This window comes from Varroa jacobsoni, unplaced genomic scaffold (assembly GCF_002532875.2).
Source record: "Varroa jacobsoni isolate VJ856 unplaced genomic scaffold, vjacob_1.0 scaffold_114, whole genome shotgun sequence".
NCBI lineage: Eukaryota > Metazoa > Arthropoda > Arachnida > Mesostigmata > Varroidae > Varroa > Varroa jacobsoni.
Window position 1 is genome coordinate 1 of NW_019213016.1, and position 106,066 is coordinate 106,066.

At 39.2% G+C, this 106,066-nt stretch overlaps 10 protein-coding genes across 15 annotated transcripts in view; 5 read left to right on the forward strand and 5 right to left on the reverse strand.

Moving 5' to 3' along the window:
• Positions 1-1,959: 1,959 nt before the first annotated feature.
• On the reverse strand, positions 1,960-8,027 carry PIG-C (phosphatidylinositol glycan anchor biosynthesis class C). The gene is made up of 2 exons (XM_022843798.2): positions 7,785-8,027; positions 1,960-3,447 (listed from the first exon to the last, which is right to left on the reverse strand). Exon 2 carries the CDS (start codon positions 3,024-3,026, stop codon positions 2,058-2,060), a length of 969 nt encoding a protein of 322 aa, XP_022699533.1. The 5' UTR covers positions 3,027-3,447; positions 7,785-8,027; the 3' UTR covers positions 1,960-2,057.
• Positions 8,028-8,154: 127 nt separating this feature from the next.
• On the forward strand, positions 8,155-26,907 carry LOC111266349 (uncharacterized). The gene is made up of 14 exons (XM_022843783.2): positions 8,155-9,835; positions 15,936-16,039; positions 18,307-18,459; positions 18,958-19,178; positions 19,506-19,798; positions 21,430-21,641; positions 22,723-22,791; positions 22,983-23,204; positions 23,763-24,024; positions 24,773-24,922; positions 25,078-25,304; positions 25,567-25,767; positions 26,245-26,425; positions 26,726-26,907. Exons 1-14 carry the CDS (start codon positions 9,826-9,828, stop codon positions 26,905-26,907), a joined length of 2,487 nt encoding a protein of 828 aa, XP_022699518.2. The 5' UTR covers positions 8,155-9,825.
• Positions 26,908-27,071: 164 nt separating this feature from the next.
• LOC147753903 (testis-expressed protein 2-like) lies at positions 27,072-30,964 on the forward strand. 2 transcript variants are annotated; one of them, XR_015313407.1, is made up of 5 exons: positions 27,072-27,246; positions 27,502-27,727; positions 28,145-28,259; positions 28,512-28,707; positions 28,991-30,964. XR_015313407.1 is itself a non-coding variant. In XM_086970882.1 (4 exons), exons 1-4 carry the CDS (start codon positions 27,096-27,098, stop codon positions 28,584-28,586), a joined length of 567 nt encoding a protein of 188 aa, XP_086827008.1. In that variant the 5' UTR covers positions 27,072-27,095; the 3' UTR covers positions 28,587-30,964. The 2 variants fall into 2 exon arrangements, 1 of the variants encoding a protein (XP_086827008.1); XM_086970882.1 differs by having other exon boundaries at positions 28,512-30,964.
• A 3,355-nt stretch (positions 30,965-34,319) lies between these two features.
• LOC111266394 (tRNA (guanine(10)-N(2))-methyltransferase TRMT11) lies at positions 34,320-41,159 on the reverse strand (the record flags this gene model as incomplete). Its single annotated transcript, XM_022843860.2, has 7 exons — positions 34,320-35,215; positions 35,470-35,803; positions 36,293-36,566; positions 36,926-37,127; positions 37,809-38,024; positions 38,700-38,883; positions 40,741-41,159. Coding segments are annotated over 7 exons (1,782 nt in total), but the record flags the coding sequence as incomplete, so codon positions are not given.
• A 328-nt stretch (positions 41,160-41,487) lies between these two features.
• On the forward strand, positions 41,488-43,214 carry und (methionyl aminopeptidase und). Its single transcript, XM_022843807.2, has one exon. It carries the CDS (start codon positions 41,680-41,682, stop codon positions 43,102-43,104), a length of 1,425 nt encoding a protein of 474 aa, XP_022699542.1. The 5' UTR covers positions 41,488-41,679; the 3' UTR covers positions 43,105-43,214.
• Positions 43,215-53,431: 10,217 nt separating this feature from the next.
• On the reverse strand, positions 53,432-60,172 carry Ack-like (activated Cdc42 kinase-like). Its single transcript, XM_022843872.2, has 2 exons — positions 57,540-60,172; positions 53,432-56,967 (listed from the first exon to the last, which is right to left on the reverse strand). Exons 1-2 carry the CDS (start codon positions 59,268-59,270, stop codon positions 55,630-55,632), a joined length of 3,069 nt encoding a protein of 1,022 aa, XP_022699607.1. The 5' UTR covers positions 59,271-60,172; the 3' UTR covers positions 53,432-55,629.
• Positions 60,173-61,353: 1,181 nt separating this feature from the next.
• LOC111266433 (heparan-sulfate 6-O-sulfotransferase 2) lies at positions 61,354-67,718 on the reverse strand. The gene is made up of 5 exons (XM_022843912.2): positions 67,158-67,718; positions 66,521-66,721; positions 66,035-66,214; positions 63,958-64,234; positions 61,354-63,652 (listed from the first exon to the last, which is right to left on the reverse strand). Exons 1-5 carry the CDS (start codon positions 67,418-67,420, stop codon positions 63,278-63,280), a joined length of 1,296 nt encoding a protein of 431 aa, XP_022699647.1. The 5' UTR covers positions 67,421-67,718; the 3' UTR covers positions 61,354-63,277.
• Positions 67,719-67,968: 250 nt separating this feature from the next.
• On the forward strand, positions 67,969-76,447 carry LOC111266407 (sialin). 5 transcript variants are annotated; one of them, XR_002684089.2, is made up of 5 exons: positions 69,342-69,696; positions 71,523-71,679; positions 72,372-72,613; positions 72,741-74,595; positions 75,021-76,447. XR_002684089.2 is itself a non-coding variant. In XM_022843894.2 (4 exons), exons 2-4 carry the CDS (start codon positions 71,591-71,593, stop codon positions 73,955-73,957), a joined length of 1,548 nt encoding a protein of 515 aa, XP_022699629.1. In that variant the 5' UTR covers positions 67,969-68,112; positions 71,523-71,590; the 3' UTR covers positions 73,958-76,447. The 5 variants fall into 5 exon arrangements, 4 of the variants coding, with proteins under 4 accessions (XP_022699629.1, XP_022699616.1, XP_086827012.1 ...); XM_022843894.2 differs by lacking the exon at positions 69,342-69,696 and adding an exon at positions 67,969-68,112 and having other exon boundaries at positions 72,741-76,447; XM_022843881.2 differs by having other exon boundaries at positions 72,741-76,447.
• A 4,822-nt stretch (positions 76,448-81,269) lies between these two features.
• Mi-2 (chromodomain-helicase-DNA-binding protein Mi-2 homolog) lies at positions 81,270-99,863 on the reverse strand. Its single transcript, XM_022843916.2, has 8 exons — positions 97,712-99,863; positions 92,551-92,821; positions 92,137-92,281; positions 88,655-89,986; positions 87,577-88,524; positions 85,935-87,374; positions 85,099-85,627; positions 81,270-84,822 (listed from the first exon to the last, which is right to left on the reverse strand). The coding sequence occupies exons 1-8, from the start codon at positions 97,740-97,742 to the stop codon at positions 83,477-83,479; spliced, it is 6,042 nt and encodes a 2,013-aa protein (XP_022699651.1). The 5' UTR covers positions 97,743-99,863; the 3' UTR covers positions 81,270-83,476.
• Positions 99,864-100,758: 895 nt separating this feature from the next.
• Positions 100,759-106,066, forward strand: part of mei-W68 (meiotic W68) — a 6,926-nt gene continuing 1,618 nt past the window's right edge. The window contains exons 1-8 of the mRNA XM_086970889.1: positions 100,759-101,156; positions 102,077-102,214; positions 102,882-103,010; positions 103,666-103,773; positions 104,247-104,373; positions 105,065-105,131; positions 105,265-105,405; positions 105,918-106,029. Coding sequence (XP_086827015.1) covers positions 101,121-101,156; positions 102,077-102,214; positions 102,882-103,010; positions 103,666-103,773; positions 104,247-104,373; positions 105,065-105,131; positions 105,265-105,405; positions 105,918-106,029 — 858 coding nt within the window. The 5' untranslated portion in view covers positions 100,759-101,120. The remainder of the gene's footprint in view (positions 101,157-102,076; positions 102,215-102,881; positions 103,011-103,665; positions 103,774-104,246; positions 104,374-105,064; positions 105,132-105,264; positions 105,406-105,917; positions 106,030-106,066) is intronic.

Here is a 106,066-nt window from a genome sequence, read left to right on the forward strand (position 1 = left end):
CGACTATTTTTTTTGCTACTTTGCGCCCTTGACTTCAGTCACTGGGTGCTTTCTTTCTCAGAGCACACCCAGAACTAGACATAAGAGCACTGATTGAGCTTAATAATTGACCCAGATCTTAAGAGAATTTTAGGATATAGCATTATTGATTGTCATAACTCACTCTTTACTAGTTCATCACTCCTGTTAGGTCATTTTGATTGTCACTGCACAAAAAATTTGCCTCGACCTCATCTTCGTTTATATGCGCGCGCAATCTCTCTAAGAATTAGGTAGCGTCTGCACATATGATAGGATACTTGCGAACAAATGAAAACGACATACGTACATTTAATTAAAGGGAAAAGTATTGTTCCAACGAGCAATCTGTAAAAAGTCTTATTTAGATTTAGTATTTGACTTGCTCAGGAAACAAAGGACACTCATTACTTCTGAAAGGTGTCAACGAGGAATTGTCGAGATAATTACCTCTAGGCCGCTATTCTTCTATAGTAATATAATTATTGTATGAAAATTTCGTAACGTTTTCTGCGTGTAAAATCGGGGATTTCTTTATGGAATACAGGTAACGCAAAAGCTGTTGTTCTCAGGAGGTATAGTTGAATGCATTTACGCATTATCTGCACACTCTAATAAATAATAGTTTTATGCCTGGTACAGCCGTTAAGTATCGTGCAGCCGCTTTACAATATGATCGACATATTAGAAGCCAAGAGTAGAGCTCAAAAAGAAGCTACCTAAGTTACTTTGCACAAGTGATTTTACATAGGTAAGCTCTGGATCTTAAAACCAGAGGCTACTCTACTCCGTACCTAACGCCCTTCTGTAAAAACAGTGAACAAATAACGCTGTCTTCTTTGTAAGTGCTAAAGGCTTTAGCATTGATGTGCCTGCGTAGTGGAATACTAGCTATGGTGCGACAAGGACAAATTATGGATGCACAAAGAAATTAGCTGCACTTAGACTTCAATAAATTTGATAAAATATCTAAAATCCTGTTAGAAAGAGTTCAGATTTTGTATCTCGTGCTCTTAAGCTCGATGCTTTGCGCAGTCCGACACTACTGTTATTTAAACAAGCTACGCGCATCCAAAAAAACTATTTTGGTACCTACAGCTAGATCAAAACTACCTCTGAAACTCCCTTCACAGAATACACCTAACTTATGTAGCTTTTAAGCAAATTTTCGGCTCCCAATATCCATTAACTTTAGATCAAATTTTTTTAGGCACTGAAACCCGAACAAATAAGAAATGAAAAATGAAAGCCCACTAAATGCCTTGTTCATGGCTATGACGCTGCATGTAGATAGAGCTACGGCATCTCTGTTGGGAAACAACCAAACATAAAGACACTCTGCTTCGATAACCAATGCCTATTAATATTATTCCGTTTATTAGTTTTTCGTCTTATTTAGCACTATTAATTATTCTATGTCAACAAGCCCTCGGAGTCATCTATTTTCAGGTGTAGCATCAAGGACTTTCCCTCAGTAGGAGCCTAATCAGAATGGGTCTTGCTGCAGTTATCAGAGCTTTTTCTACCAGACCTATGAAACAACATGACATAGGTAAAAGTGGCTATTAACCTTAATAATAATTCTTAATTTTTTATTGTCCTTTCGGCCCTCACTTTTCCATTATTTGTTTCTTGACTGTGCATATCTGGCAATGATTTTTGCCATCGCTGAGAGTTAAATCGGCGTTACAGCTTCTCTTAGTTATGCTTATAATGGTAATACACTCAAAGGATGCACAGTAGCTATCTAAACCATGCCACTTGACAGCGGATTTCTATAGACGTTGTGCAATATGTATATTATTTTATATTAAATCAAAGGATATTATATGTAGTTCCCCATTTTGGAAAATCGTTAATGCAGACATGCATTACTGAGATCCATAAGTAGGTATGCATGATTCATGCATAACTATGTTTTGGTACGGAAAACGCTTATAATTAACCGGATAGCTGAAGACTGTACAATTTTATTTCCACGCAATATCGGCTGCAACTATAAGTAAATACCAGCTAGCATAGATCTCATTTTCCGCGATTTACGACAGTGTGCCCAAAAGCGGTCCCCCACCTATTGTGGGCACGGCTTCGTCCCAAGGCCCACTTGCTACTTGTTTAAGCTTTTGTAGATGTACGAATAACTGAGGCAGAACGATGCCCACTGCGATTACCGCCCCTGCCCATACAGCGAAGAGAGCCGTCGGCGGTGCTAAAGCGCCCAGTGCACAAGTCGCTCCCAAAATATGTAAGAGTGTTACGAAGTGCTGAAAGGTGAGGCTTTTTGAAATGTTAGCAGCGACGACAAACAGGAGAGCTGCGGCGCACATCAAGCAAAATACTGCGCCATTCGATTGGAGCCTCGAGGCCAAACAAACAGAAGATAAGATTTGCGAGTTCAACGATACAGAAATGCCCCCGGAGAGTGGTGAATACTTAGGTATTCCACTGCCGTCTCCATTTGTGACACCATTATTATAACCGTTGGTGATTTCACTGCGTTTTGACGGTAGAGAATAATCCGCCACGAGCAGATGCAATATAGACAGCAAAGACGATAATGCGTAGACGGTGTCGGTCGAAACGGTTTCCGCCAGACTGCGAATTACTGGACTCAATGCGAGTAATAGCATTGTATAAAGCAGCACTTCTTTAGCCTGTGTGTACGAACCACACAACGAGGTAGAGGATGTTGAAACGAGAGCGATCGCCAGTAAGATCGTCAGTAAAGATAATACCATCATCAACGTGGGGATTGAATGAGGGCTACCGTTAATTAATGTCGATAGCTGCTGCCTCGCAGATTCTAATTCAGTCCTAATATGAGATGTGAAAATCGCTTCTGTTTCATGCTTCTCCGATGGTGACAGCGTCGGGAACGGTTCTCCCCGTAATACACAGTAGTAGCTAATAAAAACTACTAAACGACATAAAGCTTGCACAAGACGACAGCCTACCTCTAGAGCTTCGGCACGCTTTACGACAAAGCGATTTTCGCTCTCGGTAGCCATCTCATCAATATCTGTCGTTTACTGGATCGTCAAAAAGTTGTACCCTAAATCGTTTTCTTTGTACGACATTTTTAGAATCACACTGCCTGCATAAGAAGTTCTGAAGCACGTCTTATCTACTAATCTATCTGAGAAAATGGTGGATCAATAAAACTTTTCCAGTCCATTACTAAAAGTCGCTCATGAAGAGGCTAATTGGATAGTGGATCTTTCTATTTTTGTAGACTGTTGCTTGGAGTGTCCTCAGGCGCTGCCATCGGTGCAATTTGTTTGAAATAATCCAGTTTCAAATATAAGATAGTCAAAGTTCCAGTCATGAGGAAACCAGACCAAAGCATCTTGAAGGCACCAATCTTCCGTCGTCGATGACCGAAGTTATAATGCGTCCTCGCTGAGCCTTTGCATAGCACTGGAACTAAGGCTAAATAGAAGAAACACTTTAAGAATAGGGTTAACTAAACCTAATTAAAGAGGCGAAAGGGGATGATAGCAGTTACAACAATCTGATATTAACTATAAAAAGTTAACAACAGACTCAAACATTGTTAGAATATGATTTTATAACTGATATATACAACTAATCATTTTGCTGATAATACTAACATGGCTAGCACCCAATATTTTACAGCACCCAGCAATTTATAATATGAAATATAAAGTGAAAGGTTGCTTTTTTACCTTTGTTTTTGACATCGAAAAGAAGCAAAAACTAAAATATTGATGTTATTGTTGCTCAAAACGACGTAATTTGCGATCTTCATCTTTATGTCAGTTTTTACTTCCTTTCGTACATTTTGGCCAGCCTCTTTTGCTGTGCTGTCTGATTTAACAAAATACTAGTAACGAATTTTCAATGTAACTAGTGATACTACTATAGGTTAAATTCTTATAATGTTATCAGGCGTATTTTGCAATATAGACAAAGAAAGAATTCGCTTCCGGGGTCATCAGTTCGGGTCTGACGTAATATGTTTGTTCTCTTGTAATAATTAAATGTTCTTGAGTAAACGTCAGCAGCAGTCCATGTTTATGAGGTCTTACGGTAAAGCACAGGTACGGAACATTAAAACGCAACTTTGTTAAATTTGGAACTTAATTTGTACGCATATTTAGTGACGGAAAAGCTCGAAAAAAGATTGTGTTTGCTTAAACTAAACGAAAGGCTGAAACACAAACCCTGTCTTAATCAGGCTCTACAATATTAGTTCTATAAAAATGCTATCTAGGTGTGATATCTATACTGTGTAGCAGCTGATCAAAAAACTTCGATGTTTAGCACAGTCGAACATTTTTTTTCTGTGTAATTACAAGCGAACTCGCCTGACTCCGAACTAGTGAATACTATCTAGTTGGTATAACTTAAAATCTAACAGTAGTTATGAGTGGTAAGAGTCAAAAAGGGACTCCTCAAGTGTGGAATTGAAAATTACGAAAAAGGCGCGGCACACCCCCTAAGTACCCAAACCGTGATCAGGCAATTGGAAACGTGCATTTAAAGCATTCAGTGTATCCTGTGCGTGCACCTCAAAATGCACGAAATACATACAATTTAGTAAAAAATGCCGCTTTCCACTGCCGGATGACCCTTTCGAGGAAATTAATGAAGAAACCGAAGTTGCTATTTTTGTGAAGACACTGGTTTGACAAATAGTGAAATTGTAATCGACGGTGGACAGTCTGATCATAAAACAGGAGCAGTTATTCGTACGCAACAAACACCGTTAAAAAAAATTGATAAGCTGTGGCGAGAAAACGGTCGTATAACAGCCAAATATCACAAAGTACTCGACATTATGAACGACGAGGCTTAATAACGAGGATGCAGCCCCATGCCCGCCAGTACTAGAATACGTAGCCAATCGTGACGATGAACACTAAGATTTCAGTATGATAGCAAGCAAAATAAACTAGGTGGATTTAAAATAGATCATCGTAGAAAAAGTAGAAGCCTTGGCAGGAAAAAATTTTGTGTATCATAGATCTCCTATACTGCACACCGCATCGCTCTATGTATGCACTGAAAGGATGTTCGCATCAGAGCAAAATGCATCGGCACCTCACTTTATCTCGTATGTACCATGTTGTACAAAAAAATAGCTTAAAATCTATTAAGCAGACCGTAGTTGTTTCCAATTCGAAATACCTGATAGTCACATAGACCGAATGTTCGACAACGAAACTCAGAATGCTAGTATGACAGTAGAAGAATTCTCAGGTGATTTCAGGAACGACAAGATACTTGAATGTCGATCGAAGGTTTAACTAAATAAAAACCAGTCAGATGTAACGGAGAATAACTTCACTGTGAAGAAAAAAATCGACACACAGCAACAAAAAATCAAATTGTGCGTTTACTGCAAAACCTGATGCTATCATCAGTTGCTTCACTGCGACCACAACTGCTTAGAAAATTGCACTGGTATTCATTACCGAGACCCGGTAGCGGCAAATTTGAATTTTTTTTATTTAAAGACCCTAGAAGTCAAATTGGTGGAAGAGTTCCAATGCTGATAAATAAAAAGAACGGCTAAGTTTTTGGGTTAACGCATGCTCAGAGACAATAGCGTTCGACCTAGAGCTTCATGCAAAACCACTTAAAAATAACCGGTCCCTACTTTAGCCCAGCTAGCGTAACTTCCCGTCCACATAACCGAAATCAAGTTACCATTACATGAAGAAAAGCTAACCGGATAATAAAACATTTTTCTTAAAGACTCTAAACTGTACATATAAGTTATGAACAGTACATTCTCCCTGGTCTAATTCAAATATGCTTCAGCAATGTCAAACATAGTCTTAACAAAGGATGAAGCCATAATCCTAAAAATGTGAAAAAAATTGCATAATAGCAGTACGCGTAACGTAAAATATGATGCTATAATTAATTTGTTAAAGCAAAATGCTGGGAACATATATGCTTGGATGACAATAGAGCACATCGCTTTTTTGATAATGTTCAAACGAATACCCGCAGCAGTGAAAACACTCAAGTCAAAGCTACTCATAAAAGGCACACAGTAATCACCAATGTTTACTTAGCGAATAGATTGTAACGGTCATCACTACTCTACTGTGGTGTTCTTTGCATTCCTTTATTGAATGGAAAGCAGACGTGCTTTACAGTAACTTAGATTTACAAATGAAGTGAATTGCGTAGTGCGTGGCGACCCTGCGGTACTCAGTATGTTTATACTTCAAAAAGTTCTTGCAAGTCCAAGAAGCCTCCCTTCAGAAGGGTTTTGTAAAAAGATCTTTTCTCACATGTCAAGAAAAGATTCTTACGAAGTATTTGAAACATCAAGGCTATATGCATTACAAATGTATGTTTGAAATCTCCCTTAGGAACAACTTACCTGGCAGGTGCGGGTTCGAAAATTTGTATAAATTCTGATTATTATTAGTATCCACTGTTTCACATAATCTGTCACACCACCAGTTTCTTCGGCGACAAGAGGAACTGAAATTACGGTCTACAGCTAATGCACTTACCAATGAGTTTACAAAAAATAAGGAAAACTATTTTTACGAAATTGATTTCAATATGCAGCACTTCAAGATCAGTTATTGTTGTAGCTACAACAAGTTGCTTGACCCCTTAACGTATCAGAACTGCATGCACCCCCTACCCATGAATGCTTTTTGATCATTGATCAGAATTTTCCAGTACTGTTTCCAGCACTAACGTTAATGACACTGGCGATGAATGTATAATGCAACATGTTTTTGCTCTTTAAGTTAATTTGTCATTTAGGGTCGCTGTAAGCTAAAAATATCTTTATAGAGTAGAGTGTGGTCAGAGGTTACGACAGCCGCTCTACAATTAGGCTTGCCTTAGACAACAAATGCAATCCAGCATAATGCTAATATAACATACGCAGGATATTGTGGTACTACAATCAATCTGGTAACAGTAATGTTCTTAATAATAGAACTCATTGCACTCGTGTAATGCAGAAATTATAATTAGAAGTTAGTGGCGATAATTGTGACAAAATTGCTATATTACATGACAGACACCTGTATATTTAAAATTTCGTCAAAATCAGTCAACAAAGCATTAACTAAAACGGAGAAAAAACTTTTGCTATTAGTTATGATACTTGACTTCACTAGCCCGTAATAAGTTCTACTAGATGTGTTTGATGTTAACAACAAAGCCTAACGGACTACTTTCTTGCAATGGTCTAATATCGATTAGGATTAGTATCTGAAAAACCCGCAGATGCCTTTATGACGACTTATCAAGTCCGAACGTTCAAAACGTTGTTCGAAATCGGGAACTGATAGAGGCCTAATTGACCATATCCTGATAAACGCAGTGTGCATTTAACGTTTGTGTAACTAACTACTGATGGCTTCTACTCCTATGCGAAGTTTTGCCCACCTTTTAGGCTGCTTTGGATAGCATGTCTCTAGCTACTAGCTGAAGGACACTGCGCAACGTGGCGTAGTAGCGTAAATGGCATGCAAAAACGTCCGTTCTGATTTCGGGAGAGCTCACTGTGCACAATCGCCTACAGATACCTTTGTGACATCAGCGGCTTACTTATCAATTCTTATAACGTTATGCTGGAATTCATTATTCTTCATTCTTTAGCACACACAGTGTACCAAATTTTAAATTGCGCTACATTTCATTTCGTCTTGAATGTGGGTTGAGGTCATTCAAGTCGCAGTTACACATTTACGTATTATATGAACAACTAGTAACAATAATAATTATGTAACAATATTAGTGCTTTATATCAGTAAATTTACCTATGACAGTCTTGGACGAGTGGCTAGCCGAAGTAGCGACTGCCAGCATCTCCCTTTTTGGAAGGCTCACTCTTTCCAGTGTAACGCGATTCTTCTCCGTTCCTTAGTTTACTTGGCTCTACTAATCTCGACCTCGAAACGCTAATCATTTGCTATTGTTCAGATACTGAACTAAAACATGACGAATACCTGAAAAACAACGTTTGATCTATGTGTACTTTCGATCTTATGAGGGGGAGAGTTTGTTGTTGTTTCGCAACAACAATATAAGCTGAACGTAGCACAATTTCTGATTCAGTGGATTCTTAGCATGATAGCTTTCGAAGTACCGCTTTTAGTCATTGAATCCTGTTGGTGCACCGGCAGAGCGCACGCGAATCTAGTTCGGTAATGGCTACATCCTCGAAGCAGCTGTTGATTCAATTTCGTCGATATTTTACTGGCTTCAGGTTAATGTCTCCTAGAACAAACTCCTTCGTGCTGTTTCGTGCCGCATACTCACTAGTGGTGCCACGTGGGTGACTAAACAGGTGTTCTCCAGGCCCCGCCTCCGGCGCGAAGTGGGCCTTTTCGCGGTCGGGCCTAGAAGTGTCTGCTGCCGCAGCTAATGTAAACTGGTGAACCTTTCTCCCTAGTGGCCATAGGCTGTAGTAACAGAGGTAATTATAGTGGTGATATTGCTAGTGCTATGGTGTGACCAAATGAGCTAGCATTAGATTCTACCGTCGTGCTCAATCAGGGACCAGTAAAGTGACCAAATGTGAACATGGATTAAAACACTGCCTGCATTTTGATCACGCTAGTGGTGACAGCAATATTTTGCATAGCTTCTATTACGGTAACGGAACATCACGATTCTTTGCATTGACCGCCATCAAACAGCTCAACAACGACGCCGACAATAGCCATTATCTAATCAGCCCACCAGCTGAAGGCGGAAGAGGAGTGCAAGGCGCGTAGGAACCAAGTTACACACCTACCCACCACACAGACCAACCGGACATTCAGACGGACATCTCTATTTCGGCAGCAGCCGGAGACAGAGAAGACAAACATTTTCCCACTTACCCATTTACTCACTCGCTTGTCGCTCGCATTTCACTCACTTGCATCGCGTTTATAGTGTGTGCATTTCATTTGCTACTAATAGCAAGCAGACATCAGTGCTTTGTGCCATCGGGATTGTTCGCTGTTGATCGTGCAGCATTTTTTTGATGTAAGCGTTCCTGCGCCCTCAGCTGGTATAGCTGTTTGTGGCTATTGATAATAATAAGAAGAAGAAAGCCAACGTTTCTGCTACTGTTGCTGCTGGTCACAACGGTAGGCTGCATAAAGCATAATAGTGTGAATAGCGTAAATTTCGCGTGAATGGTACCGTAGTTTTTTGAACAAACGTTCGTAGTGGTGTAGTGCGACGGTGCTGCGATTGGTAGAAGCCCTAACTGTCTATAGCGGGGGTAGCAGTGGCGGCCCCCCGGCTGTCGAAGTGAGTGGCGTCATTTCGTTGGTCTTGCTGTCGCAACAGCACAGATTATACGTCGTTCTACAGTGCAAAAGTGTGAAGTAACATTGCTTTTAGATCATAGCATAGCGAATCATTGACAGCTGTGTGACTTGTGTCGCAGTCAAAAAAACGCAATAGTGCATAAACCACTTTCCGTGTGCGCTCCTTGTCAAGAAGAACGCAGCTAAAGCGAAAAAAAAAAGTAAAAAACGACAACGCTTATTCAACAGAAGTGATACTGATAAATAGTGCGGACGGCGAAGACACGGTGAAAATTTGGATTTGCTGAACACACAAACTTCGCTGATCAACTGACTAATTAACTCGTCTTGCCTTCTCAGCAGCAGTAGGAGCTTTTCGATAGAGAGGGAAAAAGATTTCCATAAACACCTCATATTAATTCAAAATGAGCTAGATGGGTAAGGGGTAAGCGTTACTGCACCACCAGGCTAGGGACAATAGCAACAACAACAAAAACAGCAGCAAGCTACATCTGCTGCGGCTGTAATTACCGCTGCTTTAATAGCTTCCGTCACAATGTTTAAAGGTAAGTTCACTGGATTGACTGGTTGAGACAAAACAACTGAATCTTGCATAGTTGGCTGAAACCTTCTTGTTACCGGTATGCAGATTTTACGATTCATGCCTTATCTATCAAATGCGCACCATTTTATGTGATGGTTCTGGAGTGTGATGTGGAAGATTGTACCTTTTTGACTAGATTCTATAAATCGATTTTCAGTTATATTGTATGGTTATACCATTAGTGATTGGAGAAGAGTGATTTGTTTGATTAACATGTGGAACCTATTACACGCATGAACAGTTGGCGATAATTATATCTGTACCGTTTGATTAGTCGATTTTCTAGTTTTGTTGTCCTCAACGAAACTCATAGAATAACTAGCCAGTGTGTGATGTTTGTGAGCGTAAGTTTTCCTTCTTCCTTGCGCATATGACGGACCTAGAAGTGTCGAAACGGTAACTAACAATGCTGCCTGATCTAGCTTTTTTTAGTTACATTACTGTTGCTCGTAATTTTAAATTAGACTTTTTTCCTGCGTTTTCGGGGAAAAGGCACCATTTCATGTTTCCTATGCGCACCGCTGATTGATATCAAGACCAGAATCTGACGCTTATCTATAAACTGCAGCAACCTAATGCATATGTGTATCGATCAGACATTTTTAATTAGTTAGCGCTGAATATTCGCTGCTGTTCTCAATGTATATATATAAGGGAAAGAAGACACGTATTTTGTTTTTTATTTTAGAACGACGTATTTTTTTCCATCAGTTTGGTCTAAAAGTTTTATCGCGGTATGGTAAAAGCCCGGGTGAACGAATAGTCACTAATGAAGCTATTCCTGCGATACCCAGCCCTGTACACAATTCATACAAATAATTATCACTAATTGGTAGAGTAGACTGTGTATTTATTAGGTACCACTCCTTTTTGCTAGCCCTGACAGTTGGTACTGATTCCTGGCGACTTAATTTCATTCCGAAAAGCGGAGTGTTCTGATCTACAAATTCTCCGAATGTCACTGGCCTGGTCAACCGCGAGCCCCCACCCCTAACTGACGATAGACCGGCAACTTCACTTAGCCTTATTTGCTGCCATCTTATTCGTTGATCTCGTCAAAGACTTCAGTCGGTGATGTTGGAATTTCGTCTGGCATTCATTGCCGTCTGTTAAATGCCAGCCAGGGCAGTGCCCAGGTATAATACTTACCCGCGTATAGAAGTAACAGCGAACCTACAGCAGGCGGACGAAGGTGAGATGACCGACCGACTGGCTAGCCAAACGGTCCTTCAGCCAACTGGACACTAACGTTTGAATGCTGGGTTCATTCTTTCGTCCACTGCTACGTAAGTGTCGCCTTTCCGTCGCCGTCATGACACTTGCCAAAGTAGCGCCTCCGCCAGTTACTAGTGTTACGGTCAAATCCATTTCTGTTACCGCTGTTGCTCGCACTGCCAACATTCGTTGATACCATAATCACCGCTGTCACGGTAACGACGATGACTTCTTTTGCTATGAAACGCGGCCAGGAATTGCTATTATCATTATTATGGAGCGGACCACGTCGACAAGCTACTCTTCACATGCGATTAGTGCATGGCTACTTGATTCTAATAAACTCTGCATACCTTCACTTTAATTAGTCTATCCAGATTGCTAAATAAAAAGAAAAACTCGTTTTTTTATTGTGACTTTTTCGATCAAAGAAAGCTTTATTACGACGATTAATAATATAACAGTAATAAAAGCTTGGTTTCTGTGTCGATGCTGAGCGGCCTCGTTTTGTATTATTAAAATTGATAACTAACAATTGTGTGTGGTTTCACACTGTTTCAATCGACACATTTTTAAGGCCTCACGCAGAAGTTTCTTAGACGCTCTTTCTGTTAGAGACATGCGTCTTCTAAAATGCGCTACCGGATTCACCTCTGCAGGCACAGAGAAGCCACACCAGGCTTAAATATGTGTCCACTCAGTAGTCGAGTAGTCTTGTCAAAATAAGGCTTTTTGTTGTTGCTTCTTTTATAATACGGAGCAACATAAAACAGAAAATCAAAGATACTATGGTAAAACATGACGAAAGAAATGGTACCCCAGGAAAGTGTTATAAACAACGTACCCTGTTATAAACTAATTTACCTTCACAGTCCTTCGTTATTGAGGCTTGGTTGGGCCATAGAAAAACTGAAAAAATAATTCATTAAAAATACGTAGTTTCGTTACTCCTTGTGCAGTGCTTATCAAAGCTTAGGGTTATGACAAATTGTTTTGCTCCGTTTTGCCGTTCTCTTTGCTACTGATCTACATGAAATTTCATGATGAGGCAACTAGAACTCTTTACTTATTTATTTTATTGACATTTTAGTGTAAAAACAGGCTGCTAAATAGAAGCTGACGTAGAAGGTTTCTGGAGTGCTTTAGACTTAGATTCTGACATTTTTTTTTATGAAAAAACAACATTTACTGTTACCTTGTTGGATGCTGAATGGTAAACTATTTTCCCCTTAAGCTTTGTTAAGCGAACAGAGACTGAGAGACAACAAAGTATCTAACGCTATCTTCGCTGTGCCCTGGGCAAGCCTATGATTTCGCATGTTCTCTTCTATGCATCGTCATGCTGAATCTAAGCGGTACCATTTCAAGGGGTTGACACACAACCAAACGAGCGGTCTAGCCTTACATACGTATACTGACACTGTCTTTTTAATTTCTCGATCGGCTACATAGGAGGGTGAGGCCATATTCAACTATTCATTTTTGTGCTATCAATATAAAACAGTTCTAATTTTCTATTCTTCGTAGAAAGCGTGAAGTACTTACTGCACCGTGATTTCAAATTAATTATCTAAAACTAACGTCAAAACAATTTGAATGTCGCACTAGGAATCTATCCAGTGGTAAGCGAGATAAATCTGAAGCATCGAAACTTAGCAAGGTGCATAATATAACTCAACGCACACTCAACAATTCTCCTGTGTCGTGTTAAGCATAGTAGAAAGTCCCGTCGGGGTTTCGCATTCTAAGATATTTTCAATATAACTATCAATCTAACGAATTTATTATGGATTTATTAAGATAAATCGACCTCGACACGAAGTAAAAACTGCTGAGTTATATCACTAGCATAATTTAGGTATAAACAGCAAGAAAGATTGAAGCTATGTCATCTGTTTTCTTTTCTGCTTGGAAAAAGGCATGTTTGATCAACATTCTATTGAGCTCGGTGCTCATGGTAGATCTACGTAGTAAATGAGTGGTAACGACCTCGTGGTTTAGCTATTACAGTCGTAAATGTTGCTTACAATACTGGGCTTAATATATTTACAACCTGTCATTGTTGTTTTATTCTGGCAAGTGCGCTTAGATACGCCAATGTATTTATAACCCGATGACTTGTTTCGATAACGACACCTTAATGCGGACATCCTGCTTAAAATTGTACATTTGCTTGCCATTTGTTGCTGTTCGGATACAAAGTAATCATCAAAAAGAGGTCGCTATCTGGAACTGTTTTGTGGATGGATATGCTTCAAACATTATACTTTCGACAGAATCACCGGTGGTGTCAGATGTGGCAGGTGGCTAGGTCACAGTAGCTCTCCTGGTATTGAGACAGCGCTATATTTTTATGTAATGTAGAGGTTCGAGCAATAATTTGAATCGTAAACGACAACAATCGCCACAATGACTAACTGTGGGATTAGCACTATTATTTTGTACGGATACGAGTTTGCAGTCCATAGTATTTCAAGCGAGCCGACTGTATCGGCCAATGTGCAATATGGCCAGTCAGTTCATCTGACAGCAATTGCGCATAAAACGAGGTGCCTCTGGAAGTGGCGCATGCGCAGTGTGTTATCTACGTTGGCATCGGCCAACGCGAATGCCGGGCGATGTTCAATTTCTTCTAGTTTTCACATGTCTTATTGAGGAATTAGGCACTGATCAACAAGTTTTCTTCTTATTTAGATAAAATTGCATCACTAGCACGCTCGAAGACACGAGTTGCGCGCCGTCATTGTTAGTGTTCGTTTTATTAGCGTCGTATTACTATTTACCATTGAAAAGCCGTAAACGGTTGTCGGTAAACAAAAAGTGGCTTATGATTTTGAAATCATGATTTGAGAGAAATCTCTATTGAACGGACACAAATACGTTCATGAAATAATTGACGATTTCAGTTGTTTTTCTTAGATTATGTTACTGCCCCTATGTTACGTTCCTGGTGCTTAATAAACAAAACCCCATTAAAAGTACTCCCAGTGCTGGAGTATTGAAACTGAATAAAAAATGATCCGAATAGATGTTTCGAATTTTACATCCGGAATTGTGCTAGCATTGTGTCAAGCGATGGACCTACAGACCGAAATAAACATGTCTATTACAAGGTCAACCCTAAGGCACAAAGGTAATGAACGAGGTTCCTCTAAAAAGAGATGGCACCGTTTGCACCGAATGTAGTTACTCAGTAATTGACAAAGCGGCTAGTCACACGGCTGTTTCAAAAAATATGTAGAAGAATATAAGATCGTGTATACCATAAGAGACCACACATGTATACAGATACAGATATTTTTCAATAGATACTGTTATTTTAATTTGCCTTTCGAAAAAGAGATGCGCTAAATTCTCATGGGCATTATTATTATTAACTAAACTACATCGTTATTATTATATGCTCTTGGTCCTGCCAGTTTAGAAACTAGCGCCGAGATTCATTTAGATATAGTAGCCTCGAGAAGTTTAGTTTTCCCTTAGCAGGTACTGTTCAGCTATATAATGCCATATAATTCAGTAATACAGTATCACCGCCGGCAATTAGATAGAGGTTTCTCGTCATCAAACTGGAAAAATTGCGAAATCTGAGAGCTTATGTCAAGGTGCTATATCGAAGCTATGTCGAAGTGCTGCGCTAACTATGAACATGAAAATCAATCGATAACGTAAATATTATTTAAAGATACGATTACGAAGTAGTAGAATAGGGTGTTTCACCGCGACAGCGTAGCGATATCATAGATGAAGTATACTAAAACGAAGGAAAGAGCGTTCATATCCTACACAATCTTCCACTTCGACAGCCTTCAGTAGTTGTTCTCGCCACATTTAATGATATCAAGAAAGTCTTGTGCAAGAATATATGGTAGCGTGAAATAAATTAAGGATTAGATTATGCAGGATGGTGCTTCTAGAACAGTAGTTGTCACGTTTAGGAAACTGGCAAGTCCATTGGAGATAACATCTACAACGAGGATGCCCTTATATTATTCAGCGTCATATTGAACAGCCAATTTGTTTCCAGTTTTAAAAGCTGTTGTTTACGTTGCTTTTGATACACTGAATATTAAGAACAGGATCTTATAGAAATCCTACATAAACTCATATAGACTTTAAAATAATTTGTTTGCTTTTCTAGAGCGGGTGTAGGCCTACGAGGCTACCATACGAGGCCCATTTGCTATGTTAGAGTGCCTGTTACGTTTGTCATTTGTTCAAATGAGGTACTTGATTTACCCTGTTCATAAGACCGATTAGTATGATAGAGGGAGAGCACTGCCCTAACGTTTCACTCATCGGAACGTATCAACTAGTAATACTCTAATTAGCAAGATGCCTATTGTTATTATTATCATTTGTAGTTGTCTAAGTCATTTATGAAGGTGGTATAAAAACCTTTAAATATCAATTGATCCTCAGTATCCACTGCCTCTATGGTTCGCTCATCATAACAGTCGTCTGTGAAAAACCGTACTATATTGTTGCCCTTGCCCTAACCCCCTGAGCTGAACATAAGTTATAGCCGCTACGAAAAGCTTCTAAAATAATAGACAACGGAAGGTACGACTGGGTCGTTTATTCTCGTGGTGTTTATACCGCACTAACGACGCATATATATCATTAAATAATTAATATTAAATGAGGCCTTAAATATTATTGAAAGCAGTAGAAATCGACTTTATTGAATAGATATTCAATTAGTCAAACATAAATAGTCAATTAATATAAGCTTAACACCAGTAGTTTTAGTCAACTTCGGACTAAAAAGAAGAGGTACTACATTTGTAGTGGATGATCTTTGTCTAAATATGGCGTGATTTTCTTTTCCTCTTCTTGTTTTTTAGGCAGAAGCAGCAGCGGAGGCGGGGCAAGTGGTGAAAGCAGTGGCTCCAAAAGTCTTCTTTTAGAAACCTCATTCCGGTTCCATCCAGGACAAGATGACATTAAGGTTTGTATTAACATCCACAATTAAGCCAACCTCAATCATTCCTGTTAGTCAATTACCTAAATTCAATCTGAACACTTTATATTGTGCTACACAGATAGGCACGGTAGTCGACTTACAATAAGACTTTCGCTTACAAGACCGTATACGTACAAAAACAGGTTTTTCAATAAAATATTTGGCATACAAGCGTCGTTTCTAACGATCATGTCTAATTTTTTTATTCACATTAATCACGTCTTCAAGAGTGCTTATTTAATCATTTCTGTTGCAATTATGTGAACGTTCTCTTAATAATGGCGCAAGTGAGCGCGTTGGCGCTATCATGTCAGGACCTATTGGGTTCTTACTCAGTCACGTCCTATATGGAGTACTACAGGGGGTTGGGATCTGGGCTGTACGGTGATCACATGCACTCATCCCAGAACATTCTCAAACAGTCAGTCCTGCACCACCCATCTTGCTAGACGTGTGGCCCCCATTTAGACACTTCAGCTGTTTACGACTGCACAAGAGTTTACATATCGAACATGCAGGTAAACTTCTTTGGTGGTGCGCCTCTTTGGAGTAAGTACGCCTGTTCTGGACAGTGGAGTTAGAACCTGATCATTGGTCGAAAATTTGCTTATACTCAAACACTCGTTAGAAACTGCTTCTTAAAGTTCAAATGTTTTCTTAAGAAAAAAGTTTTTACAAAATTATATTAAAAAATCATCGTAAGGTAGAAAGACGGGCGGCTAAGAGAATCAAGTCGGCCGCAAGCTTTTAGTGGGTTAAGTTTAATTTTTTTCACATAAACGATTACTGCATATACCTGCATAAAATTTCCTCACTAACGACTTTAACAAAATGAAGGAATACAGAGAGGTGCACTTGCCGATGCACTTTCGCAGTATCTCTTTTTTTTTTTGTTTGCAGAGATTTTGTTTTAAAGCTGGAACGCGCCTTTGCTTCTTCCGCAGCCGTACAGCCATTTGGTATACTGTACATAATGCCAAAACTGAGAAAGTTTATCACCTTTTCAGCGTTTCTTTTCTCGTGAAAAAAGTGAACAATAGTTGATCTTCCTTAAAATTGCAAACACGGACACTGTTCTCCGTCATGACTGTTTACATCCTCCTTGGAATGAGCTTTAGTCTAATCATATTAATTTCGGATGAACACGTTTGTTAACCCACAAATAACCAACCGAAAACAATTCTGCTTTAAGCAGACTATTTTAAATATGCATCGATAATGCAATCTCGATTTTGATGCGCCTGTTTGCAAAGGGGTGCGCCGATCCGCGTCAATGGTGCTAACAGTGAACCTCACAATATGGGTTGAGATCAAATCACGAAATAGTGAGATCTGGGGTTACTTCCAAGCGCGTTTTATTTATTTTTTACAAAGACTGCGTTGGTGCCGCATCTTAGCATGAAGTCAGCAGCGATTCCTAATATCTGGTTATTTATGCCATACATTAGAAGCCTAAAATGTGGGTCTCCCTATAGAGCTTAATAATCTTGTTGTTCGTGTATTTTGCTTTTGTCGTGCATACGATGTCGTTGAAAACAAGAAAAAAACTACAAATAAAGGGTCCTTCAATCCTTGCATCGATTCTCCTGCAGTGGTCCTTTAACATGGCCCATATTACCTAAATTCGTAGGACTTATTCCATAACAAGGCCATGGTGCGCAGTAAAATAGCTGTGTCGCGGGTCATACGGATCACAACCAGATGTAGCATTTACAGCACCGTTTTAGTCAGAAAGCAGTTCTTGCAAGTTTTGAGTCTTAGGTGGATGAAACCCATTAGACGTAACGATTATGTGCGTACGACTTCTTCTTTATGTGATCGTGATGGGTTACAACCACTTAGTGTATTCCTATTCTTTTAGATTGGAAGAAATTTACGTCAATCTTCTTAACGGCTCAGTAGACAAATTGCTTGATGGAATGCCTAACAGCGGTGGCGGGCGTAAAACTTTTAACAATAGTTAATTATGCCAACGCACATATAACTTAAAATTAGTGAAGTTAAAGTATCGCTAAAGAGATCATCTCTTTCTTATTTCAACATTAGTAAGCCCTTCATTATCTAATATTTATACGATATGAATTGCTAGTTCTCTATACTGTAAAACATGGGACCCCTTAGCATGTATGAACAGCAGAGCGAATAACAGCGAACGACCAACCGACCTTCTACCCTTATGCGAATTATTTGCACTATATAAAGAAAAAATAATAAACAAACTTGAATGCCGCGGTATTATTATTTTATTGCAGAATATTGTTAGGGGCCTGAAGAGTTCACCTGTATCCTCTTCGATGACACTGCAGTCTTCCTTTTCGCCGTTTAGCGGGGTGAATTCTAGCGTGGGACCGGCAACGCCTCTCCAACGCAAATTCAATGCCACATTTGCCGCTACAGATAACCAGGTGAGAGTTTTAGCATTAATCCTTAAGATGAACTTGGCTTTTAGTGTAAGAGTTGTCGAAGTCCTCATATGACGCTTGAGAGTAAAATTATGGTGCATTTTCTGCACACCATTAATGTCCAGTTGTGTCTAACCCATATTGATTCACGTCTTAAAGATATTTGTACTGGTGCTAATTATTACAGAGATGACTTAGCTACGGGTATAATGATAATCACGATGTGCTTGGTCTGGCACACATTTGAATCTCAGTATTTTTTTTTTCAAAGACACTTGACACACATTTGCTTCGTAATGTGGATTTATTTTACAACCATTACAGGTCTTGACTTAACCAATGAAGCAGAGGTTTAGCTTGCTCCATATATAAAGTACACATCCTGTAAGCGAACTAATGTTTTTTAAATATTTTCTTCTTTATAAATATAATGGTGTCTTAAATAACAGTTCCATACATACATATAAAATTGTAGAAAATAATGATTGATAAATGTTGAAGTCGGATGATGAGGATGGTAGCAAAAATGAATTTCGTGAAGACGCCTTGCTGGCATCATCAAGCCTCTTGCAGTCGCCAACGACTGAAGGCATCGTATTTAGTGAAGTTGGTGCAAGTGGTAAAACTACAGTGGAAAGCACAGACTCTCAGGATAAGGACAGTTCTCCACCACCTCCATCAACACCCCAGCACAACGCTGTCAAGGATCTCCTCGTTAATAGGTATATGTTTACAAAACCAACACTTCATTCATTTAGGACACCATGCTTAGTTTCACTGGAAGTCTTATATATCAGCCTGTCTCACTGGCTGGTTTAGAATCGAATATTTGTCGTACTGGGAAGTTTTACGATAGTATATGGAGATGAATATATGATAATTCATGGTGAATGTTTTGAACGTGGCGTACCACGTTGGCGAGAAAACTGGATAAGATAAGACTTTACCCGAAGCAGTAAGGTGGATAGTGAAAACCTTCTAAAGCTAACAGGGTGAAGATTTATCATTTATGTCTCATCGTTTTTCTCCCGTCATACTGATTACTTCAGGTTCAGAAAAGGTTCTAAGGATCAAAAAAGTAAAGAAAGTCCGTCTATTGAAAAGGACAAGCGCGAATCGCCATTTATCCAAAGTATGGAAGCGTGCAAGGACAACCATGGTAAGGCCAAAGAGATCAAAGACAGAGAGGTTTTAGCCCTTAAAGAGTCTGGGAAAGATGGTGGACAGGAACGAGATTCAAGATCACCATCACCTGGAGATGAGGTCCGTTTAGATACTGCCAAGGGAAGTAACAAGGAAAAGGAAGGTTATCAGGAATCCAAAGACGCCAGCTGGTTCGGAGGTGAGCGTTAGTGCGTTAGTTTTGTGATTGATTTTTAAATAAGTCCCCGATTTCCCTTTCAGCTGCTTCATCTTAAAATACACTTTTTTTCGCTAACCTTGTGTAAACTGCAAAGCAGTTTTGCGTTTTTGATATGAAAGAATGTATCATTATTATGGCGTCTTCACTGTTATAGCAGCTTTCTAAAAACTTTTGTATTAGAAGAAACAAATTTAGGAGGTATATACGTTTCTATTCTAGAAATCCCAGGTAGTTGCTTCGTTTCGGCTACGGTTCTGACTGAAACTTCGAAATACGTTTGTAAGGATGAACTCATAAGTATTTTTATCAAGGAAGCGCTATCACTCGCTTACGTTGAGAGTGATATTCGTTTATTCTTATAAAAACTATAAAACAGGACAAATTGGAATAGTCTATGAAGGCTATAGTGTTCTTATTCTGCGAGCAAATTAAGCATTAAAACTTTTACACGTAACGAATAGAAAATTTGTGCATCGTAAGCCAACATGATGAAGATAAAATTCTTAATAGTGTATAGGAGCATTCAAAAAGACAAGACCGAATTTGCTATTCTGTTTATGGGTTTTACTTCTTATATTATTTACTAACTATCAGAATATAGCTCAGTTCATATTGTAATATGATAACGAAGATCAGTATACTTAGAATAAAATCGAAACTGGATTTGTTTTTCTTTATTTTATAAGACCTGTGGGCCTTCCACTGTCCTATTTTCAAATTTAATAATAACTATAAAAACCGAATTTTGAATTCTATACGGACAACGACATTTATGCAGGGGGAGTAGACTAAATTTTTACCTTTTCCATGGGTTAAATATCACTTTCATATCCGACACAACTAAATCCTCTGCCCACTTTCTAATTCCGTTCTTATCGTCATCAAAATCTGCCAAAGCAACTTGGCACGCTGTACAGAATTATATGGAGACTCGATTTAGTAAGACTGCCCGAAAGTAGTAAAGATTTAGTTGAGAAATGGTATCTGTGGCCCGAAGAACGTCTGCTTTGGTCGGCCTGCCGAGCTCGACGAAAACTGCCAATCACTTTAAAGCTGGAAATTTAAAAATTCAAATATATACTGCGCAAAGAGATATGCATGATTAGATCCCCGATGGCATTTTTGAATCTAGCAGCAAACTGTTTTCGAACAGTTCGGCAAAACATAAAGGCCCCGCCATGCGAGATATAATTGTTCCGGTCTGGGTAGGCTGCGTATTGGCCTCGGCGGAAAGCCAAATCAATCAGGCGCTTAAACTTCCCTCTCGCGTAAAAATGCGATAATAACTTTGTGTCATAAATCGGAGAAAAATGTTTTCGTATACAGACAAAATCTACAGTGTTTGGCTAGAAGCACATAAAATAAACATTGAGACAAGCGAAAGCAATTTAGGAGAATTGTGAGGAGTCTGTTTTACCACTTAATAAGACATCTTTACACGCTACGCAGTTGTATAAATAGTTATTTTTCTTTATAATATATTTAGCCTCTAATTATGCGCTTGGCCAACTTTTAGTATATATTCATTTTACTTACTTATTAGTGTTACTAGCTCTAATTAGATAACTTTGCGTCGCCACATCTCTATTCTTTTGTGTCGGAATGTGTAGGAATCAAAGGCAAAATTGTGAAAAGATTTGAGGAAAAGAGAACGCGTTCTCAATCGGTACCCATTGTAGCCAAAGCTATCTACAGTCAAGGAGACGCAGCAACAGGTGCCGAGGTCGACTCCGTGACGTTAGGCCATCAGGGAGAAGTTCTCGAGCTTGGGGAGGTCGAACGAGCCGAGGAAGCCGATCCCGAAAGAATGGCATTGGAGCAGGTACTGTAGGATCCATTTTGCATTACCAGGAACATTTGTATTAGTACGCGCTTCATCCTAATCGTTCTGTATTGGCCTACGTTCAAAAAGCTCGCTAACCTTGTCGTCACACGATAGATTTAGCCTGCGCTTTGTGCTATCTGTTCCAAATCTGCTCATCTAGCCTTAGTTCAGTAAAAGATATTAACGCAATCTATTATAAAGCATTGGTTGACAAAAGATAATCCCTGCTTAACAGGTAAGCTAAACGTCAAAACAGGTGGAAGCCAACGTTGGCGAGCGCATTCATAAGAAACAATTATTACATCAACTGTTAATAAGATCCAAGAGGTCGTTATACGAACCTGTAAAAATCTTCGTATTCTTTTCTCTTTTTAGAAAAGCTTGACAATTTTTACATTTTCAAGCAATTCGTTCATAAGGTTTTTTTTTTATGTGAAAGGATTGGAGCAAAAACGTAGAAGCATTTCATATTAGCGACGTATGTCTGATGTACATGCAAATCGGTTTATTATTGCTTTAGGTCTAAATGAAGCTATCTTTTAATATCACGTGACTAATTTGTCATTTTCGTAACGATTCATGTTCATTTTACGTCTTCTACTGCTTCCTATGTGGGCATTTTCATATATAAAACGCATTAAAAGGTCGCGTCTAAGTTCCGCTGAATTAAGATTAACTCAGCAGTCATCGAGACAGGGGGTGTATGCATACACGTACCGTTTTCGATACTTTTTTCAAAAGTAAATTTCCGAACTTCTTTCAAAAGTATTGAAAATGACTTACTACTACTTCTAGTTATGCCAAGCAAATAAGCTAGCGCAGGATCGGAAATTTTTTCATTAAATCCTGCAGGAGATAAGTCAACTTTTTCATGCGGAACAACATGCGAAACATATCCATGATTAAAACGTAAATAAGAACAGAGAGCAAGATTTCAAATGAGACGGAGAGAGAATTATGCCTCGTAAGTACATTTTTTTTTTTAATGAAACTTCTACGAGCGTTACTTTACCAGTAAATAGCTTCGAAACACCTCACTAGTACCAAAATTAAAGTTTTCTTTCTTAACACTTCGTAGGGGCTTATAGACTGCGAAGAGGGATTAGATGTACTTCAAGAAGCCAACGAGGATGATTCCTGGGAAAAGGTTGGTTATACATACTAGTGCAGACGTAAAGTCACACTTCCGTCATCTCATCTCAATATATCAAATCTATACAGGCCCTTTATGCACAACAAAGGCAAAAAAATACGTTTTTCTTTCTATTTAAACATGTAATAGAATACATGAAATGGTGGCCCCGGCAAACTACGCTAATTGTGATGATGCGTGCGTAGGTGAAGTTCCCATTGGAAGAAAACGATACTTCTCGGCAGCGGGCATTTTATCGCGATTTTGCAGCGGTGAAGGCACGTTGGATAGCATTGGATTCGGCGTACATTGCTGCGAGGTTTCCGGATGTCATAGAGGAACTGCGGAACGTATCCATGCGCACGGTTGGGGTGATCATTCCTCTTACATTGGCCATCATCGTGCTGCCATTGCCTGCTTTTGGTAAGGTAAGTTGCGTACATTTCGAAAGGGGTAATCATTATCAACACAGTAATAATCTGGACAAACACGTACATTTGAGCCATCTTAAACTGACTCAGTCATATTAGATAGCACGTTGCATACCGCCATATTTGAGTTTTTGGATTGGTTCTATTTAATCACGTACTGGAGAAGCACGAATTGTTGTTTTTCGCCACAATAAGCCAGTAGTAATGTCTGGAAGCCGAAGTATAATAGCTCACAACGTATAACTTGCAAGCGAATCCTACAGTATTTGATATATGAATCCCATTTTATCTGCTATCCGGACCCTGTACCGGTTATCTCCTCCAATGGTGCGCTTAAGCAAACTCTCCTCCTTGGGCTTTTATTGACGTCAATACATTGAGTTGTTTCAAAACTGGGTTTAACTTGTTCTATATTTGTAGTTTCAGTACAACAGCTTAGGCGAGGTTTCGTAGATTTGACGCGAAAATTAGACCTTACTTAGCGTTGGAGCTCGACTAGTTAACCTAAATCTGGACTGAGTTGTCTTCTGCTAATTTGAATCTTCGCCTGTCCAGGGTTTCCTTGCTGCCTCGTTAGCGTGGTTGGCAGTCTGGCGTTTGAGTGCGTTATTGTGTCCACCAGCTTCTACGAGGAAGGTTAATTTTCCCCCGCTGAAAGAGGATGCTCCCATGCCACCGCCGCTTCTGATGCCTCGTATACATGAGATGATGAATGCTAGTCGCGAAGGATGGTTAAACGCTTTACCCGCTGGTGAAAGCTATAACGTCAGAACGCATATAGGAGCCCACAGCCATTCAGTTCATGTTCGACTAGAAGGTAAGTAGGTTTATTATTTTTTTTTTTGTCTGTAATCGTATTTCAAATAAAGAGTGTCAATGACTGGGCGTAGAACCGCTTCTTAATTGGTTTCAAAAGACAAGGCAAGACCAGGTACGAACGAATTGCGCAGATCGAAAAGTGATATACACTCCTTAGTATTGGTTTCTGCTTTTTGAAGTGATTGTCTTCTCATAACGTTTTTTCTTGATAAGTCCGCCATCGGGAACTGATCTATCTGAACGTTTAGTCTTAAAAAAGTCAAATTATTACTAACATAAGAATTCTTACGAATCTGAATTAATCCCAAGTTGAATTCTACCGACCCCACAATTTCCATGTTCTGTTTTCTTCGTACAGTGACTCTGTACATTGTAATTATAAGATCAATTTGCTATTGTTAAGTGAGTACGTTGACGGCCGTATGAAATAAGATATTAGTCTCAGTATTTCAAAGCCTGCTCATTAAAGCATGCCTATTGGAGATTCGTTAACGACGCAGCGCTGTTGTGTAGTAGTGCCATTTTGCGTCGCCCCTTGCCAACACAAGGGGTTTCTTGTCAATTTAATGGCTTAGATTTGCATAGCGATCTCTTGTAGTTTTTCCTGGGATCAGAGTAGATCATAATATAACATTCCCTTATTATCTATCCATATGAAGAGGTGTAGCTTTTAACCTTTACTTGCTGTGTCGTTAGGAATGTTAAACGTCGGAGCATTAAGTGCATTAAGACATATTTTTATTTAGGAACGATGCTACGTATTCGCGCTCTAAAGGAAAAGCTTCCGCGTCACGCCATGTGGAACGAACGTCGCAAGGATACAAGCTCCGTCGTGTGGCTAGGAAAGCAGTGGTTTATTGAGCTTGAGGGAGCCACTGTCCGATTGCAGCCTGAAGGTGAGGGTACTTGAAGATTTGAAAGTTAATACTGCTGAGAAGATATTGGTATTTCCATTGTAAGTTGAGAATTCTATAATATTTAAAATAGCTTTTTATTTCAGCATAGTGAAAAAATATCACATGCTGTGTGTAATTTTTTTTCCATAATTTAGGTTTGTCTGCATCGAAACTATGGGATAAAAAGTATCCGATCGTAATTAGCACACCGGCGCGACAAGGCAACGATGCCAAGGAGGTGGTATTATTCGCCAGAACATGTCGGGACAAGGAATATTGGTTCCGTTTGCTTAAAAGATCCGCAGAACAAAGCAGTGCTAATACAACCGTTACTCAAACATCGGGACCTGACAAAGACAAGCCGGTCACTAGTGATGATGAAGTACGTTTTTATTTGTATAAAAACTATCTTAGACAAGAAAAATCAACTTTACGTAGATTTCGGGATGTTCATCGTTAATATATCCTTATTTTTTTTTTCACTAGAAATACTACGTAGCGCAGATTCCTAGAACAGAAGCGCAGGAAAGCGGAAGCTTTTTCTCATATTCTCGTTATGTTAGCCCGCTGTATTGCTATTGTGCTGCGAGACAATGTGATTTATTATTACAATCAATATATAATTAGACTTCCTACCATTTCAGGGGAACGAGAAATCATCGGAAGAAAGATCTACGTTTTCGAAACGTCCGCTAATGGACTTTTTGGTGTATATGGACAATCTCGGTTTCAGTCATAGCAGTGGTGTTGCATCTGGAGGTACACCGAATGTGGCGCAACCAATACCTGGAACAATCGAAGACCGAAAACACCAGCTATCCGGTCAATCCTGTTGTCCACCACTGGTAACGTGCTTTCATGCTTATTTTGTATCGCAAGGGAAAAAGGCTTGTACTAATATACTTAAGTAAATTTAAGAGGTATATTTGCGCAGTGATGCTCTGTACATAAATCTACGCATTGATTTCTTCAACAGCGTGTTTAAAAGTGATAACTGATAAAACCCTACTTTGAAACTCCGAAGTGTATTTAGTAACCTACATTAACGGCATTTAACTTCCGTACATTCCTCTAACGCCCATTAAACTCAATTTTTTTCTCGATCGAATCATAGGACAATTCGTGCTTATATTGAAAGATTTTCTAAATCTAATGGACTGGGTGCCGTGCTTGTACCGTATTTTGAGAGATCGACGTGTGTAAATATAAAGAAGATACACACTTTTTGTGTAACTAATATCAACGTGAACGGGTATAAAGTACAGGTACTTGGTGAAAATCAGGTCGCACTTTTTGACAATTTTGCATGTTGCATATTGCAGTCATTGGCGTTCCGGGATGCAGATACGCAATGGCTGAACGTGGTCGCTGGCCGATTGTTGTTCGACTTTTTCACACAACCTCGATTTGCTGAGGCAGTGCGTGCCAAGTTCCAGGAGAAGCTTTCCAAAATCAGAATGCCCCTTTTTTTGGAAGAGTTAACGATTACTGACGTCAGCTTAGGTATGTTTGTTCATCAGCTCCGTAAAATTACAAATCCTGATCTTGGTTATCCTTTAGAAGCTCCACAATTTAACTACTTGATTGCATTTACTGTGTGATGTGGGCACTTATTTACTGTTTGCAAGTAAGGCGGTAAAGCTAACAATGGGACCGACATCCCGATCCATGGTAACCTACTTACAAATTAATTTGTTATTAAATGAATTGTAATTTCTGGTTGTGGGCAATTAAATAATTGTTTCTGAGTTAATTTCGATTTTGAGAATAAGTTTTATCGTTTGTTACTAATTATGTTGATAGGTGCGCGCACACCTCTTATTCGAAGAACTTCTGCGGCAGTGCACTGCCCTGACACGGGTGTTTGGCTCGACCTTGAAGTCGCCTATAATGGATGCTTTCAGGCAAGTGGTCACACCGATCAATTAAAATTTTACCTTTTGATTCTTTTTATAATACTGACTTGTTGTAAAGCATTTCGTTGAGTTGTGTGCGGTGCGACGAGTAAGCAATACCCTAAACAATACCCTGCAGTAGAGAATAATTGTTACACCGACCGTCATCATATATTCAGTTCGACTTCGTCAATAACTTCTGTTCACTGTCTTGCTCAACAGCCACGGTAAATTTTTATTTCGCTCAACAGGTAACAGTACATACAAAGCTAAACCTGATGAGATTAAAAAGGCAGGACCCTCTCATGACACCCGACAATCGTGAGCAGGAGATGCACGGGTTTCCTACAGGGGAAGCTCGTCCAACTTACGATGATATTCCCTCTGAAGATGACGATGATGATATTAGTGAGGGACTGAATCAGCCCGGTATGAAAGGCTCCGATGTGTCGTTGCCGATTACTCCCTATAGTTAGATGTCAAAATATGGTCATCTATTTTTTTAACATACTAATTTATACCGAAAATATACTTGAGATTTTAGGTATCCGTTTTGCGACTATATTTTAAATTTATCAATAACTGTTGGTACAATGCAGTAAAAGTTTCCGATCCGAAGAGAAGTTACCAAGGTGTCCGCTCTTTATCGATTGACTTGGATCTTGGGTTATTAACTGACGGCAGGTAATACAGAGTTGGAAGAACCTCAAGGCGCAACCTCTAAAAGAATCGTAAGAATGGTCGATCGTATATGGCAGTGGCCAGTCTTTCAACAGGCCACTGACTACGCTTTCATCCGTAGAATGATGGAGGATCTCTCAAACACCGACTTAAAACTAACAATTCAGTTGAGCTCACTTGCCGGACGGCTCGCCATCAACATTCCACCACCGCCAACAGATCGACTTTGGTTAGTATAAGATTACACACAAAACTTCTCATCATTATTTTATTATGTTAGCTTTCCACCTAAAAGACACCATATTTCACGTAGAGAGCGGGTATAAACTAAAATTATGAAGTTTAGTTGAAGTTTAAACCTTTAAGGGAAGCGCCATTCAAAAAATCACATGGTCAATAGCGAAGGTCGTTAAGATTCAAGGCGCAGCTACGGGTTGTCGTGGTCTTTCTTAAGCATTTATTTGAATTTAAAACACTATTATATAATAAGGCCTCTAGGTCTTCAAAGTTCGGGGGAACGATTTTGGAATAGCTGTTCTGATCTAAATACGAATCCGCAAACTCGAGTGCTCCCTTATATTGGAAGCATTCTTGCGAAACATATACATTACATATCACTTTACTCGGCTATTCTACAACTATACAGGTACGGATTTCGTAGCGTGCCCCGATTGGAACTGAAGGCAATACCGCAAATGGGAGAACGACAAGTATTGCTCGGGATCAAACTGGCTGCATTTATTGAAAGGGTACTATTTCAGGTAATCGATTTCCCCACCTAGAGCGTGGAAATGCTGCCTGATGTATTACAGTGTATTGTAAAAAGTATTAGCGTGAAAGATAGCGTGATGTTTCGTTAATTTATGTAGCAAATCTGGATCCGTAGTCCGTGAGCGAAATGACATTCACCATTATTCTTGTGATGGGAAGAAAACAACTAGCTAAAATATATACCGTTCAAAGTGGTAAAACAAATACTACACCTGTATATTCAATAACAACCGGCGTTTCAGGAATTCCAGAGGGTTCTGGTGATGCCAAACATGGACGACCTACAAATTGACATAATGGAGGCTCAGCCTTTGTGAGGCAGTAGAGAAGTAGAACAGATGTTATCTGTTACGGCAGCGTCAAAATAAAGTTGATCGATAAGCAGGAGTTTCTACTGAGAGATGGCACCGAAAGAACACAACGATTGATGATGTATAGGTAGGATTGGAGTTACATGATTCAAGTACACTACAACATTTTACCGAAGCAAACTTTTGCTGGAGTTAATACGCACTCAATTTCTAGTATGAAAACTCCTTGGCTGGGCTAAGGACAACAAAAAAAGGCAGGTTAGGTTTATTTTGCCACAAACGCATCTTATGCGTTTTCTTTTTTTATGCTTTGGTAGTCCCGATTAGGTCGGATGGCGTTTTTGGCACCCATGCCCCACACGTACTATACATTCACCCCAAACGTATGTTTTTGGTTTCAATTTTCGCAGGATAACGCGCCCAAGAGACCTTCAGAAGAATGATTCCTTGACTGATGTTGATCATTACTGAATTAGAATTACATATTCTCCCAGATAACTCATTATGGGGTAAAATGGCTATCGATAACCTGTCAAGTTCGTTCGAGATCTCACATTTTAGTGGACCTCAATTAGAAAAGCCTAGCTCACAAGCTGTCATTTGATAACAAAACTAGTGAAATCCTACCTTGTTGTTATATATTGAGTGCAGTCACTTCCTGGAGATGAGGCGACACACAATTTCCTTATGTAGTACCATCGTCCACTAACTGAATGCACTCATCCTAACCTATAATTCTATTATTTTTTCCAAGAACATATAGGCATCATTTCTATTAAATTTTGTTGAGCCTGATAAAGAACTGCTTGCGTGATGAGTAATAGTCTTTATGTGAAGGTATTGAAGCAGTTCTAATTTTCGTCACAATTTCATTATGGATCTTTCGAGACGCTAAACGTGTTTGTCCCTTTTATCTGGTATGTCAAATAAGTCGTTTTTGAACTATTTATCGCATTAAATCAATGTTGTGTTCTTTAGTAGTATTATTACTATGAGGCTGTCCTAATAACATAAATTCTTAGGCTAAAATATATACTTTGCTGTTTAACTGTTCTTACATACATCAAATTAAATCTTCTAAGAAAAAAACTTCTATTCTAAAAAATGAAATAAAATTAGATTTGCATATAAGGGTTGATACGAAGTTGAAAGATTACATAAGAACTGTCCACCACAATGAGATGCGGTGTAATGTCTATATGATCTACTTCGAAGATAATAATAAAAAATATGCCCAGATAATAGTGTTCAACTAAAGAATGCTAAATACTTGTCGGCAAACATGTTAAGTTCAAGTTTAGACGTAAATTGTTGTCAAAATATTAATGGCACAACAATGTGAAGTAAGGGAAACGTAGATAGATAGGAATTGAATCAGTTCTCGTGTTAAAAGTTCCACTTTTTTTTAAAAAGATATTGCAAAATTCACATTTTGATAGAATTGTCAGTGGTTTCTGTGGTAAATAAATAAAAGTTGGTTGCGTAAACATTGGTTTTGTAGAAGTGAACTCACGTGCCTGCAAAAGTTCGATGATGATTCAAGTGGAATTGCTAGCCGTTTTGCTTTTGGATGTTTGATATCGTTGGTTCAAATCGTTCAACTGAAAATGCTTTTCATTCTAAAAGTGAATGTGAAAAACAAGGTTATTTACTCGTTATCCTAAATTTTTGTTCCCTGTAACTGTTCATGCGAGCGCGTTAGTTACTATCCATTACTTTTTTCAAAACAAACCCAAATTTGCCATTTAGGTCATCGAAGGTGTTTCACTAACTATTCGTATTCTGAAATTCCAGAGGGGCAACCAAGCTAAACTAGATTAAACACTAGATTCACCTTACGTGTTGAAATGAGCTGTGATGATGCACTAGAACCATCTTAATAATAAACAGTCTGATAAAAAAAAAAACGAATCAAAGGATATTTGCTGGTAATGATTATAAACATCGGATGTCTGAAAGAAGAAAGACTATGTACACACCAATGTTGACCATCAGAGAAAATCCAGATAAAAAAGTGAATATGTTTGACTGCATAGTGATCATATATATCGCTATATCACTCAGCGACTCGATCAGCAATTGAGAATAGTTATGGTTATTTCAGAAACGCTAGCACCGCGTGTCGTTGTCCTGCATACATGCATAATGACAAAAGGGAATTCACATTTTTAAATTAATTGTATATCAATATATCTTCGAAAAAAATGGTACGACATAGTAGGAACAACCTTCATACATATCAACGGAGAACTTAAATGGATTCTCAGGGAATATGTCCAACAATTGAATTCGTGTCTTATATTGCTCAGGAATACCGTATCGACTATATATATATCAACTGGTAAATAAATGCCAATATTGGCTGATTTATTTTCATATCTTGACGCACGTGCAAATTTTTTACATTATGCTTTCTACTAAAGTCAACACTATATTTGCAAGGCATAATTTTGATATCTTTATGAAGATAAGCTTGTTTGATTAGATAATCAATGACACAAACGTACAAAATATATCACAAGGTCTAACATCCAAAGGAAAGGTTTGCTTCTATACTTTCATTGCTTTCATTGCTGACAATCGCTTTAGTATTTTCTTTTTGCTCCAAGCAAACACTGAATTTTTAATAACTCTTTCCATAAAATGTAACTGTATGATTGTAATATGTAAAAATTCTAACACTCATTTTTAGCTTTACAGTTGTTTCATAGACTTGGCTTTTAAAAACATCTCACGATAAAATATGCAGCAACGTTAAGTTATTTAAACAGAGTAGCTATGGTACGAGCATTTAAGAAGCCATACACGTTCATCGAAACAATAAGTGTTAACATCTAGGTTTTAGGAATAAATTTCCTACCCAAAGTGCGCAAAGGTTGTTATTCCTACCGTGAGTATTTTTGTATGCTCATTCATGGTAGTATTATTTGTTCGCTGGTGTGGTCTGGTCGAAATAAGTATCGATTGAAATATCACGTTGCAGCTGCTATTTGGCCTATCCAGTAAACGTACGGCGGTTCGTATGGTGTTTAGGCATACACTAAAATGCTATTGAACTGAACGCCACACAACACACGCCAGGTATAATAAGTCCGGTTGTTGCGATCGACGAGTGATTGAGGCGTAAGGCAGACGCAGCTTCACTCGTTTTGACCTCTCCACAGAATAAAGCAAAAAGGACTCTCAAAAATGTAGCACGCCTATTGCGCACTGCACCGTGGTAAACACTGGGTCTTAAAACAAGCCTTTATGAGCTCGGTCCTCTAACTTTCTGTGAAGGAAGAACTAGATTTGTCCTTGTGGATGGTTTTTCGGCTTTCTTGCGGGTAAAACACTTAAATCAAAGTTATACCATACTATTTAACAAAACAAAACTTCAAGATTCCTACAAACTTGCGAAATAACTCACCCATTCAAACTGCCCAGCGTGCTCTGACCCCAAAAAATGTCTCAGATGTGCTAGACACATGTCGTAGGCAGCTCCCGTAGTGGCAGAAACTATCTCGCGAGATCTAAATGATGAAAAGTGACGGAAAAGCTGGTGGACCCGACTGCGGTTGCAAAGCAAGACTCGCTGAATAAACAGAAATGCGAACAGACTGCTATCTTCTCCGTGTGCGTAGAACATCTGTAAAGGACATCATCCAGCATATTAAAAACTGGCTGAAGAGGCCGGAGACGCAAGAACTCACAGGGCACGGCCAATTCCAACGTTAGCTGCATCAAATAGGGAAGGCCTTTCCGGCTACGAGCTTGCTATGCACAAACGGTGTAGAGGACGCCGTAATCTCACACTTAAGCACTGGACTTACTAGGGCAATCTTTTCTAATGCCTGGATAAAAAGGCCTTAACAGGAGATTTGAGATTTTGGAAAAGGTGGAGGAAGATGATGTTATGTTGTTTACAAACAAGACAGAGAGGCTCGAATACCATTGTCAGGAACTTAGCTCCTTTGATGCGCTGGAAAGTGACCCACGGCTTATTGATGCAGTGGCAAACGAAATTCTCTTTGCCAATCTGCAATACTTCTAAAGAAAGATACAGGTTAGTTCAGAGTGAAACACAAGAGAAAAATAGAGAAATAATGGTACGTAGTAGAGCTGGCGGAATGCAATTTAGCAGTCAGAACTGAGCTCGACTCGGCCCACATAAAACAAACTTTGGCATAGTGATTTCAGGGCCTACGTAAACAGTATCATTTAAGATCTATTAGACGAAAATGACCTACTCGTATTTCATAACACTCTTTGTGCATTTCCCGAATCCTTCGTTCTTACGTATCCGACTCGGGCGAGCTCGTTCCTTCTTCCTTCGTTGCCTACGCTATTCATCAGTAAATCCAACATTGAGGATAACATAGTGGTTAAATTTATGTACCATAATGTACTATTGATATTATCAAAAAACACGATAGAAGTACCATAGTGTCAAAGTTTATGACGAATCCAATACTATTTAAAATTTAATCTGTGCTATAAACGGTATTTAAATATTAAACATTTATAGACAAATACTAGTCAGTAGTTTCTTCTTACTGCTGCCCTACAGTTCTGTGTACATATTTTATTTCTTCAATAACTGAAATTTTACTCCGAAGTATTTTAAGCTCTCAGGAACTACACTTATTGTTAAAAAAAATGTCTTTCACTCAGAAGTTGATAATCGCCTCCTTGTTAGAGCTGATTTTTCGTGAGCAGTTCAGTTTCAGCCGACAATTTATGTAACCACTTAAAAGCAAGTGGTTTGTTAGACAAGGGATAGAACAGCTTTACAATGGAAAACTTAACTTCAGTATAACTAGTCTTCGTGATTCTCTAGATATGAACATTATAAGGCATTTCAACTGTATAGCATTATCTCGACGTCATATAAAGGGTAAAGTGAACCCGGTAATGTGCTTTTACTAGCAATACTAGAAACCTAATTTATTAACACCTATTTTCTTAACTGGAAAGAGTTTTAATTAACAGAAGATTTTCGTGAAAATGACATTTGTACTCATTTGTATAAGCAGTACATGTTTATTATCATCGACAGTATCCAAGTCTCAGTTTCAAAGCCCCAATAGTGCGCACCTTTACTTTAGACACTAAATTAACAAAAATATGCGTTTTCACAAGTCGTATGCTAATGACCAATAATGTATGACCAAACCATGTAAACGGCATAAGTCGGTTGTAAACCGCTGCCAATAAAGTTATGAGATGCCGAAAAGGAAATGCTCATATTGGCTCCCAAATATCCCGTCATGAAACCTAAGCCTTTTAGTGTCTTGTATATTTAAATAGAATGGAGGTCTGTCGTAAATTAGAAATCGAGCTACGATGTTGTACGAACTTAATTTCATCGCACATACAGTGATTTAGGTGCAGTTCTAAATTAATTTTAGAAATAAATTCTAAAGCATATATTAATAATTAATAACGAAAACGAAAAAGTACTATTTTCTTTTAGATACCACGTTCATATATAACACAATGGTATTCTAGTAAGCTTGAATTCATAAATAGCTTACCATAAAGATGTCCTGCTAAGTGCCAATAAATTGAACAAATTTTATCTAATGAATAACTTTATCTTTAAATATTGGAAATATTGGAAAATGCTAAGCATTTCACAATCTTTTTCCAAAGAATTACCGCACAGCTATTATCGTGCTACAGTAAAAAAAATATTCATAAAACGTTTCGTCTATACAATGTATGGAAGCAGGCTAAACAAATGAGAACAGCCTCATATTTGTGTGTTAGACAGAATAGATTCATTGTAAAATGATCAGTTTTTTTTTATTCTTTTTGTAACAGCTAACGCACAATATATAGATAATATCTTATCTGACAGGAAGCAAGTATAGTTTGTTCTGCATAACTGCCATGACTCTTTGTATATTTGTATTCGTGTTTGTACCCAGGTGTTCTGGACTTAATTCAGCCGGACCATTACACTGTTTATCAATCACGGAGGGCTCAATTGCTTTTGCCCGCCTATATTTTGTGCCAGTGACAGCGACCATCAGCTCCTGGCGAGATTTTTGCAGTCAGGATAGAGTGTAGCATGTAATTGCAGCTACAATCCCAACGATGAATTCTGAACAAAAGGGCATTGCAAGACGCACCTGCTGAAAAGATAGTAGAATATGGCGAAGGCAATCTGTCAACAGCCTGTGAATATTACTGAATTGTGACTCTAGCGATTTCGAGTACAAACGCACTCAGAAAGCTTTCTTATAAATCAGCCAACCAGGATATGTTTATCGTCATTGTTTTCCCACAATCCTGGTTTTTCTTCCGTTTAACACTTGAGTAACATTGCCACTGTCTATGCTGCCAGCCTCTTTGAAATGTACATTCTTTGGCCCAGTGTGATCTTTCAGAGGACCCTATTGCGTGATCCAGCAGCTTAAATATTCTTGATTAGGAAAATATATACCACATGATAATACGCCGTTGCGATATTCCACTCGGGCGGTACGACACTTCATCTACTCTCTGTTCCGTAAGTCTTGTGGAGCTGCAATTGATACCTCTATGTCTTGATCAGCATCCCGTCGAGCAAAATACCTGTCACGAAAATTGATATTATGGATGGCTGTTCCGGAGGATTCCTCGAGCTCACCATCCTTTGGCTCCTTTATCTGAGTTCACAGAAGAATAAGAGATGTCGTTATGAATTAGCATACCTGTCTTGGTAATTATCATTTTAATTATATTAAAAATTTGTACAAAAGAGAATAAATATTTAAATTGTTGGCATTCGTAGAAGGATAAAGACATCGATGCACAACGAAAATCCTTATGCCGAAAATTCTTTACTCAATACCCATCTAATAATAGCAATAGCAGAAGAAACTATTAAGCTATAAAACGACAGTCTTTGTTGACAGCGAACCTTTTCGTAAGTGAGCAGTATTCTTGATGAGTGACTTGTCAGTCTTTGTTCAGAAGCAGACACAAACCGCAGACAAGAATGAAATGGGAGCGCTGCTGAAGGAAGCTCCCTTGAAACCATATCACCCCGATCATTCCGAATAGGTTCAATTGACTCGTTTTTCAGTTGTTGCTGCTGTTCTTCCTGTAAAACCCTCAAGAAATCTTGCCGGTACACTGGCATCCAGAACACAAGCCGCCGACCCAAATTTAGAGATGAAGCAGCGAAACGCATCAGGTCAGATATCACATCCGGTAAACTATAGCTTATTTTTGAAGGTATGTGCTGACTTGCTCTGAAAATATCCAAAGGAGCATATGATGGAATATATATCTATATCTATATATACACATACATTCGTTTCGTGGAAGGATTCCTTTACCGGAGAAAGCCAAAGGAAGTGAGGTAAGATTCAGCAATTCATAATCAAGATACTTTCGTGTATTCTGAATTGAGTACAATTTCATGCATTTTCTAACAGTTACTGTGTTAGTTTTTTCCATTTACTTCGAAGAACCAATATAAGATTTGTACAAAAACAGAAATCACCCAATCGCCTGTCAGTCAGCGACTGCACATATGTATCACTTATCATGGTTCCCGTTGTGCTGACCGTACCCGTTTTAACAGGTGCTGAAAATGCGTTGCTTTTCCCTACAATGTGAGATAACCGACAATCACTGATAAGAGCCAACACCTGAGTTAAAACCTTATGGTGATAATAGCACCACAGTTTCTAATTTCATAAACTGATTTTTTGACTTCAAAATATGAGGCTTCTTACAGATGTCCGGGGACGGTGTAACCAGGCACTTTGGTTCCAATCCGTTCGGTACTTTCTCGAATCCCGTATGGAGGATCGGTGAGAATGGCATCAAGTAATGGCAGTGTTCGTAGCACGGGTCGGGAAGAGTCGCCCACAATTACGTCCACGTATCGACCTGCGCGGCCATACTGTCGAAGATTAGCGCGAACACTTTCGCCTTCCTTTCGTCGCTGCTCGTTATAGCGAGTCGGCTTTGCGCGGCCGTGAAGCAACATGAAATCGATATCCATTCCTGAACGCATTTACACAAAACCACTTCTTTCAGGACATTTTCTGTTTAATTGAGGTGGTCGAAGTATGAGCAGACAAGTGAGCATCTCATAAACATCGTTTGTGCCCTCTTTTGTGTATCTGAGTTTTCTTAACAGTAAAATAGAATACCATGTTTATCTGTAGTTTCGGCTTCAAGGTGCTACAAGTACTCGAGAAAAAACAGCTTTCGCGTTAAGTTCAACATAAGGTTAAGATGGAACTTTAAACGTAACATATTTCTATTGGCTCTACGAATGTTTTTGCAGAACCAAATGCTTCTTACTTTATGCTTCGAAAGGTATATTCGTTTTCGTATGCTGCTGTGGCTTCAATACATACCAAGCACATAAGCATCATGAATGGCTGCCGCCACAAGAAGACTTGCAGATCCAACGAACGGATCGTAAACAAAGTCCGCGTAACGAGTCTGCGCCAAGTTCGACATGACGACCGATAGCGTCGGATCCATCGACGTGTTTGCTATGAACTCACGATTTTTAAGAGACAATCGTGTGACCAACTCCCGCTGGCCCTCGGCCACCTACAAAAATGTACACAGTTTCTACTGATATTGCTAAAATCAATGACACGCGTACACAATAGGCAGTACATTAAATAAAGAAGGAAAATAATGTCAAAGTCGCTAGCTAACCAATAACTATATTACTGGTGACTGCCTAAAACTAACAACGAGAACACTACGTACTGCACGTTTTACGGACCGAAATCTAAAGGAAAGCTGCAGTTCCAAAACATTCTTGAAACAATTTACCTTGATTACTAAAAATGCCACAAGGAAATATTTTCAAATTTGATCAACATTTATGAGCTTCTGTATTCCATATTCTAAGGTATCAACCGCGAATGAATACTAAGCTATTTAGATAACAGTATAATTAATTGCCTAATTGCTCCAGCTGCCGGTATGGAATTTCCGATATTTTAGGTATATCTTTCAATATATTTGACGCGATAGGCTATAAAGCTCAAATTCAGTAATGTAATTATCGAATCAGGAATTGTAGGTAGTGTAATAACAACTTTGAGGAGTTTCAAAACTTGTTATTACTCGTAAAAAGCATGTAACGTGATGTTAGCACACAGATTATATATTAAGATATTATGAAGCAGACTACATAATTGTTGTAGAAGCCGTTACTTCTCACTACGACCCCCACAATAAGGCACATAAAATAGGAAATAACGGGGTGACATAACAAACCTGACGACCGAAGAAAACCTTGAAAGGTTGGTTAGGAACACAGTTGTTCTCTTGACCATAATACTCAATAATATGGTATGTCCAGATGGGTTGCTGTAGGTCTATATCGCCGGTGAATGGCAAAAAATCGAACAATTCCATCTTGGCGATTTTATCGCAACGCGGGATTTTTCGTTTCCCGAAAGCTTCAACCTCAAACTTGAAGGTGTCATTGTGCTGCAATATGTACATGTCGATTATATAACAACCTGCTTTGCAGTGACGTCAAATTTAGTGTATTACATGTTCTAAAGAAATCGGACACAAGCCTAGTATATATACCCTATTTTTAATAGCAATTAGTCTCAAAAATGGAATGAGCTCGGTGATACTATTGGTGAATATTGATGTCTGTTACGACGACCAACATTCCGGATTCATGATATTCAGTAGTGGATCGTCATGAAATTGCTAGTCATACACATAATATGGCTTGAAATGTTTTCTCTTTACACTGCAAGTCGAAACTGTACACACATGTCCTTAAATTTATCCGCACGCATAGCTTCATTATTGGTACAATTCTTACGACCCCTGTTAGTCGTTCTAGTTAACAAAGCTGCAATCTGTGCCCTAGTATACAGGCGTATGTAGTTTTGATAAGATGATCGCATTTTTATGGATAAGTTAACAAACTATATGTTACATATTTCGAAACATGTTTATATTTAGTGCACGCAAAAATCGAGAGGCTCAGTAGCAGTAAGCTGTACAGTGCACCGTATTAACAATAAGTTCTAAGAGAAAAAAAACGAGCGCACGTCATGCCATATTTATGAATAGCTTAATGAAGAAGCAATACAAAAGTTTCCGTAATCTTTAATAGCAGTGAAGGCAATGACTACAACTAACAGGTTCTATTTGTTTTTCACGAAGTTGGTCAACCACGTCTTGAAGTGAATCTCCTTCAGCCATCAACTCGCTAACATGCCGTATAAGGATACTTTTTGAGCAGATATTCACGAGGTGTTGTTCATCTTCACACTTCACAACCATCCACGGGCGTTCCACCGTATTCTGCGTGGCCTCGTTGGAGCTACATATCAAAGACAGTCACAATTAAAGACCACATAATCAAATTAGATCAAACGGTCCTACCACTAGACCTCAAGGCGATCTAAGGTCCTAGGGCCTGCGGAAACGTATTGAAAAATATGGAATTGTTTCAAGAGACCCACCATGTCCTAATGTGCAATCCGTTTTTTCTAAAGCCAACTTAAATACGTTATCAACGATAGGATAAATAACATTGTAAAATAAAAGCATTTGAACATTGTAGATAAACAGATAAAGCTGAAATGGAATCATTGCGTCGCAGCTAGGGGAACTCGAAGCCTCATGGTTCAATTCAACCCTGTCACCACTCCGGCCCGCAGAATTTCGATTACTTTACACAGTTTCTTTACAACCTACTATTAGCTTAAGATGTATCAGTATGAGATATTCAAGCAGAGATCCTAACGTACAGTGTGGTGCTTAGAATTACTGAGCGCTAGTAAAAAGTAAACGATCATGTGAGGTGCAATCATACCTATATTTTAGCTAAAATAGTACTACAAAAAACATTGAGTACGCTTAGCAATGTTCTTGTTAATTTTTGCTAGCTCGTGCTTATCAGAAACTGCCATATATTTAAGGGGCACAATTCGCAAAGAAGTTTACAGTGATTTGACAAACTTTTGAAAAACCGTTATAATACATGTCAGCAAGCCCTCCTAATTCTTAACTAGTTAAAATTAGCATTCACGATATTTACTTGCTAGTAAAACACATTACAAACCCAATTAAACGTAAATTATTACTTTTGCCTGGCCGTCAGTTTTAAGTGCCTTGGTCCGTAAATTGGCATTAACGCTGGTTGTTATTTGGCATGGCAAAGATATTATTAAGGAAAGAATTAGATGAGGAGCTCGAGTTTAACGTCCGGTATCGCCGCTAAGTCATGCCGAAATGAAATGCGTCTATATCCAGTGGGAACGTGTTTTGTTATAAATGTAGGGGTACTTAGCGATGAAATACTGTGGACTTCTGAGCAAATATCTCATCTCAGAAAGTATGTTAAAGCAATGCGCTAATTTTCGCGTATGTAAAATAAAGACATCTGAGCTGGTTAAAATGAATTTTAATATTTCACACTGCTAATCAACAGATCGATTAGGTAGTATCACACGGTCGTTTTTCAATAAATGGAGTCTGTATTTATACATAAGCATTTAAGCACGTAGTAATCTTGGTTTTTTTCCTGTCACTAATCTGCCAATTCGTACTTCACTTTGTCCGGATCTTCATCATATCCTACTGAGATGGAATAATTCAGCACTGCGCACGTCGGTTGATTTTTTGAGCCAGACTAATAGGAAAAAGAAAATATAAGTGGATGAATATGTCATATAATCGGCTTCTCTGTCTTCCATCATTAGAAAGCCGGTAGATCCGACCACCAACTGCACTAATTTGGCTAATGAGGCTCCATAAAACGAATTTGCAAGTGCCGTCCCGAACATGTTTGGCCATACGAATGTATATCGGTTATAGGTGGGTTAAGACACGTGTGTATATAAATATAGTTTTCAGCAATGTGGACACACGTGTGATTCGAACAAAAGCACTTAAAATGTGCTGTTTAGGAAATAACAACACTCACAGAGTCAGCGGCAATTATGCGTTTATTTTGATGGGACTTTAAGGAATTTAAAAAAATTGAATTGCTGTTGATATATATTGTAATTGCTTCTGAATACCTTTTAAAGCTACAAGCCCTTACGTATTGTACCCATACATAACCTACTCAAATGGATAATATTAGCCTCCTACGACGTGACCATAACGAATGTCTTCTTTAGATATCTTTACAAGATAACATTTAGAATTTAGACTGATTATTGATACTCACCAGGCATCATTTACCAGCCACAATCGGCGCCCCTCTAATCGACGTCCTACAAATTCGAGTTTCGCGCCGAACAATTCGATAAGTGACTGAAGTTCAGCATGACGAAATTCGATATGTTCATGCGCAAACCATATGAGGTAAAGTCGAACCTTTGAAGATCCAGTCGGTGTAACGTTAGGCGCATTGGCACGGCTAGATTGATTGTCCACCGACCCAATTACTCCACCGGCTGCAGGGAAATTGGCCAGGGACCGGCGGATCCAGCCGGCCACCTTACTCTGTGACTCTAAAATGGTGTTACTTAGGAGCAGCCTAGGAAATCTTAAGCACCTCGGTCTCACCGAGGAGAAGAACAGGATAGACACCGCAATACTGGCGCGATTCAGGACACTCAGCTCACTGGAACATCGACCCGAATTTTATCACAGGCTAAGTCGCTATGGCGCCATCCCGGTGCACAGTTCGCCAAGACGATATTCTAAAAGCGCACGTGAGACAGTGCGCTAAGGATCTCCTGCCAAAACAATGGAATAACTCAACACTTTCTGATTTGAATTTTAGGCGCGAATATACGATGTGAGTAGGCATATGCTGCCTGTTGGCATCATGCACCGTTTATAAGGACTGCGAAAGAAGTGGATAGCTACATTGCAAGGCCAACTAAGCGTTTTACGTATTTAAGGATTTGACCAAATACTGCCATTGTTTTTAACTAAACTCAAATACACCCGGGTAAACATCTTGTATCGTCAGCCGTGTTTGTCAACAAATGGACTCACTGATGTTATGAATCGTACTGAAATTGCGCCTCGTTTTGGTGCGCTACCTGGCTTCTATGCTAACGACGGTCGAAAATAGTAAGCAATAGTTAGTTGTGCAGCCGGCGTTGGTTATTTTTGTGACTAGTCGTATTATTATATGCGAACGTAAGCGTCAAACATGAGCGCACTTCAAACTGACCCTGTCACGAATGGAGCGTGCGGTGTTGCTCAGAGCACCTCCTCTAAAAAGAAGAAAACTAAGAAGACAAAAGATGACGACGTGGAAACACTTACAGAGATGGTTGAACAGCTGCAGGTTGACGCGGGGGCAGAAGGAGATGGCGAAGATGCTGAGGATATTGAAGCTGGGGAAGATAACAAGCTAAATGCAGCCGACAAGAAAAAAAAGAAGCGTAACCGCAAGAGAAAAACTGCCGTTGGCAGCGGAGTTAGTGGCAGTGGTAGTGGCTCGGCAGAAACAAAAACACAAACCGAACCACCCACGATACCCGTGAAGGAGCTCTATCCTAACGAGGATTATCCAACGGGCGAATGTCTTATGCACCCGACGCCAAAGGACATGCCGAGTAATGGCCAAACCGCGAAGAATCGTTTCACGTCTGAGGAGAAGAAAGCTCTTGAGTTAATAAACGAACAGGAATATCGTGAAATTCGACTGGCTGCCGAGGTGCATAGACAAACCCGGCAGTATATGCAGCGTTACGTAAAACCAGGTATGTCAATGATACACATTTGTGAAACCTTAGAACACACAGCCCGAGAACTCATCCAAGAGAACTCACTGAAAGCTGGTCTTGCCTTCCCAACTGGCTGTTCGTTGAATCATGTTGCGGCGCATTATACGCCAAATGCTGGTGATGCAACCGTGTTTAATGCATTGGACGTGTGCAAGATCGACTTTGGTACCCATATCAATGGGCGAATTATCGACTGCGCTTTCACGTGGACGTTTGACAACAAGTACGACCGACTCCTTGAGGCTGTTAGGGAGGCAACATATGCCGGCATAGCGGCTGCTGGAATTGACGTCCGTCTTTGCGATATTGGCGCAGCGGTACAAGAAGTGATGGAGAGCTACGAAGTGGAGATCGATGGAAAAATCTACCCCGTCAAGTGTATCCGCAATCTCAATGGTCATTCAATTGCACCATACCGCATTCATGCCGGAAAAACGGTGCCTATCGTCAAAGGAGGCGATCAAACTCGTATGGAAGAAGGGGAGGTATTTGCTATTGAGACTTTTGGGTCAACGGGACGCGGTGTTGTGCATGATGATATGGAAGTATCCCACTATATGAAGAACTTTGACGTTGGACATGTTCCTCTGCGTCTCAGCTCATCGAAACAACTTCTGAACGTGATCAATGACAACTTCTCGACATTAGCCTTCTGCCGGCGTTGGCTTGATCGATTGGGCCAAACCAAGTACCTGATGGCCCTCAAAGATCTTTGCGATAAGGGCATTATCGATCCGTATCCGCCACTCTGCGACGTTAAAGGATGCTATACAGCCCAGTATGAGCACACTATTATTTTGCGACCGACTTGCAAGGAAGTCGTTTCGAAAGGAACGGACTATTAGGCAAACTGGCTAACCGATTCTGTCCGGTTGCTGTTTGATTACTGACTCATTGCTTAGTCGTCTAGCGATACTAACTAAATGTTAAATAAAGATATATTTTTTTTTGCTAATGCTTTGCGTATTCATACATTTTTATCTTTAGGTAGTAATGTAGGGATAAAGATTTTTTTTGTAGTCTGCATATAAAAGTGTTTTCTCATATAATTTTCTCATGCGGTAAACTCCTAGGGCCCTTCCAACTAATCAACAGATAACAATTATTTTATTTTTGCTAACAACGGCCCCCTCCATTGAAGCGCAACCCAGTTTGTAACACATTCATGTGACAAAATACAGAAGCGGATCAGCAATTAGATACTATCCTTGCGAATGATACCTAAGCCGTTTCTTCGCTTCAGCTTACACTAACCTTATCTAAAATCAAGAACAAGGTCTTATAATAGGTTCCAAATCGTTCAAAATCGTGCAATTCAAGCTATGCTTTTATTTCGTTGGTCAACATTAGCCTCGAAGGTTCACACAGCACTAAATTTTTAGTATCCGCACAATTTGGCTTCTCGGCAGCCGTCAACGCCTTCGAAAGTCGTTGAAAGGGGCTACACGGTGATGCAAGAATTTAGTGGACCTCCAAGCTTTTATGTAGTAAAAACTTGACATATAATAGAATGCGAGTCTTAGGAATTTGTCGAGGCAATATTGTATTTGTGTAACACTATCAAACGAGCAAAGAGGCAGCTGTAATATCAGGAGCCAACATTCCACTATCAATTAAAAATTTCTAATAATCTTGCTGAATTCAAAACTAAGGTTAAAGGCTACTACCTAAAATAGCAGTTTTTTAGATTCTAGTTAAAGGTACTTGGGTAGACGACATGTCGAGAAAATGCCACTCGACTTCGTATTTTTCAACAAGTGAAGCATGGAATTTTTAATAAATAAATCATATTCCGTTGTGGGCTTAGACTAAGTAGTATATAAAAACGTCTTCCAGGTAAAACCCTTATTTCCTATGACATGTTACAATATTCGACATTAGAAATATCGATGCGTAGCTTTTGTCAAGTTTCGTAGCCATTATGCGAATGGGCAGGATTAGCAGCAAATAATTGTTGAATCAAAATCATATACTGTAACTTAGGTTCTGTGTGGTGCGAGAGGATCGCATAACGCTCTGTAAAACTTTTATTCATCACTACAACGATTACTACTAGATAAGTCAATTATTTTGTTTAACAATGGTAGCTAAATCTCCAATTTGTCACGATTCTCGCACAACCAACTTGTGTAAATAAAGTAAACATTTTTTATTACTCAATATGGATCTTTCAAAACACTTGTTCTCTTGATAATCAACACACTCGATGTAACGTATTGAAGTTCACTGACGATATCTACATAGTCTCGAGAACAAATGTTTGTCTTGCATCACAGAGGCTAAACAAGAGTCTTTAGCTTAACGGCTAAATTGAAGCTTTGCCCCTAAGTTATACATACACGAACTTTATTTTTTTTTATACTTCTTTGCATCTTTTGGGCAGTTCTATAAACAATGTGTAAACATCGCTTTAGCGCACGAAAACACTATAAATAGCGTAGCCATACGCCATACAGTAACTTGGATCACGTCTTTATATACGTAGGAGTCTGGCATTCCTTGTACCTGGGAAATCATCAACATAACAAATGTTTTCTTTCTTCTTAAAGCCGAAAAAATGAATATATTCAGTAGAGTCGCATTTAGTAGATTCTGTCTTTACAATTCATTAATCATTCTAATTGTCACGTATATTGTCGTAATAGTAAAATACAGGCAATGTACAGTGCGGTGTCTCTGAATCTCTTCTCACATGCCTGTGGTATTCGTGATAATAGCATCCATCTACCTACTTTTACTGACTACAGAAGGTCCAGCTCTGCTAATTTATAACTTTTAAAATGGTTCTTCAAAAAATACAGGTTGCACTAATTTTTTGTTAGTCTCCTGGAAAGGTATGCGTAAAAGATAAAGCCACATACTTTTCCTCCAAAAGAGAAAAGTTAGTTTTTTTTCCATAGAGCGTAATATTCATTTGGCTGATTGTGAATCGATGCGAACCATTTCGTACTCATTTTCCAAGTGTGAAAACCATGCTGCATTAGCATTTAAAAAGTCAAGTTGGCTGTTAGCGTCGTCGATATATCATTAGTGTGAAAACTGTGCTGCCTGGACAAGTACGCTTAATTTGTGCTGGGCAAGTGTGCATAACGTGTGTTGCACGACAAACTGTGTTCAAACTATACTGTGGAAGAAATTATCACGTCTATTGTGTCAATCAAGATTATAGCCTAACAACTAGCCGTGTTAACCCAAATGATCATGGTCAACAATATCCGCCGTTTAGCCTCGATTGAAATGCAAAAAGGGCGAGCTGATGACGCAGCAGAAGACGCCAATGATAGGCGTGGGACTAATGTTGAAAACCACAGACAATATAGAAAAAAAGCCAACACTAAAACATTTCGGCGGATGTTAGTAAGATGGAGAACATTTTTAATTGATGTAAGGTACGCTTCTTTAAAGGTAAAATGGACATTTTTCGTTTTATGCAGAGAAAATTTGAATCAAGTCATAAAAAATGAAACAACTGAAACAACATTACGGCAAAGGTTTTTCATCGCCAGTAAAAAATACCAGACCATTGGCTATTTTCGGTGATTTCGTTTGGTATCACTTAAAAGTGTCATCTTCTTAAAGAAATCTACAGATTTTTGCTAATCATACAAGGTACTGTTCACCATTGAAACGTATTATTGAGGACCAGATCCTATCACTGCTTCCAGTTTTTCTAAATCTACTGCACAGATCCCCAAGACAACATTGCGCATACTTAGAAATTCTGAATCGACAAGAAGAATCGAGAAGAAGAAGAAGAAGAAATTCCGTAGCATCGTTTAAAACTTGAGAGTTCAGAGAGACAACCGTTACGTTCAGTATTTTACAAAAGCCAAAGAATGTACAAAAGATTTACCAGAATTGTGTATTATTATCCCTGATCGGCGATAGTTGCACGAGCATAAAACAGCATAAAATGCGTAAGCAGGGGACGACGTAGGAATCATTGTGAAAGTACGGCAGGATCAGGAAAAATATCGCCACATATCGTTAACTACGTTTGCGCAACCTTGAATTTTGGATCCTAGCCTCTACAGATTAGTGTTAATACATATGATTTAAGGTCCCTATCGTACAACCCATTCTCCTTGATAAAGACAGTCGGTGCTCGAAGAAATTCGCAAAGCCATACACCGAACGTACATTGCATAACGAAGACGCACTTCTCGCATACAATCAACATCTTCTCGGGATTAGAGATTTCGTGCGTTAAGAAGGGACAAAAGTGTGAAATTACGTGACAATAAGAGAATAAGACGTTTCATAATTTCTAAAAACCCTTATTGATACTCTAACGTTGAAATATGCTGATTAGTCAAATCAAATAAATATATTTGCATACATATATATATAATATACATTTAAAAAAAGTGACAAAGTTATCTTTGGGAAAAATGAAATCGACAGCGGCCGATACATAAAAACAGATATGGTGCCAAGCGGTTGCATAAATGCTAAGCTTCCCGGTCCATAAGCAATATCAACCTATCGGGTGATTTCATTTACACCTATCGCAGGAGCAACGAGTATTTTTCCAAGAAGGCGAGTGTATATAACTAATTGGTTCTGGTTACATTGAAAAACTTTAATAAGAAACTAGAAAATTTCAATCTGCTAGCTTCACATTAGCAACATCCAAAAAGCGAAAACATCGAAATTTTACAGGGAACTTAATATGGCATTACGGATCAGAATGACATCATGAACGTCCACGAGTAAAATACTAAACTCTTTAATGGCGTAAAATAACGGTTCAATGATTTTCATCGACCCTCCAGAAGGAATAGACAACTTTAGTGACCAATTGAATTCTAGCCGGCGTAAAGAGGTCATAAAAGTGGTCATTGCAATTTTGATGCCAGAAGCTGAATTCTGCACCCTGATTCAGATTTATCATTCACGTCATGTAGGGTAAAATGTGCATCTTAATAAAGAATTCAGGAACTGGAATCTACTTTATGTGATAGCGCTCGTTGCCTGAAACGAATGTTAACTATTACGCGAGAGGTTATCCAAGCTATTTATCGACGCTCGGTAATATATGTAGCTAAAACAAACATTTTAGAGATTACTTAACGTGATTTCTACTCTAAGTATGATTAGCCATCTGCCTCTGTACGGATGAAGTAAAATGTATTTAATAGCAAAATGCCCTGCGGGTCTCTTTCTGTGCTGTCGTTTATTTTATTAAGACTGTTTCCGTCTGTTTGTTTGCCGGACCTTACTTAAACGACCCCTTAAAATTATCGGATTGCCCGGACTTTTGTGTAGGTCATTGGAGTTACAGCCTGGAAAAAAACTGCGCAGCAGGTACAGCTAGTCGGCCACATACTATTATACCATTTAGGAAATCTGCTTTTTGCCCTTAGAGCTTGTTGTTAATTTAGTTAGTTGCGAAACAACAAAAGAAAGTTAATTATCATTTTTCGTGTTTAAAATCAACACCAAACTGTGTTGTCGATCAAGCTGTTAGCTTATAGTCACCGTATGAAATAGCTGACTCCGACGTCATCTCTATCGTAAATATAATTAGTTTATTAAAGGTAAAATAATAATAATAACAAAACAGGTACATGGTGAAGCTGGCATGTGGTGCACTAGTCTTTATACGAAGCTCTTTCGTTAATTAGTTGTTATGAGTTAAAACAAAAACAGAGAAGGTGGTGGGCATCGCGTTTGCCAAGTGGCGCACCATATGGCTTCTGCTCAGTTCTAGTGGGCAATTTCTTTAATGCACTAATCAGTTTTAAGTTATCTGTCTGTATATATTTACACCAAAATATCGTTTGATTCATTTTAAAATTTGATATTTTTTTCCCGAGCTTAATGACTAAGTTTAAATATGTGAACTATTAATGTATGCGAGTTAACGAGTGCTGTTACATGAAGTGAGCTGTAATTATGTCCTCAATCTAAAAGCTAAAGCAAAACCGTATGTTGGAATAGGCAGGACCCTAACTTTAACCGGCTGTATCGTTGTATTTACAAGTAGTCACTTTAGATTTAGTAAGTTCGCTATAATCAACGCACTGTTGACTCTTGTTAAGGGGTTGTGCAAACCCAAGAAAAGCTATAATAATGCTTTGGAAGAGTTATTATTTATCTCGAAAAGTAAACAGCGCCATTTCTAGTGGGCAGCTTCGGTTACCTGTTCTACTGCTTTGCCGAAACTTCATAAGGCATCTTCGCACCATTCCGTTTTCGACACCTCTAGATAGCTGTCATTCCAACAAATACCTATAATGCGTCCATATCTTTCCTTCGTACGCGTACAAGACGTGTATGCACTTCAACATGTCAACGAGTCGTGACTAAACATGCGGTCTATATAAAATAGAAATAATGTAACTAGATATAATACATGAAAAGCACAATGTAGTCTCCATACAGTCTTTTGTGTCTTATAGCTATCTCTATCTTATTCAGTGAAGACTCTCACAGATTATCTTTGGTAAACTTCAGAGTTCTTCATTTAAAAAAAAATCAAATACTCAGATCAGTTCTGTTCTGTCAATCCGATAGAATAATTTTTCGTATCAGCAAATATTGCAGATACGAAACCCTGCTAATTTTCAATAAAATCTAAAAGACCTTCAAGACCACTTTTGCATGATTTGTTTGGTCGAAGTGCATTGATGCTAGCTCATTTGTAGAAGACAATAATTTCTTTTGCCACTGTGAGCTAGAGAAAACGTTATTCTTCGCCATTTGTTTAATATTTGTGTGTACGGAGACATCTTGCAATTTATTATAGTGACTATTAATAAAGCTGTTAACAAAATTCTGCAGGTTTATTTCAGCTCTTTCATTTTATATCGTATGGTAAGGCATTATATGGCATGTGTCATCTTTTTCACATCAACTGATAAATTTTATTATGAGTTCGGGCTTTAAACATGGGTACGCTCAACACCTAGACTTTCGACATTTTCATCGACATCTCGAATAAAAAAATTGTAAAATGGTGCTTCCGATATTTCGTACTCGTCTTCTGCCGAGGTCAAAGACCTGCCAAAAGCACGCGGAATAGGTATGGTATACACAAGGACTGCAGCCAGAGTGCTAGCCAAAAATGTCTTACATCATTTAAGATTTCTTCAAGCCAAAAATGCATTCCTATCGATTTTTCCAGTTCGACGAATATCGACTTCAGCAAAAGTCGGTGTACTAAGCTTATTTATTTTTCACTTCCTGGGACCTATCCTGGGACCCAACATCAGGACAAAATCCAGTAAGACGAAAAAAGTCTGTAGATCTAAAGAAAAAGCTTTTCAAACATACGCTAACTTGCCACTCGCCGGATTTTGACTTACTAGCAATCAATCTCAGAAACACGTTCATTCAAGACCTTTGGTACTGCAAGAAGGCTTAGTTTATGTAGAATGCACGCACACGGAAAAACGCGGAGAAGGCTCGAAAATCATCCCCAAAACTTAGCCGAAGGCTAACTATTGTTTATTATTTCTGAGTTAAGCAGATCTAAACCGAGATTATAGTCTTGTAAAAAGTGATATTCTATTTGATCTCTTCCGGATCTTGCGCCTTATTTCTATGGCACATAAATAGAAAAACCTAATATGTGAATCCACTAATTTTTCTATGTGGCAATATAAAAGATCCATCATCAAAGGTTATTCATCTAATAAACGGTGTTGAAATACGATGATTAATGTAGATTACATTAAGAGTGCTAAGGGAACGTCAATAACGACACAGGAAACCGGTTTGGATGCTTTGGATTTCTGCACGAACCCTCTAGCCTTTTTTAGGATTAGGTTATTTATCCCCTATAGAGTTATATATGTAAGTTATTGTTTCTCCACTTCTTATAAGCAAATTTAATATTAGAAATTAGAAGTGATAAATGGAAATCGAGAGGTTTTTTTTTCAAAATTTATCAGCTTTGTACGTTCTTTGACTATGTCAGTTTTTACACTGGTGCTGCCGCTTTTTCCTTTGATATCTTGACAATGCTTTCAATCTATTCCTCGACAGAAGACTCGCTGAGCCAACTCCCAGTAATACCAGTAAAAAACTACTCAGCTAGTAAATTTAAATCAATTAGGTATCTAGTGAAATGCGGATTTTCACTGTTTTGTTGCACTACACCATAGTGATAATAGTAGGCTGCTCTGTGAACTTTTTTCTATAAATATTTTGCAGACATCATCACCTGTTTATGTAAGTGCGTACCTTCCTGTCAATGTCTGCGCACTAAATTAACTTCAAATGCTTCTACGGCGTTGTCTCATCAATGTTATTTTCATTGTCAACCGCTACCTTGAAAAAGCCAAAAAGTCTGTGTGTGTTAATTAATACATGTTGCGCGGCAGCACTTCAGCGATTATTATAAGACAGTGAACTTAGACTTCATATTTGTCGATTTTCTAATGGGTTCTACTAGAAGTCGCCGAATGACTATCACAGGCGTATTGCTCTTTCTGCTTCTGCAATGTAAATAAAACAGCCATTCATATGTTTGAGCAGACCATCAAATTAATTTTTGCCGCTCTATTAAGAATCATTGAGCAATAATCGAGTTGCGATAGGTGCGGCATTTCACGCACTCAGTCCTGCAAGCTCGTATGTGTTACCTGACGTGAAGCGCTGTCTTTGGGAACCAATGTTGTTCACGTCAGCATAGTCTCAATTCCATGACGACCAGCTCTTCCATGACATTGCACAGATTTTCCAGTGACGTGTGCAACCGTGAAGAGTGACCTTTTGTTTGCGGAGTTACCGTAAACTTCCTTAACTTTTCAGCATCGTACATCAGTATCGAAGGTGAAGTCTTATACCACGCCACCTTGTCGCCTGCGCCATCGGATTGCTCTGCTCCTTTTTCAGGACGTTAGCCATTAACTTAATATCTAAGACACCTACCTATATACACAACTTCTTCAAGCTATATACAGCCTTATCAGAACTCTCTCCAGCGTCTTCCTCTTTGGTAGTCCCACTTTTGCTTGCTTGTTTAGGACTTGACACATCTGCGTAAGCCTTGTTCTGAACACAATCTCAAACAGAAGTCGAATACTATTGTAAACGGACGACCATACATTTACAGTTTCGTCATATAATGACCCATTTTCGCCTATGTCGAAATAGCGCAGGTTCATCCAATGTCCTATTTAACCGCGTGGGTGCATTTGCACGCTTTGGGCTTCACTTAGTGAAAAAATAAGAGGCGTCGAGATAGAAGCATATGATTTCACGAACTGCCTGAAAAAAAACATTCGTAGAAATCGCTTAGTTTCTGTGGTACTAAAACCAAATATCCGGAAAGATCCTAAATTTCCTGTTATAGACTGCATATCCTCCCACAAACAAAAATAAGTTTTTATTCTCTTCGTCATGAAAAATGATCATGTTTCTAATCTTCCTGTTAAAATGTCGCTGCTCAATGTACTTCCTTGATATGTTTCAGCTATACTCTTGTTAGCTGTTGTCTGTCCTCGTCAAATGGGAATACAATGCTGCCGCCGATGGATATATTCGTCGGACTAGTGGAGTGATGTTACTAGCCACCTAATTAAAATTTCCAGCTAAAACACCGCGTCGCGTGTCAAGAAAGCAAGCAGGTTGACAGATCCAAGGTTTGTTGAAATCTGAAATATCGGGCAATGCTGTTTATTCCGAACTGCATACCATGTATCATCAGTTAACGGAAACGAGAAATATATTTTGACTGTCTAGACGATCAGCTTAAATGCATTTTTCTTAACCAACTGGAATTATCCGTTCTTGTTTTTCACCAGAAATACCGCTAATACGTGCAGCGATTAAAACGGCCGAACCATACCCCCCAGCCTTCCTATCCTCACTTATTAATATACGCAATGCCTTCCTCCGCAAAAACTAAGTCTACACTGTTTCTGTTGCATTAAGTTATCGCCAGAAAATTCGTCTGTGTCGGACTTAACTAGCGGATCAAAGTCCGACACTGACAACGCCAATAGTTACCCGTATTTGTTCAACAATTCGCACAGCTTTGCCAACGCATCATTGTACTACTGTCGCTGAGGCGCTACCTGCTTGTTGTTCCTTAAACATGAGCATGCCTTATTCAGCAACAAGTTCTTTTTCCTTTTTTTCGCGATTCGTTAATTTTACAATTAAACCACCGGAACTAAAATTTAATTCTGCATCATTTTGCGCGATATATCTTCACAAGGATCACCTTTTAAACAAGCTGGTTTAGCTGTATCTTTAGATGCTCGCACTTCTATTACTCTTATGTTTCGAGACCGCACGCACGTATCCTGCCAAGAAACAAATGGAACTTTACTCTGTCGGTAAAACGAATCGAGGCTGTTCGCGTTAGTGTTGGACTCTTACACAAGCAGAGGTGGTGGTTTATTCGACAAAAATGCAGGGTTTTACTCGGACTTCAGTAACGAGTCAATTTATCACGTATTTGCAACCACTTTCCAGAACCCTGATTTATTTATTCCTTTTCGACAGAAATCTTCAAGTTTGGTGTTGAACTCGCGTCCTGCACGGAACATTCTTCTTTGTCAAACGCATTGCTATGAATTCAGATTGCCACTGATCAAAGAAGTAGTGATTAGTCGGTGCGAGATTTAGCAAATATGGTATTTGAGCGCAAAACATGCTTTCACTGAAGTTCTTTCAAGACCACTTCTTTGACGTCCTTGTGGCCGTGGCACGTATGGTCTGATATCGTAGAGAAGGAACGCTTTGCCTCGCCGTCTATCGGATTTCTTCTGCTCCGGAGCCTCAGTCGGTGGGTACAATTAGCTCATATGCAAATCCCATTTGTGTTCTTCGCCTTACATATTTACCTTATACACACAGTATGTAAGAGCTTTCTAGTTTTACACGAAAAATCCTGCGGTTTTTTAGTTACGTTCAAACTACGATTGCTAAGAATCACGGTAAAGTTCTTCTGCATCTATGCGGGATTTTTTCTTGCGGCTAGGAGACAGGCAAATATTGGAAGATTCTCTGGTGTAGTAGGTTGGGTCTAACAGGTCCGCGCATTGCTAGCCTCTCTTATGCGAGGCAATAGATGGCAACGTTGTGGCTCCTAAATGGGTACTTACTTGTGAAGCTTTTCTACGCGGACACGTGTTTGTCAGTTGCAGACCGCAGCAAATCCTAATGAAGTATTTATCTGCACTTCTTAGGATTAGGAAAATGAAAAGTATAGAATGCTTTTTCTTAACACTTGCGCAGTTTATTTAGTCACGTTTCTTCCCAACACTGCTAACATGACATTGATAATTATTTTATTACCCATCGTTGTTATATTTTAAGTATAGCATATTAGGTACGTACAGTTTTTGGCACATTCTAATACATTACATATTACTCAGTGCGTCTCCAGAGCTGTAAATATCAATGCTAAACTACAACATATAGCACTATTTCTCTACCCCAAGTTCGTTCCACATAGACACAACACGGCGACACAAAATAACATACGCCTATCACCAGTAACACTCGTTAATCGAGTGTGAAAAAGTAGTCTCTTATTATGCCTTGACCTTGACAAGCTATTAAAGGCTATTATTAACGTTAAAGGATCACGAATACGTTTTGTGCTAACCGGTACTTATATTTTCTAACAGTCTTTTTTTGTTACAAGCCGCTCTAAATGGATGAATATATCCTAGAGAAATTAACAAGCAAATGTGGATCTGGATCCCTTAGGGGATTCAACACATTCACAGTTATTTTAGTAGTCCACCCAGAGTCCAACGTAATAAGATGAAGAAAGCTTTTTATTAGTTCTATGCTACAAGTCTGGCCCATGTAGAGATTTCATGCTTTGCGTACTTTTGTTCACTGATATGTGCATGAGCTGTAAATATTTTTGTCCTGTTTAGCTTTTCTTACTTTATGGAAGTTAGGGTACAGCAAATCCACATTTTAAAAGCAAACCCACAAAACATGCTCATTCTTAGACACAAAGCTATCCCTTTTTAATGTATGACATCAACAAAAAGTTACAGCGAATCATTTCGCCTTCTACTATATATATATATATATATATATATATAGCTTTAATGCACTATTGTCTCAAAAGCATATTTACCATTTTGTTTATATAGCTTGCCATTTGCGTCGATTACTCAGACGGCATTCGGTACACTTCACGTAATAATTTGCGACTCGAAAGCGCACCTCACCTTCTAACTTTCTATTGTCGAAGCAGTTGCGCTCCAGCTTGAGATCATTAATATGTCGCAGTAAAAAATTTCATAAATTGACATAGACAAATTGCGCGTTATGAAACAAGAGTTGCTGGGAATATGTGGCGGACTCGAGATATACTGCCAACCATACTCATCAAGCGAGTTCATTCCTAGCGTTTCACTTTCAGAACATCTTGTATTGCTATACGTTTTTCAATGTCGTATAACAGCTGAATACATCAAGATCACAGTATGGTTTGCAATACATCTCATTGCTTTGCACGCAATAGGAAATTTTTATTTTGAAGCGGCAACAGCATCCATTTTCGCTCACATTCAGTTTGGTTTAACAAACGTAAGAATTACACCATAAAGACATTTTCATTTATAACATATGTCTGCATAAAATCCGTACCTCACGCACACAGCGGAAAACGTTAAACTGCATACGTATGTGCAGGGGTATTCGTTAAACAACAAAATATAAAATGTCGTGATTGATAATAAAGCGAGTGAGTCATAATAGTTAGCCTAAAAATGTAATAATTAGTATTAAATGCATCTAAGAGACTGTATGAATCAATTTCATGGGTTTTACAAGCTTCTAATACAACAGAAAACATACGGACAATGTTTTATAGTACTGGAGTGATACGTTCATGTTTTTTGTACACTTAATGGCAGGCAAAGTCTACGGATGACTTAGATAACTTTAAGCATATACCATGTTCAATCCCACACAATCTATTCTACTTGGCACACTATTTCGACTCAATTCCATCCGGGTCGCAACAAACTAAATTAGTATTTTCCAAACAATTCGAATACTCACCTGTATAGAACTGTTTAGTTTATAATCATTGTGATAACAACCCTGATAACTATACCTACTTATTTGAGCAGTTCAAGCATTTTTTTACTTGACAGTATCAAACTTCTACAGACTCCTAACGAATTATGTATTTCGAAGGTAAATCCGAACTTATTACAAAAATGTAGCTTTAACTAACAATACTTGTCTAACCGCACGCATAAGGCTCATCTGTTGCAGCTCATTATGAATATTGCGCCTTGTACACATCAAAGCCCCACAAAAAGAGTGCGCGATACCCTCAATATATGAGCCACCAGCAACATATGTCAATTTGTTAATAACCTATAATACATGCCACATAATCCCTGTCCAATTCCTGTGAGTGCCACTACAATTAATTAAACTGGACCCATAATAACTTGTACTGCCTGTTCTAGATTCCATCCGGTTGTTTCCAAGACTGCTTTCGTCTCTGCAAATGGTATTTTAGCTACAGGCGTTTCTCCACGTGACAGCAGCCATCGAAGGCGCGCCAGTTTTATTGCTTTGTGTACATTCCACCCTGCCACGTTTAACGCATCGAGACAGTCTTCCGCAGGCAGGTTTTCGTTGGCTAGCACCTTCTGCATAATGTGTACTTCGTCTGAGTCTGCACCGCGTTCTCGCCCTTGAGTGCGTTTGGCAGCAGCGCGAGGTGCACTAAAATCAAGAAGATCTTCACAACTAACGTGACGGTCGAGTTTTTTCTTAGGTTTAGCGCCCAACTCACTATATTCTACAGCAAAATCAACAGCATCTGTAGAAATTTCCACATCAGGCACCGATGACCTGCCAGTCGGGAGTGCGCAGCAGGTTGCTTGCAGCGTTCTCATTAGTGATTCGTGTCCCAATGAATGAGCTTCTGGCTTACAAGGAAGACTCTCTGATGACCTGAAGCATTTAAGAGTCCTTGGTAAAGATTCACTACTTCTTGAAGGCATGTTCGCCAGATTTGTCGGCCCCAAGAATTCGGGTGTAGGACGTAACCTGGGCAAAGTCTGCGACATGCTCCTGGACTCAAGATGCTTTGACTCTGATGACCTTGAAAGAGTGTCATTATTGTTGGCGTCTTGAAGCTCATAGCCGGGTAATATTAAGGGATGAATTCGTCTGTGGTGTCGCAGGGTGGCGGGATTGGCAACGGCAACTTTTGGCTTCGGCGGCAAAGGAGGAGGAATATCTTCCGTAAATCCACTAGGTGTTAGTGTTGAGAAACCTGATCCAGAAACCCAATCCATTGGTGGACTTTCCTCAAGACTGCAGCCGATTTCACCCTTCTCAACAAGAGCAGAGTATACGTCATTGACTTCCCTGGGCAAAGCCTCCTGAAGCGGTTTACTGTTGTCGAGCATTTCAGAAAAGTGCTTCTTGTCCTGTTGGGATGATTTCGTATTGAAAATAAAGAAGCGGGGGCCATTATGTTTTCTGGTAGGAGTGGCCAAAGGACTATTTTGTTGAGCTTGTTGAAGTGTACGGCTCGCCATCTCCTTCGCCATGTGGATAGCAGTATCCAAGGCTTGCTCATCTGTCGGTGAGATAGGCTTAACAATGTGACCCGGACTTCGGCTTTTTATTAATGGTCGAGTATCCATGACAGTTGAGGCCGATGAAGTACTGCCTTCCTTGGCTTGCCAGCCACTGCCTGCAACACGTACCCCTAGTGTTCCTGATTCCGTTTCCTCTAGGCCACGGAACACCTAAAATAACAACTCGAGTGCATGAAACATATAGTACCTAAGTAATAATCGATATAAAATACCGCATAAATCCGTATTTCAGCAAACCAGTCTAGTTATCTCTTCGTTTTAAAGGCCACGTAGTTAGGGGATAACTATTGTAAGCTGGTGTGCGAGATCTGTTGCAAAGAGTTGCAGCATTTCTAAATTTAAAAAAATTCTCACTGATATTTTTCTGAACATCAGAATCTAAACATAGTCTCATATCTATAAACTTATAAACAAGACAAACATTCTTATTCTAAAACGTATTTTAAGACCAAAATGTTTGTTTCAGGCTATCTGCATGTACAGCAGAGTAGGCGTAGCACTGTCTATGTACTACAAATGGCATTAAAGTGAAACTAAAGGGAAATGGGTATGCACAGGTATGTATTACAGTTAATGTTGAATTTTTTTTCGTTCGTAGAAGCTATCCAGTAGTACATACTTTGCTACTTTATTTCCAGCAAATTAAAAACGCACATAAGTCTCTGGATAAGCAAAAAATACTGATGGTAAATCATACAGTAAATCCGGCTGAATATACTCACATCGTCACATAGGGGCGGACCTATATCAAATGGACTGAGGTCATCGTCGCTGATTTCATGGTATTCATGACGTACTGATGGACATGCAGCTGTTGCTGCTGTTGTTTGTGCAGTCAGAGCCACTTCTACTGAAGTTGGTGCATTGAGCTGACTAAATGGAGGTGTGTGTACAGTATCCTCTGTGAGTGACTGGCGGAGCAGAGGAGTCATATCCGAACTTGAATCTCTTTGAGGACGACGCGTTTTTGGCTTGCTTTGTCGGCCGTTACCTTCCGCCCGCTCTAGGGAAGGCGATCGTGGTTGATTAAGATTAAGGAATGGGGCTGTCGCAGAAGCGCGGAAGTAACCAACACTTCCACGACAAAATCCCTTCCAGAGCTCTGGAGTACTCTTGTCCAGTACAGTAATGAGATCTCCTTGCTGGAAAAAAAGAGCGTCGCGCTGTGGGCGGGGAGTATTTTGCGAATTACGCCGAGCCTGCACCTGATCGGGCAGAGAGTTGGACATAAATCCTACCAATTGAGTAAAACTAGGCCTGTGACTAGGCTCATGAGCCCAACAATTTAGCATAATAGCAAAGATATTTCGCGGGCAGGCATCTGGGATCTCCAAGCGTTGACAATTAGGTTCATCGATAATAGCTAAAATCTGATGCCCACTAAATTCTCGCCATGGCTGTTGACCAAAGCTAAACAATTCCCAAAGAGTAACCCCAAACGCCCATGCATCACTAGCAGATGTGAACTTCAGAAAATTAATTGATTCCGGTGCACACCAGGCAATTGGGAGCTTTAGATTAGCGTTAAAGTTAGTCTGATAATAATCCTTCCCAACGCCAAGAGCTCGCGATAATCCAAAATCGCTGATCTTAACAAGGTCGCGCGCAAACACTAGTACGTTTCTCGCAGCAAGATCCCGATGAATCATCCGTCTACTCTCAAGGTATGCCATTCCTTTTGCTATCTGCAAGCCGAAGGTACAGAGTGTCCGTGGACAGAAATGCAAGGCAAGACCAGGCTCTTTGAGGCATTCCAGAAGCGAGCGAAAAGGCGCGAGTTCAGTGACAAGTAGAAGATCTCGGCCACTGTGTACCACACCATGTAGTTTGACAATGTTTGGATGAGAAATACTGTGCAAAATCGCAGCTTCTTTGAGGAAGTCCTGAGCATTTGAATGTAGCCTTTCGTGAGCCAAACACTTAACTGCAACATGCACTCTGTGTTGTTGATTCATCCAAACTCCTTGACGTACTACCCCAAACTCCCCAGCACCCAGCTGCTCGCTAAGAATGATGTGCGAGCGTGGAATAAGGTGTTGCTGGGGTTGCGGTTGTGGGGAACCACTTGTCCTCAAAAGCTCACTTTCACCCATTACTCCATCAAACTCGGCTGACTCCCTGCGGTCCATCGGCATCAACTGCTTACCCATTAGGAATTGGCGAATTTTTCCAAGATATCCTGTGTTGCTGAAGTGTTTATCGACATATCTACGTAACCGGCGCTGCTCGGTTTTAGTCATACCCAACTCACGAAGGTGGCGATCGTCGAGTAGCTTAAGTTGCTCAGGAAAATAAACCTGAAGGCCGAGAATTCCCGCGCGAAGGTGCTCGTAGTAGTCAGCGAGCTCGGCTTCTACTAGCAACTCGTAAAGCGTCGGGCTTGGATCTGTTGAGCTCATAGTCACCACGAGCCTGGCCGTCGTTGTTGCGAAAGCATCACACTGCTGGCGCATGGGGTCGCTTAGGTCCAATGATCCCTCTACAGCTTGACGCTCTTAAAACACCTACTCTCCACCATATCAGCGCCAAACACTTACGCCTGCTATTACCATTTGACTACACTCACCACACAACGATGAAAACGTTGTCGGCGCATTTGTCCACTTAAAAAAATGCTATGACAACTATTCCCTGGGGAAATCTAGTATGGGCCTTCCGGGCTCTGTTGACGCTGCTTACAGCGACCTCACTCGACCCAGTAAGATTGACTAACCCACCGAACGACAGCCAGACAGCCAAACAGCGACAGCTAAAACGACAACAGCGACGGGAGCGGCAATACTAGGAAAGCCAAAGAGCAGCACCAACACCAAATGGAAGAAGCACACCTCATAGCTGTTAACCAATCAGTCAACAAACAAACGAAGAAGCCAACAAAAGCTAGCAGACGACTTCTCATATCGAGCCAGTCAGAGTACTTTGTGCATTGACATTGTGGCTTCTTGATGCTGGCTGAAACTGGGTTGTTCTCACCATATTTGGAGACGGCTGCGCCCTCTTGTGGCATTTCAATGAAACCCAACGTCACGAAAACTGTAGCTCTTCTCGAATGACAAAGGGACGTGTCAGCTTCTCTAGTCCCGTTATGACCGTCCTGATGGTTGCCTATCAAGAACATCTTTGAAATAATAAATTAAAACGATATGAATTGTTTAAATACAAAACATATATATATCAGTCATTTAAATTAATTTCCAATATTTCAAAAGTACAAAAATGGTAAAGCTGTTTATTATAAAGATTTTTATAAGCTAACATTTTAAATAGAAGAGATTCGAATTTTACTGCATTTGAAATGTGTGTAATGAACGCTGTATTTAGTTTTTTGCGGACAAAACTAATAAACCAATATAATAGACCATTTTGTCTCTCTATTTCTCATCTATCAATGACACGGTTGTTGAAAGCAGTGTGCTCGAACTGTAACTAATATAAGTTAATCAAATCAGGTATCAGAATTTATTACGAATACATTAGTGAGAGCTACCGACACCAGGTTACCAATGTAAATACAAGTCTAATAGCAATTTAATCATAGAAATTACCAATTTTGTTCCAGTAATGTGTCTCTACAGGGTTTGACTGTCTCTCAACAGTACCGAGGACCTACAATCTTCAGCTTTCTAATTGTTTCCACATTTCATAAGCATGAAAATACCGGAAATTCGAATTGCGGATCATATCAATATAATAACATCTTGTCGACGACGGTGTCTTAAGACACATGCAAACAACACTGTTTCGCAAGAAGTAGTTTGTAAAATCATAATTATGGACATATACGCGATATGTATATATCAGAATTACTTATCAATATCGCGAAACAATTGGCGCGGATTCCTCGAGCTCCGCTTTTTTTTGTATTCATGAGGCGTACATAATGAAACCAGCCATTTTGCGCTGTGTTTTCATAACAAACCAACTATAGTCTTTTCTGTCCGAAAGTAAGCTGTGTAGTACTGTGAATCTCAAAAGATGGATTTTCAACATTTATTATATAAAGATGTTCGCCTAGGTCAAAATGTTGCTCAAGCTGTTCGGAACGAATGTCTGCGCTAAGAGCTCGCGATCGCTGAACGAACTGCTCTAGAGTAGTTTTCGAGGTTCAAAGATGGTAAGTTAGATTTTGCACGAAACGATGCGCCTTGTTTTGGTAAGCTGTCCAAGATCGACGACGATTGCTTGAGAACATTCCTGGAAGAATATAGTCATCAATGGAGCTCACAATTTTTTATCATCTTTACTCCATAGAGTTCGCTCAGAAAATTGGCATTTGGGCTTTCCACGCCCTGACAAAACAGCTTAATATTGGAGCTCAGCACCTTGCCCTGTGTCGAGTCATATGTCCGAATTTTATTCCCTCAATAATACAACATCAAGACATAGGTCTTCGTAGACTGTAGACTGCAAAAGTAAAGATTCAATCACGGATCAACCGTACAGTAGAGCAATTTTAAGTAACACAAAATTCAATGATCTGTATTAACCAATATTTATTAGTCATTGAATAAGCACTAGTCAAAAGAACACAACGAATTTTAGAATAAATTTACGTTTTATTTCCAAATGCTTCTAGTCATAGCTTCTTCTGACAAACGACTTAAACTGTCAGGATATATATGAGGTAACGAGATCGAATGTTATTATATATTGTGCCACGTGCTGAACATGAAAGACATTGTATACTCATGTTTACATCAGAATAAGTGCCATTCATATCCTTGCAAATCTCAAGGTTAGAATTTTACAATAAACATGTATGAGCACATAAGTAATTATAACCAATCTAGTTAACATATAGAAATGTCATAACGCGTAGTGTTTACTATGAAGTTAAATTAGCATTAATGTGGTACAATGTCAAATCACTTTAGTATAATACGGCAATGTTACACTTAATATTTAAACTCTCTGGGGGTTTACGGTGCGCCCAAAAGGAAACGACTTTTTGCAGAATTAAAGCTACATATAGGACAGGTCTTTCAGACAGTAGCAGAATTCAAAGAAAACTCATTTTAACATCATGACCTGGATTGGCTCAGTTTTCTTTGTGATAATAATGATCGTAACATGACAGCTGTAATTATTACCCTTCACTTGATGCTAAAAATTACTTTTTTTCAAAACCACTGATTTCACATTAAATAGTAACAAGTACAACTAAAAAGTAATATGATAAAGAAATACACCACTTACCATCAAATTAACCACTTAAAGCTTAAACTAAAACTTAACTGGCGGTATTTTACATCATAAATACCTAGTATAATCAAATAATAACAAGAAATTCTTTTATCGACTTATCGCGTAGACTTCTAGGTTACTGGTTAGTAGTGACATGGAAAACTGTGGTGTGTGGAAAATGACGTAGCCTTGTGGCCTTCATATGATTGGCTTCCTACTATGAGATCCTATAAACAAAATTGTATTTTTAATGGACTTGCGTATTTTTTCTTACAATCTATACAAAAAATATAATGAAAGATCTGAATAATTTCGCATAGAGACAACATATCTAAACCTTAAAAATCAGCAAGTATTTTAAAGGAAAGCTTTATTAAAGCTGTTATTCTCTGGCATCGTGTAGGCTGTCGACGAATGCACTCATGATTTATTAAATTGTAGACATTTCATCAGATAGGATATAGTAATAGATAATGAAGCTACGGTGGCCTTCAGTATTTTTTTGTTTTCAGTTTTTTTTTTAATATTGAGATACAAGCAAGCTTTTTAAGAATATGTACAAAATGTATGAAATTATTTCAGATAGAGGAACTGCCAAAAAATTCCTCTAAGATCGAATCTTTAAAAAAAAAAACGAGTAAGAAAATCAGAATTTGGATAAGCTAATAATTTAAAATCAAAAACAGGATCGACGCTACAACGTGCAGATTCATTCTTATTGAAGCAGTATAAAACTAAATAAAACTTTGGTCTTCAACTAATTATACAGTATTATTGCACGCTTCTAGACTGAACAAAAACAAGTTGTTTAAACTTATCCGTAGACCACACTTCTATACTCTAAATATATACGATGATTATCTCCTTATCATGGCTGAGTTGCAAATAATTCGCTTATAGGGAACCGAAGTAACGCACCTCGGAATTAATAGTTGCAATCCAACAAATCTTGCGGCGATTCTGCCTATTCTTGTAATCCCAAAGCTGCCCCTACGCACTATGCGGTACTTCATCCGTTATAGAAATTGAATGATGCCAAATGTTTCAGTTTTATTGAAAAATCGATTATCGAATCAATGCCACTACAGAAAAAGTAGCAAATTTTCTGTATTAAAAAAGTAACATAGATGTACGCAAGCAGTGCGAACATACATCTCCTTGCGTGCAGCCCATCTGTTGACATGAATGATCTAATGTAAATATTATCCTTTTCTCAACTTGGGACTTCGTGAAATGTTTGTGAAAATGTTCATTTTTCCTCTGACTTGGTGAACTATTATCTATCCATGAAGAGGTCGTCACCATCAGCCCAATCCAGATCCTCATCCTCACCTGGGCCTTCTTTAAATAAATGATGAAAGCGCTCAAACAGTAACTCTTTACCATATTCGTACAATTCTACATCTAAACGATTCGCTTGTCGAATAGCCGTTTCCGTTTGGGCTGACCACCAGCTGTTGCTACTACTCGCGCTGTTTCTAAGGTAATTGGAGAGACGATTAAAACGACGGTGCGGTCTTGATTGGAAATGAACCCCGAAGACCGCTTCAAACATCCGCTGAGAAACGTTTGGAAATTCGGCAATACCAAAAAACGCCATTTGTTGCAGGTTGTTCTTCGCACTGTGCAGTAGGATCATATCTCGTTGTGTCTGGCCGTAGAATGGAAAATAAGCATGATTAGAAAACGTACAACGACATTAGCACTAATATAAATACCACGTCTGTCTAAAAGCGAATGCACTTTTATCCATTGATAATTTCAATGTAGTTAGCAAATTTTTCATTGTTGCTATAAGTTCACCCTTTGTAAAAAAAAACTTGTAAAAACAGGGTTAGATATCAAATACGCGTCTGGGAAGGAAAATAAAGGTGTTAAGATAAAGATGCCTAACAACAGAACTAATACAATAGTACTGTAAGATCTCATATATTTTTTCACATTATAATAACTTACCTGATTCATTGAGGTATCGTAACAATTAACAAGGCGTAGATCCGCAAGCATCCTTGTCTGCCTGTTAAGTGCAAGGTTATCTGTACAGGAGGCAAATTCTTCAAGTGTTACCGATGCAGGGTCTTTTCCCTCGAAACAATCCCGCACATCAGGTAGTAAATGCTCGCGTCCCCCACAAAGAAGTCGTGAAGGCCTCGGACCCCGTTTCTCTACAAATCGTAGCCACTCGCTATGAAAACGCCGAACAGGTTCACGGAGAATGCTGATATACAAATACCTGTGAAGATAAAACGCGTAAAGTATTAGAAAATTCACAATGTTATACCCATATCTTCACAACTCTAAGTTGAGAACACTATCTCTTCAGAACAAGGGCACAGCAGATGAAATAATGATTGTGATGATTCACTCACCTTCTCACGAGCGAGTACAAACTAAGTGTGAATATCATTATACAATTCAGTTAATACATAGAAAAAAAACGAGCTGAGGTGGGACTGATTTGAATCAAGACACCGCAAATATCTTTTTTAAATTGAATCCTGGGTGAACTGCAGAAACTCTATAATGGCAAAAAGCAAAGCCAAGACGAAATCACCAGTTGATCTTGAGTTACGCAAATTCTGTTTGTTCCTATTCGCCGTAAATTTTTTTATTGTTATTTTCTTGTCACTCGATAACGTATCGTAGTTTGAATGTATAATCAATGGCAGCTAAGCCGTGTGTTTTTCTAATTTGCAGTGGTATATGTATTTCAATTTATTTAGTTCATATACTTTTTTCTTAAATTTAGGTTACTCGATGAGTTAGCGTTGAAACAGCCGTGGCTGGACAGTTGAGACGAGCGTTCCAGCCCACCTTTTAATTTTATACGTCACAATCAGCGCTAAACTGGCACTAAAGTTCTTATAGTATCATAGTCATATTGCTCTGTGTAGTGGTCTAAATCATAAATGGATTGTACATATAAAATACGAGACATTACTATCCTCGTTTGTAAGCCAGACTTAATTTGGTATGTTTGCACGGATAACCTTGTGCTGACAGGTCTGCTGTCAGCACATCATAGCAGGGTTCAACTTCCTTTGTTTTTACTCTCTCAAGTTTGCTAATTTCTTTATAAAATAACAAGCCCGAAAGCGCTGCCATAGTCAACATTGAATCTTAACAAGCTGTTCCTACCTTACTTCTTTGTAAATCAAGTTTTCGCTTTAAAGTAAAAGTAGCTCGTTGGCACCGGAAATAGAGAATCCCTACAGCCAGCACTTAATGATATAGGTTAGGGTATGACAATGAAGTTCTTTTAAGCATGGAATCGTGAGAGTAAAGACCAGTAAAGCAGAAAAGATGGGACTCCATGCGTAAATACAATAATTTTTTCGCCACCAGAAGAAAAATTACCAGTAAAGTACTTAATTACATGTAGAAGGTTAAACTGTGGCTTGAAGAGTACGGCAACAATGCAGTTTCTATGCGCGTATGCCTGTGTTGTAGATAAAAAGAGTGCCCGAAAATTAGACAAGCACCAACTCGGCGAGAGACGACTGGTCCCGTGAGTTTCTCAAAAGAAACCTAGAATTAAGTATACTAGTGTCAGATGCCACGAGCTTCTCAAAAGACGGGTTGTCCATCACCAGTGAGACGAGCAGTAGCAAAGATTCAAGCACTTAACAAAGACAGTCAGTGTTAATAGGAACGAGACAACGAAGCTTATTCTTTCCATGGTACCCAGTAAATTTAAGCAGTCGACGTATGTTATTAATGAGAAGAGCGAAGTGTGATCTTTTGGCTTTAGTTTGCGATTGAAATATATACTGGATGATAATCAGTCTTAATTTACTTCACGGGGTGTCTCAACCTACCCAAACATTGGACTGAATTTTTGCAAAATTTAACATAACATACTTATGCGCATGTATTCAAACCAGACTGACACATATTAGTCAGATGACAGGGCTATAATATCAGACTTTTAATTAATGTATTTTGTACGCTAGATTTCATGGGTCCTCGAATTAAAATTACTTTATTTCAACCTATTTTCCCCTAAGTGTAAATAAAAGATTTATTCATTTACCTCCGTCTGCGGGGCTCTCCGTCTGCTTCATCTAGAACTCGATCAACGCAGCCTGTGAGCTGTGTCCAGTCAGCATGAACCCCACAAAGCCAACCCCCACTTAAACGGCTAAAAAGCCATGGAGTTTCGTCTGCTTTTCTTAAGCTGTCGTCCGCGTGACAACGGCACTTCTGTTTCCGGCTGTGGAATGAGTCGATTGGAATGAAGAAGATGGTTAAGATACTACAGATACCAGTACGCTTACTGCCCATGAATATCGCAATTATCCATCGTGCGCACTGTTAATTCACGGTTCTCTAAGTTGTATGCTGCCTTTGGTCAGCAGCTGTGTTATTCAGATGGTAATCCGTATGCGCCTACTATCAAAAGAAAAGTAAAGCACTGTTCTCTTTCAGAATAATAAGTAATGACAGAAAAAACACCATCTCTATAAATATAAAAAAAAAAAGCAACAATAGAAGTACATATTATCCTCTTTTTACTTACCCGCTCTTTCTAGAACAGAGACACGGAGGCTTCTCCATAATATCAAGGTCTTCAATCATGTGTTTTTCAAAAAAGTTTGCTCCTGCATTCTGGATCTGAACAAAAACAATGACATCTTTTCCAGAAGACGGATCAAACCTGCTGGTTCCATCTCGAAATAGAAAATTATGAAAGCTATTCTCGATGCCGGATTCGCGTGCTCTGTAATATAAAAATGGTCCGTGGGCTGATTATATTTGTTTTTATTATAAACAACCTTTTGACTTATTCGAAGGAGAAAGTCTCTTATTCACAGAACAAGACTTCTACATTAAAAAAAATGTTCTTATTCAGCTCATAATAATCGCTCATCACTAATTTGGAAAATACTCTTTACACATAGGTTTAGTCGTACGTTTCATATAATTTTTAAAGATTGTGCATCGTATAGTTTTCACAAATCCCAGGCATAAAATTGAACGTTTCAGCATTATTTATGACATTTAAAATACAGAACTTGACTGGTACACATTAATATATATATATATACATGTATATATATATATATATATGTATATATATATACAGCTAATTAAGAAGCGCCAAAAGAGTTGCCAATAGATTTCGCTTATTCTTGAAAAAATCAAAAGCTACTAACCGAAGATGAATCATAGGCTTTGTAGAATCAAATAGAGGTCCTTGGTACAAATTACCGATAAAGAGTCCAAAAAATAGAGCGGCGAATACTGCAATAAGAAGGGAACGACGCGTTTGCCCTCCTCCACGAGTGTGCGCCGTGTGAGGGGTCGTCGTTCGGACACAGCAAGCCTTCGTCACAGACTGATCAGTCGGAAAGCTAACTACAGGAACTTGGGATACTCTCGATTCCAACAACGACACCCCCAGTCCATACGAATCCATTGCTACAACTTTTGATTCAATTAGATTACCTACACATTTGTATCTCTTGTCAACACTTTATGTCGGGAAGAATCGCAGGGTAGTCTTTGGTAGGGAAGCTGCATTTGATACTTCATTCTTGAAGCGGTTGGTAAAACATGTTAGTATCATCCAGTAAGTAGATCTGTTCTTTCTTGCGCTGGGTTATCAAATTAAAATTAAAACCAATACACGAACTGCGCGAAACACATCAGATTATCTGCTATCAAACAAACAGGCCAACGTTGGAGCCCCCGACACCACTGGCACTCGTGGGCATTGGCACATATGACACTATTTGTAAACATGCTTCACTGAGGGGCCTTTAACTCCGTCAACTTCATTTGACAATAAGGTGAAGCAACGCGTTTTTTATTCACTGACATAAACTATGCTGGCTTGCTTATCGCAACCCAATGACCCAAGATTAAAGATAAATTTTTAGGGACTATAAAAGGAAGAAGAGGCAGATGGTTTTACATCTGGGAAAGTTTAGTCTTGACAAGCCGGAAAAAGCGGAACGCGTATTATTTTTTTTGTAGAGGTACCTCCTCTCAAAGCTTCCTCTCATTTCTTAACAGGAGATATGGCTACGTTTAAACTGCCACATAGATCATATTTGAGTTTACCGTGAGATTAGGAATCTGTTACTCACTAATGGTACGCCACTTCAGGTTTGTACTGCCAATGTGTAAAAGCGAGCTGTTCCCAAAAACAGACACCAACCAAAAAAACTTGAAAAAGAGAGGAGCTAAAAGGGGTACTTACTGCCCTTGCAACGATAAAAATAGAAAATTCAAGCCATATTCTTTGTCTCTTAGACAATTAATGATTTATTTTTTATCTTTTTTTTTTTTTTTTTTTAAATAATTTCGTTGTTTCTGGGATCGGCTCTTGGCCTTTATTTATTTTTAGCAGTCGTTTTTATCACTGACTTTCTCAGCGTGTTTGAAAAATAAAGTGGTTGTATACTAATTTTTAAAATATAATTTTTTAATGTCGCAATGTTTGGAGTATAATAACGTTATATTATTAACGTTATATTATTATTTTTGCGGTGACTCTTTCTCTCTCCATTATTTTGTCACGGGAAGAATACTGGCCAAAGTACCTATTTGGTGTGTGGGTGGACAGGGTGTCTTTATTATGTGAGATAATCATCCTTCTGGTATCCGCGAACTATATTCCCAATTTTAAAACTTATTCAAAAGGTTCATTAATGAACCTGTTGGAGAGATGTCTTCAAGAGTAATTAAGTCTTTTTAATAAATTATAATAATCACGTTTATATCAAGGGCCAATGTGGCTAAGTGTGTAAATTCTGCTACAATTCTAACATCAGTTTTTGACCTGCTTTATTTCTAGTGTAACAATCAGAAAGTAGATACAATGATTTTATTAACAAATTTGAAATATTAGCATGTATGATAATAATAGCAAGTATTATTATCACCATTAATATAATTATATGTTACCCAGTGCTAAATAGAAACAATCAGAGCTTACTTGAAATGTATAAGCAGCAACAAAATTAGGTTTAATTTAATACTAGGATACGAGAAACAGTATTTTTACAATTTGGTATGTCCATTTCGCTTGACCACGCATCTGTTGGTGCCTTTCTGAATGCCATAGACTGTGTTAGTCTCTAAAGAATGCATAACTAATAATCTATTGTATATTGACCCTATGCAAATCACTGCATGCCAATAATTATAATTAATCACTATAAAGAAGGAGTATAGTTAAGAAACGGCTTGAGCGCTCGCCAAAATATTGCAAATTACTTTTTCGCCTGTGCATCTAGTTTACCTAGATGCACGCTATCGATAACTTGATTAGCACACAGAAATAAACAAAATCCCTAATATAATCCTAATTGTACATTTATAATAAATGGCATAAAAGTATTTATAGTGCTTATTACGTTTTCAACAATCTTATATGTAACCATAGTTAGCTTTCAGCGACCACTCGTGAAGTTCATTCGACAAAGCACGGTTTGTGCATTCAACCTCGAATAAACTATATGCATCAGGTAGCATTTAGAAATTTGATGATGTGTTGGTAAGGATGTCGCCTGTGGAACCTGCGCTGGTTGTGTCATAGATTGCTATCCTGGTTTATATTCTTGATCTGTTTTAACTAATTGAGAGGGTTCTGCGGTGTTCTCTATGTGGCTATTGGAATAGCATATGGCAGGGGCCTGGCTTGTCTGCGTGTTTCTGACCTTGACGAAGAGGCTAACGTGCGCACGGGTGAGTGAAGTGATGACATGGTGCCTGCTAAAATGTCGCACGAAAATAAAAAAGACAGAGATTTGAGATTGTCTACCATGCCCGGCAAAAGACCGCCGCGATTGCTTTACGGTTCTTCGCCGAACGTAAGAAATACTAACTCTTTTGGCCTTTCTCCGTTTGGCGGACTGTACAATGTCTGCTTTGGGATATATGCTTAGTGATATTTGTCAATGCTAGATCGCTGTCGCTACATTTTGACAGCGCGTTCGAAAGCATTGACAGAACTTGGATCATCGCAATGATGATCATTTGTAGTTGTATGTAAAAATATACCAATAGCAGTGTTATGCTATGCCCGCACGTCGACTGTGTGTGGAATGTACGCGCGCGTATACTGATCCAATGTTTATAATTAGCTAAGGTGCATATATTTAGATGATCTGCCCTCCGTATCAGTTCTAAAGGATGAAATCGCAGAGCATAAAAAGCTTTTCCTTTTCTTCCACCATAGTATCGAATAGGTGGCATATAGGTAACATTTCAACTAACATATAGCTAACAAGTCACAACATATTGCATTCAAAAAGGCTGGTAAAAACCATTGAAGTAACGTCCGCCAGTTCCTTGGTCCAGTTGGATAGCATTGGATTTTACGTTATAATGAACTTACGTGACCAGCAATTTCTTGATAGATATCCACAAATACACAATAACAGGTCTGAGAGGAACCATTTAGCTTATCTCTGTTCTCAGAACATCTATTTCTAGCAGCAGCTGAATGTTTACGGGGATCACTCATGTTTTTGCATACCCCTAATTAAAAACAACACAAAGCGGTGACGACTGTAGACAAGCATCAACTACCATAATTCAGACGAACGGCTATTTGGAATCTTTTGAGGAACTATATAATAGTACATTTTATAAGAAGTGGCCAGCGGTAAGTTTAGTGAAGGCGGGATCCAACTGTCGAGGGCAAGATTACGTGATGCATGAATAACTTTCAAATATGATGTGAGCATTTCAGATTACTTCGTCAAAAAGTGCTGTTAAATCGAAGGAAATCGTATCGGAATATCAGAAGTGCTTATTATACTAGGAAGGCTAAATTAGTGTCCATGATGTAAAAACTATTAAGGTAGCTAACCACACATTAAGGAAATTTAATGAGCTATGTCATTAACTTTTACTACTGATTAGTTCCGTGCAGCACAATTCGCAGTCTACAGAGGGAGCCATTTGTACACATTGTTTCGGTTGACCGCAGTTCAGGTCGACTGACGTTAAAACTTTTCTTTCTGTAGCCCCTTTCCACGCGGAGAATTTTACTCAGAATGTTTTGCTTGTGGGATTGTGGAGTTCGATTTATTACTTTTAGATCATCTATAAGTCATGTATTTACGGCCCCTAAACGTATTGCAATTTTGTTAAAATCAAACGTACCTAAGCTTTGATGCTATTCGGTACCTATTTGACTATACCTTCGACTTTGTTTAAGAGTCGTTTGATTGCAGCATTTACGACCACGATTTACTGAAATTTTTCTTTATACTACATGAAAAACTTGGAGTTAGTGTGTAATGTCCAAAGAGAAATGCATAGCAGGCACGCACTGGATATAAATGCTAAAGTGAATATTTGCTATTTCATAGCGATATTTTAAGATCTTATTATACAAGATTACATGTATAACGCACATCATTGCTAAATCAAAGGTTATTACATTTCCTACCGTTACCTACGTGAAATACGAGGTGTTCGAAAAAGTTCAGTCTAAAATAATGATACAAAGATGGCAGATACGCGCAAACACAGTACTAAGGCCAATTATGTAATCATTTCAGGAAGTCCCTAGATGTAAAGTTGTAACTAAGCCGGACGGCCGGTTACTCCGGCGCTTTCCGGTTTGACAATGAAACAGGTGCGGTACACGGCGCTTCCGCGCAGTGGAAGTCGAAGCGTGCGTTCTCCTCAACGAAAAAAGCCATTGCTCCCTACTAGGTAAGCTGTGAGCTCTTTAAGTGAGCGGAACAAACATTATTTGATTTTTTAACTTAGTATACTCATTTCACATATACACTCTCGATGTGCACTTAACGGATAAAATATTCGGTTTCCGAAAAGTGAAAATATTTCGGAACCAAACCAATGACACAGGGAAAAGAGTCGTGTTTTATTTGCGTAGAAAAGCCAGGGGTCATCTTAAAAAGTTGCATTGCTATACGTGTTATAACTAAATGAGGTGAATGCAACCTGTTGCCAACTGAGTTAACTGTTATTATAACACATGCCAATTACATGGGCATTATTGTACTTTATAGAAGAGTTGTTTTGCCATCTAGTATTTATTGTTGGCTGTGCGTCTACAATAAAATAAATCTAATCGTCTAAATACCTATAGTTCAGTCGGCAGGTGACGCGCCGGGAGGGCACGTACTTAGTATAGCATTTATTTATTGATTAACACACCTTACCTAAATGTAGGGACTGCAGAGCGCTAAGTGGAGAAACCCCATCTATGAAGTTGCAATGAATAGTTATATAGTAGAAGCAAATTGAAGTAAACATTTTCCGATTTATCGTTAAATTACTTCTTAGCAATCAGTGCAGGTGTACACTTCAACGTAATAAAACCATTATAATTGAAACAAGCCAATCGTATTTAACAAGCGCGGCATTCTGGTTTTTTTCAGATATACTCTGGTGCTGATGCTGTTTTGGGCTTTCTTTATGCTCTACTCGTTACGCGTCAACCTCTCGGTAGCTATCGTGGCTATGGTCAATCTAACTGCGTTAGAAAGCGCCTTACCGCCCACAATTGATCCGTTGTTGGAGACCTGTCCGCGTAACGTTAGTCAGGACCCTCTTCCAAGTAGCTCACGGCTTGCGACACCGGATTACGTTGGCGAGTTCAATTGGGACGAAAATACACAGGGTAAGAAAGTTAGCGCAGTAAATGTTGTATGGAGGTTTTTTAACACACATGAAGTAAACATGCGATATAGAAGTGTTAACAAATGCTGCGCTTTTTTATATTTCCTGTCGTTTTGTGTATGCTTTAGGAATGATCCTAGGTGCATTTTTCTATGGCTACGTGCTAACCCAACTGCCGGGGGGCCGACTGGCGGAACTCATAGGGGCTAAATGGCTCTTGGGCTGCGGTATTCTATGGACGTCTGTGCTTTCGCTGGTAACACCGTTTGCGGCACGCGTATGGGGTGCCCGCGGCCTTGTTCTGGTTCGAATTCTGCAGGGACTTTGTGAAGGCGTCGTGTTCCCGTCGTCGATGGCCCTTCTTAGCCACTGGGCGCCTAAGCATGAACGGTCGCGTATCATATCGTACAACACTATAGGCACATCAATGGGGACTGTAGTTACTTTGGTTGTCACAGGCCAGTTTTGCTCACAACAGAATGGTTGGCCGAACGTGTTCTACGTTTTTGGCGGCGCTGGCTGCATATGGTTCATGTTCTGGGCCTTATTAGTACATGAGCGACCCGAATCCCATCCGCGTATTTCGAAGCATGAGCTTAACTATATACAAAATACACGAGGCTATGTTGCAGGTCATCGAGGTAATCTGCCTTGGCGAGCTATCCTCACCTCATCCGCGGTGTGGTCACTAGCAGTGACCATATTCTGTGGAAACTACGGATTTTACTTTTTGCTTATCGATTTACCGAATTATTTGAGCGGTGTGCTCCATTACAAGATTTCAAATAATGGCTTCCAAAACGCCCTCGTGCACCTGTCGTGCAGTCTGAGCATGTTGCTCCTGGCTCCTGTTGCTGACTCACTTCGGAAGAAACGTTTGTGTCCAACTACTCGGATTCGAAAAAGCTTCCAAATGGTTGGTCTTATGGGACCTGCAATATGCCTGGCTTTGGTGCCTTGGGCCGGCTGCGATCATATGTATGTGATGACGTTGCTTGTGGCAGGTATGTCACTTTATGCATTCACTGTGGGTGGCCAAAACCCGATGCCATTAGACATGGCCCCAAATTTCGCCGGCACCCTAATGGGCATTACCAATGGTTTTGGTAATCTCAGCGGAATGGCGGCACCCCTTATCACCGGTTGGCTAATTCAACACAACGACACACTGGCGCAGTGGCGCAAATTGTTTCTTTTAGCCTCGGCGATCTATTCGTTTGGTGCCGTGCAATTCGCTTTGTTTGGTTCGGCTGAGCTACAGCCGTGGGCTGCTCCGACCGACAAGGTAGAGCTGTTCGGAGACGAAAGCGCCGCGAGCGACCACGAAGCTCTACACCTCACATAAATATAATCTATAATGATCAAAAAAATTTTCCCGCATTAGCCCATTTTTTCTATTATATCGATAAAGCAAACCCGTTGTCTATTATCGTATGTACTTTCTCATTTTTGTCGTTTTTGGAACACAGGGGTTTCGGATGAACAGGATATCTCGATATCGAGATTTTGCGATATAATGTTTTCAAGATTTCATCAAAACCTATGACCAGCGTCTTCTGCCTCGATGTTTTACCCTCGTTTCACTGCTGTATTGGATAATGTCGCTGATTCAGTTTTGAGGCTATTGTGTCAACGTCAAATCATCGCGTTCTTCATTAATAACAGCAGCAGTATCGACAGGTTTAGCATGGATGCTGGCCGGAATGACATTGAATGACTGGGCGGTAATGCTCCGTCAGACATTTGCCATTTGTATGAGAGATCTGAGTGGACGCTGGATGCAAGAAATTACTCAAGTACAGCGTTCTCGGCTGTTCTCAGTCGGAAGCGGCGGCAGCGTTGTATTAGGTGATAGTAAAGCGGACATCTTATTATTTTCGACTGTGAGCTAGGAAAAAGCAGTCAAATTTCGAACAGCAGTGAGATTGAATCAAAGGAGGAGATCAAATGTGCCTCGAGGAGCCGGCTAGGCAGAAAGAACAGGTAGAGTCGGATATCTGTCTGCCGGGCTATGATTATTATTCTTGTTGTTGTGTATATATTGAGACAAGCAAAACATAAAAAAAAATAATAGATAGATATCGCATACATATGGTGTGTGATCTTAACTTCCGGAAAGGCACCGCGACGCCATTACAGTAGGTGATGTCTATTATTCAAACGTGACATATGCCAGGTATATGATTTCCATATAGGCTAACGGGTCAATTGACTAAATTAATTAATTCCACTGAACTGCAATTGATGCGTGCGACACTCGATTAAAGGCAATTGCGATTGCATATCCATGAGAGTTAGGCATTCTCCCAGTCACCTTCGCGTTGTATTAGAGCTGTATATTGTATGCCCTTTATAGAAATATGTTTATTACTTTTTTGCTCTTCATCCGTTTTTTTTTCTCACTGCAGCATGAAGATGTGAGCGTTTTAGCCAGGCAACTATTTCCGGTTAAGGTTGAAGTCAATGCAGAATAATACCACATCTGGGATGGACGACAGGTCATATCCAAACAAGCTGCGGAGTAGTTCGATTTGTGGCATTAAACAATTGTTGTGCGTTAGGGGCCCACGCTAAACAACCACAAGATCCCATGTTTGATACCCAGCTGGCTCTTAGTAGTCTTTTTCCAAACAAACTAGGTTGATAATATCAGTTAGCCAACTTGAATATCATTAGTCTTCTTATGCATAAGAGACGCAAATTAATTTTTACCGCGCCACGGGTGGCCAGCTTACAGCTGAAATGGTGGCACTGAAAGGTTTGAGACTTTACGAGGAAAAAACAGAAGTTTACAGGATTTCATTTAACATTGCCTTACTGGACCCCCGCTAAAAGACACGCCACCAGTATATTTATCATGCATCTCAGGAATCATCGATGTCATGCCATCTATTGTAGCATTTATTAGCAGACTTTTCTTTCATATTTTTACAAGTCTGATGTGCCTGTGCGCGATAAAAGACACAGTAAGCCAGTCCGTTTGTTTGGAATGTTATAGCTATTATAATTATCAAATTCAACATAATCTTCGCAGTATTTTTATTTGAGAATTGTATCATAATCTCGATGGTTGTTCTATTAGAATGATGATTGAGCATATACATGGTTTTTCAATAAACCTCTATCTATTTATATATCTGTCCATGGATTAAAGAATGGTTATAGAATCAATTGCTGTATAATGAGTGAATGGGTGGCAAGAGGACTGTAAGTTCTATGCTAAATCGTTGTTTGTTACCAGAAGTGAATGAGCATTTATAATGAGAAAAAATGACCATTAGGTGGTTGAGTTAACACCCACTCCTGTTTCGGTTGTACCAGAGAAACTGGCCGAAACAATTCCACTTTCTACTTCGAATACGGGAATACCTAGTTATCACCTTATCCATCGATAGGCTGCGTAAATCCATTTTATTTTTCTAATTTAACAACGACAAAAATAATATAAATGTAATGCGAAGCGATGACGTAATACAACATTGTGATATCTGTAGTATAATATAATAATACTAATTAATAATAACAGTAATAATAATAATAATAATAAATGTGGTAATTATGGCGAGTATAAATGTAGTCATTGTATTTAATTATTTCAAGCTGAGAGCAGGAAAATATAGTAGCATCTTACGATTATAATGAAAGGGAACGCTGTCATAATGATGTGCAATCTGCGTACTCAAAAGTATTGAATAGCAAAGAAATAAGGATGCCGATGATGATTTGATTGATTCATGCTATCTAAATATGCGACATCATGTACATTGTTGGACACGTGTTCCAATAAATATATGAAACCAAATTAAATAAATTAACACATTGACGCAAAAAGTTATTCTAGAGAAAGACTCTTTCTAAATTATTATGAGAAGCCTATAAGTACCATCAAAGGTTACGTTCTAAGTATATTATGAAGGGTAAACTAGGCAAACTTAGATGCCGCTAAGCAACGTATTGAGCAAGTCTATTGTAGGGTTAACATTCCCCGTCAAATTTCGTATTAAGTCTAACATAGACACCAGGTGAAGCGCCGCATGGGCTCAGTTTAAGTAGCAATCTCACTTACCTTGAGACTGATCTAAAATGTTTTTTCACTATATTCTCTGTTAAATTCTGCAGAATTAGATGCGCTCGACGTTTATATGATGTTATATAATGTCAACATAGTCATGTTCTAGTGACATGCTTAAGTATAGCAATTCGTGATCGTGAATTGTCACTTTGATCGCTATGGCTTCTCGACAAGGGGTGATCCTAATAAAAGGGTCAGGGGTAGAACCTGATCATTTCGTACCATCGAAGTGATATTTCTGTTCAAGCTATCTCCTAGCTCGTATGCTGCCGCTGCTACACACATTGATTCTTTGGCGGCTAGATTTATGGCAGTTGAGCCCTCTGCTGAACTGCTAGACAAGCTTTATAATGTAGCTAACTAGTTCTTAATAACTGCTGGTGATTGAGTAATGCAATGTGGCTTATCAAGGAAAGCGGTAATTATGGACAATTAATTCTTCAACTTTTTTATGGATCTCATCTAGCTGTTTCAGTAGGCAGTCAGCTCCTAGTTTGTCGTTAACTTATGCTCCAAATTGTAATGCATATTTGGGATCACTAATGATAGTTGTCCAGTAAGATGCGATCACAACTAATGCGTTTTTGTCCGTTGAAGAAATTAAAACGTTGTAGCAACATACATACAGGTGACAACTTTTTAAAAGTGGTTTATGTAGTAACAGAACGTGTCTCCTTTTAATCCAGTGGAGGAGACTCTATGTATCGCAGAGTCAAGTCTTTTTGTGAAACTAATAATATATTTGGCGTCAGGTATGTTATATTTATTGCGTATTTATTTCTACGGCATTTCATCTCTATCTTTGTTTCTATTCACGGGAGGAACGTCAAATATTATAGAAGTCCTTACTTTAATTTAAAAATATGAAAGTGTTTATGTTATGTAGGCAAAATAATGAAAAGTGTAAACAAATCGACATCGTAAAAATTGGAGACTGCGCCCGGTCAACATATAAATGCCTTTAATACTAATTCTTTTTCTGCCAGTTCCATTATAGTTGACCGTGCTTCTTATTGTCTCCATAGCTTGGGAGATTCTTGGTTAGTAAGAGCATCATTTTAAGAAGAATTGGCCTACTACAATACAACTTGTCAGCATGTAGCAAGATTGAACATTGTTGCTTGAAACATTGCAGTGCAACTTCTCTAAGACGTTTGACATATTAAACCATAGGTTATTATTTCTAAATTACGAAAGCGAAGTATTGATAGCCGTTTCTTAAACTTGCTTAGAGCTATCTTATAGATAGGAAATGTTGCGTTACCTCTAACTCTACCTAAATATCCGAAGTCCCTTAAAAATCGGGCGTTGGCCTTTTTCTACTTTGTATTTTTATTCTAGGCTTGAAGCGTACAGGCAGTTCTCATGAACGGTATTCAGATAATTTCACCTATTATGAGGCACACATATACACACGTGGGTCGTCTAAGGATACAGTCAAACTATATTTATTCATTTTTGCTGGAAGTAGTCTAGAATTTCATAAGTGCAGGCGAACAACAATATTTCTCAATATCAGAAAGAATATATAGAATCTAAAATAGTTTGCATTATATGGGTTATATGAATCTTATTGGTTTTACAAAACTAATTTGAGAAATTCGCTAGATGTCCTAGAGGTGGTACTAGGAGATGAATGGCATGATATCTAGCACAATCCTCCCCACGTCTGGAGCACCTACATTTATCGTCAGGCTCGTGGGAACTCGGTTTCCTACAGGGTCTATTGTGAAACCAATGCACGACAAAGCAAATCACAACACGTCTGTTTCGCCGGTTCTCTTTCCACTCATAGTTCTTTACAGCAGTAGTATGTTGGCTAAAAAATACGCTAGGCGTTTTCGAGCCACAAAATGTGGTCCTAGTGTTCTTTTGAAAAATGAAGTTTTGACGCGATTCAATTGTTCGAGGTTCTCCACTATAAAATCTTCCCAAATGGCGTGTGTCCCATAGTTCTCAAACAAGCTGAAAGCAGTTGTTAGGTTCAAGCAACGAGGCAAGTCGTTTACTCGTGCTGCCAACACTGCCTTCCTGCATCTTTCGGTGACATGTGCAATAAAACTTCTGCCATTCGCGGAGATTAGCGACCCCAAGTACAAAAACCAATTTACATAAGTATGACACAACTTGACTAGGTGCAAAGTATCATTTTGTCATTGATGGTTATTTTGTTATCTAGAAACGCAGCTAGGAGGTCGAGATTATTTATAGAGACACCCACCTCTTCCAGCGTGAGTATAACCTTGACCCTGTGCGCCGAGTTAAAGGCTCCATTGAACCCGACGAACACCGGGTATGGCATATTGTGCAGCTTGACGCCGGGATGGCGTGTGTACTTTCTAAGTAGTTATTCAGTTTTCTAATTAGCAAGCCTAAGAGAAGCTCATAACACTTATCCCTGCCTTGATGATGGCATGATTAGGTCGCCCTTTCTTTAGGGATCATGAACGGGGCAGTATGTATTTACTGAACTGGGAGTATACCAGTATTTATATACGTTTATTAAAGAGTGCTGTCCAGCGCGATGCCAGAACGACGGCGCATTTGAGATGCTCGTTGTACTATCCGAACCGACAACTTTTTTTTGTACTATTGTTCTTGTTGAAGAATATCGTGATGTACTGAAATGTACTTCCTCCCACGTTACGACGGTATTATATACCTTGACGCAAACATTTTCTAGGAGTGATTTATGGGAGACGAAAAGCTAAGCGGGTAAGCTGCTGAGCTGCGGTGGTGTATTAGTCACTTGAACTAACTGACGTTGTGCATCAACGATATGTTCAGTCATAGTGCATACGTTTTTCGTTACGTTCTTATAAAAACGGAAGACAAATGGTTGTACTACGATCATAAGCGTGAAAGTTCTGTGCCCTTCGGGCAAGGCTACAAGTATAGTTGAACCGCGGCTTATTCATCTGGAGGGGATGGAGAGGCTACATTGTAAACCGGAAAATTCTAACCAAATATTGCATATCGAATTTCTCATTTCATCGGGTAACAAATTTCGGCCCTCACCACGTCAGCTACAAAAACACTTTCTGAGTGCGTTGCAGGAGCTAGCCTACATAGACGCTATAAGGTGGAGTATGGTGTTTAACAGTCCGCGCAGATGCAACATGGACACGCAAGTTTATCGCCATTGGTACGTGAGCGCGAATGCTTGCACCCTTTGATAGTGAATTATTCTCACCCTATGCATCTATGAGCGAACTTCTTGTACATGATAAGAATGTTGATATCGAAAGTCGCGAGCACGTCTTCAAAAAGCGTGAAGCAGTTTGAGTTTAGCTGATCGGGGCGGGCGTCGAGGTAGTCGACAAGGGCCAGAGAAAGGGCAAGATTACAGATTACTATCAACACTATAACTGACTGGTGTTCTCACAGTGATGCAATTACCTTAATACTTAAGTGTGCAATAACTTGTGCTGATCATTACGAGGACAAATATTCTTTAAACAATGATCTTATCTCAATTTATTTTAGTGGGGTCTAAACATTATGGTCATTTCGCAGACTTGACATCAGCTACGATGCGCGGTATTTTATTTTTTTCTTGTTCAACAATCAAGCAATCTGAATTTTGCACTTAATGCAAAGCCTGGTGGTTTACGTTCTTGTACATCGTGAACCATGGCACCCGATGGTGTGCAGAACAGATTTAGCAAATCAACCGATATAATATTAGTAGTGGCGAAATTTGGCTCACGTAAATTCAGAAATTACATAACGATATATATAACAGATATAAAAACTACTAGACTTTTAGAATTATTAGATAAAATAATTTTTTAATCAAATCTTTATGGTTAAGTTAAATAATTCATCATATCGACATATTATCTGCGCGTGAGATGTAACTGGTACAAATCGAATGAATAGCATGCGTGTTATTACCTGTGGAAACTATTAATAAGTTTAAATTGTAAAGATTTTTTAAATTATAGCCATATTTTAATATTAGATTATATAGGAATCGGTTATATTTATTGAAATAGCAGCGACCATTTTCGCAACTAGAACCTCAGGAAAGCCGTCTTTGTTGCAACCTTTTTTACTTTAGTTACGCTGCATAAAAAAAGATTTGTGATTCAAACCCTTTTCATTTAGAGGCAAATCGATAGCTTATTATTACTGTGATTACTAATATTATTATTATTATTAACACAGCTCTACGCGGCTTTATGTAGCAAATATCGGGCTACGAAGACGTTCTTGTGAAACGAAACATGTTCAGGTTCATTTGATGTTCGTCCAGTACGATTTAAAGCTAATCCTAATATTTTATTTAACAGATCTATTATGATTTAGATCATTGAGTTGTTCAGAATTTCCGGCTGTTTGGTAAAAGCACTGCACTCGGACACAACTATAATAGAATAAAGGCCTTTATTGCCTTTTAAAATACTTTATAGCTTACTTTGCAGCTATTTTAGTTACTTTTCCCCAGATTTAGATAGTAGTATTGTCTATGCATTTCATAACGATGACTAAAACTCAAGATATTTTTGTTTTATGTATTTTAAAATTTAAGCATTAATATATATTGATTCTATGGGGTGGTGCGTTCATAACAAAAACTGTATGAAAAGAAATGAAGTAATTTTATTGATACACATTCAGTTTTGTTGTTGTTACTCTATTTTATTAGAACATTCACCTTTAATTTATCGTCACTTCCGAATTTCCGTGATTTTCTTTTCCATCGGTCATTAGTGTAGTAACTTTATCCTCAAACCGTGGTCACCGTTTTCAAATACTGATGCCAACTCGCACCTATACGAATAACACGAGTCCGTCGCTATTACATTTTGCCTAGCGTGAAGTCTGTTCTTTCTCATATTGTCATTATCGGTTGCCATTTATACCTAGTTCCGACGACCTCGTAGAGCTACCTGTTCGCCACCTTTATATATATACGTATATATATATATATATATTATCAGCCCGACCTCGCTCTAACAGGATACCAACACATAATAATAAAAACTCGTGTACTACGCTCGTCGATACTTAAAAATTGTCTCCGTCTTGTTACTCACAAAAATCTTTAGCCTACTATTTCCTTTAATAGGATATTGACCTCATCGCCGCTTTCCACATTAACAGCAATCGCAGTCTATCGTCGTAATCTTAGTTACTGAACCCTTATTCAGGCTGCCAAGACACTTCAGTCTGTTATTCTTTCCATCTGCAGTGGTTCTTTCCACATCAAACGATAGACCGAGTATATTAGTTGTTCTTTCGTCAGTCGATGATTTTTTTAGTGCGATTCATTAATTCATTCATTGTGTGCTATCCTTGTCGTCATGGTCATGATTCGTCACAATTCTGGTGCTTCATGATATAATATTACTTTAACTAATACTTAATGATGATATTTTTGTTATTATTAATATTAGTCATAATATTTACACAACCTGTATATAAATGGGGGGTTCGATTTTTGCTGCTCGATATTTCTGTACGAGGGTTTTTTGCGTTGCAAAGACAAACGTTCTCGCTTTCGTAACATAGAATCATTAAACTTGTTTACTGACTTCAAATACACACTGATTTGTTTATTCTGCCTGCATTTTCTGAACACAAAATATTTACCCTCTTCAAATACCCGTCTCTCAGCCAGACAACCTTCTTGCCGGATTCATAATTATCTCCTGGAGAAATAGTATATAGTTTGTTTTTTTGTTTAGGGCAATCAGATTAGGGAGAAAGCTTCTTCATCAATCATCAGATACATTACTATTCTCGTCTCTCTGTCGATTTTTCGCCACTTTACAATAATTATTATTTAGATGAGCATATTAAATAGAAAATAACGATAATAGTAGCAATAATAATATGGATTGTGGCTAGCAGGCGCAGTGTCATTGCGTGTTCAATGATTAATGACAACACAACAACCTTGAGACACAGGTAAGCCGTTCTCAAGCTCTTGTTGAGGGCCAATGCACTCAATTATATTCCTAAAACACAACATGCCAACTGTACGACAAAGTAGAAGATAGCTAGCTACCCACTAAAAAGTAATATTCTTTCAGGCCTTGCCTCCATGTGATTTTTTTTTTGTATGCCTTTCTGCCCGAATTTGCCCTGCGTAAGCGTTAACGCAAACAGGGCCTTTCTGGTTACCCATTTGTCGATAGGTATTATTTATAATTGACATATTATTTATATCGTTTGAAACGACCCTCCCTTGTGCTGCTTTTCCATAGTTTTATTCGTATTCTATTTTCCATCGTCATTATCATCAATACTGCTATATGTTTACTGATTTGATGATAAGTCGGTTACATACCGGATCGAAGGAACAACTTTTTTGCCCTTTGACCTCTTGTAACCATTCACAAATCATCACCGCTTTTATTTTCGATCACTTTTTACCAGCGGCAAATATATTTATCCGTACCAGCTAACAAAAATAGATTCCCTGACTTCTGTTTTTTTTATCCTTGTCAGACAAAGCGTATCGTTCCCCCGTGAGCTACACACAGTACTACTTTCTACCTGCGCTTCCATCCTGATACACCATTTGTGTGCTATAATCGTCGTCATCATAATCTATCTACTATAATTATAATATGTGTAGGTATTTATTACGTGTGTACTGTGTTGAACTGCTGTTCTCGCAGACCACTGCGTACCTCCAATAATCACTTAAAAATCATCTAGGGAAAAATGTTATGATGGTGGTGACGGTGGAGGTGATGAACAAACGAGAGGGGTTTACGGGCTGCTAGCGACTGTGCGTGTGACGCTAGTTACGACAGCTGTTACTTGTTGTTGACACATTCAACGCTGCTTTGAGTTGGTGCTGGTGCCGCCACCTGCTCCTCCTGGTAAGAGGCCTGTAGGCGTAATTGAAATCCCCGCCCGACTGAGTTGCGCTGCCGCAAGTGGGTTCTTAGCAAAAGCCAGCTGTAGGGCAGCGGCTTGTTGTTGAAGTGCTGCAGCTGTTAGGGCTTGCGCTTGAGCCTGAGCCTGCTGGACGGCTTGGGCCTGTGCCTGAGCTTGGGCTTGCGCCTGCGATTGTTGAACAGCAGCCGCTTGAGCCGCTTGCGCTTGTTGCGCTGCAGCTGCAGCTGCAGCAGCTGCCTGTGCCTGAGCTTGAGCCTGTTGAACGGCTTGAGCTTGCGCTTGAACCTGCGCTTGTTGAGCCTGCGCAGCCTGCGCTCCTACGGTAGGTGGCAATGGCGGAGTTCCACCAGCCAAACGTGAAAGGATGCCACGCTCACTCATTTGCAGGCGCTGAGCAACCGGTGGAATTCGTGCTAAGGTGGCAGGTAATCGGCTCACGTCACTTTTCATATCGGAAAGGAGCTCTTCGAGCTGATTGAGGACTTTGTGCAGCACGGCGTTAGCTGGCTTGTTGCCTGCTACAGACTCCTTCGACAGGTGCTGATGCGACTCGGCAAGACATTCGAGCTCAGCAAACCGAGCGTTTAGTGCCATGGCTGGATGTGCCGGGTCCTGCGTCAGGTTAAGGTAGGCAGCTCTGCGCAACTGCTCCTCAATAACGAGTGCTTGTTCCAATAGCTTGAAGCGGCGTGCCAAGAATTTGTTCTTGATATCTAGAAAGTTTCCTTTGCCTTGTTCGCTCTTGAAGGGCTCATTGATGATGGCAAATGCTAAATCATTCTGGATGTCTTGCCACCGGCCATAGCCGTGTTTGACGATACCAGCCAGAAGCCAATAGTCATGACGACGGTGCCAAATCTCAAACTCCTTGCCGGGACAAGCAGCCTCCTCGTTTTGCCAGAGCGTATGTAACTCGGTAAAGCCACCATCAGCTACGTTGAACATGAACTTCCTTTTAGAAATTGACTCAGAGGGTAACCCCAGCTTTGCTATTTTTTCTTCTGTTTCAGCGGTAGTTTCGGTCTCGGTCTTATCTTTTTCATTTTCTTTATTCTCAGAAGGCTTAGACTTGTCTTCTGCAGCCTTCTCATCTTTCGACTCCTCCTTGATAGCTTCGTCCTTTCCCTCAGCCTCTGTCTTTGCTTTTTCATCTTCTTTATCTTTAGTGTCCTTGGGATTTTCAGCAGGTTCTGGCTCTTTTTTAGTTTCGACATAGGCCTTCTCTGATTCCTTGGCATCTGATTTCTCTTCTTTTTTGGTCGCTTCTTGCTCATCGCCACCTAGATATGATAAAAAAGCTAAGTTATCAAGTCGTGTCTCAGAATATTCGTTTAAGAGTGTACTAAGAGTATTCCTGATGGAAACTTCAGGTTCTAGCGTAGAGCAAACGAAATCTCCTAAATAATTTAATAACTAAGATTTACTGGTGAGTATCTGTTTCTAGCCCCTTTCAGCTCTACTAATGTTGCTCCTACTAATGCTGTAAATAGCAATTGAGGACAATACCATTGCTTCTTGTGTTTCTAAAACGACCTTCGCTATTAACATAAACATACCTGCTTCGGTGGGCTTCGCATCTTTCTCTGCGACAGCAGCACCAACAACGCCATCTTTAATGTCGCTAACTTCTTTGTCCTTGTCGGTTTTCGATTCAGGAGATCCGTCTGTTTTCTCTTTCTGTTCTTCATCTTTAGTTTCTTTGGCTTTTGCCTCTGCCTCCTCATCCTCTTTCTTCTTGGCCTTATTCAGGCCAAGCTCTTCCGATGTCATGCTTGCTACACCATTAATATGCTCAAATTCCTGCACCTTTTTGCGTATCAGCGACATAACTCCTATACGTGTAAGAACATGTTGTCGACTAAGACCTTCGCGAGGAACGCCGTCAGCAAATGTTTCTGAATTATCAGCACCCGGCTCGCAAAGATGACGCATAAATAATGAGACATACGCTTTGAAATTCTTTTCCGATTTTCCACGGAGGTCTCGCACTAGCCACTGGGAGTTGAAAGCGTCTTGTGGAGGCATACCGTATCGCATGATAGCATTAAGGAATGCTCGCCGCTGGCGGGCATTGAAGCCCAAAACCTGCAACGCACCCAGCAGAGATGAATTAACAAATGAAACCAGTACTATCGGCTCGAACAAGTGTCTTGTATGCAAATTCCTTGCATAAAAATACACTACGAATAACTTTCCGGCTGAAGTAGCAAATCTGTCTGCACAGCGTACAAAAAATATGTAGCTCAATATCGTTGTACAAAAGTTATGCAGCTGTAATAAAAAGTGTTACTGAATATTTCGTGATTTCTTTACTTTTTGAAAATGACTCATATCGTGAGACGTTAACGACGTGTCCACATTGCGTTACTGTAATATTAAACAAATTGCCTACCTCAATATTGCCGTTAACCTTGGCGAGTAGCGGTGGAAGCGGACGATCCTTTTCGCTTTTACGGCTCCGACGCAATTTGTCCATATTTCCACCTTCCTTATCATCAAAGTCATCATCGTCGCCATCGGACGGCATGCTGAAATCAGAATTATAGTCAGACACCGGCTCATTCCAGTTGTCGTCAAGTTGGCGTCCTCTTGTTGAACCGCCCTGTTCCGTATCGTTGTAGTTCACTTGGCGACGTACGCGCTTCCCCTTGCCTAGCTGGCCCGAAATAATTTCCTGTTGTTGCTCATAGTGATGACGCAGAAGCTTCTCCCAGTACGCGGGATCAGCACTCTCCACCTCTTCCTTGATAATCTCGGTTTCGGGCTCCTCCTCGGTGGCGTCCTTCTTTACATAAGCCGCCACCTTGAACGAGTCAAGGTACTCATTAGCAGCCATCTCCTTCTCTTCAATGCCTTCCTTGGTACGATCAAGAAGCTGGACGATGGCTTTGTCATCGTAGTGAATAGCATTGTCTTCGCCATCTTCATCCTTGAACAGTTCTTCCGTTCCGAAGCGCAGAATATCGTCCAGCTCCTGTTTTGACATGGCAGCATTACCCTGTCGGCCCATTCCAGGACGTACAACAAGATGAGTCAACATCATTTTTTTCTTTGCTACTTGAGTGACTCTCTCCTCTACGGAAGCGCGCGTGACAAATCGATATATCATTACTTTGTTTGTTTGGCCAAGACGGTGAGCGCGCGAAAAAGCCTGAATATCGTTATGCGGATTCCAGTCACTATCGTAAATGATGACAGTGTCTGCTGTGGCGAGATTAATACCCAGACCTCCAGCTTTTGTTGATAACAAAAAGCAGAATTGTTCAGCATCAGGCTTATTGAAGCGATCAATAGCTTCCTGGCGCATTGTTCCTGTGATACCTCCGTCGATACGCTCATATTTGTAGCCCTCACCTTCAAGAAAGTCCTCCAGAAGATCAAGCATCTTGGTCATCTGTGAGAAAATCAGCACACGGTGGCCCTGCTGCTTAAGCAGTTTCATCATCTTTTGCATAACAATCATTTTACCGCATGATTTCACGAGACTGTTTACAGTAAATGCTCCGTTGGCTAAACGTTCGGCTTCAGTTTGCGCCGCCGGGAACAAGAAGGGATGGTTACAACACTTCTTAAGATCCATCATAATATTTAGAAGCGACACAGATTGGCCCCCTCCTTTAATAGAAAGCGCATCGTAGTTACGCGTCAAGATCCACTTGTAATACTTCTTTTGTATGGGGCTGAGCTCGACGCGGACAATGAATTCGCTTTTGGAGGGCATGCCCGTTAGGACGTCGGCCTTGAGTCGCCTCAGGAGGTGGCAGCCCAGCAGGTCATGCAGTTTCTTCACCTGCTCCTCCTTAGCGATGTCCGCGAACTCGTTCAGGAACCCCTAAAAAACAACGATATTGTATTAGATAACCTGTAAATAAAAATTAGAAGAATAAGCAGCAATTTGCTGGCAGTTGAGTAACTATAAGGAACGCATAGGAGCAAAATACCTAGAGTAACGTTTGGCTTGTCGCAAATGAGTTTAAATAAAACGATCATATACAGCGATTATATCTGAGTAAAATAAATATTGAAACACTTACTTGTAAATCATTGAAGTTCGCCGGGGAGAGGAAGTTCATGAGGTGGAACAGCTCTTCCAGATTATTTTGCAGTGGTGTTCCTGTGAGTAAAAGCTTGTACCGAATCGGATATTGACTAAGCACCTTGAAGAACTTAGACTGATTTGATTTCAGGCGATGAGCTTCGTCTACTACTAGAACGTGCCAGTCGATACTGCCAAGCAATGCCTGGTCCATAGAGATGAGTTCATAAGATGTGAGAAGAGCGTGAAATTTTATAGGTGCGTCTTTTTTCATCTTAAAAACCTTGTTCGAACTGCGGACAGCTTTTTCTTCGAACGAAAATTCGTTCTCACGAATAACGGCACGTGAATCTTTATCGCCCACGTACGTCACGACGTACATTTCTGGTGCCCATAATTCAAACTCACGTTCCCAGTTGATCAGTGTAGAAAGCGGCACAGCAACGAGGAATGGCCCACGTGAGTGGCCTTCTTTATAAAGCGAGTAGAGAAATGTGATAGTTTGGATAGTCTTTCCGAGACCCATTTCATCGGCGAGAATTGTGTCAGTACGTTGGCCCCATGAAAAGCGAAGCCAGTTAATGCCCTCCAGCTGGTACGGATGCAGTTGATTGCCGTTTTCTACTACGTACGGCGGTTGACCTTCATATTTCTTTTTGGGATCGTTAAGAGGCTTCTCAAATGGTGGCACAGAGTACCGACCAAACGCCTCTGTCTTTTTCTTGCTTTTGGATGGTTTGCTTCCAGGTTTCTTATTACAAACATTCTCTGTATGTTCCATGAGGGCTCGGAAATCCCAGTACTCCTGGACAAACTTCTTCATATCCGTAATCTCAAACTCCCCGCCATTATCTTCTACTTCCCAAGTGCAAGCTGAGTAGTCTAGCTCACGCCACTTTATTAAGTATACATTTTGTCCGGCGCGGTATGTGCGATGATTAATTACCTAAAAAAAAGAGACCTTAATTTTTAATAAAATTGCTATTGCATCAATTGTTCACTAAAATATTTTATGGGTGATGGATGCACTTTTATTAAATCAATCTTATTAAATTAAGCTGAAATGTCTATCTTACCCTACTTATTTCCAACCACTCGGGTTTGATTCCGTAACGATAATACTTTTCCTCCAGTTCAGCGTAGTGTTTATCTCGTTTGGCCAAAGACGATTTATGGTTAGGGAGATCTTCGGCTTGCGGGGGCTCATCCATGTCATTTTTTCGAGAGTAGTTCCGCAACAATGACGGATGGAAAACGTCCAACTGCAATTCATTGGCCCAAGAACAATGCCAGTACGACATGTCGTGCCATTTGATAAAAAACAAACGATATTTTACAGGCTCACGCGGTTCTGGCTTCTTCTTTTCTTTGTCCTCTTCGCCCTCTTCCTTTTCTTTTTCATCTTTGTCGTCCTTCTCGTCTTCCTCGTCTTCCTCGTTTTCGTCTTCCACTTTCCACTCGGCCCATTTCCACGACAGAATGCGCTGAACGCGCCCTTTCAGGGGTTCGCACGCACATCTTGGGCAGGTCCATTTGCCCGCAGGCGCACGCGAAATCGGTGGGAACACACAGTCGAGATGGTATGAACCAGGACATTGATCACAATGTAGCAAATCTCCACCTTCCTTGCAAGAGCGACAATATTCCATATGTTCATCACCACCACCCTCCTTATTTTTGCTGCTGCTGCTGCTGCCACCTTTCGAGCGGGGCCCGGCAGCCTCCTGAGCATCGGGAGCTCCGCCCTCAGCCGATATCCCGTCGCCTTCACAGCGCGGGCAGCTCCAGCGTCCCTCAGGAGGCTCCTCGAGCTCCGGTTCGAGACACACAAGATGATAGGCACGTGGACACGTGTCACAGAGGATCACTTCACCACCCTGTTGACATACCTCACAGTAGTCCTGGTGATCGGTGTCATATGCGTCCTCGTTGTCCGATGATGCCTTCTTACCACTGCGTTTAGGTTTGGCGACGCTCGAGCTGGTGCTGGGTGCTTGCTTACCAGCTTTAGCAGGGGCGCTACGTCGAGCACCTCGCTTTGGCGCCGCTGCAGCGGCTTCCTCGAGGGCAGCCTCAAAATTTGCGTCGCTGTCGTCATCCTCCTGGACGTCTGCTTCCTCGTCCGACGACTGATTAGGCCGCCGACGCCCGGAGACGCGTTTTCCACCTATCTTGATCTTAATAGCAGGTACCTTTTCTTTCTTAGCGGCCTGCGCATTTTTCCGGCCTCGCTTTAACGGCTTATCATCGTCCTTTTCTTCTTTTGTCTGTTCCTGTTCTAGAAGCTCCGGCTTCGGATGACCTTTAGAAAACTCTGCCCACTTAGCCGACATCAACGCGATGATTTTAGCCATAGCAGCTTTTGGATTGGCCTTTTGAATCAATGGCCGAATTTTCATAGAATACACCTAAAATCGGTGATGTTACAAACCATTCAATTGCACATATTTAGTATATATGGATAGGTACGGTGTCCTAGCTCATTGAAATATAGCAACAATAACGCAACTGTAATTAAAAAGTTTTAAATCAATACATAATAAGTGTCTCAAGCGAATCTGGTAGATTTTGAAACTGAATAGCTTTTGAATCACGCACTGTTTACAGACGATTTTTGGCTGGTAGTACTTCAGTTTTCTTGTGAGTGATCATTAATTGCGTTTACCCCCGGAGGAATGAGTTACAAAGAGAAAACATCTTTTAGTGTCGAAAATCAACGCTCAGTGGTAAAGTTTTTGTTCCTTGAAAGCCACAGCGCTGTAGAAATTTATCAAAGATTGGCAAAAATATTAGGCAAAGGGGCCTTAGGCACAGTATGCAAATGATGCAAACATTTCAAAAACCGAAGTTGGAACGTCGAAGTCTAACAAGAAAGTGACCAGATGTGAACACGTGAAGGACAACAACGCATTGCCGCAATCTAGGAAGTTTTCATGAATGCAAAGTTCGAATTCTAAGAACTCCGCCGGTCAAAACTGGCATTTCACAAATAACGTGTCACAAAATTATAACCCAAATACTGAAAATCCGAAAGTGGATAAAGATCTGTCAGCCGGGAATTGATTCCAGGCTGGTTCGTTAAAAATGTGTGTAGTGTATGTAGACCCTTAATTAGTAAAAAAAGCGCCTCCGTGAGGCATAACAATTTAATCTCTGCCATTGGTCAAAAAAATACCAGGCGAGAGAATGGTGTCGTCCTGCGACGAAATCGAGTTGGATAACAGTGTCAACTAGTTCCAGACTTAAAGAGATGATAATACTTGCAATGGAGATCAAGAGCATCTAGTACCATGAAATACTCGCCGAAAATTGAACAATCAATGCCCCCGGCTAGCTTAAGTTCCTCAAGAACCGTAGGAACGGCAATCGAAAACACGCAATCAGGTTACTTGACGCCAATGCCAGACCGCATCTTATTTTTTCAAGTATTTCTTAAATTGAGCAAAGGAATATACAACGTTGACTTCAGCTCGCCTATTCCTATGCATGGGACTTGCCATGCCCTAAAAAGGGCAATCTTATATTTCGGTATCAACTTATTTCGAGAACCCGCAGATGGGGACGCGAATCACATGTATATAGCTGTCCAGAACCTATCAGAGCGCTGGGACAAGTGTGTAAAAAATAAAGGAGAACGCCTATACCACGTATTAAAGAAACCATCAAATTAACCTAATTAGTTCAAACATTATTAATTTCAAAATCTCTTGGATCCGCTTGTAACCGTATATATATACATATATATATATATATATACGGTTTTGGCGTATCATATCATATCGCGAGTCGTAGCGCTGCGTCTGGAGCTAAAATTTTTCCTTTACGATAGAAACAAAGCATTTTAGACAAAACTATCTTTGTTAAGAGACAGTCTTAAAAATAAAGCATGTTTTTGTTTAAACGGATATTTTCAACATTTTTCGCATGTGCCGAAAATGTCACTTGCGGCGGTCATGAAACATATCTAACATCGCCTGCGACCACAGCCTTAATTCGGGCCCTAATTGACTCACTAATCATTTTTAAAATATTCCTTCTTTACTCCACAATTGACTTAATAATAACTTATTAATAATAGCATGCACTAAGCGATATTGGTAGGTGTAGACTCATTAAAGTGTGACCTGCTGCATATAAAAGGTTTAACGGAATTAAATCTTTGGCCAATAGCAATTCGAAAGTCCTAATAATACAAGGACTCAAAACGGCTTAAAAATTGAAAAGGCGTAAAAATTTTAAGAGGCTGACGGTTAGAACTTCCGAGCTGTGCTAACCCACGAGGATTTAAAGCGCCTAATTTTGAATTGATATTCTTCTGGCCATTAGTTTCTGTATTAAAAACCTAAGTGGATTAAAGGTAACTTTTTGATACACTTTAGCTAACTGCAAGTAAATCGAGCTCTCTATGTTTAAATCCTTTTGAGGATCTTCCAAGAGTCGTGCGTGAAAGCATGCCCACTACGACAAACAGCCCGTCAAAGTTTTCTTCAACCTACACACACACATTCACATATATATATATATATTTTTTTTTTCAAATTAGTTGGCTTTCATTTACCTTATATGACGTTAGCTCTTGATAATCTTCATCAGTATACTCAGTCATGGCATCAACCATTTGGAATTCTTCAAGAATTTCAGCTACCGATTTGGTATTTGATTCATTTTCTTCCTGTGCAACAGCGCTCTCACCGCGTCGTTTACTGTAACAAACAGAATGAAGTATTTATTTCAGCATCAACGCATGGAAAGAAGAAAGAGATATGCAACAATATATAGTTTTCCCAACATTAATTTTTGTCTTGCTACAGTTATTTAGCACAAAATTGATCTAATAAATAAGGGACATGTTATTTGTTATTACTAATGACAGAGAGCGAATTTTCTTTGCTGCAGATCTACGTACTCTGGGTGCGAAAATACGTGTCTTATATGCAGTCTATAATATTGTACCATATTAATATAAGTTTACCTGGGCTTAGCTGTGTATTCTTCGTCGCTTTGTTGTGCTGCATCGCTTTCGGCCTTACTGTTCTCATCATCGTCGCTGTTAGCTGCCGCGCGGCTACGACGTTTCTTTTTCTTTGCTTTTTTGTCTCTCTGAGCTGCCTTACGCTTTTTTGCCTTGCGACTTCCGCCCCGGCGCTGACCGGCCCCGGATTCTTCCTCTTCGCCAGCTTCATCGTAGTCAACATCGGCGTTGGCACCCCCTCCTTCAACTTCTTGCTCCTCTTCTGAACCCCCTGACAAATCGAAACAAAACTAAATTAAAAACTAAGCATCGCAGGCGATGGAAACTATAGTGATAAGACAGGCGTAACTTAAGCATTTATTCTAATAGATGTAAGTATTTCATATAGCATAGAAGTTATGTTTCAAATATGTAACCTTTGAGGCACTTTCTTCTTCCGAATCTACCGAAATAGACCTGCTCTAGCGTTGGACTATTCCGCCTCAGCAAGAAACTGAGCTATTTCGTCCAAAGATTGTACTTTCCTATACTATCTAGTAATTGCTTCCTCATTTTGCTCACTCAGTGGCACCCGGATACTGTAGATTTGATGTGAAGGCGTTATGAGAAAAATATCTGGTCTTCTCTCGACAGTAATTCTTAATGTAGTGGGTTGTTCAGTATCAAACGTGACAAATATTACCCTCATATTTCAAAATGACGCTACTCGGTAATAATGCGATATTCTATTATCCTTTTTCTGCATTCAAAATACGTTCGTATTTTTTTTAAAATCAAAGACCATCCATTCGGATAATGTCACTACAATTTTATCCTGGCAAACTGCAATGTGCCACGGAAAACGCGAACGAATAGTTTACGAGGACAGGTTCTACTGTGGAACTACAGCCGTAGGCAGCTCGCTGTAAGATACTCTGTAAGGGATCTACTATTAAAAACACCGCGAGCTATTCGTTCGAAATATTCCAAGGCAGAAACTTTGAATTCGAACGTAAATTGCAGGGGGCAGCCATTTGCAAAGGTGAATCACGAAAAATCAAGAGTACAGTGAAAACCGACCCAACTCAAAGTGGACGGGTGTTAGCACTTACGTTTGACCCATGAAAAAATACCTCCTTTGAATTCACTTTGATCAATAAGGTAAACATATTTGGGTGTTACATTATTTGAGCGAAGATCAAAAACGCAGACTCGTAAAGATCCTTGCTTCTCTTTGCTCTCACATTATAACAGTGATCCATCCTCACACCGAATTGAAATTTGAACTGAAAAAATAGATTCTCTACGATAATCGCAGACGGTCACATCAATGAGAGGCATAATTTAACTGACGGGGCATCAACTTAAAACAGCTGTAATAGGTTGTAGTCCGGTTAATAATGATGTGCAAATTTTATCCGTAACTTGGTTAGTCCGGGTTTGTCAGCAATTGGAAAAGGAAGCGAAAAAACTAATTAGATGGGCAAAAATAGTCAACAAAGGTAAACCACCCCCTGATAACGGTCCATCTCACGCCAAAAGATTCACGGTGTTAAAACGCAGTAATTACAGCTAGATGCTCATTGTCATCCACTGTACTCACCAAACAATACGCTTACAGATTACCATTTTTTCCAAATTCTCAAGAACTTTCTAATATCGAAGTTATTATGATATCGAAATTGCTTTTTGGCAATTTATCGTATCTCATGCACCAGCGTAATAAGTCACCATCCAAAGGGCAGAAGATCACAGATAATAATGGCATACACTTCGACTGAAGAAAGGAACAAGGCTGCGAAAAGTTCGAAAAGTAAGAGTTCATTATGTTACGTTTTTATAAAGTCCGGTACCTAAACTGATGAGTTTCTTCTAACATTGTTTACCTATACATAAATAAAAAGGTGCATTTTTAAGTAGATACGTTCTAAAACGACGAGATTAACTTGTAGCAATTAGTACTGGTCTCGTCTAGATTTCAGCTCTACCTTTGATGGCGTTTTTAAAAAAGATATCAAATGTCGTAGGCTGTCAACTCCGTCAGTAATCGTAATGACGCCATAATTTATTCACGTACCCTAATTTGTTGTTAAATATCTAAGATTTTAATTCATTGTGAACAATGGCCATCTAGTTTGTTTCGAAAACAAATGCATAAGTCTAGGGTTTTTTAATATCATAGCCACAAAAAAACTATAAAAGGTGTTGTCAATGAGAAACAATTTCAAGAACATTATTTCTGAGTAGATTCAACAAGCGTCAAATAGTCGGCTAATGTTTAACAAGGCTACAACTTTTAATTGCTAAAATAAAAACCTTTTTCCAAACCGACAAAAAAAGTCATTATTTTTAACGAATTAGAGACCTCTGTGAACTGACTTTGGCCAGGCAGTATGATGATATGTACGTGAGTCAAACGTAACTGTAAATCGGTATTAAAAAGAAACATAAATATTGGCAACGCTCCCAGAAGGTTGCTCGGGAGCCGAAAGAATTAGGTTGGGCGTTTGTTGACCACATTAAAGGCTTCCGCTGCCGTGATTGCTTCTAGTATCATCTGTATCATTGTCAAAACCATGAGTATACCAGCTTGTCATGCGTGTGTCCTTCCACTGACACAAGCCCACTCATTCGCATTCGCGTCTCTCTCTCGTAGTCAGTTGGTTAATGGTTTTCAGTCACTCTTTTTCTAACTTTTCTTCGCCGTCGTTTTCCTCGGAGGCACTGTATCAGTTGCAGATAGCGCCGATTCCATCGATGAAGACAGCGATAACGGCACACGATGATGTTGTTCTCGGCGCTGGTGATATAGTGAGTGTTGTTGTTGTTGTTAAACAGTGGGGCGACAGAAGACAGTTTATTGTTGCCGCTGCTGCTGCAGTGCTGCCGAGTGACGGCCGCGGGTTCGTTAACCCGCCACCGCTGCTTATAGGTGCTTCTGTTGCAGCAACAATTTTGTAGGCGCTATAAGTGTCAAGCCTATTTCGGCTGGCGTTTGCCAAGAGGTCAAAGTCGGCTAGACAATCATAATAAATTGGGCCTGTAGGCTTTAAATACCATTTCCATTACAGCAATATATGAATAAACAGAACTTTACTGGTCAACCTATCAACTTAAAGATGAAACAAATGAAAAACTTAATATGCACCTATCAACAATGTCGTTTTGAGTTTTCTATCTCCCTTGCCGCCTCCAGTTTTACCTCCTTGCCCTTTTCATTCTTCTACAAACCCACTAGTGATCTTGCTGCTGCTACCGCTGCTACCTTATAGAAGTAGCTACAAAGCAATTATTATGCGGTAGTTAAGCGCAATATAGAAGTGCAAAACTAAAACATGATAGGCCTTTGTCGCTATCTCATTGCAGTGCCTACCGTAATCAAACAGCAGCAGCGAGCAGGACACAAGTAATATCATCTGTGCTGCGTGTGTACTGTGATGCAGTGCGACGCAGAGATGAAATTAGCAGATACATGAACATTCTAATCAAGAAACGACGTATTAAATTCATAGACATTTAAGTCTTCTATTAATTTCGTACAATGTTAGTACGTTTTTCTGCCGAGATTTCGCCCGTTGATCCACTAGCGCCATAATAATGCTCTCAGGACTATAAATACTATAGTTCTTGTATAACCCACCAAGTCATTACGCAATACAACTCTTTAAGAACGACATAGTGATAGACTTGGCTTTGCCTAATTAGACGGCTGTACGTACGTGAAAAGGTTCCTGTACTTTCACGAGACTTTACTAGACAGAGTTTATGTTGTGCCGGCTTATAAAGTAGACGTGAACTAATAGAGATATCTATTTTGAACGTTACAAAAGTATTTTTATGACAATTGTCCTCTAAAATGGATGTTGGGTGTACTAGCTGTAGTTTCGGAAGTTGCTATTTGCATTGAAGATTAGTGTCAAAAAAGCATTCAGAAAAGAAGCATCATAAATGACTGAAAACACAGTGATGAATGCCATAGTTTTAATATTATAGAAACGTTGGAATTATTGTAAAATGCGCAATATAAATTTTTGATACGTTTTACATGCTCGGAAGGGTGAGAAGGGGGTCATGGGGAACGAATGTCCATCCGTTTTTATATATACATATATAAGTAGATCACTACATATATACAATCATGTTGTTTAATAATAAATATTGGTGTGAATATAAGCGAACGAATACATATGACGTTTATCTTTGCGTATTTCATTCATGCTTTGTAGCAGAATCTAGGGGCTGAGGATAGGCCGGCATCGCAAAATACAGGTAACGCTAACCTCTTTATAGCTTGTGTAATGATACTACCATAATTGATTAAAAAATTAGGAGGCATTTCGATTTAACTATAGCGAACGCGATCGGAAAAAATCTGTTAACTTATGTCCCTAATTCCTGCTAGAATTATAGCAGCAGCCTTAGTCTTGCAATAGGAACAAAAAGGCAGCGATGTAACCATAAAATCACAAAGAAACAGAGATTATCAGAAAAGTGAATGTATAGTATTGTACAGTACAATGTATTCGCATGTCTTAGTTTACTCTGTTGTCTATCGTCTCCTGTGGTTGTCGACTTGTGATGTCTACCGCTGAAACCCAATAGAGGCGCGTTCTTTTGCAATAGCTAAGCGAGCCTTTCAAAAAAATACACATCTTCCTTTTTAAGAAATTTACTGAAGCAGTATGCCAAGTTCATCTATAGCGAAAGTACAGAAAAAATCAGTATCAAAGAGCAACACAGAAGCTAGGCCTAACTCGAACCGAAAAGCGCCGCCGGTAGCGAAGAGTTCGCACCCGGAGAGTTTGGCTGATTGGCTGGTTGATCTGTAGGTCTATGTGTGGCTACGAACACTTATTGACACAGCTCCCTCCCCCCTCCCGCTACACAGGCGACGCCATCGGGTTTGTTCGGAGCGATTAGGTCTTGAAAAAATAATTGGTAAAACACGTATATCAGCTTCATCATTCCAATAAGTAACGTCTTACCGGTATTTGAACATGATACGGGTGCACATCTCTGTATGATATGATATGATGATATGCGTGTCTATGTGTGTGTGTGCACAGACGTGTGGTGTCCTGAAGGACTGGCTTAAGCCGGGTTGATGCCATGGCTGTCGGTACTACTGGGTGCGGAGTTTTTGTGTTGTCAGGGACTTTTGTATGGAAGGGAATGAACTTACCACTGAAGTTCTCCTCGTCGAGATCGGCCATACCGGCTTTTACCGAAGCCCGGTCAGGGCCCACGTTACGACAGTTCCTCTAGAGGCAACACCAAACAATAGCGGAGGTAACACGTTCCCTCAGCTCTTCTAAGTGCCACAAACTTCACCACTACTTGCCGCGGGATAACCACCGATCAAACGATGCTCACAGCAGCTCCGAGCTGCCGATGCTGCCGAGAAGCCGCCGAGTTGCGAGGGAGAGATGGCGGCTGCTTAAGGCTACTGTCGTATGTCTAGAACACTAACTCGTTTGTTCTGCCAAACAAACTTGCGACGGTGGCGAGACGCTCATCCGTTCAAATGAAACGCGGGAAAATCCATAGCAAAACTTGTTGGAACTCCTGCTTGCAACCTGTTGTACAACTCAATCACTAAATGTAGACTTTAATGAAAAAATATTATTTGATTAGATACACAAGCTGCAATCGATTCTGGATCGATTTTGTTAGTTTCAATGTTCCAGGCAAAGGAACAACTAATGTATGAGTTCAAAACTGCATTTGCCTTGCTCAACAACGTGCTGAGCCCTTAAGCTGAGATGGAGCTTAATGATTTCTCTCGCTGAATGGAATGATGGTTATTAGCTTAATGGATATCAAGAAAACTTCAGATTCCCTTAATGAAATATTCCATTGATTCGCTCTAAGAGCTACCCGGGATGCAACATTCTGAACTACAAGTGGGCATGCCGTGCAGAAGAAGTTTTAATGAGAGATGGGGCTATTGTAATACCGTGCCCGTTCGACTTTATAAATAAATAAGGATAAAAAAAATAAACGTTGTCTATCGGTGCATTCGACGAAAAGCGCAGAATAGAAATGACAAAAAGTCGTAGTAATAATCACTATAGCGTCCTCGAGAGTAACAAGTCACTTACCAAATTTTAAAGATTATAATCTAGAGGAATTTAACTTAACTCAAAAGAAATACAAGTGTCGAAAAACATAGTGAATTTCAATGTAAGAATGACTAAAATATGCTGGAAAATTCCTTCTGAAGAACATGCATCTAAGATCAAGGATGAAACAACAAATGTGGCATTAGACGAAAGTAGAATTAGAGTTACCACTTCGTAAATCTTCCACTGTGCATTAATGAACTAACATAATTTTACGTTAACACATTGACATATCAACAACTGATGATCGTTCCGGTTTTTATTTGCAGAGACGAATCAACGCTCCGAATTATTTTCTTAAACTTAGAAATTAATTTTTGTGACTATTTCGTAAAGAGGTCAGAGAGTTGTATCACTGTAAACTCATTCACAGATTTTTCAATCAACATAGAAGATTAATACAACATCTTTAACCAAATGTCATATTATATTATACATACATATTATATTTACAGTTATTAATCTTTGTTAAACTTGAAATTATTGAATAAAGATAAACTTCTCTTAAACAATACACATCATTAGCAGGAATTTCTACCGAGATTTGCAATTTCTTATACTCTGGATTGCTTACTAATCGCGGATTAATGATATATTTCGTTAAGGGATTTTAGAATAATCTCCATGACTATTTATTTCAACCCATATTTTAGCTCATAGCCATATTATTTTTGTGTAGGGAAAGGAGATTATGAGGTTTCATTCTGGGTTACCCGTTAGCATGTTATTAGACAAAGCGAATTTTTTTCTTTTTTTTTTCATTCATTCAATTTTCAATCAATCAATCAAAAAAATCAAAACAAAATCAAAATTCAAAAACAAAAGTCAAAATGACATTGCGTTTTTTTTCTACCTTAGATTCACGGTATAAAAGGTTGCCGAATCTCGGAATCTTTAGCCTATTAGCTTCGAATTATTGCAGCAAACCCAACACTTGCATTCAAAGCGACGCACTTTTCGAGGTCATTAACAAAAAAATTATCTAGGCAAACTCATTCACCGTAAACTTCAAAACAATGATTTTCGAGATGGTTAGGATTATAGAATTGACGACGACTATGCTGATTGTGAAGTTTCAAATGTAACAATATGAAGTTTGTATTTTCATTTTCTACAAAGCCGTTCATGCTACTGCTCATTGTAATGTAAAATCTACATCTCTAACTCAATGCTTATATACACTTTTGTGGTTGACAGAAATATATGATCATTTCAACAAGCAAAAAACTGCCTGTTTACATTTTTATAACATCACTATGTTACGTTTATAAGATTATTTTTTAAGACAGACATTCTCTTGATTAAGATCCATTGCAGGGAAAAGTTCCTACTAATTTAGTAAACTACGGGAATGTAGAAATTTATGAGAAAAGTCTGCAGTACTCTGATGACGTTATTGATATATTTATGTTTTCATCAATTGTGAAATAGTCACAAAATAATATTTCCAATAGATGCAGTAATGTTACGTAGATTATGTACTTAGTTGTACATATTATGTACTTAGAGTACATATTATGTACTTATTTTAACGCATTAAATATTTGCTCACTGCAAACAGTTCACGTACAGATAGAATTAACAGTGGTTGTTTTGTTATTCGAAAATGTTCTCTTTATACTCATCACAAAAAATTATTATTTTTTTAGAATCTGAGATAACGGACTGAGTATTTCCGATCGACGCGATTCAAATTTGTTCTCTTGAAGATTAATGCTTTTTCATATTATTAGTTCAGACGCACATTGGTAGTACTGCAACCAGTACCGTTACCTTCAGAATAGTGGGATGATTTGTTTGGACAATGATCAAAAGAATTTCGAATACGTAATGGATATTGTTACACACATTTTGATCACAATGCTATAACATCAGTCAATGAATATCTTCTGAAAGAAACAACATTACCCAAACACCTTTAAGTCGCTTCTGCATTCTGCCCAAAGATGGAATATGCAGCGAATATGCGCTATCTCTCGACGGTATTCTGTATCTAGAATATATAACTAGTATAGCTCCACCTGATACTTGAGTTATTTCATTCTAGTAGTTTCTTTAATGGCTTTTCACTGGTACAGCATCAACGTTTAAGGTCATGAAAGTGCAGGCATTCAAAAGTAAGGCTTTACTTTCCCGCCATTTCGTTATAAAGGACTACGCACTTTTTTGTAGTACGATAAAACCTCTGTCAATGGGTGGAAAAGTAGACAAAATAATTTATTCTACAAAGACTAAAATTCTAAAGACTAATTGTGTGTTACTAAGTGTTAATTATTACATTTTTACATAGCAACTGCGGCGCCTCAGCAGAGCGGGCAGGTTGCTGCACTGGTCGACCAAGTGTCTGAAGTTAATAGGCCTTTATTGTTTTGTACGAAAACGGCCGAAGTACTTACAAATGAGCTGCTTGCGCTTGCGGAACATATCGCTGTACGTATTCTTGTAAATAGAATACTTCCGTGTTTGGATATGTCCGGAAACATTGTAGAGACTACTTGTCTTGAGGTAAGCAGTTTTATACATAGTACATAGTAGAGCGGCACAGGCCAACTTGTTCTTTGGGTTCTTCTCTTCTCAGGGAACGACCGTTTCTGTGGAGAAGGCAAATAGGACTAGTGTACCCTTCAGACTCTCCTATCTAGTAATATGAAGGAGCCTACTAAGTCGCTCTATTTATCAAAGAGTGCTATTTGAAGACATCTATGTTTTGCCCCATGTACTTAGTTTATACAGCTCAAAAGCGGATCTATACTAAACACTAACGATTTTATGCGAAGAAGCGATCATTCAGTATATTTATGGAAAAACGTTTATTTCAAAACGAACTATGGCTTAGTTTAAAAGAGATATTGCTTTAGACCTATTTAATAACAAGCTAGCTGTATCGCTTGCATATTGACTCATACAAATTTTTACGAACAGTGCAAAAATACTGGGACTTTTAGAGAATTCACTTTCGAAATGACTGTTTTATGTTAGGGGCACATGTAGCGCGCTGTGGCCTGTGAACACATAGATAAGCATAAATATTTCGACGCTATTCTGGATAAAAACGTCTTGTGTTTTTGAAAAGGAGTGTCCGTCATGACGTTCGTATGTATGATCATGTAAGCTAAGAACTTTAAGAGGTACAGAGGCATAACACTTCTTGCATATATGAAAATAGTTTGGTTTAATCAAGTTAATGTTGTCATCATTTCTCTGTTATAGGACAAATCTAATTCAAAATCGAACTAATGTATCCTTCATTGGTTGGAAAACATTCGACCATTATAATAATTGACAATGCTCACTGACGTTACTAAGGTCTAAATGTCATCGTATAAAATTGCTATAACTTAGAGACAGATAGCATGATTGGAGATTTACGTATTGGTTGATACAAGCGTCATGGATTTATCCTGATTTATTCATGCTGTTCATAGGAATTGGAACTAAGATCTCACCGAACTGCGACGAAGTATCTCGACCTCAACCAGCCGCGGAGTGATGAGCGTTGGGCTCGCTTAATGACTGTTTGCCAAGAGGTCTTCTTTCTTCTTGTTAACAATCAGCACTCAACAGTAAGGTTACTTAATTTCCTCGCATCTTGACTTCGCTTTGTATTTTTGTTACAAATCGGCATGAAGTGCGCCTTAATTTCTGATATTGAAAATTATCGCCAGTGAAAGGGAGTACTAAATTTAAGTTTATATTTCCTAGGAGCCGATTTACGCGTTGTTATTTTCTTTAAAGTTACTTCGCATTACTTACACTTATGTATGCAACTCTATGACTACGATATTTTCAGTGAATTTCTTATAACTCACGTGTTTTTAAGCAAGTTTTCTGTTATTGTTAATTCCAAACATAAAATATTTTTTCATACACATTCGGACACGAGTTTTATAGTCACATGTGGTGTTTAATAGACAATAGTAATCTGGATCTTTAGCATAGCCACGAATACGTAAAGACTTTACATCTCTTTTCTTTATTTTGTTGAGTTGATAGGTATCGATTTTCCGCAGATACAGCTCAGTATATAATCTTTGAGCTATTATTTTTTGTATTAAAAAAAAATTGGAAATTTCCGAGAAGTTTTTCTTGTGTTTCTGTGCCAGATGTAGTTCATTTATCACTTTTAAAAGAAACAATCCAATTTTAACAACATTAATTTGAATAATCTCGCTACTTTGAAATAATACTTCGAAGAGATAGCTTTCGCTATTGTATATGCTATATACATAGGTTCGACGCATCTTTTACCTGCACGAGAACATCTTTAGAGCTCAGGCTCACGTTGCGGATAGCCTAGAGGACCTCGGATGCCTCCTTAATTGCGCTCGAAGGGATCTCAATGTCCGGGCAACAGCAAAGGTGTGCCATTTCTCTCTTAATCTTGTGAAACAGTTTTCCTCCAGTCTTCCAGGCTATACAGCCAATAAAGGAATAAAGTATTCCATTCAACATATAATGCAATCAATTGAAGTTTATTAACACGTCGTAATAAAAAAGAAACACGCATTTCATATTGCGAAATTCCTAATACTAAGCGTAATAGATTTAGTATTCTTTTCAAATAGCTCAGATTGACGGTGTTTTATGAGGGTTTAGTATATTATCAGATGCGGTTCTTTACTTGCTTTAAAAAACAATATAAACCAAGTTAAGTTGAACTATCAATAGCAAAAACGTCTAGCGGATGTTCCATTATACGGCGGATCCATGCACTATAGCAAAAACATCCGTTTGATAATAATTTTATGGGCTTTTCCTACAGAATGTCCTACGGTTGATTTTACTTCGTCCAGAAGACAGTGTAAAAGCAGATAGAAGAAAAAACGATCTGATTTGCTTTTCTGATTTATCATCACTGATCATTCATAACCCATCATGATCATAATGTCCAGCTCATAGGTTTTCTGCATGATCTTGTTTATTTATTATACATTATTATATTATATAAGCTCTTGTACGTAACCATTATAAAGTGAGAGAAACCTTTTTTATAAACACTTGTACATGTCAGCAGGGCTTGGTGTACGGTCATTTGGAGTGGCGAACGATTGAAGCAGATACCTGGTGCAATTGTTTTTCCACGCCTGTCACAATTCCTAGTGATATGCGTACCATCGCGGAGGTTAGTAAACAGTTGTTTGTTTATCCGCGTGGAAAAAATTCTTCTTCTTTCGAGTCTAGGTTTTATAGAAATCAATAAACAATACAGACAGACAGTTTTTGTATTCTGAGTATGAGGCTAAAAGAAGAATCTTTATCAGCCAAAAGGAGTACCCTTTCGTTATAACTCCGATAACGTTTTACACATATTTTTGCTTTTCGAACACGTTCTAGGCTAGACCTTTTCTTATTTTCTATTTTCATGTGTTGGCATTGTGATCTTCTTTTGCTGTCGCAGTGATATACATAGTGCTATAAAAAGGGGTCTTATACCGGGCCATAGAATAAGCAGAACCATCGAAAAAAAAACGTTGGAAAATAATTTAAAAAAATGTAAAAAAGCTATACAAAGAGCCATGGTGGCCTGCACAGAGCTCTGCTTGGGTCCTAGAATAAAAATACGGCCTTAAACAACAATATTTGTTTGAAACGCAGATGCGAAGCAACGCCAACACGGTTTTGATCGTAGAGAAGGATACGGTCTTCCAAAAGCTTTTAGATCAGAATGCCATTAAGTTCCTCGACCAGAATGGCTTGAAGACAATTCTAGTTACTGGGAAAGGTAAATTATATTGAATTATTTAGAATGGCCCGAGCTTTATAGCAAAGTTACTTTTAATCTTAATCTCGTTTCGTTATAATAAAGCAGCTAAATCGTTCACACCTTTAATGAAAATTTCCGTCGAGAAATTGATAGTTTTAATAAACACGTATCCTATCGACAACAGAACAAGGACATTATTTGGCCAATCGAGAAACATTTGCGTTTGAACTGCGACTCGGAAGTATGCAAGCAATTATGGGCTGTGTTTTACGAAAATCGGCTGTTTTAGTAGTAGTGAATCTGTGTATGTCTTCTGGAAAAGCTGAAAAAATAGAATTTGAAAAAATTTTGAAACGAAGGGTAGTGGAAACTGACAAAATTGTTTTTTAAGTGTGCTCTTGTCCACTCACATAGGCAATATATTTCAGTAAGATCGGTACTTTTCAAAAATAGCAACTTGCTTGCCCGATGTAGCTGGTGCATTCTGAATTGCAAATTATATGCTTGGATTGTAGTCAAATAAATTATTTAGCGATAAAACAGTACGCTTGTTTTGAAAACACGCTTTCTTTTTTCAAAAAACACATGTTTTGTAAATGACGTTCTGCAAAGTTGGGATGCATTTTCAGCTTCTTTCAGTCTCGCTTTATGCATCTGATCGTGTATTTGACTTTGCTAAGCAAAATATGTGGATATGGTTTAACTGCAGGCGTTCCTGATTTCAGTACGAGGGAGATGCTGTGGGTCCTAAGGCACAAAGTAATACCTAATGCCAGGTGGGATTTAATGAGCTGAAACATAAATAATCATAGCAGTTCTGTGTATTGTTATTTGAATAGACGTAAAGGAAATTAAAATTATTATTATTATTATAACTATATAATTAATACATATTTAATATTGGGGTAGGTTTTACGCATTGACTGATGCTGATCCGTATGGCCTTGATATTGCTGGAATTTACGCCTTCGGTTCCTTGAGAAGCACACGCTTACGACTCGAGGTAGCTGGTCTCCGGTGGATAGGATTTCATCCAAGCGAAATCGCCGAGTATGTATTTATTCAAGTGCATGTATGCATTTCTCTCAATATGCTCTAGGTAAGTTGTCTTTAGCTCAAACAGGATGTTTTTCATTACTAGTGATGAGTGTGTCTTAACGATATTTATCCGTTAATCTTGTCGTAGATCTTTGTTCGTTACAGTTCGTTTGCCAATGATAGCATTTCAATAATGTGATCTGTAGCTTATTTCCACTGGTTATTGAGATATCCGCACTTAAATCAGCTTAGGAGTCCATTCATGAGATATAAATTGCAATGCCATACTTGATAAACCCTATTTGTCCTGTGAAAAAAGGCGATCTTCTTCATGAGGATGGTGATATTTTTATGGATAAAAGTGCATATACATCAATACGTTAGGTAATGTGTATACACATACATTACCTAACATATTGATAAATTGCTTAAGCTACTACGTGACGATGATTTTATCATTCTAATCTTAAATATATTCAAATGGTTTTAAAAGCATATTTTTCTGGCATTTCCTTTCATATAAGGTTTAGATTGGATGACGCGCGGCGCTTACCGCTTTCCGATATGGACAATCGACGTCGAATTGCCCTTATGAACAGGCCTTGGATCAAAGGAAGGCCCCAATGGCGAAGTGAGGTAGGAATGAAAAACTCAATGCCTAACTTATTATATA

Excerpts from the sequence above, each read along its gene's own strand:
- PIG-C (XM_022843798.2), bottom strand. The coding sequence starts at position 3,026 with ATGGCTACCGAGAGCGAAAATCGCTTTGTCGTAAAGCGTGCCGAAGCT.
- LOC111266433 (XM_022843912.2), bottom strand. The coding sequence starts at position 67,420 with ATGGATTCGTATGGACTGGGGGTGTCGTTGTTGGAATCGAGAGTATCC. Across the intron at positions 66,215-66,520 it reads CTCTGTTCTAGAAAGAGCGG|CCGGAAACAGAAGTGCCGTT; the intron begins GTAAGTAAAAAG and ends CTCATTCCACAG. Across the intron at positions 63,653-63,957 it reads ACGATACCTCAATGAATCAG|ACACAACGAGATATGATCCT; the intron begins GTAAGTTATTAT and ends TTCTACGGCCAG.
- LOC147753903 (XM_086970882.1), top strand. The coding sequence starts at position 27,096 with ATGAGATTAAAAAGGCAGGACCCTCTCATGACACCCGACAATCGTGAG. Across the intron at positions 27,247-27,501 it reads TGAGGGACTGAATCAGCCCG|GTAATACAGAGTTGGAAGAA; the intron begins GTATGAAAGGCT and ends AACTGACGGCAG. Across the intron at positions 28,260-28,511 it reads TTGAAAGGGTACTATTTCAG|GAATTCCAGAGGGTTCTGGT; the intron begins GTAATCGATTTC and ends CCGGCGTTTCAG.
- LOC111266349 (XM_022843783.2), top strand. Across the intron at positions 19,799-21,429 it reads AGACGCCAGCTGGTTCGGAG|GAATCAAAGGCAAAATTGTG; the intron begins GTGAGCGTTAGT and ends CGGAATGTGTAG. Across the intron at positions 22,792-22,982 it reads AGGATGATTCCTGGGAAAAG|GTGAAGTTCCCATTGGAAGA; the intron begins GTTGGTTATACA and ends ATGCGTGCGTAG.
- Mi-2 (XM_022843916.2), bottom strand. The coding sequence starts at position 97,742 with ATGGCCGATCTCGACGAGGAGAACTTCAGTG. Across the intron at positions 89,987-92,136 it reads AAGAGCTAACGTCATATAAG|GTGTATTCTATGAAAATTCG; the intron begins GTAAATGAAAGC and ends CACCGATTTTAG. Across the intron at positions 85,628-85,934 it reads AGGTTAACGGCAATATTGAG|GTTTTGGGCTTCAATGCCCG; the intron begins GTAGGCAATTTG and ends GGTGCGTTGCAG.
- LOC111266407 (XM_022843894.2), top strand. The coding sequence starts at position 71,591 with ATGAAACAGGTGCGGTACACGGCGCTTCCGCGCAGTGGAAGTCGAAGC. Across the intron at positions 71,680-72,371 it reads AAGCCATTGCTCCCTACTAG|ATATACTCTGGTGCTGATGC; the intron begins GTAAGCTGTGAG and ends GGTTTTTTTCAG. Across the intron at positions 72,614-72,740 it reads TTGGGACGAAAATACACAGG|GAATGATCCTAGGTGCATTT; the intron begins GTAAGAAAGTTA and ends TGTATGCTTTAG.
- Ack-like (XM_022843872.2), bottom strand. The coding sequence starts at position 59,270 with ATGCGCCAGCAGTGTGATGCTTTCGCAACAACGACGGCCAGGCTCGTG. Across the intron at positions 56,968-57,539 it reads GTCCGCCCCTATGTGACGAT|GTGTTCCGTGGCCTAGAGGA; the intron begins GTGAGTATATTC and ends TTGTTATTTTAG.
- und (XM_022843807.2), top strand. The coding sequence starts at position 41,680 with ATGAGCGCACTTCAAACTGACCCTGTCACGAATGGAGCGTGCGGTGTT.